General features: G+C 33.2%; 7 protein-coding genes across 15 annotated transcripts; 2 read left to right on the top strand and 5 right to left on the bottom strand.

Moving 5' to 3' along the window:
• Window positions 1–5,440: 5,440 nt before the first annotated feature.
• Window positions 5,441–11,640, top strand: Aldh (Aldehyde dehydrogenase). The gene is made up of 10 exons (XM_077429729.1): window positions 5,441–5,637; window positions 7,469–7,617; window positions 7,834–7,930; window positions 8,586–8,754; window positions 8,828–9,079; window positions 9,150–9,329; window positions 9,405–9,523; window positions 10,796–10,960; window positions 11,040–11,174; window positions 11,246–11,640. The coding sequence occupies exons 1-10, from the start codon at window positions 5,524–5,526 to the stop codon at window positions 11,414–11,416; spliced, it is 1,551 nt and encodes a 516-aa protein (XP_077285855.1). The 5' UTR covers window positions 5,441–5,523; the 3' UTR covers window positions 11,417–11,640.
• A 727-nt stretch (window positions 11,641–12,367) lies between these two features.
• Window positions 12,368–14,685, bottom strand: Dolk (Dolichol kinase). The gene is made up of 9 exons (XM_077432455.1): window positions 14,580–14,685; window positions 14,252–14,496; window positions 13,963–14,183; window positions 13,698–13,883; window positions 13,420–13,629; window positions 13,266–13,340; window positions 13,001–13,193; window positions 12,844–12,921; window positions 12,368–12,752 (listed from the first exon to the last, which is right to left on the bottom strand). The coding sequence occupies exons 1-9, from the start codon at window positions 14,657–14,659 to the stop codon at window positions 12,613–12,615; spliced, it is 1,428 nt and encodes a 475-aa protein (XP_077288581.1). The 5' UTR covers window positions 14,660–14,685; the 3' UTR covers window positions 12,368–12,612.
• A 1,050-nt stretch (window positions 14,686–15,735) lies between these two features.
• Window positions 15,736–19,070, bottom strand: LOC143917397 (alpha-tocopherol transfer protein-like). Its single transcript, XM_077438901.1, is given in 6 exon segments — window positions 15,736–15,856; window positions 15,934–16,181; window positions 16,259–16,514; window positions 16,610–16,769; window positions 17,021–17,115; window positions 19,033–19,070. Coding segments are annotated over 6 exon segments (918 nt in total).
• Window positions 19,071–29,777: 10,707 nt separating this feature from the next.
• On the bottom strand, window positions 29,778–38,260 carry LOC143908958 (uncharacterized). Of its 2 annotated transcripts, XR_013260313.1 has the most exons (3): window positions 37,879–38,260; window positions 32,630–34,603; window positions 29,778–30,175 (listed from the first exon to the last, which is right to left on the bottom strand). XR_013260313.1 is itself a non-coding variant. In XM_077426825.1 (2 exons), exons 1-2 carry the CDS (start codon window positions 34,201–34,203, stop codon window positions 32,707–32,709), a joined length of 1,425 nt encoding a protein of 474 aa, XP_077282951.1. In that variant the 5' UTR covers window positions 34,204–34,497; the 3' UTR covers window positions 29,784–32,706. The 2 variants fall into 2 exon arrangements, 1 of the variants encoding a protein (XP_077282951.1); XM_077426825.1 differs by lacking the exon at window positions 37,879–38,260 and having other exon boundaries at window positions 29,784–33,223; window positions 33,296–34,497.
• A 1,860-nt stretch (window positions 38,261–40,120) lies between these two features.
• On the top strand, window positions 40,121–46,480 carry Idh3a (isocitrate dehydrogenase [NAD] subunit alpha, mitochondrial). Its single transcript, XM_077427448.1, has 6 exons — window positions 40,121–40,322; window positions 41,389–41,556; window positions 43,301–43,479; window positions 43,576–43,791; window positions 43,869–44,118; window positions 44,196–46,480. The coding sequence occupies exons 1-6, from the start codon at window positions 40,296–40,298 to the stop codon at window positions 44,427–44,429; spliced, it is 1,074 nt and encodes a 357-aa protein (XP_077283574.1). The 5' UTR covers window positions 40,121–40,295; the 3' UTR covers window positions 44,430–46,480.
• LOC143909370 (uncharacterized) lies at window positions 45,416–135,681 on the bottom strand. 7 transcript variants are annotated; one of them, XM_077427329.1, is made up of 13 exons: window positions 135,219–135,642; window positions 135,105–135,146; window positions 132,383–132,618; window positions 130,188–130,353; window positions 116,351–116,464; window positions 65,953–66,075; window positions 50,046–50,194; window positions 49,651–49,754; window positions 49,376–49,570; window positions 48,995–49,280; window positions 48,663–48,919; window positions 48,456–48,587; window positions 45,416–48,377 (listed from the first exon to the last, which is right to left on the bottom strand). In XM_077427329.1, exons 3-13 carry the CDS (start codon window positions 132,594–132,596, stop codon window positions 48,213–48,215), a joined length of 1,905 nt encoding a protein of 634 aa, XP_077283455.1. In that variant the 5' UTR covers window positions 132,597–132,618; window positions 135,105–135,146; window positions 135,219–135,642; the 3' UTR covers window positions 45,416–48,212. The 7 variants fall into 7 exon arrangements, with proteins under 7 accessions (XP_077283455.1, XP_077283446.1, XP_077283463.1 ...); XM_077427320.1 differs by lacking the exon at window positions 135,105–135,146 and having other exon boundaries at window positions 135,219–135,681; XM_077427337.1 differs by lacking the exons at window positions 116,351–116,464; window positions 135,105–135,146 and having other exon boundaries at window positions 135,219–135,652.
• Window positions 135,682–138,261: 2,580 nt separating this feature from the next.
• On the bottom strand, window positions 138,262–143,936 carry temp (protein prenyltransferase alpha subunit repeat-containing protein tempura). 2 transcript variants are annotated; one of them, XR_013260562.1, is made up of 4 exons: window positions 143,663–143,936; window positions 141,535–141,923; window positions 140,498–141,465; window positions 138,262–140,020 (listed from the first exon to the last, which is right to left on the bottom strand). XR_013260562.1 is itself a non-coding variant. In XM_077430145.1 (4 exons), the coding sequence occupies exons 1-4, from the start codon at window positions 143,794–143,796 to the stop codon at window positions 140,561–140,563; spliced, it is 1,365 nt and encodes a 454-aa protein (XP_077286271.1). In that variant the 5' UTR covers window positions 143,797–143,936; the 3' UTR covers window positions 140,538–140,560. The 2 variants fall into 2 exon arrangements, 1 of the variants encoding a protein (XP_077286271.1); XM_077430145.1 differs by lacking the exon at window positions 138,262–140,020 and having other exon boundaries at window positions 140,538–140,774; window positions 140,838–141,465.
• Between the last annotated feature and the right edge of the window lie 243 nt (window positions 143,937–144,179).

Below are 144,179 nucleotides of genomic sequence, written 5' to 3'. Positions count from 1 at the left end.
GAACATCTGGCAGCCGAAAAGTCCATCATACTAACGATAACTATCATACCAACGAGAACTTGAGTGCCAAATATTGTGTATTCGCGATTTTCATGGCAAAAATTGTCTTTGTGACCACCACAATGTGACGAATAGTCCAATTACCATAGAGACATAGACTAGTCTTCTGATTTACTTGTTGACAATCTTCAAGTGATGACACTGACGAGTCGTCAGTGACGACGCTCACAAACACAATTAATAGTCTGATATTCTGCAGTCATTTGTTATACTGAAAGGAAGTACATATTCAAGAAGCACTGTCTTGATTGCCGATCAACCTACATACATATATACAAGGCTCCAAGCAAACAGGATCAATCCCGATTTATGAGGACTATGTACATTGTATTTACATAATTTAAACAAACATTCCATAGGCTTTACAGCGTCCTTCAGAGTGCTCACTGTTCGTGAGTATCGGCAAAAATCGAAATGATATGACTCAATAATATTAATCATTTTATTTGTTCTCGGCTAAAGCTAAAGCTATTTCCAATACAATGACGAGTCAGTGTACTAATGTACGCCGGCAGCTTAATCTAGCAAAGCAAATTACAAAATGTGATGCGATATGATATGTTTCGGCTCATATTGCACCACATATGGCGAATATGGCTGCAGTATTTTTATGTGAAAAAATACTGCAGCCAAATTCGTCGTACGCAGTCTTATTTCTCTATTTCAGATTTGAAAAATCACTAATAAGTTATTTGAACTCCATTTTAGTTGCGTGTTTTTGTTCAATGGTCAGCAATGCGAGACTATTTAATCTATGTACATATGTATAATCAATGGCGATTTATCATACATCGAAAATAATCGCGCCCTTGGGGCCCCCGAATCTTGAGGGCCCCGAAATGGGCATTTGCCACCAAAATTTACAACTTACAAATTATTATCATTGTCCACAATATATTCCTAAGCCGAGAATAAATGAAATTAATACCTATTTTACAAAGTATTTAAAAATAGTATCTATTTTATTCCAAAAACTGTTATTGTTTCAAGAACACGTCTTCTAATATATATATATATATATATATATATATAATAGTTGCTTTACCCGGCTTCGCTCAGTATTTTTAACCGTTTGAACGCCCAACGCGCCTTAAGGCGCAAACAGCCGTATCAATTGTACTGGTCTCTATAACGAGACAGAATGTTAAACGACAGAAAACGCAAATATCGGAAGGCAAAGATCGAAAATCGAAAGATCAAAAATAATTTGCGCGAGCAGGATACAACAGGTACAAGAGGAACAGGCTTTTCCTCCCGTATTAATGTGCACGCGCAGAATACGGGAGGAAAAGCATGTTCCTCTTGTTCCTGTTGTATCCTGCTCGTGCAAATTAAGTGAGTATGTACATACGTGAGTATGTACCGTTTACCATGCACCATTTTTTTTTGATCTTTCGACTTAAGATCTTTCGATTTTCGATCTTTGCCTTCCGATATTTGCGTTTTCTGTCGTTTAACATTCTGTCTCGTCACGTAGACCTCAATTGTACGCCCAGCGCGTCGGCTGGGCGTCTAAGCGGTTAATATAAACAGCTTAAACATTGCTAATCTAATAGTAAATATTCATTTGTTATTTTATTAAATTTATTTGAAGCGAAAAAAATATAATATTTAAGCAATTGAACTGTCGTAATTTTTATTTATTTATTTTTTATTACATTTTATACCAGGAAGACCTTACAGATAAACCCCAATGCGCCTTCCTGGCCAATTACAAACAATACAGCATTTTTTTTATACAAGTCGCTGAATTATGAGACACTGAAAACTTGCAAATTAACGAGACATCTATGAATTGTACATACATTTTATTTGTACATCAATCATACTTCAAATAGTGGTGACATAATAGGTAGGAAGGATTTTTAGCCAATTTTTTTTTTCCGGGAACCGTTTCAACAATGAAATCAGAGAAATTGGCAAACTCTGATAGGTAACGATCGATCTGGAGTCACAAATATCCAGTTCTGACCAGCAGCACTACAGATATAATCTAGAAAAATTCTTTTTCAATCGAGGTCAGCTCATGGGATCGAACCCGGCGCCTCTCGGTGTTAGGCAAAAGCTTAGCGACCGAGCGATGCTGCTGGCTAATATAAACTTTGTATTGTTTACGAAGTTCCTAACCAAAAATACTTGCATATATGTATACATACTTACATACAAAGTCTCTTTCGAAATTTTATATTACATTTCGAAAGAGACTTTGTATGTATGTATGTAATTTTTGGTTCGTAGAATCCGTCACGTTATCGAAAAAATCAAATTTTCTATGACGACGACATCGATATCAATTTCAATTTCATTTTCGATTTGGATTCCTTTTTCAGTTCCGGATCCGGATTACTTTTTCATTACCAGTTCTTGATTCCTGTTTCAGTTCCGGATCCGGATTCCTGTTTCAGTTCCGATTCCCGTATATTTAAAAAAAAACCATTCCTTTCTGATTGGCTGTCATTGAATATTATTTTTTTTCGATTCAAATAAAATTAATAAAAAACAAAATTAATTTTTAATATTAGATTAGACATGTTTAAGCGGTTTATATTTCACATATCGAGTGAATCCGAATAAAACCACTATTAGTAAATAAATAAAAAAATATGGTTTTGTAAAATTCTAATGAAAAACCATATACTGAAAAGCATTATAAAAAAACGATGATAGCATTTTTTTTACTGAAGTAGGGTCCTAAAATTGCAAATGTGCTTAGCGCCCCCCCATTTACTTGATCCGCCACTGTCTAAAATAGATTGTCATGGAGTGTATACAAATTTGGGCCTTCTGTCAAGTGGGGCCTCATGCTTTGCATGACTATGTTATGAGGTAGCTACGCCACTGCTTACTTGCTGCATATGTATGTACATACATACATATTGTACATGTGTATAAAATATTAAAGCTATAGCTTCCAACATGTTTTGTATTATATGTATATACTATCTTTTGAAAATCAACCAAATCTACAGATATATAATTAAGCAATAAAAATACATACATATGTACATATGTATAAAGTTATACATATGTAGTTATAAAGAATTAATTCAGAGGGTTTGTCTTTTTAATTTGACAAAATTGTTTTTGTATTGTTGAAGGAGAAAACATATTTATCCACGGAAAACGTGACATAACTATTAAATATATACACTGATGCATTATAAATTCAATTCGAGGACTTATTCTGCTCGATAGATATCCTACACCTTAAAATATTTCCATAGAATAAACTAGTATATAGCATAGAATGCTTTGAACAGAGTGGTCACGGGTTCAAATCCCACGGGTTTCTGCTGGCCAGACCTTGGATTTGTGACTCCAGGTCGATCGTTTCCTATCAGAGTTTGCCAATCTATCTGATTTTCATTGAAATGGTTCCAAAAAATTGGCAACCTTACTCATTTTCTCGCAAAATCTCGAGTTTTCAGCAATCTCGATTTTGCTGAATTGTATAAAATGCTGCAAATTTACAAATTTTACCATAAATATTTCTGTGGATGTTAATTGATATGTATTTACTGAATTTCGGTGAATTGTTTAAAATGCTGCAAATTTACAAATTCGACTATAGATGTCTATGTGGATATTAATAAATCTGTATTTATGTACTTTGTATAATACTAATAATATTTGTATCAAATGTACAATGCTTCTGGCCAGGAAGACGCATTGGGGTTAACTGTTTGGTCTTCCTGGTATAAATTAAAAGATAAATAAAATAAAAATTCTCATATTATTCATTTATAAGCACATGTATTGGTTTAAGGATAAATTTAAATGGGATTCGTTTATCACGTGCAGTGTGTAAATGCAGAAAAAACAGAATTGTAATTCAAAGTTAAACTAATGCCTTAAAATTAAAGTTATATTTTATATTAGTTCATATTAACAGAATGAAAAGATTTCATGTATGAAAAAAGTAATAAAAGCCTATTGAAATATTAACCCTAATATACTACGCATTACCCACTTATGTAAGTTACATACATATATCATATAAAAAAAAAAAAATCGGATGTGACCAACCCATGACTTTATCTATGTATTTGAGGAATATAAGAAAGTCACAAAACAAAATTCGATAATTAAACATACATACACGTTCACACATAACGGGTATGAGGGCATTTTCGTTACAGATTCAGCACAAATGTAAGGAAACTTACACAAAACAAAAGTTCTACTTTCGGTTGATGCATTTTATTACTGATTTTATTTTATTTTTTATTAGTGATTTTAATCACTATAATTATTATACACATTAAATATCAAGAAAAAAATTTAAAAGGTCAAAATAAAATAATGAAATACTGTTTAAAAAATAAATACTACTTCCGGTTTACGAATTCTGACCAAAATCTTATTTATCACCTCTAAGTTAGTACGTAAATTTTCAGCTTGATACGTTCAGTGGTGTGGAAAGAATCGAGGTCACAACATTTTTGACATTTCTAATAGGAAAAAATTCCAATTCCGGTTTATTAAATGTAATGATTTTCTTTTATTTTCATCACATTGATACAAGAATTATATGTGGAATTTTTTCGTGAAGAGCACACATGTTTAAGGGGTCGAAAAAAATAGTAGCAGAAAAATCGAACAAGAGTAAACTGCTACTTCCGGTTGACGGATGCTTACCAAATTAAATACATAACTTGGTATTAAGATTTTTAAGAGGCGTTGAATTTAAATAAAAAAATAAGATTTTATTGAGAACATACACATGTATATATTAATGTATGTGATGCTTATTTAGACCTCTCCAGTAACGTACAAAGAAAGAGAGCAAAAGAAAGGTTGACAATAGTGAAAAGAAACTGTTCACGCCGATCTCTGGTCTTTTTGAAAGTTTCTAATTACTATTCAACTATACACAGGCCCGCCGAAAGGAATCTTGGGTCCTGGGAAAATTTATTCCGGGCCCTATGATAAACTAAAAAAAATATCTTTTAGATATATTTTTAATATGCGAAAAATCTAACAAAACGATTACAAAAACACCTACATATGTATACGTTGGTTACTATTTTTTACAAACCTCCCTTTTAAAATAATTGAATAAGAAAGTATGATATAATAGGTACGATTTCCAGGGGGCTCCTCACAAAGGGCCCCTCAAGTAGTCCGGGCCCTGGAAATACTCCGGCTCCCCCCATCTCGTCGGCCCTGACTATACATATAGCAACTAAACATGAAAAGCTTTTAACCGTATTTAAATAGTTTCATAAAGCTTTAGCGAAAAAATTAATAAATACGGGATTTACTTAAATATTTTACGTATTCGTTTATAAAAAAATATCGGAAGAATTTAAAATGAAATTGTAGATGAAAACAAACATTTTCAGGAATAAGAATGGCTGTGAAATGGAGTGTTATGTTTACCGGTATTCTAAGCCGGTGACAAAAAGTGCGAGCTATTTTTCAGAATCAAGCAGTTGCCGGCTGGCCGCTGTCGGAGCGAGAATGTTGCGCAACGCGAGCCGCGTCTTCGGTTCTCTTCGGTCTGTGGGCGTCGGCTCAGTTCGGTTCTCTTCGGTTCCTGCGGCCCAACCGAAGCCCCAAATTCTCTACACGGGGGTATTGCTATTTTTTTTCTTTTTCCTTCTCTTTTCTATTATTATATATTTACCCACACTTTATTATTACATATGTATGTACATACATATATGCATTTAAATTTAACCGGTTTGTTGTCACACATAACCTTTGAATTAATTATATTAGAATAAAGGTTATTATTGTTGGTACTTGGTATGGATCCCGTTTCACAATTAAGTTATTGATTTCAACTATATATTGTTAAGTTTAATATAATATAATGATTTTTTATATTATAGCCAAATAATGATTTTAATTCACTTTAACAAATCCCATTGATAGAAAATTATTATCTTCAGCTTTTATTATTAAAATTTTATGGTTTAATTGATATAAGCTATCTTGGGGTTTTCTTAAATTTTTACATATTACATACCTCCTTTACTTTTCACTTACGATTACAATTCAGGAAAAAGTTTACCTCTTATCCGATTGTTTTCATACTTAGCCATATTGCTCATTTTGGTCATCAATATAAGTAAATGGATCCTCCGCCATTACGATGGTGCAAAAATATCGTGTAAGATGCGTTTTAAATCTGCCCGGCGAGATAGTCGTTGACGTCTATCCACCGTTTGTTTATTAGTTTTAAACATAGATGGCGGTAGATAGATGGCGGTAGTAAATTAAAATAATGGTATTTTTATTCAAAATAATAATTTTATATACAAATTATGTATGATTTGAAAAAAAAATTTTTTTACACATGTACATATGTGTGAATTTTATTTCTATAATAAAAAAAATCACTTCCATTTAAGCCCTTAAATTGATCCAGAAAAATATATAATAGGAACCCTAATTTTAATAAAATTTACTTAGGACAAATAGTGGGTAAGTACATACTTCGGTTAGGTCTATTAGGCAAATTAAATTTATAATCCGACAATTATTATTTTACAATATTGAATTTTGAGTGCTACATATATAGATATAGAATTAAACTGTATCGACATTGAATTTCAAAACTGAAAAAAATTTAACGTTTATATAATCGTGTTTATTAAATAAGAATATGTACATATGTTCATTTTAAATAAACTTGTATCCCATAAAGCTTTTTGAATATTATGTTTGCCTTATAAATATATAAATAAAACCACATTTCTGTGAATGTTGTATAATATTATCGTTAAAGCATTTTAAAAACAGGAATTCAACATAATAACTATGTACATACATACATACAGAGAATAATTTATATATTTTATACAAATAAAAGACCCGTTAACCTTGATGTTTGTTTCTGCCATCAAAGATTTTAAAGTAAATCTGTATACCAATCATCAACATTGCACAGCAAACATACTAAATTCATAATATATATATATATATATATATATATATATATATATATATATATATATATATATATATATATATATATATATATATATTTATATATGTATATATATACATATATGTAAGTATATATTATGTATATTACATAAAGGTAATAATTTTGGTGTTCATGAATTATCGTCCACTCGTTGTGAACCGATCTCACATAAAGTGTATACATATTATATAAAATAAAATAAAAAACTAAATTGATAAGAGAAAATATTTATTTTATCAACTAAAAAAACATACTCAATGTGATAAGTCATACAGTGCATGTTTATTTTTATCTTATTGGTTTTGTTGATGAATTCACACATATATACATATTATAATTAATGTACTGACACTGCGAGCGTAATTGCATACGCTAATTATTATTTATACAATGTATTCGGTTTAATTGCATTCACAACATTTATTCCGATAGACAGTTAAGGCTTAGTAAATTAATTTAATTATATTTCAGATACTTATCGATAACGAATGGCACAAATCAGAATCAGGAAAAGTATTTCCTACTACAAATCCAGCCACAGGAGAAATTATTGCAGAAATACAAGAAGCTGATAAGGCAGATGTTGACAAAGCAGTCGCAGCAGCAAAAAAAGCTTTTAGGTAAATATGTATTGTACATATTTTCAATTATGTATAATTCCTGTTTTGTTATGGAAATCAACAAAATGTGAACTTTGCTACTCAGTTATACTTATGTATAATTTCCAACATTTCGTTATTATATACATATATTTCCGTCATTGTATAGTTTTTTCGTATAATTGGAATGGAATATTTTGAATTGTACTTACTTATTATTTTAATTGTATAAATTAGTTTGGGGTCTCCTTGGAGACGAATGGATGCTTCGGAGCGTGGTCGCCTTCTCTACAAATTAGCAGATTTAATTGAAAAAAATCATGTTTACATGGCTGTACGTAATTTTTCTAGTTTAAACCTAGATAAGACTATCCTAAAACATATATATATATATATATATATATATATATATATATATATATATATATATATATATATATATATATATATATATATATATATATATATATATATATATATATATATATATATATATATATATATATATATATATATATATATATATATATATATATATATATATATATATATATATATATATATATATATATATATATATATATATATATATATATATATATATATATATATATATATATATATATATATATATATATATATATATATATATATATATATATATATATATATATATATATATATATATATATATATATATATATATATATATATATATATATATATATATATATATATATATATATATATATATATATATATATATATATATATATATATATATATATATATATATATATATATATATATATATATATATATATATATATATATATATATATATATATATATATATATATATATATATATATATATATATATATATATATATATATATATATATATATATATATATATATATATATATATATACACATGTTTTTATTACGTAACCAACTCTTACCTGAAGCATTTGTATCTGTTTTCAGAGTTTGGAAACTTATGACAATGGAAAACCATACTTTATGTCCCATCAAGCTGATGTTGTGGCTAGTGTGAAAAATTTGCGTTATCATGCAGGATGGGCTGATAAACATCACGGCATCACGGTCCCCATAGACGATGATTATATTGGATATACCAGGCTGGAACCTGTTGGTGAGTTTTAGAAGTTACTTTTATAATGTTTGTATATAGTTTCATTTGCGTTAATACAATGTTGGTTTCTTAGGTGTCTGTGGTCAAATTATACCATGGAATTTCCCCTTATTGATGGCCGTTTGGAAGATCGGTCCGGCCATTGCTACCGGAAACACGGTGGTGTTGAAACCAGCCGAGCAGACCAGTCTTACAGCTTTGTATTTGGGTCAATTAATTAAGGAAGCTGGATTTCCACCGGGTGTCGTCAATATTGTCCCAGGCTTTGCCGCAGCTGGCCAAGCTATTCTACATCATCCCAATGTAGACAAAATAGCTTTTACAGGTATCAACTGAACAAATACTCATATTAATATATGCTAGTGAAAATTTTAAGATACATTTTTGTTTTTCAGGTTCTACTGAAGTTGGTAAAATTATCCAACAAGGCTCTGCAATGAACGGTTTGAAGAGAACAACTTTAGAACTCGGTGGAAAATCACCGAATGTAATTTTCGCCGATGTCGATGTTGACGCAGCTGTCGAACAAGCGCATTTTGGTTTATTCTTCAATATGGGACAATGCTGTTGTGCTGGTAACAATCGAAACGTTTGTGTTGTTGGGAGTTATTGTCTTTTTTGAATATAATTTCCATGGATAATATTTTCAGGTTCTCGCACATATGTTGAAGACAAAATCTATGATGAATTTGTTGAAAAGAGTGCTGCTAGGGCGAAAAAGCGAACTCTAGGAGATCCTTTTGACTTGACTACGGAGCAAGGTCCTCAGGTGTGTTATTGAATTATAATTTCAAACCTACTTTTCAGTTTATTATCTTTCAACCGTATGTACTAGAGCGGGATTGGGCAAACTGCGGCCTGATTCGAATTTTTGTGCTATTAGAGTATCACTTATTTTTTTATGTTGAAAAACTTTTTCATGACTGTAAATAATGTATTTATATAAATAGTATTTTACTTGCGTCCCGATGTTTATTTTTAATTCATAATGCGACCCTTTATTCGAAAAGTTTGCCCAGGCCTGTACTAGAGAGTCCATTACTGGTATGTAAATAACTTGAAAAATAGCTCAGTGATTTATTACTTTTACCGGTAAATCAACAAAACATATGTGTTACGTTTTATCACATTCCTCTCCTTTATTTTATCTTTCGGCAACACTGGTCCGACCTAGTGCTTCATTCAGGAGAAAAAAATATTCAATAATAAAGATAGAACAGATTTACAAGGAAGATGTAGTATATCAGTTTCAGATTACAACGATGATATTACAGTAGTTGCATCTACAACTAAATACGTGTTATCAGTGAAAGAAAAGCTTCAGTTATCTATTATGTAGAAATAAAACTGAAGTCAGTTTAGAAAAGCAACTTACACAGAAGAAAAAAAATTGTGAAAGGAAATGACTTTTGATGAAATGAAATAAAATTGAAAAAATTAGATCATAACATCAGTCGATAGTGATAATACATTATGTTTTCTTCGTTGCTATTTTTTCAAACGAAGAATAAAAAAAAAGATTTTTTTGTAGTCTTTTATAAAATATGAATTTATTACCACTCATACTTTTTTTTTGGACAATATATCTTAATCTAATACATATGTAATTTCGAAAGAGACTTTGTATGTAAAGTTTTTTGGGAACATTGAAAACAGATCAAAGTTTATATGACGACGATATCAACATTGTTGAATATTATTTTTATTTGATTCAAATAAATATAATAAAAATTCAAATAAATGTTTGCTATTAGACTGTTTTGCCATGTTTAAGCTGTTTATATTACAAATACCGAGCGAAGCCGTGTAAAACCACTAGTATACATATAATAAATAATGTTTATTAACGTTTGTTTAAACAAATATATTCAGTACAACAAAATAGTTGTTTTTAGATTGAAAAATCCGGTAATTGACCGGTAAACCAAACCATTAATTGGTAAAATAATTATCGGATTACCGATAAACGGAGATTGGACTCATACATACATATAAATTATGTTAATATCATTTGATTTCAAAATTATAACAAATATTTTAGATTGATCAAGAACAACGAGGTAAAATTATGTCCTTGATCGAGTCAGGAAAGAGTCAGGGAGCTCGCATCGTAGCTGGTGGTAACACTTGGGGAGAACGTGGATTCTACGTTGAGCCGACTGTATTTGCAGATGTAAAAGACAATATGGATATTGCTCGCCAAGAGGTTATAAATATAATAAATAAACAACAATAATCAAGGAAAATATTAAACACGAATGTATTTTCATGTTAAAATCTTACAGATCTTTGGTCCTGTACAACAAATATTAAAGTTCTCAGAACTCGATGAAATCATTACGAGAGCTAATGATTCAGAATATGGATTGGCAGCTGCTGTATTCACCAAAGATATTGATAAGGCCAATTACATGATTCAGGTAATACAATTGATTACATGAATTTTCGTATATATAAATACTTTTATGGTAATATTGCGTTTATCTTTTAGGGATTGCGAGCCGGTACCGTGTGGGTGAATTGTTACAATGTCTTTTCGCCTCAGTTGCCGTTTGGCGGTTACAAATTGTCAGGTCATGGTCGTGAAAATGGCCCGTACGGTATTTCTGCATATACTGAAGTTAAAACTGTCATTACAAAGGTGATGCAAAAGAATTCGTAAATTTTAACCACAAAATGTTGATCTTTATAAAATTTTATAAAATGTACATATGTAAGTCGGTACATAAGTATATACGTTGTATCAGAATTATCGTACAAATATACATATGCATGTAATTCATGTGCAATGCGCATGCATAGTCATCTATCATTTCATTATAAATTTGAGAAAATATTTTTTTATGTTGTAGTATTTTTATAATAAATTTATTTAATTAAAATCTAATACGAATTTTATTGAAAACTAGCCGAACTGCGTTGCAATGCCACAAAAACGCATGCAATTCCTGTTCCCGTTTCTGTATGTGTTTCGATAAGTGAATGTTTCAGTTTCAAATTAATACTTAATCAAATTAAATTACAGTAATGATAATGTTGCGTGGACGAGAAGAGGGGGTTTCCAGGATCGGAGAGAAAGACGCAGGAGGTTGTAGAAGCGGTTTATTCGTCTGCTCTCGTCGGCGCTCCAGGTCAGAATGATTTTCAATTCGAGAGCCCCCCATATTTATACACATTTGGGCTCAACAACTATTGGTCGATGAGTCAGACGATCCCATTGGCTGTTGCATACGGCTCATTTATACGTAGAGGCCATTTTGGCAGGAACGAGAGATCAGGTGATCTGCGCTAGTAAACCATCGGTCCACGAGCGCCACTCACCTAATCTCTACGGTACAATCATTTTTCGGAAAAACGCAGGCGGCGAACACATCTAAAATTATTCAATTGTTTGTTTATTTTACCCTGACAACGCAAGTGGCGACGCCAACATATTTGAAATTATTGCATTGCAATGCCAATCAATCCTGTTTACCCGTTCTCGTTCTCGTTGTTGGGCGATTTTTTTTACAAAAACCATCGCGGACATACACACAATAACTCATGTAAGTTTCATCGCAATCGGTTGAATGGTATAGGAACGCATATGTGATAGACAGACAAACATTGATGTATATATATACATAGATTTATAACAATAATAAAAATTAATAGTTTTAACAATAAATATATGCATATATGTTAATAGTTCACAAATTGGAATGATAAAATTTTGTATAAAAATAATATTAACATTAATTAATCTTTGGTACTCCTTTGTACAATTTACATGTGCACCTTAACAATTAGTTAATAACTATCAGTCTACTAATGCACAGTCTTCGTATGGTTTGATTCACAAGGCATTGGACAAAGGTATTATCCAAAAATTAAAATAAAGAACGTAATTAACGGAAGTGTGAGATTATCCACTTGATCAGTAAGCGCTTCCACCATTGCATTGACCAAAACTGCTATCAAACTGATAAACATTGTCATCGTATTGAAACTGATAAAACCTGAAAAGACAAATATAATTCATTCCGATTTAAACAAATCTTATTTGATGCATATGTGCATAATAGAAAATATATATCCAATATATCATACCTAATTTTGATAGACAGGTTATTAGTAATATTTGCGAAGCAATACTAGCAAACGTTCCCTCTAAAGATTTAGAAGAACCTGATTTTGGATAAAAAAAATAACAGTTAATACAGCTACATATTTACATTTTAGTATAGATATTTTAAAAATATATTACCGGGCCATTTACGTTTGCCATATTTGCTACCAAAATAGCTGGCTGCTGTATCACCGATTCCAACTGATAGAATTCCACTCAGTAATATCAAAAGTCCTGTTGCACTAGGATCGCAAGGCGCAGGATGAATAAACAACGGTGTTGCAATACCAATTAAAAGATACATAGGTGTAAGCGAAATCCCTCCGACGTCCTGTAAAATTTAATTTAAGATACCTCTGAACAGTGTCCATTTATTTAAGTACAATATAAAAAGACAATGTACCTTTTCATCGGAAAATACGTAGAAACCATCGTCAAGCATTTCAGAAAACCAACCCAAATTCAATTTGCGCACAGTCTAAGAATTGTATAAAGTATTTGTATAATCCTACATATAATTAATAATAACATTATATACTTCTAGAAAAATTATATACTTCGAGTGCAATTTGTCCAGCAAACGCTATGCCGCTGGCCAAGTATATAAGATCGCATTCAAAAATAAAACCGGGAAGATAAACGGCTACCGAAAGTATATGGAAGATCTTGCGTCTTGCGGTCGATGCTTTAGAACCAATTGAAGTTTGTGTTGCTATTGCAATCGTACCCAAACCTGAAGCTGCAGCCCAATAGACAATCATAAGAATCTGAAATGGATTTATACACAGTTAATTGATATTGTTATAATAAATACGAAAACAAGTGGAATAGTTACTTTTTTTAAATCGGTGAAAATGTATGTGATAATCCATAGAATGGGACTTTGACGTAGAGTGAAATGCAATGTAGCCAGCATTAAGGATATGTACATGAAAACAACCACAAAGAATTTCGTGATATTCATTTTCAAACGCATGTTGAACAAAGTGATAACCACCAGTAAAACTGTTAACAGTCCAACCTAAAATTAAACATACATAGTATAGCTCATCGATGAAGATCATACTCATCTTTTTATGAATTGGTTCATTTATACTTGCCTCCAATATGTTTGTAATAATTTCATGATTTGATATGGGCGTCTCGTATATAGACGAGGACAAATGAACGATCGAGCTATACAAGAATAGTACAACAGCTTGGGTGATTAAAAATGCTTCCCCGAGTGTGAAACTTAGAGGACAATGATTTAATATTAAAAGAAGGCCATATTTGAAGCCTATGCTTGTTGAAAATCCACTGGTCAGCGAGAAAATAATCCCTATAAAAAACAATATTATTACAATGAATATTCAATATATTATACTTTGGTAGATAAATGTGGCATACCACGATTCAATAAAGTCGAACATAATATAGTCGTCGAAAGTCCAGGCGCGAGGATATCATTCCACGTTGTTAAATTTTTATCAGTGATACTGGTAAATATTATAAAGAGGAAAGTTGCAAGCGTCAATCCCCACGAGCATGCACAGGTTAACTTGAAAACGTGACTTACAGTACTATTACAAATACAGGCTATAAGGCAGGCTGGTAGTAAAAATCCGACCCAAAGGCCGTGATTTGCGTTTGGTCTAATTGTAAAAGTTAGCAAACAAGTAATTAAATTGAAAGAAAGGCGATTTAAATCATCTTTAATAAGAATTAACAACTGTACCTCTTTTTTATACTTTTAATTTTCAAATGTTTATCGATATTTGAATGTAATTTGTTAAGGAAGCATCTTACACGCTCCATCTCGACACGTCAATTTGAACTTTGACAGATGCATGCTTTTTTATTGGCCGTAAGATAATAGTATACCACGCCATAAACTTATGTGTCATTATATTGGTTCGGTGATTACTAGTCAAATGTGAACCGGTCGCTCTAGATCGGTCACATGTGATCACCCGTCACACTAAAACTGGTCACGCGAAAACTGGTCACACCCTAAAATCGGTCACGAGAAAACTGGTTGACCGATTTTAGGGTGTGACCAGTTTTAGTGTGACGGGTGATCACGTGTGACCGATCTAGAGCGACCGGTTGTCCTGTGACTGGTTCACATATGCCTAGTAGTCCGTTTACCATTATGGTTGTATTGGATTATCTAAATTAAAATGTTAATTAATTTCTTAAAAATAACTATTTTTTCGCGGAATATTGTATTAACGAGAACTTGAGTGCCAGATATTCCGTATTCGAGATTTTTGTGGCAACGATTGTCATGCGCGCGTTTTCCGTTTATCAATTCTTACATATGGTTGTGGCTATTTGCAGGTACTATATCTGCAAATGATTGGCTATTTGCAGGTACTATATCTGGGAATTATTGGCTATTTGCTGGTACTATATCTGCGACAGGCGCAAAGCCTTCTGCGCATGCGTGTGAACTTATAATCCGATTATAATTTCTTAAGATATATAATTTCAAGATAATAGTGCAAACGGTCACTTTCATCTTTCATTTGCAAAAAGCAACCGTGCAATTATATAAAAATTAAATAGAAGGAACTAAAATATATTTAAGGAAATAAAAATGCGTTGTGAAAAATATATTTAAATATGAAAAATGAAAATATATGTATGTAAATGTGAAATTAAACTCATCTAAGGGGGGGGGGGGCATGGCAGCCCCTTGGATTCACCTATGTATTTATGTATAATACAATGATATCAAAAAGATGAAGTAATATTTTAAGGAATTTATCAGAATATTTTCAAATTATTTTAAATTATATTATATATCCAAAACCACCTTCTTATAATTACATTACATTTACCAATAATATTGCATGAGTTATAATAATTTCTATTTAAAATATAAAGAATCAATCAATTGCTAATGACTTGAAGACGCCACTTATTTCATTTTCTGCAGGTGATTTTAGATCTTTTCTTAATCGTTTGCTTTCATCTACTTTCCATAAAGATTCATCTAAGTAAAAATCCCTAAAACATAAATACAAATTATTGAGATGTTAAAATAATCAATAGAATCATAATGATTGTTTATTTTTAATGAATACCTCAATTTTTCGACTTCATTAATCCAGTATTGTTTAATATCATCCATCTTTCCTGCTTTTCCACCATACTCCTCAGGAAGTATTTCTTGTGGGACAAACTTATACAAAGTATCAGAATTGGGTGTATGAAAATGAATAAGTTTTATAAGTTCAGATTTGATCAACGGCTTTACTATATTGAATAGCATGTCGACGAATGGTAAAGTATTTATTACATGTATTTGTTTCATTCTGACTGGATGAGCTTCCTTAAATAATCTTTGTTATTCCACATCCAACTTTACTTTAGTTTTATATCCACTACTAACAATTATAAAAAAAATACCTGAGTGTATTGCATATATTTCTTCAGTGTAGAATATACTAATTTAGTGACATATCTCAATGATACACCGTCCATATCAAAGATAGGGACTTCTCCTGAAGATAATTCATTTTCTATACACAATCTTGCATCTGCTAACATCAAAAATGCCTTAGTTGAGTTATTAAAATCGAATAGATCGACATTACTTTCCTTCATTTTATAAACGAATACTTTATAGTTTTCAGCGGTTGATTGTGGTAGTGGACACATATACCTGAAAGTTAGTCAGATATAAATATACATACGTATATACAAAACAGTAAACAGATTTCAGATATAAATAAGAAATGTTAATAAAAACATAATTACGCAATTTCAAAAGCATTTCTTATTTCCGGTAGCAAAGGATCTCTATCAGCAAATATTTACGGAGCGTTATTTCGAATTGTGTAATATAGATCTAAAGTAGTTTTTGTTTTTGGAAGATCATATAGACATGCATGAATGAATCGTCTTGCAAGATTATCACCTAAAATTTTAAAATATTTTAAAACTAAAAAACCATTTTACATACATACTTCTTTATTATTTAAATTTATTGTAAAGTTTTGAATCTTACATATTTTAATTAAAATTTTCACAGATCATGTGTCATAAAAAACAACACGAATGAGGAAAAATAAAATGTTAAAACACCAAACACGGTCTTACTAGACAAGCAAACAAACGCACAAATATTTATTTTTATATATGTAGGTATGTATAAGATAGTATAAATACTGATAGTATCCGGCAAATGAGGCTGCTGTTTTAACCATTCTTTGATATTCTCCACCTCTTCTTTAGTTGGAACTCTACGTTCTTCTTCAAACATTCTGTAATGGACAATTAATCATGTTTTTATTTTTATATTGAATTTCACATTAGACCTCAAATTTGTATATAGCATACTTATTAATTTAAAAAATGGAATATTATTTGATGTGTACATATTATATTTTAAATTGTAATATTCCAAAAGTTTTGAGGGGCTTTTGGTATGAGATATTTTTTCTATAGTAGTATGTAATGATTAAAGCCCGGACCCAGAGACCGCCGTTCATTGTTCAAATGTTGTAAATGCATTGTTAAAGGTTTGCCGAACCTTTTTTACAAAGCATTTACAACAATTGAACAATGAGCGGCGCGCTTTGGGTCCGTACTCTAGTAATGATAGTAAAAAAATAAGAAAGTGATGTTTAGCGATGCTTGTCACCGTCACTTATAGTTCAAAGGCTATTCGATGTAATTGAAGGTTTTAAAACTACATTAAAAATATTATCAGCAAATCATTGGTCATCGAGATTGGATATGTTATTTATTGCATGCACCAAACCATTAGTTTACAAATGTAATGAAGACATTAACACAAATAGTTTAAAAAGCACGTGAATTTACTATCAATAATATTGTAAGAATTTTTTTAGAAATGAAATCTAGAAAATTTAAAATCAAATGCTATTGATTTTTAATAATATTTTAGGAGGCACCAACATTTTTTTTCTGTGTTTATCTTTAATTTATGAGTATTGACTAAACTTCTTGTAATGGCATTTTTTTTAAAACTGAAGGCTTTTCAATGGATAAATTTATTTTACAAACAAATCAAGACATGCAGTTCGACAAGAATTTAGAGATTATGAGAATATAAAATTATAAAAATATTAAATTTTTCTATAATGAAAACATATGTACATATATAAAAATAAAATAAAAATAGTTACTAATTTTCAAGTATATTTAAACGAAGTTGATGTTTGTCTTCAAACCTCTTTTATTATTATTTAGTACTAGATGAACCCTACATGTGTTGCAATGCCATAATAACGCATGCAATTCCCGTTCCCGTTCCCGACCCCGTTCCCGATCCCGTTCCCGTTCTCATTCCCATTCTCGTTCCCGTTCCCATTTGTCGGAAAAATGCAGGCAGCGAACACATTTGAAATTATTGCGTTGCAATGACACTCATTCCCGTTTTTCCCGTTTTTTTTCACAGTAATCTTCCCGGACATGCATACAACAAATCCTGAAAGTTCCATCGTAATCGCTTCAGTGGCTTAGGAGCCTATTCGAGACACACACACACACACAGACATTCATTTTTATATATATATATATATATATATATATATATATATATATATATATATATATATATATATATATATATATATATATATATATATATATATATATATGTATATATAGATAATTTCACGCACATAATTTATAAAAAAATTAAATACAAACGTTCTCGCAAATGCTAGATTTCACATGTTGTAAAATTCATTTTAAATGGGTACGAGGGGGAATTTACTTGCTTTTGATACCAACATTGTACAGTGTACAATGTATAGTATTTAAAAATAAAATAAAATACTTTCATTTAGAACGGAAATCTACTTGAATCTGTAAAGATACGTACGCGACCAATCTGAACCGGTAATTGTGGGGAACTGGTTTCCATTTACCCTCACCAACACGCATGAGCACATAAGAGTGGGGGTATTGGCAGTGGATCTGGTAATTTAGCCATTGTGAAACTAGTTTTTTAAGACATAAATGCTTCATCTTATGCCTTTAAGTGATTGACAAAAAGAGGCCATCTACTAATGAATAAGTTAAGAGGTCCATACTTTATTCATTTATAAAATAATGTTTTAAATTGTATTTTTAATTACGCTTGCATGGAAGCTGCTTTTATTTCCGACAAATGTTTGAGAAGTACTGGTAAATTACAATTCGACTCTCACTTCCACGTTTCGAATATTCGATTATCAACTTTCACCATTCTAAGCTCTTGATTTCGTAATATTTGCCATCACTTAAAAAATATTCATTAAAGAATAAAAAGATAATATTATTACGCAATACTAATAATCTCATAATCACTAAATAATTATGATTGACTATCATATGCATAGAATTATATAATATTTCAGTTGTGTTATCAGTATGTGTGATATACCATTATAATTTGATTTAAATTTTAATTTTTATGCATATTTCATATTTTTTTTGTTTTCAGTAAAATTTTTAAGTGTGGACCAGAATTTTGTTGCAATAAATTTTATATAATTTTTAAGAAAAAACAATATTTTATCGAGAGTAGAGTTATTAAAAATCACTTAAATTAAATTAAATTGAAGTTATGTGAGTGTATTATGATTTCGTTCTACTTATACAGTTGACTATTTTAAAAGACTAGTAATGTCAAACAAAAACATTGTCAAAATATTGTAATTTTTTGATATTGTTACGTAGGGGTGGGTGGAGGATCGAAGTAAAAGGCCAAAGTCGTTTCACAGCATTTATTGATGATTAAGGAGATACACACACTGGCAGTGCTCAGTCCAGAATCTCTTGATATCGCCTAAGTATCGCCTTATAAGGGATAGGTCTCTCAGGACATCTTCGACTTCCGATTTGTTTATCTATTGTTATGTCACGTACTCGGATATGTATCCCACGACACTGAGACCCATGGTATGGGTCACTTCTGAGAACTCCATGGGAATGCGACAGCACCTAGTTTGCCGATAATCCCCGAAACCAATTATTAACGGTCACACAGTCCCTGGGATGCTACTCGGGCTAATCCGATTGCAACTACTCGGCGGCTCTTTTTAGTATACGTAAAAATATCTACATAGAACGATGTTTAAAACTTTTTTCATTTTTTCACGTAAAATAATTTAAAACTTAATTTTATTGCCTATAATTGTTTCAAACCTTATTTATGTCTGAGTTGAGGTAAAAAAGAGCTACGTACATATGTATTTGATTTTGATTTTTAAATGCTTTTTATTATTACGAAATTATGTTCACAATACATCTTATATCTATTTTAATAGCTACTGATCTACTGATCATTTTCTATTTTACAATTTAATTTAATTTGGTTAGTAATCATAGTATTATATTATTCTAATGTCAATCTACAGCACAATAAGAAAAAGAGCTCAAAAACCTATTTACAATACTTAGTACATATGTATAATTCTTTTACACTCTACGTACATATGACTCTTTAGAACAATGAGGATAATTACATACATTAAAACAAATAGTTCTACTTCAAAAATAATGAAGCACGTGAATTAAATATCTAGAATATTTGAAGAAATTTCGTCGAAATGAAATCTATATGCAGGGCCGGGAAATAGGAAATAGGAAATAATAAATAGGAAATCTATAGGTATATGCAGGGTTGCCGAGAGGAATCCCGGGCCTTGGTAAAAATTTTTGCGGGCCCTTAAAAACTAAAAAAAAAATATCTCATAGATATATTTGTGGCGGCTCGCTTATACGACATGGTCGAGTTTGGTTGCCTTCCTGCGAGTGGGAACCAACTCGGCTGGGTTCGGAGAGCTACTACTCACTCTGTCTTCAGCTGTCATATAATAAACACGTGCATTAACATGCCAGTCGTCTCATTCGTTCATCCTCCATACTGGTGACCCCCGACATCGAGCCACGCAGCCTCGATCAATTTCAACATGCCGCTCATCCCTGCCTCGCCGAGTCAGACGGGAGAAGCTACCCGCCGCGCCCCCATCGCCATCAACAGAGCGCGTCGCGGCCCGCGGGTGACAATAAACGAGCAGACACGGCTACCTACCTACCTACCGACGTCCAGCCACAACGTCGATGACAGGTGCTTACAAAAATGGGGGAGCGAATGAGACGACGATCGTGACAGCTGGATGTGGAGTCATGCGCGATCCACTACACATAGAACGGTCATCCAGCACCACAAGATTCATCACACACCACCTCAGCACCATCATCATCATCATCATCATCAAGGCCCCGTCCGTCCCCACGAGCGTCGTCACGCCGAGACGGGCGGTAGCGCTACAACACCTCCACGAGCCACAACGACTCACAGTCCAGCTCGGAGTATCATCAACCACATCGATGCCCCTGCCGCCCCCGCCGCCCCACCAACCGACATCAGCCTCGGAAGAGCGGCGCCGCCGCAGCATCGCATCGCATCGGCGCGACCATCGGACCAGCCACCGTCCTGCTCGCGACGTCACCGCCCTCGAATCTACCGACCATTCAGGGCGGTACACCTATGTACACAGCGGATGACCCACGTCAACAATTTTTTTTTCTCCCCACGTAATAATTTTTTCTCTTTGTGTAACAATAATTTTTTTCTTTTGTAAAATTTGTTTCTTTGTAATTTTGGTATCGCTAATGCTGGGGGGGGAGTGATGTGGCGGCTCGCTTATACGACATGGTCGAGTTTGGTTGCCTTCCTGCGAGTGGGAACCAACTCGGCTGGGTTCGGAGAGCTACTACTCACTCTGTCTTCAGCTGTCATATAATAAACACGTGCATTAACATGCCAGTCGTCTCATTCGTTCATCCTCCATATATTATTATGCAAAAAATCTATCAGAACTACTAGAAAAATACCTATATGTTGGTTGTAATTTTTTTTTAAATAATTGAATATGAAAGTATGATTTCTGACATGGGGTCCCTCGAGTAGTCCGGACCCTGGAACTTTACCCCCACTCCCCCCCCCTTTCATCAGCCCTGCATATATGAAAATATGAGGTAAAAAATAATAAAGAATCATTTTCTTTTATAGATAGTATTTTTTGATATTACTATGTACGTACACCATGAGCTGCCATCTTTCGACATTAGACAAAACTTAAAATTAACTATTTTTGTCGGTTAGTTTTGTCAGTTAATGTATTAACTGTTAAAATGATTTGTTAGTATAAACAAGATACTTGATAATATAACTGAATAATGAGATAATACAGATTATATTTAAGGATTGAAACTTTACGAGACGGCAAATACAACGTGGTTTTTTTTCATAATAATGTAGGAATCTCGTCGTCGTCATCGTCATCGAAACCTTCGAGAATATTCCGCAACAACAAAATACATCGAGCGGAACAGCATCAAGCATTCCAGAAAATACTACGCCTCGACGAAAGCAAATTCCTCTTGTACGCATCAACAACTAAAAGCTCGTACGACCACTTTCATCAAGCATTCCAGAAAATACTACGCCTCGACGAAAGCAAATTCCTCTTGTACGCATCAACAACTAAATGCTCGTACGCATCAATAACCACTTCCATCAAGCGTTCCAGAAAATTCTACGCCTCGACAAAAGTGCATTCCTTTCTTACGCATCAACAAACCACCACCATCGGTCAGGCGATTCCAGAAACACTATAAAAGGAGGTACAACCCAAACAACCCCAGTCGACCCACAGCAGCAAGCGTCGACATACAGCTCCTGACCAGCCACCACTACACTACGCGGACTTGGAAGATCAACCAGCCGGACGAGCCAGCAACACACTGCCGTATCCAGAGACCTTCCGAACATAGCCGAACACCGAGCCAGCAACACACTGCCGTATCCAGAGACTTGCTGAACATAGCTGAATGCCGAGCCAGCGACACTCTACCATATCCAGAGACCGCTGAACGACATACTTTTGCCCACAAATACCATACCTTTGTACAACCATAGGCAAACAATAAAACTTTATAAAACTAGCACAACAGTGTTTCGTTAGGCCGGGATACGGTCAACACTTACCTACCCCGCCTACAATAACATTATTTTAATTTCACAATGAACGATAGTTGGTCCAATAAAAAATATTCCGATTGCACCAAATTAAATCTTCAAAATCAGACTTGGACATTGTCGTGAAATTAAAAAAACCTACTAATCGTGATTAAGAGGAGTCATCAAATGACGTCTTTATATAGCTAAGGCCTTATCCACATATTTCTCTTATATTTGTCATTTACTAATATGACACACAGCAGCCACAAGAGCTTCGGTAACGTCCACAATGCCTGAGGACACAGCCCGTGTAAGCCCAAAATTTTGACAATAATAAAACGGCAACTGAATGAGCTATCAATAGCAATCATTGAGCTATACATTTTTGGGACAAATATTGTGCATTTAATGGTGAAAATATTGTTTGATAGTTGTTGATAGTTGTCGATAGAGTGGCGTTCCAAAATGATGGCAAAGAGCTCAGCGTTGAAAGTATGTATATAGAAAAAAATGGTCAGAACTAGATACGATACGGTTTGTGGAACAGCATGTTAATCTCGTGTCCTTTTTGCAGTGCTCAAGAAAAGAATATGATTACACGCACCCAATACATCGCGCCTTAAAATTTATTTGTGGGTTTCAGATTCTTCTATTCTGTCCAAGAGGAAATTTCCGAGAAATTGCCTAATAAATGACGTCATTTGGGGGTTCACAAGGGGGAATTTCCCTCCTAAATTTGGCCAGGCCAGGAATGTGCATGTCATTTGATATATTATGAATCTTAACCATATCGATTACTCGTTACTAAAAGTTCAATTATGTCTATCAGAAGCTTCTTCCAAAAAGATAACTTCTGCTCTCCCCCTAAAAATGGTTTGGTGATTATTTCACACAAATCAAGAGCTACATATATTAGTAACGTGCGCCACCCATCGAGGGCTACGCATGCAAACCATCATACTAAATTCGAGTGCCAGATATTCCGTATACGCGATTTTCGTGGCAACAATTGTTGTGTGCGCGATCGCAATGTGTGAAATAATCCGTTTATCATAGAAATAATTGAAATTATGTCTCTGCACCAGTATCACGTCAATCCCTTATGCATAGCCAGTGATGTCACCAGTGAGAATTCATAGAGGGGGGGCTGCATAGATTAATCGGGATGTAATAGCTCGTTGATCATATTATATATATATATATATATTGAAACATATTTTATATTTTTTAAATTAAATTAAAAACTAAAACTTCCCAAAACTTTTGATCCTTTGTGTAAATTTCAAGTTCAAGTTGTATTTTCTTTTTATCACATATTTTCTAGTTAAATGTGGAAGTAGTTTCAGTGTTGTAGATATACGATTGCTATAAAGAACAAAAAAATATATACATAGATGTGATATCAAAGAAAAAAATAAATCAAACAAACTAATAGTCTTCCCTTATTTTTAAATGAAAAAAGAAGGAATTTTATAATATAAGGTTGAGATGGGTGTTCATAGCAGAAGACAATAGTTTTTATACAACAGGTTTTATGGGATAGTGATAGGAGAAAGTCTAAATACTAAAAAGAAAAAAATGAAAAAAGATTAATTAAAATATGTATGTGCACATATTATATAATATAGTAGGAAAAATACGCCCTATATATTTTGTAATCTTGAGTTTGGAAGTCAGGTTAGTATGTTAGAAGCAATATTATATGTATGTATGTACATAAGTGGATTAGCACATGTAAAGCACATAACAATCGTAAATGTAGAGAGAATCAATATTTCATAATTCCTTATCAGTGGCATTGAAGTGCTATAAACAAAAAATATGTATATGAAATGCATGTATTTAATTGAAATAATAAAAATGAACTTATACTCTTCCCATATTCACAATTTCATGTAAAATTTTCATTGTTTTTTATATACATATGTATATTATAAAATAGGTAGTCTAGTTTAAAATATTACTGAAAAATGATTATGCATAATAAAAAAATAATTAGACGGCTGTAAAAAATAAAGTCTATTATTATAATATAAATATATAAAATATAAAACTAAATGTCACAGTAAGTACACATATACATATATACATATATATATATATATATATATATATATATATATATATATATATATATATATACATATATATATATATATACATATATAAAAGGCATATCAGTAGGTATTAAAGGGATTCGCGGGATAAAAGCATCCTCGCCTTTAGCACAACCTGTGACAACGGTCGCTTCTATCACGTTTGACATTAATTTTTTTATGCAGAGTCTAGTGTCGTTACAGAGCCGCGGTGCATCTAAATTTCTTAATATAACTATAGCCGGACCAACTTTAAGCGCCAGAGCCTTTTCCCTGTAGGTCTTCGCCCTCGGCGCCTCCCAGAGCCTTTGCCCTGTAGGGCTTCGCCCTCGGCGCCCCCTGAGCCTTTGCCGTGTAGGGCTTCGCCCTCGGCACCTCCCTGAGCCTTTGCCCTATAGGGCTTCGCCCTCGGCACCCCTTGAGCCTTTGCCCTGTAGGGCTTCGCCCTCGGCGCCCGCTGAGCCTTTGCCCTATGACAATGGTCGCTTCTATCACGTTCGACATTAATTTTTTTTATACAAAGTCTAGTGCCGTTACAAAGCCGCGTTGCATCTAAATTTCTTAATAAAATTATAGGCGCACCAACTTTAAGTGCCAGAGCCTTTGCCCTGTAGGGCTTCATCCTCGGCGCCCCCAGAGCCTTTGCCCTGTAGGGCTTCAACCTCGGCGCCCACTGAGCCTTTGCCCTGTAGTGCTTCGCCCTCGGCGCCTCCCAGAGCCTTTGCCCTGTAGGGCTTCAACCTCGGCGCCCACTGAGCCTTTGTCCTGTAGGGCTTCGCTCTTGGCACCTCCCAGAGCCTTTGCCCTATAGGGCTTCGCCCTCGGCGCCCCCAGAGCCTTTGCCCTATAGGGCTTCACCCTCGGCACCCCCTGAGCCTTTGCCCTGTTGTGCTTCGCCCTCGGCGCCTCCCAGAGCCTTTGCCCTGTAGGGCTTCAACCTCGGCGCCCACTGAGCCTTTGTCCTGTAGGGCTTCGCTCTTGGCACCTCCCTGAGCCTTTCCCTATAGGGCTTCGCCCTCGGCGCCCCCAGAGCCTTTGCTCTGTAGGGCTTCGCCCTCGGCACCCCCTGAGCCTTTGCCCTGTAGTGCTTCGCCCTCGGCGCCTCCCAGAGCCTTTGCCCTGTAGGGCTTCAACCTCGGCGCCCACTGAGCCTTTGCCTTGTAGGGCTTCGCTCTCGGCACCTCCCTGAGCCTTTTCCCTATAGGGCTTGGCCTTCGGCACCCCCTGAGCCTTTACCCTGTAGGGCTTCGCCCTCGGCGCCCCCAGAGCCATTACCATGTAGGGATTCGGCCTCGGTGCCCCCCTGAGCCTTTGCCCTATGACAATGGTCGTAGGGGCAAAGGCGTTTTTGGTCAGAATTTATATTACATTGGTCAAAATTAATATTAAACGGTCAGAATACTAGAACTAGAATAAATATTAAATGGTCAGAATTTATAATAATTGGTCAGAATTTATATTGAATGGTCAGAATTTAAACTGGATTGGTCATAATTTGTATTAAATAGTCAGAATTATGTTGACAGATAGTCAGATTCATTTTTGTCAGTTGGCACTAGTACCATTACTAGTGCGTGCAACGTTGAAGATTGGTACAAGTGGTCAAGACGACAACAGCCAAACAAACGTCAAACGAGTATCATTCGGATGCGCGCGCATCTCGACATTTCGCACGTGCTCACGCACTATCTACAACCCTCTTCAACAAATCATCTACCTAATTAATTGCAATATTGTCTATAAAGTTTCATTTTCTGCTGACTGACTACTTGTTATTTTTAAATATTCTGACCGGGTGCACCTCACGGGATCGAATTAGAAATGCACGAAAAACCAAATATCGGAAGGCAAAGATAAAAAAAAAAGGGTGCATGGTAAACGGTACATACTCACTTAATTTGGACGGAATCACTTAACGGAACAAGAGGAACAGGCTTTTCCTCCCGTATTCTGCGCGCGCACATTTCAAACTTTCGTAATTATGGTTGTTACGTTATTTTTCCGCCTCAAATGAATACAAATAAAGCAAAGACCACTCACACATTTTTATGACGTAAGCTGTTAAAATGAAGTACTAGCTTTTATTTCTGTAAATTTGATATAAATATTAAATTAAATTCATACACGTAAATACTTGTATTTGAAACCGTAAAATACATTTTACAAACCTCATGTTGTCTCCGTGGAGTATTTTCTTTATTCATTCACAGTCACTGACTCACTTTTACTCTTTAATAAACCGAATGAATAAACTGTATATTTATAAAACGTTTCTGGTAACAATGATAGTTTTACAAAAAATGTAAAGTGGTGCAATACCGAAAATAAATGGATTAAGTTCACATACATACTTGTATCCGGTTGCAAAGCAATAGCAAGTTCATTGACCGTTTTAATTTACATTTATACCTACTTTAATTTATTACAATACGACATTGAAATTAAAAAAATATCACTTATACAAATAGTCCGTAAGCCAACTAAATTAGTATTTTACAATTATATTCAAACGACTATTCACACTATAATTGTTAATTTAAAGTAACTAAATGAACCACTCATACCATTTGTTAGACGGTTAATATCGATTTTTTTCAAAATAAAAGACGAGCGAGTATTTATTTTAAATAAAAATTTTAAAAATAAACAAAATAAGCACGATATACTTTTAATACTATCACTTCTATTTATTTTTAAATTGTGATACATTTCGTATTTCGAAATTTTAAAATGACATCCGCGAGAAAATGCAATAGTGCTAAAATCGCAGGTACAAAAAGTTTTCAATTTTTTTATTATTATTATTAATCATGATGCGATTTAAAATCAGGGCAAAAGAATGGATGCATTCGGCGGGATCCTACTGAACAAATATTCCATATGTGGCGATGAGTGTTCAAACAACGTACCGGTTCAAATCCACCATTCGATTCCCGATAATAAAATATACGGCAACGGGGAAAATAACCACAAAAGGTAGTATGCTGGTACAGAAAAAAATGCACACAGGGATGTTTTTTAGGGGTTAAATCCGAATGCAGTGTGCAACGTTTCAATTAGTGTTGAATATAAAAGCACGCATTTCGCGTCGAATAAAGGTCTGTTCATACCTAGTCAGCACGTACCGACTTCAGCAGGTATCCGGCCGTACGAAAAGTATTCTTTGTTACATTTTGTATGGGTATATTCATACCAACCGTCACGTTTACGCCACGGCAGGCTTACAGCAGTACCCGACATTTCCTGTTCATACCTTACAGCAACATCCGTCAACGTATCGTATCCGTTTATTTGTCCATCGTGGAAATATACACGCGAATTACGTGCCATGAGTCTGCCGCTTTGCTGATTTGGACCAATTATCGATAGTGACAGTTGACAGCTGTTCAATCTTTCGACGTGGTTTTGGCGCAAATATTTAAAAAAAAAAATTTTTTTACGGAAATATTTAAACAAAATTTGTCCATCATCCACAAGCTCCTTATACAGTGTCCAAAACTCTCCTTCGGTTTTTCTATTTTTGAATATGGGATGCACATCAAAACGCCTCCGTGCTTTTTTATTGCCTTCTTGAGCTTCTTCTTCCAACAAAAACGCGATTATACATAATTTTTCGTTCGAAGCGCCGAAACATTTTTGCTGTAGCTACGAATGCACGTGTATGCATTCATATTGTAAGTACTCGACAATAAACGACGTAAGCAATATTGCGCCGTATCGTCATGGCCTGTAATGTATAAGTAAGCCGATTTTGCCTTGTACTAGGCCAAAGTGATGTAAGCGTGACGTGACCGCGACGTGTAGGTAGATATGGATAGAAATGTAATAAAATGACATATTTTAAACGGAGTCGTGCAGTGCTGAAGCCGTGCAGTGCTGTTAAGTATGAACAGACCTTAAGCCGGGTTTGGTGCATCCGCTCTAAAATCGCCAGATTAACAGAACGGCAGCTTTAAACGTAATGCTCGTTTTCTCGAATTATAGATAGCACATCAGATGACGAGTAACCTTTCAATGTGCACAGATGCAATTATTAAAATTGAGTTGGATCTTTCTGGCGAGTTTAATAAGGCAAGATTCGGAACTTATCGAATCTTGCCTTATTAAACTCGCCTAAAAGATCCAACTCAATTTTAATAATTGCATCTGTGCACATCGAAAGGTTACCCGTCATCTGATGTGCAATCTATCATTCGAGAAGACGAGAATTGCATTTAAAGCAGCCGTCCGTTAATCTGTCGTTCAATTTGTCTAACGATTTTAGAGCGGATGCACCGCATCCCGAATAAGCCACATTGTCCACCGAAATTTTCGTTTTTCTTTTTTTTTACTTTATTTTTTATTTGCGTATTTTTGATTCGGAAAATTAAGTTAATTTTCCGATTTTTTCTCAATTTAATTAATTTTGGTGTTTCAATCATCCTTTAAACATTATTACTTTATCTATGTACGTAGTTTTATGATATTCTTAAGACATTTGTCATTACTGATATGCATTTTTCAAATTTCAGACCACCATAAACCAATTTATTTATTTGTTTGAAATACAAAAACCTTTTAAAAACAAACAGCATTACAACGTACATATGTATATATCGTTTACAATTAAAAAATTAATAACAATAATGAAAAAAAATAAAAACAACAAAGAAAAGCATTGAATAATGATATGTGATAAATGTACATACATACATATGTATGTATTACTAACAAAAATGTTCAAACAATAGAAATTTATAACAAGAAAAGTGACATCAAAAAGAATCAATACGAGAAGGAATAAAAAGTAATTACTGGTAGAGATAGGTAAAGGTAGAACAGGGATTAATTTGATTTTTTGATTTTTAAATGCTTTTTATTATTACGAAATTATGTTCACAATAAATCTTATATCTATTTTAATAGCTACTGATCTACTGATCATTTTCTATTTTACAATTTTAATTTAATTTGGTTAGTAATCACAGTATTATATTATTCTAATGTTAATCTAAAGCATAATAGGAAAAAGAGCTCAAAAACCTATTTACAATCCTTATAAATGTTCATAATACATCTAATACATAATATTAATTAAAGACTATCTAAAGTCGATGACCTAAAGCAGATTGTGTTTAGGTAATCTGTGTTTATACCTGAAGGGTATAGACATTTTGTTGTAATCACCGAGACTCTTCACAAGTGTGTTAGTATGGTTATTAGTGATTCTTTCATAGAATCTACTGGTTAGTTTGTTAGTAATGTCTGTAACAAACGGAATATTATATATAGCATGCAGTTTTTTCAGGTTAGTATATATGGGTGTATTATAAATTATTTTAAGGGATTTATTTTGTATTACTTGGAGCTTGGAAAGGTTAGTATTCGAGGCGTTATTCCATACAGGTGAAGCATAGGTTAATAATGGTAATATGAGCGCGCGATATAATTTTATTTTATTTAGCGTTGATAAAGAACTATGGCGATTAAATATTGGATATATTGAGGATATACCCCGCATCGCCTTGCATTTCGCTGCCTCAATGTGAGGTGCCCATCTCATTCTTTTATCAAACGTTACTCCTAAATATTTTATTACTGACTGCCATTTCAGACTTTCTCCAGAGGGGATTTTCAGATCTGAACTTGGCTTATGTTTTCTAACACTAAAGAATATGGCGTCTGTTTTGGTTTGATTAATTTGAATTTTCCACTTAGTGAAGTGTTCAGTCATTGTTTTAATTGCAAATTCAAGATTTTTAAGAATAGTGTCTGGTTTTTTGCTACTTGTGAAGCAAGCTGTATCATCTGCATATAGGGCTATGTGACAGTTTTTTGGAATAGGTATGTCATTTATATATATGGAGAACAAGAGTGGGCCAAGCAAGCTCCCCTGCGGAACGCCAGCTGCGATTATTTTTGGAGACGATAATTCATTATTTACGCTAACCACTAGCTTTCTACGAGTTAAGTACGATTTGATGATGAGAATTAGGTAGTTTGGTATTTTGTTAATAAGGAGCTTATGAATGAGTCCATCGTGCCAAACCGTGTCGAAGGCCTTTTCTATGTCGAGACATACCATTCCGGTACTTCTCTTCATATTAAAGTTCTTCGTCACGTGTTCAGTTAGTCTTGTTAGTTGTTGGGTCGTGGAATGTCCAGTGCGAAATCCAAATTGTTCATTTATTAATTTCTTATTTACGACTTTAAGTAAACGTGTGTAGATTATTTTTTCCAGAATTTTTGAAAGCGTGCAAAGTAAGCTAATGGGTCGATAATTGGCCGGGTTTTTTGAGCTTTTATCGGGCTTAAGTATGGGAATTACGTTGGCTGTTTTCCAGTATTCTGGGAAATACCCGGTGAGTAAACATGCGTTGAATATTTTAGATAGTGAGACTAAAGCTTTAAATGGAAGTTGTTTGATTGTGATGTTATCTATTGAATCTCGCCCAGGTGCCTTTTTATTTTTTAAATTACGTATTATATTTTGGATTTCACACGGATGCACCAATTTTATATTTTTAGTACTGTTAGTGGGAGTTTTTGTGATGATTTTAATGGACCGGTTGACTTTATTATGCGTTGGTATGTGATTGTAATGTTGTGTGAGTGTGTGATGTTTTTGGAAGGATTTTGATAATAGTTCTGCTTTGTCGCAATCACGCGTCACTGAGATTCCTGCATCATCTAATGGAGGAATCGAGTTTTTTGTCCTGCGAATCGCTTTAGCTAATTTCCATAGAGAGCCATCAACTGAGCTCAATTTTTCTAATTTTTTAGACCAAGCTTCATTTTTGATTTCTTTGATTCTAATTTTAATTTGATATGTGAGCTTATTAATTAATGTTTTCAATGCTGGATTTTTTGATGTTTGCCAAATTTTACGGAGTTTATTTTTACTTTTAATTAGATTTGCAACAAAGTCAGTTATCTCTAATTTGTGTTCAATGTATTGTGTCTTAGGTATGTGAAGGTGTTTGGATCGAGTTATTGATTCCGTTAGGTGTATTATGGAGCTGTCGATTTCGGTTTTGTTTGTGAGTGTGGTAGAAGTTAGAATGGTTTGGTCATTTATGTACGACTTGAACTCTCGCCAGTTAGCTCTCCCGTAATCCCAACTATGCTTGATGATTTCCTCGGGTTTCCCGTCGATTGAGAAGATTATCGGGAGATGATCAGACGACAGGGTTTGAAGGGCATTTGGTGTCGATATTTTTGGGCAGTTCTTGACGAGGACAAGATCTAGTGTGGATGGTTGTGAGTTATTTGTGGGATAGTGTGTGTATGTATCCGGATGAAGTAAGATTGTATCTGTTAATTGAATGTATTTAAAAAGAGTTGTGCCTTGTTGGTCAGTGTTTACGCAACTCCATAACGGATGTTTGGCATTAAAGTCACCAGCTACCACTACCGAACTACCAATGTTAAATATTTTGTTAAGATCGGATGCCAATAATCGTTTTTGGGGAGGATTGTAAGCGGATGCTACTATGTGAAGGGTGTTGTTAATTGTTAGTTCGATGGCGGTTAGTTCTAAATTTTTTAGTGGCGGGGTTATTACGCGACAATGTTTAATTGACGATTTTATAAAAATGGCAACTCCCCCTCCATGCTGTTCTCGGTCTTCGCGATAGCAGTTAAAGTTAGGTAGGTTAATACGGATATGAGGTTTTAAGAAGGTCTCGGAGATTAAAACTATGTCAACACAGTACTCACCGATCGCCGACTCTAGTTCGTCAATCTTATTCTTAAGTCCACGAGCATTCCAAGCTAGAATGTTCAGTCGCCTCCCGTTAATCAAAGACATCGAGATATTCGACAAGCATGAGTGCCAGCTCTAGTTTGTCGGTGCAACCACTGGCCTTGGCACGAATCTCCTGGAGGATCTTCAACATCTTCGTCATAGACGCCATGGAAGTTAGGTCTGTTGTTGGTTGAATGTTGGGATTGGTTGGTTGGTGGGGTTTTTTAGGGATATTTGGGATATTTGGTGACGGAGTTTTAATGGTCGGTAGCTTTGGGAAGTTATGATCGTTAACGACCGGGATATTTTGTGGCTGCACCACTGGGAGTTTCCAAGGGTTGGCTTTGACAATTGATGCTCGATTCTTCCTCGATTCCAGCATTTTCAGATAGCTCTGTCTTTTTGGACAGTCTTTGAAGTTAGCGGGGTGAGATCCTGAACAGCCTGAGCAGACAGCAGGGGTAACTATTCCTTGATTGCATTGTGCGGTGAGGTGAGTGCCGGCACATTTGACGCACTTGGCCTGCCGATTGCAGTTTTTCGCAGCGTGTCCATATTCTTGGCATCTGAAACATTGAGTAATATTTTGTGATTTACTAGTATATTTAACGACACTGACCTTTGTGTAACAGATGTACCGGATTTCTTTAATCTTCTTTGCCGATACCGATGGCTCGAAGAACACCAAGTATAGCTCGGTGGCGTTGCTCCTAGGCTCCTTCGTCTTCATCTGTATGACTTTGGTTACAGGGAATCCCTGTCTGATGATGTCATCTTTAATATCAGCTTCCGGCAATTTCGGCAAGCCACGTACGACACTTTTTATTTCCTTTTCCTCCTTCCTGGAAAAGGTATGGAATTGTCGGTCTGGTGTCAATCCATCCCGAAGTTTTTTAAAGTCTTCAAGACTTTTACATTGTATCTTGACATTATTTTGACCAATGTAAGTCATTGTGAAGTCTTTTATAAACTTCTTGATCGACTCGATCATGCTGCCGTGAGTGCCAGTAGCTGTCATGATGATGGGCGGGATTCTTCCACCGCTTCTGGGGACATCGGAAACTTCCAAGAGCCCTTCAAATTTGTTTTTCTCCTGAATTTTAAATTCAGGAGCAACATCTTTCACGTTCTTTGCCGTATGTTTTGGAAACTGCCACTCGGTCTCCATCTGAGCGGTCTGAGAGCAGCCTGGTTGAGGAGCTTCGGTTGTAGTTATCAGTGTCTTCTTAATTCGCTTTTTCAGGTTGGATCCTCGCATGGTGCCAACATGTGTTCGTTTGGTGTTCGTTTTGTGGGGGGTGTTTGTGGTGTATGTTAAAAGGTGTGGGTTTTTTGACGGTATGGCGTATCGCTGTATTATGAGCGCTCGCACAGAGAGTACGTCTTCGGCACGTCCGTTCTCACGGAGCGTCGAGAGACGAGTGAGAATTAATTTGAAATAATGATGAATCACGAAGGGATTGGATTGGACATTGGAATAGGATCCTAATATCCATAAAACAAAAATAATAAATTTTCCTCCTAGAGTGGGAAACGAAATGATCATTCTGGTTCTTCACAATGATCTGGAATTGCATTTGGAATGGATTTTTTTATTTACGCGTCTAAATATTATTAACATATACGCGCTAGAAAGTATTCAGTACTAGCAAATTCCAGATGACTTCTTACAAATGAATTGTTAAGCAACTCAACTGTGTCTGTGTGTCTGTATTTTGGGGATTTTTTGAACACCGTTAGTCCTATCGAACTGAAACTTAGTATCGGTTACTGAAATTCTTATCGACACTAATATTATTTTTTTCAAATTTTTAAGTCGACTGGAAATGGTAACTCCCTGTACGATAGCTTCAGGAGCTGTAATGTGTGTGTGTGTGCTGGGTGACCAGTGGCTGTGTGTGTGTGTCGTCGTCTCTATGTGTGTTCAGCTCGCTCTGGAGCACGTGCTGGAACAGGGCGGGGTGGGGAATTAGACAAGTCAGCTCGGGTTATCCTCGTTTATTGACGCATAGAATGGCGAGCCGGGGAGTTTGCCGGCGCCTGTGCCCCTCTATGGCGGGGGCTGTGGATGAGTACGCTGGCTGCAGCTGGTCAGGCAAGGTAGACCAGCTACGCCAGTACCGTCTCGGGCGGCGGATGGCGGGCGTCTCGTTTGACAGATGAGCGCGCCTCGTAAAAATGAGTGCGCGCCCGTAAGAGCCCAAAACACGGCCATGTGGGTTTGTTGGCTCGGACATACTCCCCGGGGTTGGAATATTCACAATATTTCAAGAAAGTTAACATAATAACAAAGCAGACAACAAACAAACAGAGCAGTGGTAACAAACATCTTCTTAGGAACTAAAGCCAGCCCCCATGGTTAAAAGTGCAAAAAAAAACATTATAGCACACCGACAAAAAAAACCAAACCAACTACTACAAGGGTAAAGTGTCATTAGCAACCAAAAGAAAACAAAACAAACTTAATGGATACAGCGTCAATTAGCGCACCACAACCAAACCAACTACACTGGCACAAACACAAAATTAACTTAAAGGATCAAGCGTCAATTAGCGCACCACAAGCAAACCACTACTACATTGGCACAAACATTTTTGTTATAAGTTTCACACAGAACAAGAAAAAACACAAAAGACAAAATTATATGGGGGCGGGAGAACAGTGAGTGCACCCAGGCCTAGTCGGCTGGTCAGGGGGCCAACGAGCGTCTCGCCAGCTGTCCTGTCGGTGATGCCCCTCTGAGTGCACAGGGTGATAATTCGTGCGACGCCGTCGTGCCCAGGAAGCACCAACGTGACTCGCCCCATGTTCTGCATGCCGCTCGGTCGGTAGTCGAGCTACTCGTTGGGCTGACTTCCTGGTGTTGCTGTTGAAGGAGTGTGCCGCACTCCTCCAGCGACCATCTCTGCCCGCTGCTGCAGATGCTGGTGCGGTAGCGCCCGTGCTGCGGGCTGATTGAGCAGATCCTCCCGCTGTTGAGCAACCAGTGGTTCGCCAGCTAGGAATTGACCAGGAGTTTTTGGAGCTGGGTTGGGAAGGTCGGATGAAATGAGGAACAACGGGTGCGGGTTTACCGCGGCTTCTTTTAGAAGCGGGTTCCCTAGGCTTTGGCAACGGAACTCTTCGGTCCGCCGACGGATCACGAGAAGCTTTTTGATGGCAGTTCCCGGAGCGGTTGGTTGTTGGGACTGAGCCCAGCTCCCCACTAACAACCCAGCCGAACGAAGTGTTCAACAGGTGAATGGTAGAGCCCCGTTCGCTGGCGAGTGAGGGAGGAATGGAAATATTCCTCCTACCGTCTTTAAGGGACTGATGGAATGCCAAGCATCCGAGGACCATGTCGACTGCCCCCGGCGAATCAAATGTGGGGTCAGCCAGGTAAATACGCTGGGGCAACCCCAGCCGTAATTCCGACAGGTCTCTGGATGGAACATTGTTCGTGATCTTAGGGATCACTAAAAACTCCATCTCCTTTATTTTGGCATGGCTCCTCGACCCCCGAGGAGCAACGTGCAAGACTACGCCCTGGGAGATTGGCGTTTCCTTACAGCCTACCCCGACCATGCTTGCATTCAATGCATGCGGTTGGATGTTCAACCGCTGACGCAGGTCATTGGAGATGATGTTCATCTCTGACCCACTGTCGAGCAGTGCTCGACACTTATGCCAACGCCCATCGCCTCCACGGGCAGACAACACCACTGTGGATAACAGAATGGTGCGAGGGGTTGTTGCTGCCCTGACGGTTGAATGCAGGGAATGAAGGCTAGGCGCGTGTGGCGCTTCGTTAGCGACGCTTGCAGCCCTTGGGACAGGAGCAGCGTTGAAGTGTTTTGGAGTCCGAGTAAACTCGGCGTGCAAAAGTGTGTGGTGTAGGTACGACAGTGGGAGCAACGAGTTTGGCTCTTGCAAGCTGTCGTCTGGTGGCCAGGACGCAGGCAGTTCCTGCAGAGGTTTGCCCTTCGGACCAGGCTGATTCGCTCTGGTGGGGCCAGGTCCCGGAACGAGGAGCATGAGTGGAGCACATGTTCACCCCGACACTTAGGGCAGGAAACTGCCTTGACTCTCTCGTGATGAGCGGAAGTCCCGGTAACCGCCTGTATGCACGGACGCGGCTGGTGCATCCTCTCGATGGCCTCGCCGTTCATCTGCACTTGGCACTGAAACCGGAGGAACGTGAGAAATTTGTCGAATGTCCAGTCCTCGTACTTGACCGATTGCTTGTCCCATTGCCGGGCAGTGTACCGGTCCAGCTTGGACGACAAGGAAGATACGAGGATGTCGTCCCATGTGACGACGGGGACGCCCATGGACCCGAGGGTGCGGGTATGCATGGTGATGTCATCCAACAGCCGCCGCAACCCTTGACCGACGTCATGGCCCACAGGCTCAGCGTTGAGCAATGCCTGGACGTGTCTCTGGACCAACAACCTCTTATTGTTGTACCGGTCCTCGAGAATGGACCAAGCGGTGGTGAAGGCCCCTTCCGCACAGTCGAGGCCGCGGAGAATGTTGCGGGCCTCACCGGTAAGACTGGCAGTAAGATATTGGAAGCGGACTGAATCCACTTTACTGCCGTCTATTGCGGCTTGGAAGCGTTGGGAGAACTGGGGCCAATCTTCGAGCTTCCCATCGAATGTTGGCAGTTCTAGTGCCGGGAGACGAATGGGTTGGTCCACTGGGGGAGTAGCGAGTTGGTCAACAGTGCGACGGACGGTTTGATCGACCGGGAAAAGGTCGCTTGGGGGGAGGTTCCTCCCGACAAGGTGATGCTCTTTGCGGCATCTAGTTTGTCCAGCACTGCATCTGTATATGCCAAATAGGCGTCCTCAAATTCGTCCCATGTCAGCGCGGACTCCTCCGCCTCTTTGAGCTCTAACGCTTCTAACTCGGACTGCGTGTCCAAGAAATCGAGACGCAGCTGGCGCGCCTCCTCGAGCTTATATTCGAGTCGGGTCACGCTCGGCGGTAATTGGTCGACCAGATTCGTGAGCTTCGTCAGCCTTCCCCGAAGGGCGCCACGACGACGTCGCAATTGAGTCGTCATGACTTCGAGAAACTGTGAGGGGTGAAACGATATCACGGGGGGGGAAACCCGCGCCGTGAAACAGAAGGGGGGGGAAAAACCCAAGCCATTAAACAAAAGGGAAGCGGGATTACAAGATGGCGGACAGCCAACACAAAGGAATAACGGGAGAGACAAAATGGCTGACGACCAACCTGGTATGCCGACGACAGAGTCCAGCGCTGTAGATCATCCCGACTCGAAGGACCATGTACGATAGCTTCAGGAGCTGTAATGTGTGTGTGTGTGCTGGGTGACCAGTGGCTGTGTGTGTGTGTCGTCGTCTCTATGTGTGTTCAGCTCGCTCTGGAGCACGTGCTGGAACAGGGCGGGGTGGGGAATTAGACAAGTCAGCTCGGGTTATCCTCGTTTATTGACGCATAGAATGGCGAGCCGGGGAGTTTGCCGGCGCCTGTGCCCCTCTATGGCGGGGGCTGTGGATGAGTACGCTGGCTGCAGCTGGTCAGGCAAGGTAGACCAGCTACGCCAGTACCGTCTCGGGCGGCGGATGGCGGGCGTCTCGTTTGACAGATGAGCGCGCCTCGTAAAAATGAGTGCGCGCCCGTAAGAGCCCAAAACACGGCCATGTGGGTTTGTTGGCTCGGACACTCCCCTTATAGGTGTATCTTTTTACATTTAATAGAAATTATAAATTTTATACCCTAATATTTTTACCTGAATCGGAAATAGTATTTTTACTCTAGAGAATGGAGGATTTTTATGTTTTTCTCAGAAACCTTAATACCAAGTTATGTATAAAATTTGGTAAACATCCGTCAACCGGAAGTGGCAGTTTACTCTTGTTCGATTTTTCTTCGACTATTTTGTTCGACCCTTAAACATGTGTGCTCTTCACGAAAAAAATCAAGTATAATTCTTGTATCAATGTGATGAAAATAAAAAAAAATCACTAAATTTAATAAACCGGAAGTTTTTCCTCTTAAAAAAGTCAAAAATGTTGTGCCCATTATTCTGCCCACACCCCTGAACGTATCAAGCTGAAAATTTATATTTGTATTCTTTATGTACTAACTTAGAGCTGATAAGGATTTGGTCAGAATTCGTGAAATTTTGTGAAAATTGAATATGAGATAGTGCGAAAAAACTAACTGTTATAGCTGTTAAACTACATAAATATATAACCAGTGAAGTTAATTCGAGGCGAGGTTAGCTGGCATTTCTGATAGCCAGTTGCCATCGTGACGATCTGACAGTCGATTCTGATGAATTCCTGAAGCGATATATCAGAGACATTTCCTTTCTTTAATTAGAGCTGGCCCCCTATGTTGTTAAAATAAATAAAATATCAAAGCGGTCGGAAGATTAAAATTAGTTCAAATCAGCTCACAAATATTGCACCATGTAGAGTTCGTTCGCCGAGAAAGAAAAATTGCTTCACTCTTCAGTATTGGAAACTACCGGTTGACTGCAAGGTATGGCGTCGCATATATGTATGCAATTAAAGTTTTTCTCAAAAATGAAACTAGTGAAAGTAACTTTATTTTCTAGATTTATTGCATTTTATAAATACAACATATAAAAAACAAATGCAATTAAAAATCCAAAAAATGCGAAATACAAAAAAATACAAATAAAAATGCAAAAATATAAAAAATTAGTTATTATAAAGTACTAGCTGTATTACCCGGCTTCGCTCAGTATTTATAATATAAACCGCTTAAACATGACTAATCTAATAGTAAACATTAATTTTGTTAAAAAAAAAATCAAATTCTTTTTTGGGCCTTCTAGGGCTTCGCCCTTGGCGCCCCCTGAGCCTTTGCCTTCTAGGGCTTCGCCCCTCTGCGCCCCCTTAGCTATTGCCGTTTAGGGCTTCGCCCCTCTGCGCCCTCCTTAGCTAATGCCTTTTAGGGCTGCGCCCCCCTGCGCTCCCATCGGGGCCCCATGAGACTATACTCCTCGCGCCCCCACGGGGGTGAATCCATTGAATCGAAAAAAATCAAATCGGCGCCTATGAATCGAAAAAAAAAAAATTTTGAATCACGTGTTCGATGACGTCATCGATCTACGGACGACGAACCAACCATCCAACGAACGAACGAACCAAGGATACATACATATATATATATACAAAGTCTCTTTCCAAATTATATATTAGATTAACTTTGCGAGTCGAAATAAATATTTTTTTCGTCAACCACTGTTTCATAATGTCTTTTTTGGAATTTGAAGTCGGCACTGGGTCAAGAATCTTTTTTTAGTAAGACGCATTATCTATTACCACAACAGAATTCGGTTCCAAATTTGGAATCAATTTCTCGATTAACCATTTCATATAATTGTCGAAGTTCACGTCATGGTGATAGTCTCCGGTTCTTTGGTGAGCCTTAGTGTGTTATTTGAATCTGAGTGGCCAAGTTTAGTTTCCAATCGTACCAATAGCTGCAGCTAACAGCTGTAGCTGGTAGCATTGCGTATTGCCAGTATCAAAAGTAGATCGACAGTGAACGGCGTGTAGCCGAGCTGTGAGGTTGTGCGTCGTCGAATTTCGCTGCAGTTGCAGTCCAGTCGCAGTGTGCATTTCGGTCCGTCAACCGACAACTCGAACAGGATGGCTTCACGACTCCTGGCGACTCTGGTCAGTTGATGGCCGGCCAACTCACAGCTGTTCGTTGGTTCGACCCCTCGTGCCTCCCCACCCCACCCCACCCCACCCCACCCCACCCCACCCACCCTTCATCAGCGGCCGCCTCTTATGAAACAGCCGCCACCTGTTCTATTTTCAAATTCGATCTCAAATCAGCCGCTTTGTTTTGTTTTTGGCCCGCCAGAGCTGGAATCGTTCGTTACATCACACTTTTCAGCGCCAAAAGGTCGTAACTTACCTCTCTATGCAGCGGACGAATCTGGTCTTAACTCCGATCATGTGATCGCATTGTTTCTCACCGCAATATACATATTCTATACACTTGACTCGACCGATCGACTTCAAGGTTAGGTTAGGTAAGAAACCTACGTAGCTATTGAACCAGTTAATATATTCGGAACATTTGGTGGGTTATAGAAGGTGTGGCTATATTCCAAAAGTGAGAAGATTTCGTGATTTTTTTTCCTGTGAGAGCTATTCATTTTTTGGTTCGGTGATTACTAGTCAAATGTGAACCGTGATTACTAGTCAAACGAGAAAATTGGTCACACCCTAAAACTGGTCACGAGAAAACTGGTCACACCTTAATCGGTCACAAGACAACTGGTTGACCGATTTTAGGGTGTGACCAGTTTTCTCTTGACCAGTTTTAGTGTGACGGGTGATCATGTGTGACCGATCTAGAGCGACCGGTTGTCCTGTGACTGATTTACATATGACTAGTAGTCCGTTTACCTCATTTTTTATAGCAAGACTTATTGATCCAATTGTTCCAGTATGCAAATCAAATCAGAGTATATAATAAAATACTATCAATACCGACCAGAATGAACTGTATATGATAATCATGTATAATAGATGCCTATTTTTCATCTCCACGTGGTAGTAAGTTACAGTGCGTATATACATATGTATATTACCAAAAAAAAAAACATGCATTCAAATGAAAATGTATGAAAAATATAGAAATAGCTTGTACTAATACAGCTAAAAATCAATGTTGTATGAAAAGATCCTTTAATTTTTTTTTGATGATTATTTTAAATATATATTTCAGTCGCTTTCCCGAGCAGCAGGCGCTCGTGCTTACAGCTCAGGCGTCACCAAATGTACCCTCATCCCTGGAGACGGTATCGGACCAGAAATATCGGCAGCTGTACAGAAGATCTTTGCGTCTGCCGACGTTCCAATCGAATGGGAGAGCGTAGACGTTACACCAGTCAGGGTAAAATTTTATGACTAATTATAGCGTGTTTTAATTGCAAAGACCGAAGAATTTGAACTTGTTCTAGTATTTCTGTTGTAGATAAGATAAGGTTGGATTAATTGCTGTTTAAATGTAACTTACATATGTTGAGTTGTATTTAGATTTATGCTACACTTTTTAATATAGGTGATACTATTTGATGTCAAGGTTACACATATTTTTAAATATAAATAAACAATTACACAACATATTTAGTTCAATTTACGTATACGTGTATATTGATCATTTGTTGCTTATTATTTACAGTGACTAATGTTTTCACACTGTTGTGTCCAGTGATAATGAAAATTTAACAACGGCTAAAAGATCCGGAACTCGCATCTTTTAGCCGTTTAACTCAAAACTCGACTATTATATTACAACTGGCGCACATTGTTGAAAGTGTATATGCGCTTAGAGATACATATAATGTACTAGTTGAATTGTATTCGAATATGAATGACCTGAAACGCCAGTTGGAATATGTTGCAACTGAAAATACACTTCGACTGTAACGTCTACATTTAGTTGAAAGCACAAATTATATAATCAGGCTATCAAAAGCTATTTCAATTGCTGGTCTGCAAGCATTTGCTGGTCAGGTTGCAATAAACACATGATACGCCAAAGTTACTCTGAAAATGGAGATTTCCGTAATTTGTAACCCTTGGATTAATAATCCCACTGTGGAATATTTCTTATTTCTCGCGAAAATGAGTTGTTTTTTTTTCAGTGTCACTATTGGTGTCCAAATACAAAATTTCATAATTTTGGACATCATTCTAAAGAGCATATCCGTCTCTTGAGTTATTTACTTTTAATATACAGGCTGCTATGAAGCTTTAAAGCCTTAAAGAGTTGATAGCGCATATCATTTAGAAAATTTTGAGCTACACATACCTCAGTACAAATTCTTATGGTTTTTTTTTAAAGATTTTTAGTAATAAAAACACCAAAATCTCATAGTTAATTGCTAATACTGCCCAAGTTAAAAGTGGTATATTATAAACAAACTCTACGAGTCGTAAACAATGTGTGCTGCGAATATCCAGAGGTTATGATGCTCTTCTATATGATATGACCTATCAACCCTTTGAGGCTTCTTTGCACTTGATTTTTTTACATAGCTTCATAACACTGTATATGTTTATATATTGTTTTAGTTTTATTATACATATCTATCCAATGTGGAATCACGCCATCCGATTTTCTGGACCAATTCAGAATAATATTGTGACGCCAGTCTTGAAACTCGATATTAATACATATTAGATTATTCACAGTATAATTGTAAATTTACCGAATCGTTCCAATAAAATGAATGGCTTTAAATCATACAGAATTTATTTAAAATCTATTATATAAGTATGAAATGGTTGATAATCAGCTGTATATATTATATAATGTATAATATGTATCATACAATATATAAAAAGTGAGATAAGATGAGATGTTTTTTGTTAAGACAAAACGTACGGATACAGCTTCAATTCATTCAAGGCATGTTTTTTTACTGAGATTAAATTATAATCATTACATTTTTTGGTATTTTTAAATTTTGGCAACCAGCTGTTCACTTGAGTGTCAGTAATAAAAAAAAAATTATTGCTGTTTATGTTTTTTTCGTTCATTTATATAAAATCGTTTACCTGTGGTTGAAAATTACATTCGTATTTTCAACTTATACATTATATATTATATATATGTATGTATATATTTTTAGGGTCCTGATGGAAAGTTTGGAATTCCTCAAGAAGCTATTGATTCCGTAAATAGAAATAAAATTGGACTCAAAGGACCTTTGATGACACCGGTTGGAAAAGGACATCGATCTTTGAATCTTGCACTTAGGAAGGAGTTTAGTTTATATGCAAACGTAAGGCCTTGCAGGAGTATAGAAGGGTGCGTTGATTATTTATTTTGTTACCATGTTTGATTAGAAAAAGCGTCATAATCATTCTATATCTATGTTTCATTCTATGTATCTTGTATTTCCAGGTACAAAACCTTATATGATAATGTTGATGTGGTCACAATTCGTGAAAATACTGAAGGTGAATATTCAGGTATTGAGCACGAGATTGTAGATGGTGTTGTACAATCTATCAAGTTGATCACGGAAGACGCTTCTAAGAGAGTAGCCGAATTTGCCTTTGAGTACACTCGTGCCGTTGGCCGCTCTAAGGTCACAGCTGTACACAAAGCAAACATCATGTAAGGTCTTTCTCACTCATTATGTTAATGTGTAAACGGTATGATTTATTGAAGTTGTGTAATCGATCTGTTCTTAGGCGAATGTCAGATGGACTCTTTTTGAGGTGTTGTCGAGATATGGCCGAGAAATATCCCGATGTGAAATTCGAAGAAAAATATTTGGATACCGTCTGTTTAAATATGGTTCAAGATCCTAGCAAGTATGATGTGTTGGTGATGCCTAATTTATATGGTGATATTATGTCTGACATGTGCGCTGGACTTGTCGGAGGCTTAGGATTAACACCATCAGGAAATATTGGTCTCAATGGAGCTCTCTTCGAATCTGTAAGTCTGCAAGCTAGTTAAATATTTTTTTATAATTGTACTCAAAACAATTAATATGACTTGTATTTCGTTTTCAGGTCCATGGTACAGCTCCAGATATCGCCGGAAAAGATCTCGCTAATCCGACAGCTTTACTGCTATCTGCCGTAATGATGTTGCGACATATGAAGTTGAATTCGCACGCTGATAAGATTGAAAAAGCCTGCTTTGATACAATCAAAGAAGGAAAATATTTAACCGGTGACTTAGGAGGAAAAGCCAAATGTTCTGAATTCACCAACGAAATTATTAAGAAAGTTCAGTCTCATTAGGTTGTGATATAAATCTTACTTATTCACACTTTCACAAATTATCATTAGATAATTGTAATGCTGATTAGAAGTTTTCGTTTGTCATTCATAATTCGATTATGTATTTAATAATGACTAACCTTGTAGGATTTCGATACTATTTATTGGTTGCCATATTTATTGTATGTGTATTTATTTATTATATATACGTTGATCGGTTTAATTATTATTTAATTAAAGTTAAGATTGACAATTGATATTTATGTAGATTCATCGACTATTTATTGCATATATACATACATAGTTGAAATCATTTTAATCATACGTTGGCATACATTAATTTAGTTTATATATGATTTTGTCACTAATTTTCACAAAAAATTTAAACTTTACCGTACAATAATCGTAGAGTGCCTTAACAGCTATGGATTCATTTAATTGAGTTACTACTTAATAAGTTCCTCAGCAGTAATGTTCAAATATGCCAAAGTTACGACATATTAGATGTCAATTAATAATTAACATTAATAAGTAAGTTCGCAGTCATTAAATGTGCATTGTCACTAATGCATTATTCATTATTTAAATTAATCGAAATCTCTTACCTTGTATTATTATGGATGAAATTTTCCTCATTTATGTAGTTAATTATAAATTGTTATAAACGATCGTAAACGTGTTGTTATATATTTTTTTTGTTCTAGCACTAAGTGCTTCGTTTACGAGATTAGCGAAATATGTATACAATTTTTTAGTTGGATTGTCAATTTTGTACTATTCGAAATTATACAAATTAGTTGCACAACACTAATAATGTAAAGTCTTACTATTTATGAAGAGCAAGATATGGAAATTTGAGATGGAATGTATTTGAGAAGTTTGTGTTACCATGACCTTTTGAATAAATTTGTTGAATTAATGTTTTTGATCTTTTTATGTAATATCTAACTACACACGACAGAACAAGAAATGGAAGAAGCATGGATGATCAATTAAAAATAACCTTTGCAATAATTTGTTTCTTTATTTCTCCTCGTGACAAGTATCTTAATGGTTTAAATAAAATAAAAATAAAAATGAAACGAGTTACGGCAACACTCAATGTGTATGGAGAAATAATTTTGAGGCTAAAATATTAACAACCAATAGAAAAATGTTGCAAGCAATGAAAGTGAATGTCTAATTTCTAAGGCACAGTATTATTGAAAGTAAATCTATGGTGTGTTTTGGAAAAGAATGTATAAAATATATAATACATAAAATGCCAATTGAAAGAATTCTACACCAATGATGAAACACAGTATTTAATAAAATTTTGATACATAATGTTAATAAAACAAAGATTATTTCAACTATGGAAGCAATTTCATAAATTCATTATTGCGAAATGTAGAAAAACAATACAAATACAACATGGATTTCTGAAAATATTTAAATGAAACCAATTACCAACAATACAAAACAATTTCAATTAATAACATTAACAAACATCAACAGTAAATCAGCACAGACAAGAGGAACATGGTGTATGGTTTGCTATAAGTATGATTAGTATTTGGATAAACTTAAAATACACGTAATACGATCACATTTCTACACACTTTCCATAAAATTGTACATCACATTAGTGTATAAATCAATACGCATACCTTAATACAAAAAAAAACAACGCGCTTCAACCACACGTGATTCAATTAAGATTAAATTGCTTAAATTATAATAAATAACAGTTGCACACACGACAAACAATCCTCCGTTCTAACACTTAAATGTATGTATGTATATTAAACAATATATTCTTCTAGTTTGTTCCACGATGTAAAAACCTCGTTTTTAATAATTTAAACTTACAGGATAATTAAAATGGTAAGGAATGATGCCAGGAACAGAATCGTTTCAATATTAAGATTGTTCGTATACTATGCGCGATCGAAAAGTTTGATAACTTGGCACTTGCATCACGGCAACATCCAATATTGGTCAAGTCGATGAACTTTTCTATCGTACAATATTCTTAGTCATTTAATTTTATCACTTGTAAGATTTCCTAGAAAAATATATTTAGATATTTGGTTTCTGGTTTTATTTCGTCGGCACATATTACATATATGTATATTCAGACCAGAAATTGTTTCGCGCGAACGATTCGTGTACGAGGACATAAAAACGAACAAAAGTGGTCTGAAATATACAATTTATTTTTGGTTCGACAGACAAACAAACAAACGAGTGCATTTGGAAACTAATTTAGAACGATGCTAAATTGACAAAGCACATAATACAAAGTTTTTAAGACATTGTACATAAATAAGTTTTCTTTACAAATATAAAATATCGGGCATTGTCAGTCCATAAATTTGTTAGTTCAGGTTAAGTAGTACAGTACATTTACACTATCCGAGCTTCGGATTTAGCGAGTACAAATTCCAAACCATCGATAATACTGCCAATTGCACATACAATACTGAAATGAAAGCTTAAATATTTATGGAATTCTTTTTATTCGCTATGTACAAACATTTCAAATATTCAATTGATTATTTTTTCTCGAAAAATATTTCTATTTATACATGTACTAACAATGAACAATTTTTAACGGTGATTTTAAGAGGTATCTACGTAGGAAGTTTTGACGACCATGATATGTTCATAATAATAATATATATAACATTTTTTCAATATGTGGCATGTCATTTATGTATGATTTTTTATGGAAGATGTTTAGAAATTCATTTTTGGATGAGTTTTGATTAATTGTCTTTTGTTAGATAAAAATTCAACGATGGTATTGAACAGCACTTTCTAGTATTTTATAAATATAGCTGCGTTGAAAACATTCAAATAAAATTCATATGATAATAAACAATTAGATTTATATTAATAGAAGACTAAATTATCACAATTGTATAAATAAAAGGAATGTAAGTAACGTTCTCTATTTTCGTCTAAATATTATTAACATTTTCAATTTTGAAAATTTAAATTTTTATAACATGAAACAAAATTTCCATTTTGTTGTTTTCGAAAATTTTTATGATTTTCCTAATTTTTCAGCATTTATTTATTAATTATTATCTACATATGTGCACTATGGTATAACACATCTAAATTAAGATGAGAATATACAGAACTGATACTCTTCATCAACAATTATTAATTAAAAAGTGGAACAAATTAGTTAATTAATATTAATACCCATACGTCAATATACAAATTGAATTTCAATTACTAGGTCTTGGGCTTTAATCCCTTCCGATTGATTCATTAAATTTTCGCACTTACAACATATCACTAATTAGGCAATAACTGTTACTCTCTTTAATTATATGTACCTACTAGTATGTAATTTTAAATCTTTTTTGAATTTTTTAATAATGTGGAGAATCGCTTTGAAACAACATGTGAATAATTTTAAGTATAACACATTAAACGATGAGGGAATATTTACATGTCAAATATGAGCAAAATTTTTTGTCAAAAAAACATTGGCACTAAAATTCTATTAAATGGAAATCCAAAATAACATGAAAAACTGTTTCTACAAAAATTGATAGTCATTAGATTGAACTAATTGTATGATTGTAATCTTACAACTAAAATAGTACATGTCTACTGCCATTAGACCGAATCAGATCAAAATAAATAATATGAATGTTAAAAAAATAAACAACAAACATTTTATATATTAATAATCATTTTCAACTAACTAAAATTTGGCAAGTACAATTATTTTATATTTGAAGATCACACTAAAAGAGCGAAGGAGCTCCAAATTAACACACAAATATGGCTGTATCCCGAGCGCTAACTGTCTCCATCGTTCATCGTATGGCTCATGCCCACAGTTTGTACAGTTTCCAATTTATCACTATTCATTGCACTACCGCTGAATCCCGATGATGGAAAATTCGTATTGTCGTTGGTAATACCTCCAATCAAAGTCGACAAAGTCTCAAGTGATTGCCGAACCTAAAATCAAACATCAAATAATCATTTTTGATCAAAAAAATTATCGGATCCATTATTTTTAAATCAAAAATATTCTACCTTAGCTATTTGTTCAAGGTTTGAATTGAGAAAGTCGTGAACTTGCAATGCTGACTTTGAATGGAGTTGCGAATGCCACTTCAATATTTCAGAATAAAAATCATCACCTTTCTTCAACAATAATACATTATCCTTAAAAGAAATAAATTAAATTACAAAATGTTATCTAAAATACTTATGTGGGGAAAGAATTACATATATACTCACTTCTAAAGCGATGCTATTACCCAACTTATCCCTGACTATTCCTATTCTATAAAGTAAAAACCCAGCAGATATGAATAGTATCACTAATAAAATAGTAGCCACGACGAGTAACGTGGAATGCTTTGGTAGAACATTCACAATACCCGACACTAAGGTACTGCTACCTGGAGCAGAGGCCGATCTTTGTCTTTTACTATTTCGGATGATAGCAGAACCGTTTTGAGCTAGTATTGCATTTGCAGTCACCTTGCGAGCCACTAAAAACAAAACATTACCAATTGTTAACACACGTTTACTTCATGATTTCAATTATGCAATGAAAAAAAAAGTACCATTCAACGTTGGGCCAATAGTATCAATTTCGTTGACTGCTTTGATCGGTCTTCTTTTAATTTTCTCACTAGGGGCTTCGTCAATTGGTGTGGTTGAGATAGCAATATCAGATGTTTTGTTTCTTGGCGACGGTGTTCTGTGGGCTCTTATCGGAGGGGTTAAGCGTAGACCACTCTTTGAGGTGCCTCCGATACTTTCTTCACCTCCCGATTGACTACACCATGAAGATTCGTCATCGAGAGACAGTTCTGATGCTTCCATATCAATTTTACCTAATCTGAGTTCCTGGAATAATTAATTGTAATATAAAACATGGATACAATTTTAAGAATATTATCTAAAATGTATTTATTTATATATATAATATACACATATATTACCTTTGGTGATGATTCAGGAACTGGAATTGGGGAAGCTTTCCATACCTGCGTCATTAGCTTATAAGTAGTATCGCGAGAGAGTAAACTGCCAAAGACGTGTTTGTCTTCGATGGTCGTCACACCGACAGCATTCGGAATGATTCGAGCCATTTTTTCTTTACTGACTCGCACAACTGAGGCCGTTGGTATCAATAGCTAGAAAAATAAACATTTCAATTAGTACTTTGAATGCAATTGTATCATAAAACATGGAATAATAAAATAATATTTCTTACTTTTGTTACATAGCCGAATACATTAGAATAAAAAGCAAAATAATTCTTAGTAATATAGAGGTGTCCTTGCAATAGAATATCACCGACAAGGGCACAGGAATAATCTGGAAGAAAAAACAAATTATTATTAATAATCAATACATTGGTCAATATGATTCATTGGTTCTCAAAAGTACAAATGTATGTAGTTTGAGATGGGATATTTTATTAACTTAGTTCAGCTTATTTGGGTTCAATTTCGTTGAAATTATAATGCAGTCCTTATTTTCTTCACAAATCAATCAACTTCAACCTGATTTGTAGCATTCTTAGTTTAAAACTTTTAAATTTGTCATAGCTTTTATCTACTACAAAGCATTTTAAAGACATAAATTATTTTAATGTATGAATCTTACAGTTCAACACGCGTTCGTCTTGAGCTGCTTGAGGAAAATGCCTATTAAATTTCTTTTGGCGAGCTTTAGAGCTGGAGGGCGGTGCCGCCAGCGACCCCTCTGTGCCCCCCGGGCTCTCGTTTGCAGACCACGAATTCTTACTGCCATTTCTGAAACAAAAAGAAGAGTTTTTGAAACTTCGCTAGAAATCAAAGGCCTCATCATGAAAATGGGATCGAAAGATGTGTCGGTGGGCGACTGCAGTGGATCATTAATTTTTTTGAATGACACATTCGAATTAATTTGACCGGTTGACCCACGTAGCAAACTCATTCGTCAAGGATGATTGTAATGGATGAGTCAATTTTTATAAGGGATGACTCCATCACAACTTGATTCGTTTTAACATGTCCCATTCTATAATCATATACAAACTAGTGTTGTACCCGATGAAATATCATCGCATGGGTGTTGGCATATTAAGTTATTAAATAAAAATAAATGTGTCGGCCCTGTGTTCGATCCGCACGCGGTCGAATTTTTTTAAAATACCTTTTAAATATATTTAATGTTAAATATGAAAAAAAAAAAATGGTAAAAACTACTTAACTATCTACCTACATGTAAACAATATAAAACACCAATAGAAAAATTAATCAATTAATGAAATAAATTTTCAATAGATGGCAGTAAATACTCAGAGACTTAGCGCCGTCTATTTGCCTAGAAGAAACATTGGTAGCAATCAGTATACATATGTATATAGAAGTTTTTTCTTTTGTTATTACATTCGTATTCGTTTTGTTGGCAGTGGTTTAGCTGTGACGTACATATGTATGTCGCATTGAAACAACTATTATAGTACGGCGAGCGTTATATCAGATACCAGACAGACAGACGGATAACGAATAGCGATATTATATATATGTATATCAGTGGCGTGCGCCGAAATTCTCTCTCTTTTTGTCGTACAGCCTTACTTAATGTGCACGAGCAGGATACAAGAGGAACAGGCTGTTCCTCTTGTAGCCTGTCCGTGCACATTGAGTAAGGCTGTACGACAAAAAGAGAGAGAATTTCAACGCACGCCACTGATGTATATATGTATATGTATGTTGAAAAAATGTAATATGTATGTATATCAAACTTTCTCCTAATTTTTTTGATATAATGATTTGTTTGAATATTTCTTGGAAGATTTAGCTCAGGCGATAAATAGATTACATCTTAGTAAGAAAATATTGGGAAATGGTCTCGGGTTAAAAATAATTTGCAAAATATGATGTGTTAGTAATCTATTAACCACTCCACGCGTTTTTAGAAACCGATTAGATTGTTTTATCATATTTGTTTGGTGTCAACCCTTGACACTACCTCTTGAATATATCACAAAGTAATGAAAAATATTGACTTTTTTAAATGTCATTAGTATCACAGGATATTTTTAAATGTCGCTGTGAAGAAATCAGAATTAATTTCGAGCCATAGCCTTAAATACGAAGGAGCGCGCATCAGTGCGCTTATGGCGATGAAGTGGTTAACTGTATATAATGAGATGAATCATTGTCAGCGGGAGATTTTCATTTCCTGTAAATATTTTTAGATTCATGAAAATGCTCTTCAGCGAAATTGTTAGTCGATTAATGAATAGTACTGTTTGTTCACCGTTAATATATTCCGCTAACGAGTGATGAGAGTTAACGGCTTCCTAATCGATGGGGATATTTTATGAACTGCTTATTTTATTTATTTGCTTAAAAAACAAATTGCAATTTTTTTGATTGAATATGAAGATTTTTGATGCTGTCAAAAGTCAATATTCAATGAAAATAGTGTTTGTTATCTCTAAACTTTGGACTCTGATATGAAAGATATAATCTATAAACATTGATGAAGGTCTTTTTCCATTTTCATTCATTGTATGTATTGCTGTTTTTGCGATTTTTTTTGTGTAGTATATCAAATAGATAAATAAAAAATGTATATTTTTAGCGTTATCGGTATTGTATATACATATGTACAAGCCAACGATTGTTTAAAATTTACACGGTAAATTTCCTTTAGGTGTCTTTCTAAGAAAAGATTATATAATATTTTTAAATGTAAATATAATAGTACGTATAATTACATATTTGAAATAAAATGTTATTGGTAAAGTTTTGTGCATTTCTATTCATGTAAAGGTCGATGTTTAATCTGCAATAACTCACATAATTATATATAATTCTATCAAACACATATCAAATGTAAATTTTCCGGTTTGCTGATATGGATTGATGCTATTTTTATTATCTGAAAAGTTGATAAATGTCATGACATTATAATCAAATTTGTCACAAAACGTATTACATATAAACAGTATTTATATTTGCGAATGCATATTTTCACGATTTTACAACTTCATTGAAATGTGAAATTTAGTACTTGAAACATGCTGTAGTTTAAATTTATGCCTGAAATAAATATTTATATTACTACTGCTGTCAGTGAGAAAATACTGAATTTACACAAGTGCCGAAGCTGAAACGCTCTCGTAGCTTGTTTGTATACTGAGGGAACAATGGAAGAAGACGAAGCTGCAATTTGAACTTTCAATTTGACTCATTTGAATGTTCAAAACATTAAGATAAAACAAGACAAACAGACGATTAGAAACATTAAGATCACTGACTTTGCTTGGGGGTAAAAAATTAAGAGTGGCACATTCTGAGAAATGGCACACATATTTTAACAAAAAGCATAAAATATGTACATATGTGTTTATGTATAAAATACAAAAAAAAGTATTCATGGAGAATTTTATAATATTATTAAAAATATAATGTTTAGAATTTTAAATCAATAAACAAGCAGGCAGACGAGTACATACATACATATATACAGAATAATATTGTATAAGTATGTTTTTTTATATGAGGATTTTGGTTATTTTTTTAATATTGATAAAAAGATTTATTCAATTAAAATACGCATTGTATTTTTATGTTTATAACAGCGGCGTGTTGTGGAAATCTCCATGTTTTTGTCGCACAGCCTCACTTACGTGTGAGCGAGCATGATACAATGAGACACGTGACGTCACGACCGAGTCCCCTTATATCCTGCTCGCGCACATGTAAGTAAAGCTCTGAGAAAAAAAACGAAGATATATTCACGGTACGCCACTGATTGCTAATTTAAACAAAAAACTATGGAAATTTCAATTTATAATATGCCTAATAATTTAAAAACATTAAAAAAAACAATAAACCAATCTTAGTAAAAAAAACCGTTGTTTAACCCATTGAATGCTGACCAACGCCGATCAGCGTTTTGCCAACAAGTCCGTGGGCCTGAAAAACACCGATAGGCGTTGTATTTTGAGCATGTACAAAGTAAACAAGAATACTACCCGCTAAGCCTTTCCAGGTAGCATTATAAAACAAGAATTATACTTGATTTTTTTCGTGCCGAGCACGCATGTTTAAGTGGTCGAAAAAAATAGTGGTAGAAAAATCGAACAAGAGTAAACTGCCACTTCCGGTTGACGGATGCTTACCAAATTTTATAAATAACTTGATATTAAGCTTAAACTTCTAGATATGAAATTTCAGTTGAATTAACCAAACAGTTTCTGAGAAAAACATAAAAAACCTCGATTATCTAAAGTAAAAGTACTACTTCCGGTTCAGATAAAAATATTTAAAAAATATAAGGTTATAAAGATTATTATTTCTATCACAAGTGAAAAAATTTCATTCCGATTCAGTTAGCGGTTTGGGAGATAATTGAATTCTATAACTTAAAAAAAAGAGGACACCTATAAGGGGAGGTACCATTTCCGGTCAACTTAAGAAATTGAAAAAAAAATACGTCGTGTCGATAAGAATTTCAGTAACCGATACTAAGTTTCAGTTCGATAGAACTAACGGTGTTCAAAAAATCCCCAAGATACACAGACACACACACACATTTTTTCTAGATCATGAAAACGTGATCAGTGATCGATTCTGAGTTCGAATCAGTCAAAATCTCGAGTTCGAATTTTCGCATGATCACAAAACTTCATCTATTGTTACTACGTACATAGATAAAGTAAAAATGCATTGAACAAGGGTCGTATAATCCGTGTCATTCATTTGTCAACGTTTATAAAGTCTCGTTTACACCGGAATTTCTGAATTTATAACGATAGCAGAATTACCCGATGGAAATCCCTAACTGCTGAGTATGTATTTTAGATTGTGGCTTGGCATTTAGATTGTGAGCACTACATTTTAACAACAATGAAGAAGATGGAACTAGTTTTGGAAAAATACATTCATTATTAACAGAATTATTTTGTTTATTTTATATTGTTGCAAGATATATTATAGTCTAAACACACGATTACAAAACGCGAAATGAACGGAGGTAGTTATCTAGGGTTTGTTTGGATTAGCTTCAATTTTTATACCTGCCTTCTATTGGATTTCAAAATAATTCTATTTGGAAATGTTGGCGAAATTTTCAGCGTGGCGCAGTGGCGTAGCGTGAATTTCTGGTGCCCCCCCCCCCGCAAAATATTTTAAGGCGCCCCCCCCATATATTCATATTATTTACTTACAGAAAAATAACTTTCCAAATTAATAATTTATACCTTTTTTACGTATCGGTATATGTACCTATACATATATCGAAGTGCATTAATAGTTTAATCTGGACGACCAACAAGCAGTGCACAATCTGTTTAAAGTAACTGATGGTGAATTTTCCTTAAAAACTTCCCACCTGTTAATGGTGACAACGAAAAATTTATAAATTTTATTGGTTTTAATCATATAATTTTGTTTTATTGTTTACACATTGAAAAAATATATAAAAGAATAAGAGAATTCTTAGCAAATAGGTTGAAGTGGCACTGACGTTCAAAAGATGGAAAAAGATGGCAGTCTTCTAACCCTATTGGCATAGATCAATTATACAATGAGGATGAATTCAAAATATGTATAATAATGTATGTACATACATATAGTACAAATAGGTTGAAAAATAAGAGAAGTTTTTAAAAAAGTTGTTTAAAAAAAATTACCGAACAATTAAAAAATCAGTGAAAAAGGCGCGCTTCGTGGCGCCCCCCAGGTCTCAGCGCCCCCCGCATTGCGGGGTCTGCGGGCGCGGTAGTTACGCTACTGGCGTGGCGGACTTTCAACAGAAAAGACGTCAGCACTCAAAGGGTTAATAAATGTTACAATATAATGTAATTTATGTATACAGTTAATTGAATGTATGCAATTTTATATAAAATGACATATGTATATTATGTTGCGGTGGAGTAGGTGGCACTCCATCTAGCGAGTTCAGTGACTGAGATCACACATGTACAAATGTACATACATAAATATACATATTTTGGTAGGAAAACGAACAGAAAGACCTTTAGACCCAAGAAAAGATATGTAATGGCTCTGATGACTCATTGTGAGGAAGTACCTGTCTTCTGTTGGTCCGAGGCTTCCGTTGATCGACGAATCCGTCGACGTGGTCTCAGAGTATGATTCTTCAGAAACTCTGTTGTCCTCCCCAATAGTCGTTTGCGACACACTCTTACGCATCGTCATAGTATTATTGGCAACACGTCAACGATCACTGCATTTTATATGTATAGTTAATTGAATAAATTTGGCGCGAAATTCAACCGTGAGCTGTGGCCACGACTGGTCGCCACAGTGTCGCCAACCAGAATGCACAAATGACGAAAAAACCGCGAACGCAGAATGGCAACTCTGACGTCACACACCACGCAAAACTGTATCAATATTTACACAGTTGGTTTTTTTTTTTCAACCATTTCTTTATTTATTTACTTTGTGCGCGCACACGCATGAAACTAGCATTTCACGTCTACTTTCAAATTAATTAAATCCACTTGTTACACATGTATGTACGTACTTACGTATACACTGGTATGTATGTAGTTTACTTTCGACATCTATCGTGACCTAAAAATATTGCACAATCGACAAAATTTTGAGAGAATGACAAAATACAATAATCTCCTGCGATTTCGTTGCTAAAAGTAAACGAGATTGTACATACATAATAGTCGATTTATAGTAGGGATCCCAATCAAATATTCGAATTATTCGTCTGATTTTGCAGCCATTCGTTATTCCAATATTTGATCAACTATTCGAATATTATTCTTGTATATATTTTTTTATAAACGAAATACACAAAATCAACATGAACGGAGTGATGACGAAGAAGCCGACGATTATGAAGAAAATTAAATATATATTGGGGATAATTGTGATAAAAATGAAGATAATGAAGAAGATGAAATGTCTACATGTGAAGAAACAGATTTGTATTCATTAAATACGGAAATGTTTGAAGAAAATCACGTTCTAATCCGTAAATAATCTCTACGAAATTTTAGAAAAAATCATACGAATATTTAAGAAGTCATCGGCGAAATATACATTTTTACAAGAAATCACGATGAATATAGAAAATAAAAAATTGAAATTATTATTGGCTGTAAAAACGAGGTGGAATTCAATGACAACTATGATAAGACGATTCATTCAAATTTATGCTTGGCACATGTGTAATTACCTTTTTTTTTAAATTTTTGAATATATTCGAATAGCTCTTGATTCACTATTCGACATTCGAATAGTTGAAGTCGACGAATATTTGGGATCCCTAATTTATAGTACAACTAGATTTTAGGTTTGCGGTAAAAGGTATTTGATATTAAGCATGATTTAAAGCCTTTTTAAGTCCATATATTCGTAGTTCATTGGTTCATATAAAAAGTTGAGAACAAATTGGTAGTATCAAAGGCCATATTAAAAGAGAGGTAGAAGGAAGAACTGCCATGGGCTTTGCAGTTTTAGGGGCCTCAATTTTAGACTCTAACTTTTAACGCAAAGCATACATACATACATATATGTATATTAAGAAGATTATTCTGAAACAATATCTCATTTTGCTGGTGCTAAAGCACAAAAAGCTTTTGTTAAATATATTTTTTAATAAATATAAATATTAAATAAAAAATAAAAACTTTTTACTTTTATTTTTGTAATATATTTCTTAAAAAGTTTATTTTCCATGGTTTTGAATTTTTACCTCAAAAATTCTCAAAAATACCGATTGTCCTGGGTCTCGAGAGGCCTGTACCTATATTTTTTTTCTCTGAGAGGCCCTGTACATATATATGTACATACATACATATGTATGTAGATTTCGTCATGGATCGAAGTTAGCAACAATTTTTGGATGATTTATTTTTTTCCTCATTTACTTAGGCATTGCGAAGCAAATGTACCTACATTTTATTTATATTCGTATATGTATATTTTTTTATAGTTTTTCCTTGATATTGTTAACACAGTTTAAATCCTATTGGTCGACGAACTTATCCGTCTGCGGTTTTTGCGGGAATTCATCACAAAAATTACCAAAGCTAAAAGCAAGAGATTTGTGTATTCATATCCTAAAATTTAGAGACTAAAAATGGTATAAAATCATGACTTTAAAAAGTCAATCGAATTGTCGATCTTTAGGTACACCTGTATCTAGTATGAATAAGGTGTGACCAGTTGCGGATCAAGTAAATGGGGGGCCCCAAGCGCATTTTAAATTTGAGGCCCCCACTTCAGTAAAGAAAATGTTATCATTGTTTTTTACCATGCTTTACAGTATATGATTTTTCATTGGGATTTTACAAAACCATATTTTTTTTAATTTATTTACTATATGTACTTGAAACACTAACAGTTTTTGGAATGAAATAGGTATTATTTTGAAATACTATATAAAATAGGTATTAATTTCAATTATTCTTGGCTTACGAACGTATTGTGGACAGTGATAATAATTTTTAAGTTGTAAATTTTAGTAGAAAAAGCTCATTTCGGGGGCTCCAAGTGTGAGCTTATTTTCATGTATTATAACTAGTCACCGGAGCCTGAGGGGACCGTGTATTGTTCAAAGGTTGTAAATGTATTATTAAAGGTTTGCCGAACAATGGATAGCACTGTGACTATCCTACCTCTAATTATAACCCGCCGCTGCGTGTGACGAAAATTTATCTTTGAGAACATTCAAAAGAACATACATATGTATGTATATACGTACATATGTATGATCACCTGAGCGACAAAAAAAAATAACGGAGCGGAGCTATTCAATCTCTACTAAATTTGACCCACTGAATTCCATTATTACAGATATTTTTGTTGCTTTCATCTTGTTTATGAGATATGAGCATTTTAAAAAATGCACAATTTTTACAGCATTTGGGCTTTTGCCGTGTTTAGCTCAAAATCTAGCATTGCTGTACCAAAAATAAGCATTGGAATCAATTAAAAATCACAATCAATAGAAGAAACATTTGACTAATGATTACAATACTCACTTTTTGCACATAAGTACTAGAGTTAAATACTGCAAAAGCTAAAGATTTGAAAAAATTGCGCATTGTTTTAAACGCTTATATGTACCTCATAAACGAAAGCAAACCAACAAAAATCATAGACATATTCGAATTCGGTGGATCAAATTTAGTAAAAAATTGAATAGTCTCTGCCCGGGTAAGAAAAAAAGCGTATTTTTTTTTGTTGCTCAGTGTCATTATATGTCATAGAAGATTAGTAATTTCATAACAGTCGTGCTCCCAAGATAATAAAAATCGATTAACCAACCTATGTGGATATACCCGAATGTATGTATGGTAGTACTTGGCTGAACATTTCTTTCTATGGTGAAATATATGTACATATGTACATGTATGAAATATCCAAACGAAAGTGCGACGGTCTGCTAAATAACAAGTACATATACAATTCTACTAACCGATCATATCTTATCACTTTAGACAAGGAAATGAAACAGATCTCATTGCGAGAAATATCACTTTTGTTCTAATGTAAGAAACCAGAAAAACTCGATTGGATGATAACTGTGTCAAATGTCAAACTGTAAGCGCTTCACGATACCATTATATCAATTAATGCTGAATCAATAGAAATATTAGCAGAAATTCGACGCTCTGGTGATCAAATTTGTATCGAACATGCTAAGCTGTGTGATTTGTATATATTTTATCTATAGTACTAAGATTATTTCAGATAAGTGTCATGATAAAACATGTAGATATCTGCCAACCATAGAGATAATCAAACTGCATCGGATAGCGGCCTCCAATGAGATTTTGTTGAAAGAGAATATTACATACATATGCTATGCCAACGCCAATTTACAAAACTGAACACACGACAAAAGAACATGAGGGCTTTATAATTGATTTTATTTGTATAAGATACTATTTCAAACTTTTTGCGAGTTATGATCAGTAGTTTATAAGTTCACTTGACACTGAGCTCAATAGTCGTGTGTTCAATAGTCATGTAATCTTTTGCATAACATTAGCAATTTAATCTTTCGAGCATACTTTTAACTACCATTTAAATTTCTTTACTCTCTCCACTATAACCACTACCCTTGCCATACATCTCACGTGTTCCGTTACCTTTTCGTTATGCCGAGCATACAGCGTTCCATTTTTCATTTTTGATATATAATGTTAATGATACAATAAGAAGATATTTGCGGCAATTTATCTTTCTACAAAATTACCGGTTAATATTTGATATTTTATTTTTATTTTATGAGTATTTAAAAAAAAAAAAAAAAATATATATATATATATATACATATATAAGCCGCGTATTATTATATATCAATTTACAGTACAATAACAACATTGACCTAGTCGGCACGTATCGGCAGTAACAGTTAGCCTGCAATTGTGGACAGTATTCTTTTGTATATTCTATATGGACGCATTCATAATCCATTCGCGCATGGACATTCACTCATTCATAAACGTCTATATAAAATGTACCAAAGTATACTTTCCGTACTTGCAGCCTACCTCCTGTTGCCGATACGTGCCGACTAGGTATAGGGCGAAAACACACAGCACTGAACGTGGCACGTGGAACGTCGACAAGTTCTCCTACATTTATTCAAATTTGGGATACACCGTTACCGATCACTGTCAGGCAAGGATACAATTTAACCAAAAACACTCCAGGGGGTCATTTTGGGGCGGAGCGTGCTGGGCGATCCATGAATATGTGCAAAGCACGGCCCATTTTTTTCGCATGTTTAAAATATATAAAAAAAACCACGTGCCACGTGCATCGCTGTGTGTTTTCGCCCATAAACAGGTCTAAATGCGTTTGATCAATTTAAAAAAAATATATACAAATAAACGTTTGTACATAGTTCTAAGAAAACTTATAGTGATGGTCAATTTAATAATATTCAATAAAATAATTTAGCAGAATGCAGAATAATAAGAGAGAAAATTTGTGTTTTCCACCATAGAAAACTAGAGTAAAAGTACTACTTCCGGTTCAGATAAAAATATTTAAAAAATATAAAATTATAAAAATTATTATTTTTAGTATATGTAAAAAAAATAGTCCGATTCAGTTAGTAGTTGGGGAGATAATTGAATTCAAAAACTTAAAAAAAGAGGACACTTATTAGGGGAGGTGCCATTTCCAGTCAACTTAAAAATTTGATAAAAATTTCAGTAACCGATACTAAGTTTCAGTTCGATAGGACTAACGGTGTTCAAAAAATCCCCAAAATACACAGACACACACACATTTTTTCTAGATCATAAAAACGTGATCAGTAATCGATTCTAAGTTCGAATCAGTCAAAATCTCGAGTTCGAATTTTCGCATGATCACAAAACTTCATCTATTGTTACTACGTACATACATAGATAATGTAAAAAGTTGTTTCAATCCACTTCTCTACTTCAATATGTGCATTTATAATACAACATGACATCAATTACGACAGTATAATTTGTATGTAATTAAGTCACACGATATGTACGGATTTTCACGAATTTACATAGTCATAGGAAAGCCTTTAGATAAATTCGTCAAGGTCATGTGCTGAAACTACACGAGCCGTTTATCAATTGTGCACAAACTAACGAAAAAATCACATATCAATACGTATAGAATAGTACCAATTAATTTTCACACGCGAAAGGGTTAACGAGCCGGTCATCGTAGACCGATGAACGTCCCGAGCACGCTCTTCGACAGCGTTCGTCGCACTGATAAAGCAATAATTCCAAGTCAGCAGCGACCCAACACGATATCGGACTCTTATCTCGGCGATAGCGGTTCGATGTTTGATTATGCCTCTCCAGAGCCGTTAAAATTGACGGAAAACACGGAAAATGTAGGAAAAGTGACGCGGACGACTGCGGACTCGATGCCGAATGTCGGATTCGTACGCAAACCACGAGGCGTCTAAATTGTTAATGTCCGTCGTGGGAATTATGTCGTTAAATTTGCAAAAGCGAGCGTCAGTAGACGAGGAATAAGTACAGGGTGGTCTAACTAATAAAGTCTTTACATTTGATCGATCCGATGATTAGCAGGGTATTTATATGGTTTGGTTCATAGTAAGGTATATAATTAACGCATTTATTATTTATATTGCGAGTCTTTTAGCTACACACAGTGGTGTAGTCGGGTCAGGTCGGGGGCAGGTCACCGCCCTGGTACTTCTTTTTGAGCCAGGTCGCCACTCTGGCACTTTGATTGATATGTAAATTGTTTTATTAAAAAATATTTTGGCTAATATCAATAACCCTTGAGACGAGAAGAATAAGAAGCGACTTAATCGAAGTCTTTAATATAATAAATAACCGTCTTACGTCCAAACTCATTACGTTCAATGAAAAGACTCAACTTCGAGGTCACACTCTCAGACTCCAAAAAGAACAATCGAATAAATTGATCAGAAATTCCTTCTTTACAAACTTAAAAGAAATTTTTGATGAAATTAATGGGATTTTTTTTAACTAAAAATACCCAAAACTTCGAAAGAAAACATTATTTAAACTATTAACCATACGCACTTGAGGATAGATAAAATATGGGAACTCAGCTTAAATAAATAGTCATCACTAAATTCACATGTTAAAATTTCATAGATTTTTGACATACATATGGTTTTGGCATTGCTAAAAGCAAATGTTGCTGTTAACACACAAAAACGGGTTTGAAAAATCAAAGATATTGAATGTATGGAAGGAAGTTTTTATAAAATATATAAAAACATCATGATTTCAACAAGAATATTTGTTAATTAGCATCTGATTTTTTTTTATAAATATTTGAAATACCAATATTAGAATATATATTTTTTTAGTAATGAAAAAAGAGGGGGGAGGGTCAAAAAAATTAAACACCGCCCTGGTTCTTTTTTATTTAGCATTACACCACTGGCTATACATATGTACATGTAGGTACATCTAATATATAGTTTCGAAAGAGACTTTGTATGTTTGTACATATGTAACTATTGTTGGTTCGTAGAAAAAAACAAATGAATATTCAAATAAATTTAAATAAAATAAATTGGCCATGTTTAAACGGTTTATATTACAAATACCGAGCGAAGCCGGGTAAAACCACTAGTATATGTACATATAATATATTAGGCTGGAGCGAAAAACGCGAATTTTGGAATTTCTTCGATGGATGGATGACATTTTTATGATACGACACGACATAACACGACACAAATTTCGAAAAACTAGGTTTTTTTTTCATATATTAAATTTTATGAAATATCAGGAACCCATAATAACATATGAGTCATTATATTTCAAATTGGCTAAAATTCCACTTTTCTCAATTTCGAAAAACTTTTATCTCGCAAAACATTCGATATAATGTTTAATATTTTTACAATATTACAATATTTAAACTACTAGTGGCCTGTAATGTGTTTATTCTGATTTTCCAGGATTCTGGATATATCGAATGAAAATAAGTGATAATAATTAAGTCAAACAGAAATACTGTTTTGGGAACTGAAAATAAGACTTCCATCACTTTCAAATATAACAGCCATATTTTGACGCAAATAGGTAATTTTGGCATTCTAATATTTCATAAAATTATTAATTTTTTCGTTTTTTTTTGTTTTCAGATCAAAGGTGTATGTACATATACTCAAGCAAATCCTCAACGACTTGCGTCTTAAAAATAGCATGAAAAAAATGACGATTTTAAGAAAAAAACGCTTCCCCCATGCAAACACCCATTGCGAGTGCTTCCACAATGTCCAATGACAAAAGTTTTCCAATAGGTCCATCGATAAAAATCGCATTTTTAATATAATTTGAGAACCGAAATTTGAGGTGGAATATGTAAGGTGTAAACTATATTTATTTATATTACATTTTTGAATAAAAATTATCTACATACATATATGTGTTGACATTTATAGGACAATACTTAAATTAAAATTTGAAATTTTGGTCCGTCGGAGTTGAGAGCTGTTGAGAACTAAACTTTCGGAATTACGATCGAAATTTTTTCGTACGTCATTTGCGATGTCAAGTTATTATCGAAAATTTTGACTAATCTGGAATAATATTTCCCTACATAGTTGTGTTTTTTTTATCCAATGAATATATGATGGCGAGCCATTTTTCTTTCAGGTTTATATTTCTTAATCAAATTACCAATTTTTCAATTATCATGCTATAAGTCGTACATATGTAAATAATAAATAGATCGATTCACGCTCGACCTACTCGTAAACCATAATCATGTCATGGCTGTGTGTTATATAGATTAACAAAATATTATAATTTATAATATTTTGTTCTTTATATTATACTAGTTGTTTTACCCGGCTTCGCTCAGTATTTGTAATATAAACAGCTTAAACATGGCGAATCTAATAGTAAATATTCATTTGTTTTTTAATTAAATTTATTTGAATCGAAAAAAATATATATCGAATCATCGTCATAGAAACTTTGATTTGTTTTCGATGTTACCAACCAACATTACATACATACTTAAATACTTATTAGATATTAGTATTATAAATTATAATATTTTAATATTGGTGGAATTTTTAGCGTTATATGTTCCGACGGTGAATAAAATTTTATGTTAACTTCAAAATAAATTTTTATGTAAACTTCGACTACGAAATTCTGACCCTTTTTCTAATGATAAATATTCAATTTGAACTATATGCATATAGTACTCAATTAAATAATTACATTCAAATATATGTAAATTGGTAATAAAGATTAACATTGACACTGTAAATTACCATTAAATTCTAGAATTGAAAATTTAGCAAAATTTATTCTGTTTTCTAAACGTCATTTTCTCTACATATAATATTTTTTTTTAGGAACAGGATAATTTTAGATGCTTTTTAATAGTTTTGTGTCTTCTTAATATTTCAATCTTCTTAATAGTTTTGATTTTATTTTATTGAAAATTTACAGAAAGTTTGTAATTTTAAAAATTTTAAAGTTTAATTTAATTTAATTTTAATTTTTTTAATTTAATTTTTTTAATTTTAAAGTTTGTAAATTTACAGAAAGTTTGTTTTCTTTCTGTATGCTAATCTAATCAAGAACTAAACTAATCAAGAGAAGTACATAACTTGTTTAGACTAAATAGCGACATTACTCTGCGGACGTTAATTTTCTTGAGTGAAGTGAAAGTGAAGTAACAAAGTTAAAAAGCAATCATCCAGCACTAGCTAAAGACCTCCTTAATCCAGCTCCATCTGCTTAACGTCCAGCAAGCTATTAAAATCCACTCGGCTTACTTATTTTGAGCACCATTTGTACATCTTCCGTACATTTGAATAATCAGCCGCAATTACATATTTATTCTCCACTATATAATTTCTCAACTTGGTTCATATCGCATCCCTAGATCAAGATGGTACTCAATTAATCAGCGCAGCGTTTTAAACATTTCAATTATTTACAATTGCACTACGGTTAACTGTCTTTCAATTGTTAGTTCCTACAGCTTATTTGCTACTGTTTTGTCCATTGACATAATAGCACTTAACATTAACATTAATATTTCAATTTTGCTTAATCACGGATTTCTTCTGTCAATTTCGATATACATACATACATACGTCGAAAACAAATATTATTAAAAGCTGGATATATATAATATATATAAAAACGGACACGATGTATGTATGCATATTTGTGGGTATGTGGCGGACGCGTCAACCAACATATTGATATTGAGCGCCGAGCAACGTCAGGCAGAGCGACGGGTGACGTCAGCGTCAGCTGCGCTGCGCAGGAGCGTACACAAATACGCACATTCACGAAGACACACATTCATTCATCACCTGGAACGCGTGAACGGATTGGATCGGTGAGCGTGTAATGCGCGCTCAACTTTTTATATAAATTCGTGCGCGCGCGTGCCTCTAAATTGCCTTACTCTATATTTATATATATAGCAAATTACTTTATTTTAATTCGTGTATCAATTCATATCCGAAACCACCCATTGAAATCGATGGGCACAACACTAGTTATATACATATATAAAAACGGACGAGATGTATGCATGTATGTATGTTTGTATGTGCGATTGCGTGGACAAATATGGAGATTTCAAGAAAACAAATTTTAGAATACCAGGATTACACGTTATGCATAGAGATGTGGCGTGATGACCAATCGTGTCGGGAAAACGCAGGGAAGTAGGGACGTGAGCGTGTGACATGTGCTCCTGATATTGAGAGCCCGAGATCGAACGGGTGACGTCAGCGTCAGATGCGCCTTAGAATGCGCGGGAGCGTACACACATACACACATCCGAGAAGACACACACACATTCATTCATCACTGCGACGTGGGCGAACGGCGAGCGTATAATGAGCGCACTCGATTTTTTTACTATTAATACGTGCGCGCGCCTATAAATTACCTTACATTATATTTATATATGTATAGCATATAACTTATTTTAATTCGTGTATCAGTTCCTTTCCGAAGCCACTCGTTGAAATCAAAGGGGACAACACTAGTATTATATAAATCAAGTTTTTAACTTACTTGTCATACTTGTTGACGGAGTGTGCAGGGCTCCGTGGCGCCTCCAGCTGGTGGGGCGTAGGCGGGGCACTGCGAGAGGGCGCAGCGCCCGGTCCCACTCCGCCGATGAAGTTACCGGTAGATCTGTGCAGATAAGAATAAAAATTTAATTAAAAAATCCAATTTGTCATATTGTAAACGAGCAAAATATATGCAGTTTGAACAAATAGGGGACCGTGACCGGATAGACTACGACGACGATGATCCCACGCCAGAAACTAGAACAATGTGATCAACAGTTTAATGTCGCCATTTAGCGGTAGTGATGTTTGAGCGGTGGATGATCGAATCACGTCTGAATAATTTAGCAGATCGTGTAAAATCATAGCCAAGATTATTAGCACGTATGATGCATTCGTATTTACGAAGCTTACTCATAACAAAAGGCGATTATTTCGACAAAAAAATGATGATTTTTCTGACTAATTTTTGAGTATTATCATGCGGCCGAGAAGAATAAAAAGTCAAGTTCGAAAGAAGGAAAAAACTGCAAGAAAAGAGTGATGCTACAAAGATCAAAAATCAAAAAACCCGCATCTTAAATTTTTGGTTTGAATAAATAACCCAATCTAACGCAAATTTGGCATTTCATCAATTTGGTCAATGTAATGTTTCAATTGCTAACAATTTAAATAAACAGTTAAGTAGAGTTGCTAAATTGTGTCAATGGACAGTGTATGCACATATGTATTCTCGTAATATTCTGCATAAGCGCAATTGCAAATGCAAGTATTCTCCTAATATATTGTATAAATTAGCTCCTAATATTCTGTGTGAGGCACGTGCTTTTTTTTTAAAGATAGTTTTGCACATGCACAAAAAACGCTGCTAGATAAAATCTGTACCATCACGTATCTTCATCATGCAATCCTCACCCCCTTGACTAGATTATTGACATACATAGGTTTGACAGTGGTCGATAACGGTGATTTCCATATTTGAAAAAATGTAGGAGAAACTTGTCCAAATAGTAAGATCGTACCAATTAAGAGGGCTGGACACCAGCGCCTTGTCCATACAAACATATTACACTTCTCCCTTCCACAATTATGGCATTTAATATGCTATGGATATCCACCGTTGGCATGCATCTGTGCTTTTATTTTTTTGATTAGTTATTTTTTATATTTTTTATAGGATCTAGGAGCCGTCAAACATCTATAAAATCGCCTCTTTTTTACACCCACGAAAAGAGTCCAGGGTGCTTATTTAACGGTCGATTTAAAAAAAAAATACGCGCACAGTTGCATAGAAAATATCTTTCTCATACCGATGATTATTTTTTTTTTAAAATTGGTCGAGTTTCGGAGGAGATAATTGGAGAATACGAAACCTCGATTTTGTCGATTTAAAATACGTATTATCTGGTCGAAGCGCAACTGTCGCATTCACTCAATATATATATATTGGTATATATTGTCGCATTCACTCTATATTTACATTCACTTAATATATACATATATCGAAGAAAGGAACGGTAACAAAATTAAGGTTTCGGGTGTACAGCCCTCTTAACAATGATACGAAGACACGTCTATGATGGCTGGAGTTTACCTGCACGTTCCGTGCCGCATTTTTTAGTGTATTCCAGTAGAGAGAATTCATAGTGGGGATTCATATTTAGCTGCGAGCAGGGATGCTCATTTTATTTTAAAATAATACTCTCAAAGGAACTGAATAGTTAGAAACAGGAAATAATGTTTATTACAAATGGATGGACCGATGTCGTTAAATGTAAGTACAAGCCTAAATACAAAAGTAGGTATAAACCTGCCTGACAAAGAGGAAAATGGAAACGACGGATCTTATCTAATACGAAAATAATGACGTTGTTATTGATTTATTTTATTACAATACATAGTACTTGTTTATCTATTTTATTAAAATTCATATTTTTTTTACAATGACAACCTCTGTCAACTGCATATATGTAGGTATAGATAAAATAGGCCAATAGGATAATACTGGAAAAATGAACTACGCCCAAAAAAAGCCCGCGTGGTCACCACTGATGTACATTATACAACTTAAAATATTTGTTACGAAATGGTAAGCTAGGGTTTATTTCAACGTAATTTCCAACATCGATAACATATCACGAACGACCTCAACGGAAACCTAAACATGGTTTTTTTTAATGCTATTTTAGCCGCTTCATTATTTTCATTTCTGAAAAAAATTTCTTTCTGTGAAATAGTCCTAATAAATGATAGTGCATATTTTACTAAGGCGTAATTGGTCAACAGGTTGTCGCCGTATAATTTCCTAATTTGTAATGGAAAATGGGTACAAATTGGACAGTTGACACACGTCGGCCATTTTGTGCGTGATAAATATTATATTATTATAAAATTACCAATAGAACCGAAGTATTTGAATATTTGACAACTTGACCACGACAGGGAATTGTCTATATAGGAACCGTCACGCAAATTTATATATTTGACGGCTAAAACATCGTAAAAATTAGGCGAGTCCACATTTCAGATATAAAAATCGAAATACAAAAAAAAAGACGTCAATAAACTGTAGTTGTCATGTTTTCCACTGCGCTATTAAATTTTGACGGTTTTTGATTTCGAACAAAGAACGTGTCATTATGCTATGTCAACCTCCAAAAGTGCGTCATTACTGAACCGCATGTTGTAAATTTATTATAAAATTACATTTTTACAAATGTGCAAAAAATGAGACTGAAACAATGATTGATCAGATGTTCATCACACAGGAAAGATATTAATTTGAATCATTGATAACTACATATGTATATCATAGTATCAACAACACCTGGCCACTTCCAGTTCTGATAAGACAAATCAAGGTCAAAAAAAATTAATAAAAAGTAAACGACATCTTCAAGAGAACTAGTTATAAAAGTAAATGCACTTTGATCCACGCATCCATGATATGAAACGATAAGATTGGGTATTAAATGCAATTAATCTATGTACATATGTACATATATTGTGCACCTGTTAAGTATAGTGACGCAATATCAAACATTTACAATTTTAATTTGTTTAACTACTATTTACTAATATGCAAAACTTTTATAGTCCGTAAAAAAATATGTAAATACATTTTATTGACGTTATATGTATGTACATCAAATTTACTTGATGTAAATTTTCTACGAATAAAGTAGGGGAAAACACAAGTATCTTCGCCACGGTCTAATTGGCAAGATAAAATCGCAGGAATCAATTTTGGAACGACTAAAAAAACATCGAAACGCCGATTAAACTCTTGCCACGATAAATAAACGTCCATTGACAAAAGAAACCTCTTTTGCTTCATTTTATAACAATGGCGGATCGATTTTTCCAAACGAGCAACAATGAAAAGCCGCAATTGCGTAACTGTTGTTATTTTGGAACACTCTAGTCCCACAGCTAATGTTTACATAGACAGTGTAAACATTAAACTTGCCACTATATTATTCATAAGTAATTACACTTTCCTTTGAATCGGTTTAGTTCTTTTACTTTTCGATCGATTACGTGTGGACACTTTCATCGCATGGTTTAATTGCAATTGAGAATGTAACATTCGATACGAGCAGAGGAAAGTGTGCTTACACACACACACACACACAATAATTTAATAATTTTGAGCTAAATATGTAACTTGAAAGACGAAAAAATGTATACATATACATACATGTACATACATATGTATATGCAATCTTTAGAATAGCGAAAATAAAGTATTGATTAAATTTTGCACTATTTATCTTTATATACGTACATACATAAATCGAGTACAAATCAGCAGCATAGCCTGGTGGTTGCGTTAATGCTTATGAACGAGAGGTAACCGGATTCAATCCCGTAGGTTGACCTAGATTGAAGAGAATTTATTCCGAGTGTTATCTGTAGTGCTGCTGGTCAGACTTATTTGTGATTCCAATTAAACCGTATCCTATTTCCAATTTATCTGATTTAATTGTTGAAACAGTTCCTCACCAAATTAACAAAAATAATCCTACCCACTATTTGAATATGATTTCATGTATAAATTAAATATCATAGATGTCACTCAGTGGCGATAGCGAAAACGATATCATGGAAAAATATAAAATTGAGTCCGTCAGCTAAGACGCCGATGCCAAGTATAAACTAGATAAAAATCGACTTTCGTTTTAAGAACTGTGGTGAAGAAATATTGTAAATTTTACTGTATTTACATATGTATACCACGTGCTGAATTAAACGATTCATTTATGTACATATTCCAAACGCTAAAGACCCGTGAGTCGCGAATTGACTCGCCTTGTATGCGAACGTCTCACGGGTGAGTCGCATCGATTTCTCTTCCGGATCAAGCTTTTACAAGTACTATCTATGAACAAACTTGGTTACAAAAATAAATAAAAAATTGGGATTCTTTTAACAAAAATTATATCATTAGGGCTGCCACTCAATCCATTATGTTGAGAAATCTGAAGCGTCCATAAATTCTCATGCATCATGACACGTGTCATGTATCTCTAGAAGCCTTAAATGATGTGCTTCAAATCATTTTTACTTTATCTATGTATGTACTCAGTAACAATAGATGAAATTTCGACTGATTCGAACTCAGAATCGATCACTGACCATGTTTTAATGATCTAGAAAAAATGTGTATGTCTGTGTATTTTGGGGATTTTTTGAACACCGTTCGAACGTCCTATCGAACTGAAACTTTTTATTCTTTATGTACTAACTTAGAGCTGATAAGGTTTTGGTCAGAATTCGTAAACCGGAAGTAGTAAAATTTCATTATTTTATTTTGATATTTTAAATAATTTTTATTTTCCTGATATTTAATGTGTATAATAATTATAGTGATTTTAAGTAATAAAAATATTTCGAATAAAATCCGACAAAGTAGAACTAGTAGAAGTAGAACTTTTGTCTTGTGTAAGTTTTCCTACATTTGCGCTCAATTTGCATCGAAAATGCTCTCATAACCGGTATGTGTGAACGTGTGTGTATGTTTGTATAATTATTGAATTTTGTTTTGTGACCTATTCGTCAAATACATATGCAGATAAAGTCATGGGTTGGTCACATCTGATGTTCAACTAAATTAAATACTGCTGGCGTACAGATACAGATACAGTTAATTCACATTTTTCGCGAGTGAGAGGTAACTACCTATCGTTAGGGGACGTATATAAATAATTCTAGTGAATGTTCCGAAAAATTTTAGAAAGTCTAATGGTAAAATTATATGGAAATTTGTATAAATTGATGTTGGAATAGGAAAAGTGTCTATTCCATTTGACACGCATGTCTTCAAAGTCTCATTTGTTCATAAATTGTGAGAAAAGCAGCAAATCAAGAGAGGATGAGTGAGAGAAAATCAGCAAAAGAAAAACAGCTGCTAGGGAGAGGAAAAGCCTTCGAGGCTTTTCCTTGAACGAACGTTTGCAAAGACGAACTTGAAAAGCGTACATTGGACACGTGAATCGTGATTATGTTACATTTTTCTCTTTCGTAGAAAGAAAAAAAAACATGAAAAATAAAAGGACTTCATTATGAAGCATTGTCTCGCTTTGAATGCCCTATAATAATAAATCGGTCGACAATAATATAGGGTTAATTTTTATTGAATATTTTTGTAGTTGAAATTAAGTAAAGATGAGATTTCTTATCCTTTTTAAAGTATTTTTAAAACAAATTAAAACGATCAAAAGAAACCTTCGAATTAACTGAAATTATTCAAAATTTTTTTTTGTATCAATGGCCAAGTAAAGCACACCACTTATGAACATCAGAACTTTGTATAAGGCTTTAAAATACGATTAGTATTCATAATTAATTGTTGTATAACAATAATTCTCATTGCGTTAAAAGCATTTCGAAAATTATCGTTTTGATACATTCACGAGACAGTTAAATTATGTACATACATACAATCTGGTAAAGCTTCTTGTGTATGTACAACACAAGAAACGTTATCAGATTGAACAAAAATACTATTAATGAAATAAACTTATCGACAATCAAATTAAAAATGTCAACATAATTATTATCTTTAATTAAGTATTGTATGAACGATTTCCTGTTGTTTTAAAAAGAAAACCTAAAAAACAACATTACGATGTAGATTATATATACATATATAGTTTCATATATAACAAGTCTTTTATTTGATTTTATTTCGAGTCAGACGCACATATGACTTTATAATCTAATATTTATTTCAACGAATTATCTCCTTTATGTATTCTTAATCATCGGAACACCTTTCGAACAATACAACAAAAAGTAAAATAACATGAATAATAACACTGAGCAACAAAAAAAAAATACCAGAGCGGAGACTAGCCAATCTTTACTTAGTTTGACCCACTAAATTCGATAAAATATATTGATTTTTGTTGGTGGGTGATCGTTTACGAGAAATGAGCGTTTAAAAAAATCCGCGATTTTTACAGTTTTTTGGCTTTTGCGGTCTTTAACTCAAAATTTAGGATTGTTACGCTCAAAGTGAGTATTGGAATCAATAGTCAGATATTTTTCCTATTAATTTTCATATTTCATTGCTTTAAAATACTTCTAATTAATTGTCTAGCAAATTTTAAAAGTCAAAAATATATTTTTTTTTACGGATTTTTTTTCCGTGCTATTTTTTATTTATTTGGCAAATTTTTTATTTCACCACGTTTATAAGGATTGGTTTTCTATCTCAATATTTTTTTCGAGATAGAAAACCAACCGACCGCTGTACTCTGTGAGGTGGATTACATGCCGTCTCGCTTGCACCTAACATATTACGCGATACAACCATATACACAACGAAAGCATTTAAATTGCAATTACCACTTGAGTTAGTACGTTTAGACAAAAAAAAATATTGAGATAGAAAACCAGTCCTTATAAGCGTGGTGAAATAAAAAATTTGCCAAATAAATGAAAAATAGCACGGAAAAAAATCCGTAAAATAAAATTATTTTTGACTTTTAAAATTCGCTAGACAATTAATTAGAAGTATTTTAAAGCAATGAAATATAACAATTAATAGGAAAAATATCTGACTATTGATTCCAATACTCACTTTGAGCGTAACAATCCTAAATTTTGAGTTAAAGACCACAAAAGCCAAAAAACTGTAAAAATCGCGGATTTTTTTAAACGCTCATATCTCGTAAACGATCACCCACCAACAAAAATAAATATCATATTCGAATTCAGTGGGTCAAACTTAGTAAAGATTGGTTAGTCTCCGCTCTGGTAACTCAAAAACGTGATTTTTTGTTGCTCAGTATAATCAACCATCCATTGTCATGGCACACGTGTACATACATACGTATGTATGTACATACGTACATGGTTTTTTGTCACAGTTGAACTCATCAAATAGTAATCGTGGAAAAATGAACGACGCGATTCTTAAATATTTAGATGAATGGTGTATATTATCAATTTTTCATTTTAGTCCGACTGTTTGCTTTTCAGTCGGACCGCATTTGACGTACACAGGTGAGTCCTTCACCTGTCCATCAATCGTAGTTGAATTTCTCTGTGCGTAGATTTTTCAACATTTGTTCAAACACAATCGACGTGATGTATTACCCTCGTTTTTGACACTTGACGATCAAAACGTTAAATTTTCTATTCTATTCGCTGGTTTATTTTCTTAAGAATTAAAATTGGGCTCCTTTTTTAATATTCTTGTGCCCTACATTATTAACGATTGAGAAAGTGCAAAAAGCATTTCTTTATTTCCTATATAGGAAAGAGTATGACTATTTCCCATATCTTTACCCTACTCCTTTCCTTTTGGGCATGCTTGGGTATAATTCCCTTAAACTTCGGATAAAATTCTCATTAATTCGTCTTGTTCTCCAGTTTCTACGTGGTAATACTTCGTGCCCGTCGTAAGCTAGAGTATAATGTAATTGTGTGGAATCCGCATGAAGCAAATGATCTCTGATGATTGAGAAAGTGCAAAAAGCATTTCTTCGTTTCTTATATAGGAAAGAATATGGGAATTACCCATATCACTACCCTACTCCTTTCCTTTTGGGCATGCTTGGGTATAATTCCCTTGAACTTCGGAGAAACTTCTCATTAATTCGTTTCGTTCTCCAGCTACTACGTGGTAATACGTCATGCCCATCGTTGCTGGAACAGTTGGGACTTAATGTCCTTGATAATTATGTGCGTGGTAGACGACATCGTTAGATGGTTGTACATAATGCTCAAAAAGTTATCCGACTTCTCAATGAAATCGTTGCTTCTGAGCCTGAATGTGATATTTTCCACGTCAGTGAGCGTAAGTTTTCGGAGGTTATTTTAACATATTTGTCTGGTAGCCTGCGCTCATCATTATTATCATAATTGAATGTGATGTATCAGTGGAATTTTGATATTTTCTCTTCCATTTGGGACTCACAGGGATGTTTTGTATTTGCGGCTGGTTCTTACATTTATGTACATATATTGGTGCTGGTTGTATATGCAAGACATTCCCTATTTTATTTTATTATATGCTACTTTTACTTTATCTATGTATTATAGCTTCTATTACATATAATGCTATTGTATTTTATGATTATAAATATACACATATGTACTACATATGTGTATATTTTTATTTTTCTCATGTCTCTGTATTTTTTCAACCATTGTGGCACATTAGGGACTCCTGAAATGTCACAATGGTCCAAATTTGAACTCAAATAAATAAATTTCAACTTGTATTTTTTACGATTATGCAAGTCCTAGAACTTGAAATGTGAACATGTTCGGCCGTGACCTTTCTGTATTTGGCCGAATATTACGTGAAAAACGATTTTCCAAACATCGGCATGACGATCACAATAACCCTGGTCATAAATGGGGATTATTTATTTACTAGGCCTCGTGTGATATTTTAGTCGCATACAAGCATGTGTGTGCGAAAACAAAATAGCTCTTTTATATGAAAATACTTTTTTATAATAAAAAATAATACCTAGTGATAAACAGGCATTACAACTTTTATTGAATATAATATTTTTGCATTTATAATATATGCTATATGTATATTTCGTTTGAGATTAAGTTGATGCATAAATAAATGACGCAATGCATATAAATCAGTAATTTACACGAGTGTAAGAACTGTATACTATAATCGAGGTCAATGAAGATACATGTAGGGAGTTATGTATCCTTCGTTTCGGTTTCCCGACCCAATTTCTCGGATGGAAAAACTTGGTTTTCGAACGGAAAGAGGACAACGTATACTCTCGGTCATAACAAGAGAGAAGAGGAAGCGTTGGAAACGTATGGACCAGGACGATAAATCTAGAATTCTCTCGACGCGCGTCGTTTTCCATCGAAACCCACTTTATGTCGAAAGATAAAGTGAGAAAGGAGTGAAAAAATTTCGTTTTTAGGTCGGGAAAGCCACAATTTTCCGCGGCTAGGAGTTGGGCGTGACGGGAAATTTTCAGGACGAGGTTAGCTTACCCTTTTTTGCCCCAAATTCAACATCAATCTCTAAAGGAATTACAAGGACTTTGTATCCATAAAATCGCATTTTAAGTTTGACATATTGCGTAGAAGTTCCGTTTGGATTTTGATTTTCAATATCAATTAGGGTATGTTCCCATCCTTGAAACTGAATAGGGTTATCCAAAACATTTCACCGAAGCCTTTCATCATTGCAAATTTTGTTCTGTTAAATAAATGCGTGGTTATTTCGGTTCTCTTTTGAATAATTATAAAGATACAATTTTAACTAAAATCAAATTTGCATTTATTTATCGAAAAACATCGACCTTGCCCTACAAGCAAATAATTTAAATACATTTTCCGAAAATTGTAAGGAAAATTTGGTCGCAATTATGAGAAAAGCTTTAATCATTCGCTAACGATGTTACCATAAAGTGAAACCACAACCGTGGGGCTCGGCGAAAAAGTTAAATATTCCAACAGGGAAAATCGAATTTTCCAACCGAAGCGATGAAACAATAGCGGCAAAAATATCAAAAATGTTATTTATCTCTCGCACGCGTTGAAATTTTATGGTTAAAAAGAAGCATAATTTACTAGAAATGAAAAAAGGAAAATAGCAGCGCCGAATTTGTACGTTGTTCACATAATTTAAATGAAATTCAATTATGTACTTTCCTCAAATTTCTCATTTACGCGAATTTCTCCTGTTAAAATGAAAAAATGTAAACATAAAATCCTTGACATCGTTTCGAGGACGCGTTTAAATTTAAATTAATTTATCACTTGGAAATATTTAAATCATCTTATGTATATAAAATTAAATATTTTATTATGAAATATTTTTAAAATGTTATTTTAATGAAAATTCCATAATGTTTAAATAGAAGTCAACGAAAATATTATAGTAATAAATTCAAAAATATAAAGGTAATAATTTTTATTTTTGATTATAATTTGTTAAATATTCCCCTCTCGAAATATACAAGACATATTATCAGTAAACAACAGTTAATTGAGTGAAAAGTTTTAATTGAAATTGTTTCCTTCCCGCCATATAAAATACACAGTAATAATAATTTTATTTAGCGAGTTTTTAAACCATTTTTGTTTTCATATTAAACAATTAAATATATGTATTTTAATAAAAATTAATTATATTTTAACGATATTTGAAAAATAAAATGAATTCGAGATCGCGGAATCGAACCCAACCCCGCACGACTAACGCAATGTACGCAGCCATATAGACTAGAGTTTGAATAGAATATGATGACGTTGCCTATACGGAAACGTCTCAACTGGAAACCACAGCTGTCTGTGTGGAAAAAGTTGCGGTGATCCATGCAAACGAAAGGATTTTTCCGAACATGGGGCAAATGTGGAAAAAAATATAAAGACGGCTAATTTAATTCACGTTTGACGCTCTACTCTACGTGATACATAATATTTATACATATGTATGTACATATATTTCCGTTTGTGTATATGTGAAAACTTAAGCATTATTCGGACATGTATTCATATTTAATAAAAACGTTTTGGATATTATAGTTGAATATTTTTTATATAATAAAAATATAATTTTTTTGTGGAATATAATCCGATGATAAATTAAAACCTTAGATTCGTTCCCAACGCGAAGCCGGGTAGAAAGAGATAAATAACAAATAATTTATAACAGCGTTTCAAGCTTTTCATAAAAGTTCTCGCAGAAGATATCTCATTGATATTCATACTCTTACATCACCCAAAGGGAATTAGAGATACACAATTGTTAAAAGCCACCTTGAGACAGATATCGGGAATCCTTGACCCAAAAACGAAACCTATGTATGTACAATTGTTATAAAAATTCGACATACAGATATTTATTCGATTTTTATTTCAATACAAGAAATCCTCTGTGAGTATAACGTTGCCCAGCGATGCATTTTGAAGTTGCATTTATACATTTGGAATTTTTTCAGAAGCGAGTGGCATCAAATACAGAACGTTACACGGGAATATGTAATTGATATACATATGTATTATAATTTGAAATGAAAGTCCAAGCGTACATATATTTATGTATATATGTATATACACATACAGTGCATACATACATACATAAATATGTGTGCATGTAAGATGATGTACACAGTATGTGGATTAATTAAAAAACTTTCCTGGAAACCTCTAGCAACACAAAAATTTAAATCGAATTTAAGTGGCAGTCGTTTTAGAGTCAACAATGATGAGTTTCCGAAAAATTGAAATAATTGAAATAAATAATATTCAAATATTTACCATTTTGAAATTTAAGTGTTTTGTGTTTTACTTATGTATATAAAAAAAAATAAGTAAACAATATCTAAAAAAAGAAAATGAAACGACAGAAAATAGTCGTTCTCTGAATTTAAGAGGCTGATGCTTTTTCAGATTTTTTTATTTAATTGACAAATAATCCCATAAGTATATTTTGCAAAAGAATAAATATTAAAGCAATTTATTTCAAAAACGTCTTCAACATTCTTCTTTCGGCATTATTCAAAGCCTTTTCCAGTTTGTTTTTATGTGTCCAATAGGGTTTTTGAAATAACACGTGGTATTCAAATTTTCCAAAATCAATACCAATACCAAGTTTATCAGAAAAGCTTGATCACAGGTAGACATTTTGCACTTGAAAAAAAATAAGAGATATTATAAAAAAAATATATAATAACTTAAATTGGAGTATAATATTATATAAGCCTGGAAATATATAAATAATGCTAGGCGATTGAATAGAAGTTGTTTGAAAAGGAATGTATAATATTATATAATACAAAGATTGAAATTTACCGTCAAATTTCATAAACCGGTAAACGGTAAATGATTTTTCTTACTACCGGTATACCGGTATATACCGGAAATTAAAAAAAAATCGTGGATTAGATAACTGAATCTAGATTGAATCGTAAATAATTAAAACTAAATCTCAAGTAAATATGTAATATCATAAATGCATTAAAGTAAATTCGTAACAATTATTTTTTTTAATTTTAACCATATTCATATTTATTTATTTAAAGTTTGGACCATTTGAAAGTTTCGATCATAATTTGAAACTACCGTCTGACCACATTTATTTCGATTTGGTTGGTCTGTGTTGCCAGTGAATTTATCAATTTAAAATTGCCACATTTAATAATGAAAATAAACAAATACCAAACAACCTTATCCACAATACGCCATTTGCATCGACTTTTAAATGTGTAATATTATGCAAATAAATTGTTATAAAATAGTTTGTAATTGTACTTAATTTGTGCTGAAATAGTGTCAGGTAATTACCGGTAAACTTTAAAAATTGACCAGTATCTAAAATATACGGATATTTACCAAAGAAATTTTTCGACGATTTACCGGTCGCCACCCTGGTACTTTTTTTTGAGCCAGGTCGCCGCCCTGGCACTTTGATTGATATGAAAATTGTTTAATGAGTAAAATTAAAAAAATATTTTGGCTTATATTAATAACATTTGGGACGAGAAGAATAAAAAGCAACTAAATCGAAGTCTTTAAAATAATAAATAACCGTCTTACGTCCAAACTCATTACGTTCAATGAAAACACTCATCTTAGAGGTCACACTCTCAGACTCCAAAAAGAAAAAAATCGAATAAATTGATCAGAGAATCCTTCTTTTCAAACAGAGTGGTTAAATTTTGAAATAATCTTCGCAACAATGTAATAAATTCTGAAAACCATAATATTTTTAAAAACAAGCTAGAAGTCTTTCTTAAACTTGAAAATTTTTGTAATTCTTATTTTCCAATATCTTTTCTAAATTTTTCTTTTCTTTTAGTTATTATGTTACATATCATTATGAAGTTTTAAGAAAATATACAAAAAAAACATCATAATTTCAACAAGAACATTTGTTAAATAGCATTTGATTTTTTTTATAAATATTTGAATTACCAATATTAGGATACATAGTTTTTAAGTGATGAAAAAAGATGGGGGGGGGTTAGGGGGTCATAAAAATTAAACACCGCCCTGGTTCTTTTTTATTTAGCACTAGCTGAACCCAGCATGCGTTGCAATGCCACAATAACGCATGCAATTCCCGTTCCCGTTCCCGTTCTCGTTCCCGTTCTGGTTTCCGTTCCCATTTGTAGGAATAAAAATGCAGGCAGCGAAAACGTTGATTGCGACCCGAAAATATTTGAAATTATACCGTTGCAATGAAACTCATTCCCGTTTTTTTTCACAGTAATCTTCCCGGACATGCATACAACAAATCCTGAACGTTCCATCGTAATCGGTTCAGTCGTTTAGGAGCCTATTCGAGACACACACACAGACATTCATTTTTATATAGACTACACCACTGGTTATTATACATTGAAGTATTTTTCAAGCATTCATTTTAGTGATGAGTCCATTAAAATTCACGCCCAAACCCCATATGAATTTATAAATCTAGAGCGGTTATTTCTCAACTGAAACGATCATTCTCGAGAGTGTTCACTGCGACGACACTACATTTTATAATTAGTCGACTGGAGAGGACTGGAGCAAGTTATTGTGAGTCGTTCGTCGACCGACGTCTTGAAAGCTCTTGGCCTTTGGCCAACGATTGGAATCGGCCACGTGTTTACATGAAACACCAGATAAAGAGGGAAGAGAGACACGTGCAACTGAAACGTCACACAACGGCGATAAATCAACTGCGGATGTTGTCGAGAATGTCAGTGGTGTAAACAGACCAGAATCAAAGGGGACTCGACGACACGATCGACCACTATACGCAATATTTATCCCACATGGTCCACGATCATGAAGTGAGGTTGATACACATCCTTACAAAATTTACACACTATGTAACTCTTTACGTTCCCTTAACATTTTGTCTTTTAAAAATTCGTATGAAAATTTTAATATATTTATGTAGAAAACTACTCTGAAAACACATATACACATATTATGTATAATCATTCCCTGTGACAAAATCATTTAGTTGTACGTAGAATATTTGTATTAAAGATAAATATGTATGTATGACGATTTGTTTCATTTTGACGATTTCATTTTGATCTAAAAGAATGGCCCGAGGCTATGCTTTATGGAAATAGAATTTGACTACATACATACGTATATGTTTTTTATGTGAAACGTGACTTTTTCTTCTTAAAAGAGATTATATTACACCTACATATGAGCCGTTATATTTGAAAGTGGTGGAAATCTAATTTTCAGATCCAAAACACTATTTCTGTTTGGCTTCGTTTACAAATTGTTATCACTTATTTTAATTAGATATGTCCAGAATCTTGGAAAAGCAGAATAATCGTATATATTTTTTATTATTGTAAAACGCAAAATATTATACTTAAACAAATATTTATCGAAATGAAGAAAAATGGTCTTTCAATTAGAACGGCTCATATATTTATTTTTTAAAAGCAGAAACAAACAAAATTACAATGTACATAGCATAACATTGATAACAAAAATTACAACAATGAAATAAAATTAAAACGAAGGAGTAAGCATTGATTAGTGGTAGATATGAATATGATACTAAGAATAATGACCAAATAATAGAAATTTAAAGCAAAACATGAACAAAAAAATGTCTCAATATGAGGAGGATTATTGTTAAGAGAAGAACAAAATCTACACATATAAGAGGAATTACAGGAATAGTTGGAAGAACGGGGATTAATGTGATATGATGAAAGATTTTGAAGGACTAGGATATTGCTTAATAAATAAATAAGGACTATCAATTATAATATATAATAAGAAAGCTTAAACAAAAAAACATAAATCATAAATCAAATTTTCCTAATAGATCGCAAGGAAACAAAACGATCATTGTAAAGAAATCTGAAATCGCAGTAGAAATGGAATTATTTCATTTATTCGTTCTAAATTATTAATTTAAACTTGATAGAGAGGATTCAAAACAATACTAGCAAATTCCTGTTGACTTTTTACAAATGAATTTTAAAACAAGGCAACAGTACTATGGAATTTGGATAATATAAAAAAGAAACCCAAATTCCCATTGCATACATACATATATACAATGTATTATACATACATACATATATACGCTGCCTATAATGTTACATGGATGCTGAGAGAACTGTAATGAATCTAATTAAGTTAATATTTAGAAGGAGTTCAAAAGATTTTCATGATTAAAATATGTATTATACATATATAAGCTGCCTATAATATTACATGGATGCTGAAAGAACTGTAATTAATCTAATTTAGTTAATATTTAGAAGGAGTTCAAAAGATTTTCACGATGAACAGTGCTAGAGGATAATCAATGTAATTTAGGTCGTCTGAAGTTGATAATGGTTCGTTATTTTCTATTTCCGTAGCGGAAGAATCAGTGCTCTGTATAATAGAGTCTATAGCAATTAACGCGATAATTTATAATAATGATTGCTGATAAATTTTCCCGCATATTGTAATTAAAGCAGTCTTCAAAAGACTAAAAAAAAATTGCGTGACGGTGTAATAATATGAACGATTTATGTATTTCATCATACATATGTATGTATGTAGATGCATCGCGCATAGTCCAACTGGTTACTAGGAAAACGACCAGTCTTTTATTGGAACTGACCAGGATTGCGCAAACGGACGAAGTGGTCTGCAACGCAGCTTGCACAATCACGTGATTTATGAACACTCCGAGCCCAAGACACTCATTAATTGTAAAGAAGCAGTGTGAACAGAGAAAGTAAAAGAAATTCGTAAAAAGTAATTCTAAAATAGGATAAACGGTGCGTTTTTATTTTTTTTACATATTATATGTGTGTATATTCGAAGTGTAATCTGGGAAACGTTTGCATTAGTGTTTTGTAATTTTTAAAGTATTTCAATAAAATGATTTAATATTTTTTCAAATAAAATTACAATGGGTCACTAATGAAAATTACTTGGCCTTTTAACCAATCACACGTATGAATGTACATGTATGTACATATACGAAGGAATTTATATTTAAAATTGTCGGGTTTGTGCTAAAAATATTTGCTATACAACCATTTGAAACCATTTTAGCTTTTATAGTATTAATATAGCATTTTAAGTATTCAGTAAATTTAAACAATAATCAGTCAAGAGCTCTGAAAGTGTTTTCGAACGTAATTTTGGTATTTATTTAGTTAATAGTTGTATGTATTGTCGGTCCCTGACTGATTGAAAAATATCCTTTTGTCAACAAATAATTAATTAAAAAAAAGGTTGAATAAAAATTAGGCGGTTTACTGACCGTTCATTTTTATCCATATCATCATCATCATTTACAGTCAATCGTCATGTTCTGTTGAAAGAAGGCCTCTCCAACACGCTTTCATTCGTCTTTATTTTGAGCAATTCTCTTTCATTTCATTCAATTTTTTTTTATTTCATCCTTACATATCCACCATGGCCTTGGATACAATTTAAACACTTATTTTTTCCACATTTCGTCTTTTCTTCTAGTTACATTATTATTACCCCATTGATATTTCAATTTATTTACTTAATCACTCGCCTTTGTCGTATAATATTTCACACCCAAATATTCCGTTTTCTATCACTCCTAGTTATGCGACCGTCTATTAAAAAACTGACCATATAAATTTTTGCCTTCGTCAAAATCTATTGAACTGTATTTTGATTTTTATTGCACTGTAAATAATATAAGGTTAAATATAATATACATAGGTATGTTTAATACGTATTCTCGATTGAATTAGGAGCGAAAAGTGCAGTATTTTGAGGACGAAATAATTTACAAAATCGAACGTATTATAATAAATAACTTTTGATGGCTTCTGAAAGGAACTTCTCTGTACGGTACGAGGGTCGAGTGCTTCAGCTTTTGCAAAATCAAACGTCGAGTAAATTGGGTCAGTTACTTTATCAATTTATCAATAATGAAAGTACCTACATATATAAATGTGGACGCTAGGCAAGTAAACAGACAAACTATTTGAAGTTGTTACTTGTATTATATTTAGCTTAATTTTATTAGGGTCGGTTGCATTAACGTAGCGTTCGGCTTGCATCCAAGAAACCTGAATGCACTTTCCGGAAATGAACTTGGGCGTCAAAGTCGTAAAACGTTGAGCGAAAAGCCAGTTGTTCGATATAAATTTACATATATACCTTTCGCAAGCTTTGTATGTGTATTACCCTGACGGGGATCTTCTTTTTATATTTTTTAGCCTGTGAGGCCTTTAGAGACGTTCTTTATTACATTTTGAATTATTGAAATATTTATAATAGGTAGTGGAACTTCCTGCCATAATTAACAAATACAATCATGATACTACTAATAAGCTGAAACTATGAGTACATACAACAAATTTACATAATACCTGTATACCTGTAATGTTACAATGAAAACAAACAACAATACAAATATTGTTAAAAATATATGTATTAAGTGTATAGAAACCATTAAGAAAACCTTCAAAAATACCTCAAAGTGAGATACATGATATTCAAAATACAAAACTGAAATAAAATAAAAACGTTTTACTATATTTCAAAATGTTTTGCCACGTGATAAAAAACTTTCAAATGGCACTCAATTATATGGACATAAATATGTAGATGAACGATCAAAGCAACTTTCCTCAAGCTGTTTACTGCTCTTTATATTTGCTCTTTATATTGATGATATTTTAAAAAATTGCATTGCAATTTTTGTACTTCGTGATCATTTAATCTGAGTTATTCAAACTTCAAGTACCAAATGCATTCGAGTAGAACAATGTTCTCGCGAGTTTCCTTATCACCTTTCTGGTAATATTTTAGTACGTATGCTGTAACAGTAGTTCAAGATTAAGAAGTTCTTAAGATACTTTATAAGAAACTAGAAGTTGGCTGTCCTTGACCCAGATATTCGACCAAGGAATTCCCATAAATCTAGTAACACGCAAGCTGTGGAATTAAACCACCCACGTTAAAATGAAACATCCCTGTTCAAAAGACATTGATCCTTTACGTTCGCAGAATATTAATCGCACTTGACTAGGTATCAAATACAATATTAAATGAAACGTATATGTATATGTATGTAAGTTATACATTATGGTCCGACCTTCACCACAATATTACGAAAAAATCCATTGTCTGAGTAGTGGAAGGAGGTAGGTACTTATGTAAGTGGAAAAAATGATTGGAATCAAATTAAATTATTGTGAATTTACTCAATGGTAAATAATAACAGTAGAATGAACTCTTCTTGTTAAATTTGTATTCTTTCTTGGTTAGTGATGTTACTACGATCGAAGGTTCCCTGAGCAGAAGTACAAACATCAACATAAATATGTAGAAACAATAAAGAAGGATAAGTAATCAGTGGCGTAGCTACCTCATAGTTACAGTCAACGTGTATTTTCAATTGTAATATATTCCAATGGCGTTTTAGGTCATTCATATTCGGATACAATTCAACTAGTAAATTATATCTCTATAAGCGCAAATACACTTTGATATAACAGTTGAATTTTGACAGCTCTGATGTTTTTGAGAATACTTAAGAATTTAATAATGCATTATTATATGCTAGACATTACAAATAAAGGTAATGAGTACCGAATTACGATAACTTTAAGAATGTGTTCAAAACAAAAATGTGATATTCCAACCCAATTTACTAGTCGAGTGACGTTTTCACCAAACCTTACCTCTCCATCTAACCTGGTACCAACTTATAGTTGAGCTATGTTTTTAGTTGTAATATATTTTGACCAGTTGGGAATGTTATTCGCCATATGAATCAAATTATGTGGGTTAGACGGAATATATTCCAACTAGTCAAAAAAAAAAAAAAAACAACTGAAAATACACTTCAACTATAACGTTAGTTGGTAATAGGTTAGACGAAATATATTCCATTTAATCAAGATATATAACAACTTAAAATACACTTCAACTATACCATACATATACATATGTACACTTCATAAGTGATGAAGTGTTTGTGGATTGTTATGAATCATAACAATCTAGACTAAATAGTCTCGCATTGCTGACTATTGAACATAAACAAGCATTGAAAATGGAGCTTAAAATGAACTTATTAATGATTTTGCGAATCTTAAATCGAGAAAAAAGGCTGTTTTTGCAGGGCGTATTTACGGGATTCGGTGTACATTGTTTGATACAACGTGTTTACATAAATACATATGTACATACATAGGTTGATCTGAAAATCTTGTACATATGTAGGTAGTTATCAATACATAATGGAGTGCTTCTTGACGACTTTTCCTTTCTATGTATATAACTAATGACTGCAGACTATCAACTTTAATCAAGACCGTCATAAACCTAGCCAATCACTTGGAGATTTCCAGCAGACAAGTCTATAGCCTCTATGACTTTTACATTATATTTTAAAAATATAAAAGATTACAAAGAAACTTAATCAGACAATCCAAACTAAATAATCTCGCATCGCTGGCCATTGAACACAAACAATCAACAAAAATAGAGCTTAAAGTACTTATTAGTGATTTCGCAACCCTTAAATTGAGAAAGAAGAATTTTGAAAATCGGTTAAGAAGATATGTATCAAAAATTATTGGAATAATAGAATTTCATATTTTTAAAAATTACCTAGAGGGGAGAGGGGCTGCCGCATAATTTTTGCTTGAAGCCCCAAAAATTCTATCTACGCCACTGTAAGTAATATTCAGAAGGAGTTTGTATCGAATAAAGCAGAATAATTATTATATGATTATGATTATGCAGAATAATTAAAAGATATGCATAAAGTACTTATATAGTTAACAAACCCAACTTGATAGAAGATTTTTTTTGTAATACGATGACAGAGCTTTCCTGTATATGTAATTTGTACTCTACGACGTTGTAGAGCATGTTGAAGCGTATCTATCGTATGCGAGATAAGTTAATGGGTCGATCGCGACTTGGAAATCGACCGATTTATCAAGTTCCAAACCTATCCCACGAGCGATTAAGGGAGATTCGAAACGGAGATATTAAGGTCACCCAGAGTGAGCACAAAGATTGTGCGAGTTTAATTTAAACGAGTGAAATCCAATCTAGACATTTGCGTAGTACTAAAATGTGCTTTCAATGCGAATCTGTATGCCACTAGACTCAGTTTCCTTGAATTTCACCGTAAACAATTCTACCCCTACGAAGTACTTGAAATTCAAAACTAATTCGTATTAATTAGTAATAGCACTCCATTAATTTTAGAATATCATCTATTCACATAGCAGCTGATATCGAACTATGTTCGTATTATAAGATTAGAGTGTTTTCAAGTTTTAATTGTTTTTAATTTTGGACATGTAATATAATATATGTATACCTATTTATGGAAATTTTATTTTCAAGTCAACAAGTATATAAAAATAGAGCAAATCGAAATATTAGAACATTTTCAAAACTAAAATAGGCCACTTTAGATTGATGCAATCAATCAGAAAGTACAACCGACTTCCTATATTCATTTCGGATTTCGTTCTGAATTCTTTTACTACAATCATTTATCCGCAACACGATTTGACCCAGAAACATTTCAATGTGGTAATAATGACCCACGTGATTGATTCCAATCTGTGATCTTTCAAAAGTCACGTTTGTCAGTGTAAACAAACGCTATTCGGCTTACATTCGATCGAATCTTTGTTCAAACATTCAACCCCCTTTCGTATGCACGTCGGTTTTCCGACTCCCAGGAGAGTTTCGAGCTTTCTTTTCGAGAATTTGTAAAGGTCTTAGATTGTATTGGTCTATTGCCGTCGTAGAATTCGAAAGAGAATCCAATTAAACCCAAAGAGCTTATCAAAAATTCAGTACCCTGTTTTATTTAAGTAGGTACTACATACATATTTGTACATCTACATATGTACATACTCACACTGGAAATTTCGCATTTTTGAACGTCAAGGTAAACTGAGCACTTGGAAAATTTGTAAAATGAAGAGTTCGTCAAAATAAATTAGGTCAATTGGCTATTGGCCTACAAGTGTATAAAGCCTTAAAAGTGTTATAAGTGGAGCATTGTAAGCGATGGGGTTCCAAAATAATGCCGAATCATACATAAAACGAAAAAGGTGAACACTTTGTTTCCCCTTCCATTTTATGTGTACACAATATAGACTATTTCTAAATTCGTCATTAAATGGAATCGTAGTAAAGTATAAGGCTAATCAGTTTTTTTTTAATTCATGACTTTAAAATAATCTATTTACATTCACAGGAAGTTTGTGGTTTCAACACATCTGTCACAATTATGTATGAGATTCGTTCATTACGAGAATTTAAAATACACGAAAATGTGAAAACAATGCAGTCGTTGGTTTTTATAAATATATATTTTTCGTTTTGGTGAATTCGAGAAATTTGTTTATGAATTTTTGCGGTTTTGAAATCCGTTACATCACGAATTACCTCTACAAAAGAGTGCGATTACGGCTTTAACAGCCAGTTGCGGCGAACATTTTTTTCCCCGGTAAACGACATTAAAGAAATGTGCTGTTGAATTTGATGACCGTGAGCTTGTGGCATTTGCGCAAACCTGCGACCCAGTTCCCGTATTTAATGCCTACAATTTCGCATATAGGATGCTATCAAGAGGAAGGTAATGTCACACTTAAAGAAGTATACATATTTATCACTGAAAAATTAAGTTACATATTTGTGTATATTCATGTGTACATATTTAATAGACTTTTTTCATTTTATAAAATAATATTAAAAAAAGACTCCCTTGAAGATATGTATGTTATCTTAATTATGAAAGATAATATTTGTGAGTAAAAATCTGAGATTTATGACCATTTTATTATATGAATCGAAACTCTCAATCAAAACAGATTGACAAAACACCTTAACAAAATTTGCTTTAGACCAAGGACTTAATTTTATTTTATACCTATTTGTAATACCAGGAATGCCTAACAGGTAAACCCAATGCGTCTTCCTGGCCAATTGACCGGGTTGACACGCATACTAAAAATGCTAATTTGGTAACTCTGATGTTACTTGTAACGTGACTAAATGATTGAGTGCACTCGTATCGTGTGAACCCGAAATACTAACAAGAAAAAAAATGTGTTAAATAGACAACGATTCCTGGATCAGTAACTGTAAGAATACATAGACATAAGATATATTGTGAACAAAATTTATTTTATTTTATTTATACAGGTATACACCCATTTTTATAATATATTAGCACGACATCTATTGTTAACATTATACATAAGCATTATTCGAGACTTACAACCACCATAGAGACATCTATGGACAAATTATGAGATTCTGTAATTTAGAGAAATAGGACAGGATTGTCTTTTTTATAGGAACCGTTTATAGATAAATAAATAAATCAGATAAATCGGCAAACTCTGAATGAAAACGATTGACCTTGGAGTCACATATCCAAGGTCTGGCCAATAACAAAGCCAGGGATAGATCCCGTGACCATACAATCGAAAGCATTACATGCTAACCCACTGATCTACATATGTTGCTGCTTATGAACAATACAAATCATTTAAAAATCAATCAACTTCAAAAGTTATTTAGTATCTATAATTATGTAAGTATATGCGAAAATTTATGTCGTTTAAGAATATATGAGCCGCTATATTTATAAGTGGCGGAAGTCCAATTTTTAGTTCCAAAAACACTTTTTCAGTTTGACTTAATTCACAAATTGTTATCACTTATTTTATCACTTCAATTCAATTCAAATTGTTATCACTTCAAATTGAATCTCGGAAAAGCAGAATAAACGTATTACAGGCCACCAGTATTTTTAAATATTGTTAAACGCAAAACATCATATTTTATGTTTTACGAGATATTTCTCGAAATTATGGAAAGTGGAATTACGCCAATTTCAAATATAACGGCTCATATGCATGTACATATATATTACATGATATATTAAAACACGAAGAAATGCATAAGCAGTTGACAACAGCTGCACAGTAACTTCGCGCGATTACAATATTCCATTCATCGTTCGTTTCGTGATTGTGCAATAATGTACGAGCCACAGACTAATTTGGACATAAATATGTATGTACATATGTATGTACATACGTAGAGTAATTTCGAAACGGTTAAATTTTAACTGAACGGTCAACGGTTAAATTGAACCGTTCGGCCATTAGCAGATAGACCAATCCGAAGTAATTACTGGGAAATTATTAAAACGCGATTGTAGCGAGTCGAGCGAAGCGTTTGATCCTGGGGTCGCGATAATCGTAAATTTTCCCGGAAACCCTCGGAGGGAAAGAAGGGCCGAAGGATGGGGACTGACGGTGTAACCATAAATTTTCCGGGACTCTGGAGCTCACAACTGGGAAAAATTATATATCAACCCTACAATACGAACACGAACGGAAGTCGTTATCGTGACGTGACAGCTTCGGTTATGTATGAAACGGAGTTTCGTAAAACACGCTATTATAAAACAGCCGAAAATAAAATTTAATGAAAATATATACGAATAAAAATAAACCTTTGTTTATATCCCACGCAGTAATCTAAATTTAAAATATTTTTAACCGTCTTATCAACGAAGATTGGTTTATATGTTACGGAAAATAAATACATTTTTACAGTTTTTATTTTTATATTCTATTCTAATATTTATGTTAAAAAGAAGAGTCACCAGGACCGGCGTTTTCTTATACAGGGATCCCACTATCTGATTTGTTGTCCACTATCGATTCGATAAATTTAGATCAATATTAAAATTTTAGAAATTAGAAAAAAATTGTGGGATCAGATGGATGAGGGTTGCATAAAACAGAGACGAACGGAAGCGCGTTGGAAAGACGTTCGTGAATGGCGAATGGGTGTGAATGATGATGACGATTATGATTTTAACGGTGAAATTTGGTACTATATTGTGGTAACATTCGACTGGTATCACAACATCAGCAAATCTGATGGTGAGATTCCTGATTTAGATAAAAGAGTAGATTTTGGAGGTAGAAGAAGAAGACGCAACATTCATTAATAGAAGTATTAATAGTAAATGTTAAGTATTTGGAATATGAATTCCCCAAAACGCCAGTGAAATTATGTTATTTATTATTATTTATTATTTATTATTTATTAATAGTTTTGGACCATTGTGGCATTACAGGAAGAACCTAATGCGCCACAATGGCCTACATTTAACAAAGATAATATAAGTAAAAAAAAAAACAGAAAAATTAGAAAGCAGAATAAAAAAATAATAAAAAGTAACAAAAGGAAAATAATAATACAAATAAAATAGTACATAAAATGTACAAAGGAGAAAGAAAAAGTAAAATAAATCAACAAAATATGAATAAAAAATAAAATCACAGCGAGGCCCAAATGGAAGAGAGTAGATTAAGATTCCACTCATTCATCACATTCAAATTAAGAAAGTAATGATGAGCGCAGGTTACCAGATAAATATGTTAAAATAACATTCGATAATCTACGCTCCCCAAGGTGGAAAATATCACATTCAGGGACGGCGGCAACGATTTCATTGAGAAGTCGAATAGCTCTTGGAATAAGAGCCATTCGAAAAAGAACTGTGCGAGCAGCAGGTACAACCATCAAATGATAATGTCTACCACGTACATAATTATTAGGGACATAAAGTCCCAACTGTTCCAGCAACAACGGGCATGACGTATTACCACGCAATAGCTGGAGAACGAGATTATACATTAATCGCTAGTATTAAATCACCGTAACATACATATTTATATGGTACCACGACTTTTCCACTCGGTCAATAAGCGGTCCGACATAGCCGCGCCGACATTACCGCGTTATATGTATATTTTGGCGCGGTTTTGTCGCCACACGGTTTTGGCTCCAGCGGTTTTGTCGCGGCGCGGTAGTGTCGGCGCAGTTATGTCGGGGCGCTCATTGACCGAGCGGTTTGATATATGTATGTATATAGCACATTCATTAGGAAAAATCGGATTTTCTTCCACTCGTAATAATTTGAACTTCTTATATTTGTGGGTCTTTCTCGAATAAAAGAATTAGGAAGACTGATCCGTGTTTTATGAATATTATTGTTAATATTCATGTTAGCCTTAATCTGATCAAATTACATATACTTATTTTTCATATTTAATCTTACGTACGTCACTAATAATTAATATCAAGTTGGTTACCTTCTCTTTATATCTCCGAAGAAAAACTGGCTTAATAAATACATTGTGTATATCCTTACCTGTAACAATAAAAATACAAAAAATTAGACAAACTCATAAAGAGCATATCATATGCATATGCATACATATGTGTAATATTTTTATGAATAAATTTTGATGTGACATCATGTTTTAAAAGCATTGTTTAATCAATAGACATACGAATCATCGTTTGGGCAAACCTACATATGTATGTGTGTATTTATATATGTATGTACATACGTACATACATATATGACTAACACAGGATTCGACAAGAATGATCGGCGTCTCTTCATTATTATTCACTTTCTCCATTACGATTATGCTAAATATTTACTTAGATACTTTCATTGTATTATAGTAATAAAAAGTATTTTTATAATTAAATTCATTACTTTCATGACACAATTTTTACCTCATTTCATTATATCCATACTACATTCATATGTATACCGTACATATTTATATAATATAATATGTACTCGAAGCGAATGATTTTTGTCATTTGATTTTTATATGTTGTAAGTGTTACAGTTAAAGTATTCATTCCGGTTCGTTTATGAACATACTAGTTTGTTCATACACGAACTACATATGTATTGGTTTTCAATAGTCAAAAGCTATCTTCAAATAGCACCAGGTGTAACACGAAACTTTTAGCTGTCAAAACGCCAAGAATTTAAAAGGGAAATCCTATGGAAACCACATTGCAACGTTGCAATAGTTCCTGTTTTGCTAAATATTAAAAATATTGCAACCCCGGGTAAACAATAACAATAAATATGGGACAAACGATTGAGTATTTAAACTTATGCCTAATAGTTTGTGCATGAACAAACTTATTCCTTTTTATCAATTTGATCTTTTGCGTACACTATAACTGGCCAGATTGGTTCATGTATGAACAAACTAGTATATTTACAAATTAACAAAATGTACAATTAAACTGTAACATATATGTACATATGACGAAATTTCAATTTAACGTAGTACTAACGCAGGAATTCTGACAAATACGCTATAAATATCGCTCACAATTGAAATACGGATGCAATTCAATACATACATATATTATTTCCATAGATAATTTAAGACAATCGCAATTCCTCAACTTTATTGAATTTTGACAATCTTTGGCCTTAAAAATTTTAAACGTGTTGTATCACCAGTATCGAATATGAGTCAATGTACCGTTCGGTCTAGTACGAAATCAAATTTTAATTTATGTACATATGTGTATATCTTAACTGAGGACATCACCATGACTCAACTTATACATCAAACTAATCCACTAATCCACATAAAACCATATGATCGCGAATCTGACAGGTCTAGACTTCAACATGGAACTTACTGTTGTCGTCGCGTCGCGTTGGCGTCTTATTAAGTCATCATGAGTAAGTACATAAGACTTGTACTTTATATTCACAACACATTTTTCCGTTCTTTATTATACGAAAAATACTAAAAGCTCGGATGCTCAATATAAATTCAACGGTCATTATTTACGCTACAGCATTTAAAACGAACTACAAATCGATACAAAAAAAATAGCCTTGCATCAGCATAATAGCAACACAAACCGTAGAAGACGGAACATTTTCGAAGAACTGTTAGATGATTAAGTCAATACGAATACGCATTATACATATATTCACATGCATTATATTATTATATTATGCGATGAAAATGTACGAAGAGGAAAAGATTTCCCCAGCGAAAGAACACAGATGTTCGCAATAAAACACGAACTCATATTGCTACCCTATCGCCGAAGTAACATTTGTTACAGTGTAAGTTACGCCCTTTCTTGATTCGACTGATTTGATATACATATTATGTGTACACAATGGGGAGCTAAACGTAACCATTTTTCGAATCCATAATAGAAACGCACTTAAATTGTGAGTTTATGATAATTTCATAAGTAAAATGAACGATACTCTCTCATATAATATTAAAAAAAATTACTGCCTCACAATAGAAAACCTGTTATTTGAAAAACCTGTGTGAACAGACGAGTTTTTTATGCCGTTGTTTTTAAAAGTACAGTTTTATGCGATCATATGATCTCGCTGCAGGTGATTATATGTACTGTTTTTAGCTAAGACGAAGTCTTTTGTCGTTATAATTAAATTTTGAAAGTAGCTGTTTGATCGGTTAGGTTAAGTGCATTCACTGTTTGAATAGCGAAGACAAATATTTTATTATTACGATAAAGTTCATCAAAAAATCAACGATGATTAAAATGTCCGCAAACATATCCTTAGTATTGAAACTTTTGAATTTATTCATAATATTATTCAGTGATTATTTTTATTTTTGCAAATTACAAAAAAAAATTAAGGAAAAAAACTCTCATACAAATATTTTTTTTTCAAATAGCACATTTAAAATACCCATGTATGTATATATTATATTATAGCATTATTAGTGGAAAAACACATAAAATATTCATTTACATATAATATTTAGAGATACTTCATAATATGAATTTCAACTATATGTATGTACATAAATTACATTAATATATAAAATATCATTTAATATGTATATGCAAGGCCAGGGTACATACGATTTTCGATTTTTCTTTTAGCTCAATATTTTAATTATGCATGTTACAGTGTACGTTTCATTCGTTCATGAACATACTAGATTGTTCACATACGAAGTTATCTAGCCAGTTATATTGTACACAAAAGAACAAACTGACAAACGAACTAGTTTGTTCATCCACAAACTATTAGGTTTAAGTTAAAATATTCTCAATTGTTTGTCCTATACTCTATGTATGCTTACCTTGGGTTGCGACATTTAAATTAAAATAGCGAAAACGGGAATAATAGCGACGTTGTAATGTGGTTTCTATAGGATTTCCCTTTTAAATACTTGGCATTTTGACATCTCAAAAGTTTTGACACCTAAAAACTTTATGCGACATCCGGAGAGCCTATTTGAAGATAGCTTTCGGCTGTTGAAAACCAATAGTTTGTGTATGAACAAACTATTATGTTCCTAAACAAGGCGGAGTGAACACTTGGACTAATATATATGTATGTATGCATATGTTCATATATTGACCATCTTCTATCAATCGTAATGGGAATACCGACTTTACTGAAACTAATATTTATTCCACAATTTAATTCCTCATTTTTGCTTTCATAAAGCAACGGAATACTTTTCTACGATATAAATACATACATACTTACAACCTTCACGGTGAAGCTGATACGCTCGAAGTCGAGTTACCCCATTAAATAATACACAATAAATCATCTACGTTAATTTATTTATTAGAAAATATATAGATAAAGTAATTATACAACGTAAACAACTTATGTCGTAAATAGCATTTGAATTGTTCAATTGAGTCGATGTCCGATGCTAGTGATCCGCGACAATGCCAATGGAACGGACATCCTCAGTCCATTGGCGGATGAGAACGAAATGGAATCGCATCGTCACGATGAGACGAAACGACGTGCGATATACTAATGGACTCCAATCAATTGCCATAAAGCAGTGGTTCTAAATCTTCAGTTCAAAAAGAAGAAAAAAAAACACTAGTATGAGAGTGGGTCGAGCCGCAAAGATATTTAGCTGACATGCAACGAAAACCCAGTTTTTCAAATACAAAAGAAATACTAAGATAATCCAGAAATATATGAAAACGATCTAATACCATCACTATGGATATTTATAATAACTAAATCTATAATTTTTCCGTATCGTCTTATTTTCTATAGCTCCGCATAGTTTCACCAACAATAACCAAAGTTAGAATAGTGCAAATCATCGATAGACTTTTGGCAATAGTTTTCATAACGTTGTTTTTCAAATAAGCATCAATAAAGGTTTTCAGTTGAAATTAATGACATTCGGAATTATCACAGTTTGAAAGTCGGACCAATAAAGCATCGTTTACAATGACTGTAAATCACATGTACTGCATACTGAATTAAGCATCGGGTCATTTTTATTTACTGATTTATGTTTATAAAATTAAAGCAATTTATTGGTTGTTGAATTTGTCAGAAGATTTGTACATATTTCATATGCTCGAGCTACGAATACAAGAATCGACCGGAAATGAAACTGAATTATGTACAGTTTATTTTGAATAAAACTGATAAAGCAACACGCTTGAATTCCTAAATATCAGTAGCGCGTGCAAATTGCGATCTTTTAACCTTTCAATCGGGATAATCGCTTTGTTCGGACATTGGCTGTTTGGTTTGCTACGATACAATAAACGTGAGAAACTCTTCAGTCTCCACAATTAAAATGAAAATAAGCAAATAATTAACAAATTTCCAATAGATTTGATGTTTCATAAATGATAAACCACTAGTGCGCTTTTTTTTGTTAAGTGATGTTTATGAGCTGAAAGTAAAATTGTGTGATATTTATGTATAATACAAATTTGCGAGATGAATAAAATCAAGACGGAGTGCATTTGAACGAATGAATGCCGTTTTTAAATCAAAAATGTATCTTTTCCTAAAGAAGAAAATCTTCGATTAATGTGTTTTTCCAGTGATGACTTACGGATGTGAAACTTTACATTGAACGCTAAGATGTTACACAAAGTCCAACGCACTCAAAGAAGTATGGAACGCTGTATACTTAGCTTAACGAGGAAAGGCAGGAAGTGGAATACGTGGGTGAGAAGTATGATAAGGGTAGTGGATATAGTCGATAGAGTGGAGATTGAAATGGCAATGGGCGGGCCACGTGGCTAGAAGAATGGACGAAAGGTGGACAAAAGAAGTGCTAGAATGACTCTCGAGAGAATGCAAAAGGGTAAAAGGAAGACCGTAGACGAAATTAGGAAAATGTGTGGGGTGAGATGGATGCGAGTTGCACAAAGAGACGATGAGTAGCTGTAGATGATAATGATGATGATGACATATTTGCGAATTTAATATGAACCTATTAAGTATTTATTTTAAATTGAAAAAACACATATACATATTTATATGTGTGTCGAATTTTTTAAATTTAATTAATTAATTTTTATGTAGATTTTTTGTATTATATAATAATTTTCATATACATATGTACATATGTACATACATACATGCATACGTAGAAAAGTTTTATCAAACAGAATAAAGTCGAATCAGTCGTCAACTCGCCGTGAACCTACATAACTGGTGTCTCAAAAGAAATGTTTTAGATTCAGAATCATTTAGGTCTATTTAATTTTCGAGCAAAGTTTGTTCCACTCGGAACAATATGCACATGAAACATCGTAGATCTAAATTAGTATAATTTTGAACGACCTTCATTGAGATCGCGATGCAATTCAATATCAGTTTCAAAGCATCAACGCGGAAGCTATCTTTCATTTTTTTTTCTTTACGGCTGACGTTGAATGCAAAAGTGGATTAATTAGCGAATTCTTTATCTGACTTCCTAAAATCATTTTCAATAGAATACGAAAAATATTTCATATTTTTAATTGCGGGGGAGATCGGCATTGAGTCAACGTACGTTCCATGGATGCGTGGGTGCACATTTTGCATAGGATTCGGCTGTAATAACTCGCTTGCAAAATGACAGGATTTGTCAGGACGTTATGTCATCCGACGAGGAGGTCAGCAATGACCTCGTGGCACCGTGCACAACTTTCGGTCGACGCTGTAGAACCGGTATTTCGCCAATCTGATCGCGTACTATTGAGGTCAATGCTCACGTCCTTTCACATACGTACCCATACACACACATGTGAAGAAATTGTTCACGATCAGAAAAAAATCAAATAGTAAAATCTACGTATGTACATTACATACATACATACATATATAAAGTGACCGATAAAGGGAATCCCGAGGAAAGAAAAAGGAAAAACATAAAGGACATGACACGAAAGCGAAATTCGCAAAAAGGCACGAACTTATAATGCGTTGAAATTGTGATCAGAAACGTTTTCGTATTTGTTAGATTTTTTACGAGTTTGGATTTATCCATCATATTCAGTTCAACATTGGAGATACACACATAGCTACAGCATATGGTATCGTATTATTATAATTATTGTTATCAGTTTTTTTTAAATTTGATAACCCGGTATTGTGAGCATTGCGTTGCATTTGATCGATAATAGTGCATTGAACCATTAACTCATTTAATGCGTTGTAGTTTTTATAATACACTAGCTGAACCCGGCATGCGTTGCAATGCCACAATAACGCATGCAATTCCTGTTCTCGTTTCCGTTCCTGTTTCTCGATTTGTTTTAATAAGTGAATGTTCAGTTTCAAATTAATACTTAATAATCAAATTAAATTACAATAATGATTATATGTCGGAAAAACGCAGGCGGCGAACACAATTGAAATTATTCGATTGTTGGTTTGTTTTACCCTAACATCGCAGGTAGCGACGCGATCACATTTGAAATTATTGAGTTGTAATGCCACTCTTTCCTGTTTTCCCGTTCCCGTTCCCGTTTTTGGGCGATTTTTTTTTATAAAAACCATCGCGGGCATACACACAATATCTCTATGTAAGTTTCATCGCAGTCGGTTGGATGGTATAGGAACGCATACGTGATAGACAGACAAACATTGATTTTCATATACCTATGTATATAGATTTAGTGCTTATTTGTCATTTATAATATGATCGGTCGGCTTTGAATGTTAATTCCTTTGGAAATAGGAAGACGAAGAGACATATCGAATTGCCAACATTCTTATACAATTATCTGCTTATAATATACCAAGCATTGCAAAGGTTCCACTGAAACAAGGTTGCAAAGAAATAAATGCATTTGTATTATATAAAATAGTATACAACTTCCTAGAGTTTGAAGTTCAACATCAAGTATGATTTTTCATTCAAATTTCTTACGAAACGTTGTAAGGGACTATGGTTTTTTTAATAGAAAAATAATTTCAAAACAGTGGTAAAAATTGGGTGTGTTTCCCCTCGAAGATTCATTTGTAAAACATGCAAACTCGGAATTGCCCGAATTTTGAAGGGGAAAAAAGCGTGCCGGTTCTATGCATGATTTCCGGAAACGAAAAACTTTAGTAAACATGTCACGCTGATATCTGGCAACGCCTTGAAACATTTCTCAGAAGAAAACTTGTAAAAATATACGGAAAATATCGGAAAAGTTACTTTTCTCTTTCCAATAATCAATACCATACGCAACGAATAAAGCGGAGAAATTTCCTACGCAAAAAAATATATTGAGATTTCACTGAATATAAATAACGTGAACAAACGTTTCACAAGAACAATGAAAAATTGTGTACATTAATTAGAGAGAAGAGCTTATTATATTATTTTTCTGACGATTCTTAGAAATCAAGATCAGAACAATTGTGAGATATTTAAGCGACGACGACTCATAACAAAATTCTCCAAGTGCTCTTCCCATACGAAGAATTCAATACAAATTTCTTCAGTGGAGACCAATTTTAATTAAAATCAGAAGTTATAATAAAAAGAAACATGTTATAAAAACATGACACTTGATATACATATATGTACATACATACATAGACGGGAAGTAGATAAAAACAAACATCTTCACATTTCATCGTTATCTCAAGACATATATTATATTATCTTTATCAATCGACTCTTATTTGTATACCTGCCTACTATGTACATGTATATACGAAGACATTATGCAAACTTCGTCGTTAAATTTAGATCATAAAAAACAGACCGAGAAAATGAGATAAAACTATTTAGATCGAAAAAAAAGTCAGTACAGGGCTATGCTTATTTAAATTATTCTGAATAAAAATATTATACACGAACCAATGAATTTTTAAAAAGGCTCTAGAGCAGGAATATACAAAGAACTACCGCCAATAAGATGAAGCTAGAATGCAGACGGTTCTTATTGATACTTTAGGGAGGCAGTATTGCTTGGCACAAATTCAAAAGTATAAAAGCAGGCGAGGTTCAGATGAAACGTGTCCGGTCTAGAACCATGACCTTAGACTTCGAGGTCTATCGTACAGTTAGAAGTACAAATGACGCGACATGAATAAAGAATGAAGAGTTGGAAGACGAGCTCGTGTCCATACTTGGGTTACGTGCCGAGAAAACATTGGATTGAAACTGTATAAGAGTTGGGATAGATTCTGCCCGATCGACTCTTTTTGTGGCCCTTTCTATTATGAGTAATTAACCAGATCTAGCTAGGGCTAAGCAGATGCAGAATCATTAGTATTAGTGTAAATATATTAAAAGGTTAGATCTTTTTTCTACTGCGACAGATTTAACTGCGACAAGAGATGTTCTCCGTTTTTAATCATAGCTAATTTGACATTATCCAATGACAAAGTCTCTTTAGATGTTTGTAATTAAATCTTCGTCTTACGACAATTTGTGTAATATCTACGTGTTTCAATCATCGTAGCAAGTAATAAATCTCGAGTTCATGTTATATATGTATATTAAAAATTCTTGAGTAATATATACGTACATACAAATATTACTCAAGAATTTTTTATCGTAACCATGTAGCATTTATCGTTCTGGATATAAAGTTTTGTGGTAATTTGATTATTTATACGATTCAATTTGAATTAAAGAAAAAAAACTTAAAATTCACGGTTGAATCCAAAGGTAAATATTTGTACCGTGTGCAAATATTATTCGTAACAAATTGTATGTAATCTATTTAGAATGATGTTTGACTTAAGTTGGTCTGGGAAATTTATATTCATAGTGCATACATTATATTTTACCTACTCGCATATATGTACATACATACATATATAAATACTTATATACGTTTAATGTTATTACTTTTTTATATATTATATGTATGTATACATTTATGTATTTTTAGCACATGTTTACAGATCTAGAATCCGGAATTTCATGTTAAAACAATGATTAAACCATTCAAACAATATTTTACACACGGTTACTTCGACAAATAACCATGTGTATATTATGTAAATCCTATTTATAATAAATTGTTCGAATTACCAGGAAATATAATATTTACAAGAGTGCATACTCCGTGTCAGCACAAATTTGATCTTTTAAAAAATATATTATTTTACTAAATAAATTGGCAATGATCCTTGCGTATTTTTCGTATTTGAATACTTAAATCAATCTTCTACATATGACTTATTGATGATGATTGTTTGTCATTTGGAATGATATGCATATTTTAACATTTTTCCACATCTACCAAGAAAAAACACCAGTAAAAAATAAGTATTATAAATAAATATGTAGATTCATGTGTTACAAACATATGTAAATAAAATAAGTATATATATGTATTTATGGGATTTGACCACCTCTCGAGTCCATCACATTCTGGTCATCACTTATCCAACTTCTCCGAGTTAGATGCAATTCTGTCGGTTGAATCTACATATTATAAATATGTACATATATATTATGTAAATTTTTAAAGCCTGTAAAGTCAACATAGTCCAATTTAAATTTTTTTAAATAAATAAATGTCAATATCAAGGCTGTCGAGTCAGCGTCGCAGTCGTGGAGTCGTGGCTTTGTGACTGATGTCTGAGTCGTTAAAAATTCAAGCTACTTCGACTCTGATTTCTATATATTATACATACGAGTATGTATGTATTTGAAAATTAACCCAATCGGAAACAATGGGAAAAAAATTAAAATCGGAGTCTTAGTCGGAGTTAGATTGTGGGAATATTTTGGAGTCGAACTCGCCATTATTAACGATTCTACAGCCCTGGTGAATATTCATTCTGTTTAAAATACATATATTGTGTTTTTGCGACTGTTGACCAATTTTCATTTTATGAATTCCATATAAACGTTGAATGTGATCTCATTAAGGCTTCGCTGATACAGACTAACAGTATTAAGAATTAAATATGCATAATAATTTTATATATTTCATTTTTTATAAATACACACTTAGCCTAAATATAAATGAAATTGTTTAGATTTGTAAGAAAATTCAACTGAAAATTTACAAGAAAACTTGCGAATTATTGCGAAATGGTAACGAAAAAGCATTTAATTTCAAGAACGTCTACCGTTTACTTTCCGAATTAGCATTGTGTACGACCTAACAAAGTACCTATGCACATATGTACATATGTACATATGTATATGTCTGTTGTACTGGCACAAATAATCTGTACGTGCGGACGTATGAAATGTTGAATGATTCATCTGGTGAGAAACTGTCGATTGCTGAAAGTCGAATCGATGTATATTCCATACGATTTCAGCTTATTTAAATGTACATATGTACATTTGTAGTTTAGTCCTCAAAGGTTAACGTCCCGTCTGCGAAACACTTCGAATGCATTTCTTCGTCGGTATAACGATGGAATATGTTCTATTTTAAGTCCTTCGACTGAGTACTTGGAACATATTTGGAATTGTGTTGAATTTTGTCGAGATGCACGCGGTTAGCGTCGAATCGATTCATCTCATGTCCGACGGACAAATTCGTTTGATGAGATTAGTCGTGAGTGCGTATACGAATCTTGCGAAAAAATTTACTTTGAAACGTGACTAGCTTTTTTTGCGGATTCTCATGACTCACGGATAATATGATTTTTTTCACTCCCAGTCTAGGGAATATTTGGTTCCATAATGCTTAATAAAATGGGTCAATTATTGCAGCATCGCAAAACAGTTGAACTCGGTGAAGTTGATCGAAATAACAGATAGTATTGGTTGAAACAGAAGGTCGAGAAGCATCGTTTTTTCCGAAGTTTCCGAACCAGTTAGCGAAAAAGTAATACGCAACTTTGAAATTCGGATTTGTTAATTAAGTTAACACAACTTCAAGAGAACAACACTTGATATTGAATGTTTATATTTTATTGAAACAAAAACAGTTCTCTTTACTTTAAAACGTAAAACGTTTGATTGAAAAAGTTATTGAATTTTTCGAAATAGATACTGTAGAGGACTAAATATTTAAGTCTTTCATTTATCTTGCAAAATAATTTAGTGAAAGATATAGGTTTTTTATTCTATAATTGACATTTAGCGTTTAAAACACGTTGTTGCTGGTTGGTTTGGTATGAAATCCTTAAATTGAGCCAAGCAAGTTCCCAGCCAACTCAGGTACATTAGATGCCACAGTTTGTTCTCTTCTCCTGTGGCACGGACCAATTTGACTGCTTCGTCGCCTGTTGCAAGGGGACATCAAGCTCCCCAACCAGATTATTCTATTAACATGGATTTTTTAAATCTAAAATACGTATGCTGATCTGGTTGAGGGTTTGTTTAATTCGAGATCGTAACGTGTTCTATTATTTTATTTGTTTTATATTTATGTTTATTTTTCTGATCATTGCATCCTTTTTTTTTAACATAGTGATGACTTGGAACCACTCTACAGAGTCACTATGTCAAAATTGGAAATAAAACATAATAGGAAGATTTATCAATAGGTGATTCAGAACCAAATTAAAATCTAAAATATACATACATACATACATACATAGATTCATATCATATAATGTAAAATATATTCATATCATATAATACATACATACACACAATGCGAAAAACGTGATTTTTCTTTTGTATATGACCAAATATTGTAATACATATGTACATATTTGTAAATACTTCGTACCTCATCAAATAAATCAAATACGCAAAAGAATATTTTCACCGAATGACAACGTGAAATACATAGATGCTTCTTTTCCACATCAAGTACAATAAAAATCCAATATACACTCGTCGTCTATAGATATGAATATAAAAATGGATACATAAAGATTTATGTTATACACACATACAATGTATGAAGACAAATCAAAATAATCGCATCGATATTTAAACAATGTAAATATAATAAGTCTTTCGATAAAACGTCAAGAATAAATCACAACATCGACATTTCATTGTCGAGCGGAAAAATTCGATGTAAACGAATTCGTGTTGAATAAATGCATATATTCGTAAAGACATCGCGTCCTAGAGCACGTTGCGTAACCCACAAGTGACCTCACATTTTACCCACTTAAGGTCTTCGGCAAGATATTAACATCTCATTATAATGATCCAGTTTAAGCGCAACAGAACGTAAACAACAAAGACTTTAATATACAATCGTATTTTGCATTCCTTTATCAGACAATCAACCCTTGTTTTTCTTCGGAGAGGTTACGAAACAACAAAAAAACCGTAGCAAACAAATTTATACGAAACGGCCAATTTTCGACGTAATCTCCCCGGAAAATTGTTTGACGAAAAACGGAGCACGTTTCGTTATAACGTCGAATTGGCTATAACGAGGCCCCGCCGTCTTTCGTATCCTCAGCGGAAGGCAATATCTATAAATTCACCGATGCCGATATCAACAAGTGTCCAATTCGCCAACGAAAAATGGCGTTGCGTGCAAAAGTATCTGAAAATTTTCAGCGACAGTAATGCAGGCCAATTTCAAGCAGACGACACAATCCCTCTACTACGGCCTATTGATTTTCAGCCTCGGTAAGAAAATACAACAAATTTTCCACTGTCTGGATCGAACACCCCCGCATTCGCGCTTTTCCAAGTCGTCGACCTTTTGTTATGATTTGTTAGCTCTAGAGAGAACTTTGGCAATTTAATAAAATATCCAATTTGGTAAGATCGAATTTGACAAAAGCGAGTCAATCGTTTGGAAGTGGAGTTAGAACAAATGGATGAACTGATAGGATAAATACAAATCGTGTATTTTTCTAGAAATTTTATCTTAGTGTAGTAATGTTCCAAAATATCATTATTATTTTTTTATAAAAGTTATTTGATCTAAAATGAATGAGTATTTCACTGAAAGTATGCAGCTGAAAAGTACAAATATTTTGACATGGCATCGTATTTCAGCCGTTTTAATTTGTTCTTTTAACGTCCAAACTCAATATCATTGATAATGCGTACACATGTGTGTATTCTTCCATACGGATAATATATAATTTAGAGCATATTATATATTTTTAATGAGTTTTTACGTATATTAAAGCACTACGTATGTATGATATATATTCTTTTAAGTAATGAATATTTTACCAAGGTCTAGCTTAGCACTTCAAACACTTCAAAAATTAAATCGATATTCAATTTAAACGTAGAACATTCTATTGTATTTCTTATTAATATAATAGTTCTAACAAAGAGTAGTTAGTAATTCCCGTTACTAGCAGTTGGAGCCACAGCTTCAGTGGAAACGCACAATATCTAATAACGACGATCATCAGTTGAACGCGTTGCATCATTATCCAATTAAGCTGTTGCAACATCCTGCTTTACAAACAGTACGCAATTCCGCGTTCCTTATTCCCATACGCAGAAATAAACAAAAAATTATAAGTGCCAATGATCTTACCTTGTTTTTCGAATGATACTGGCTCCGAATCTTCTGGAAATTTCCGTCGGCTTTTCACTGATGCTTCGATTGACTTCTTTGGGGTTGAAGTTTTCTACAGACGAACTCAACTCCAGACCACCTTCTGCGACAGTATCTAGAGATTCCTTAGCTTCGTCGTACTTTTTCTTAGACGCCCGTTTGGAGTCCCTGCCGATTCCGCCGAGCAAAGACCTTTTATTCTTTTCCTTAGACTCTTTAGAGTCCGTACACTTCGAGACGTCATTGTTGTTTGCTTCCTTGGTTGTCTCTTCATTGTCTATCTGGTGGCATACGGAGCCTTCGAAACCCTGCACGAAGCAGAGCATAACACCGTTGTAGTCGCTTTTCATCCAGTCAATTTTGGACTACGATTTCACATCGACTTGTACCAATAATGTTCATCGTAGCTGGGAAAAATTTTCACTTGCTAAATACTCCACCAAATACAATGCTTCCCAGAGCGATTATAATTATCGTTTTACGAAATTTCTCAATTAGAACTGTTAGCATTATTATTTTGAAACCCACTGATTGAGTTTATAGGAAATGCATGGACATACAGAAATATTATACCAGTTCACAGCGCGAAATCGAACACTGAAATTGATTTAGAAAAAAACGACATTTTATACATATTTGCGATGTTGCAACGCATACAAAATCAATGCTAGGTAATCGATTTTACAATTTTTAGATTCATCACGTTTCCTTTTATATTCAATTACATAAATATATGAGAAAAATTTATGAATTTTTCCGCTTATTCCCCACATTCGATATGAAATGTAAAACACCGATATTTATGATACTTAAATTAGATTGTAAATTAAACTTTTATGTGGTATAATATTTTTTTTAATATTATTATTTCAGCTCGCTTTTAGTGCGTATAAAAATTTCAATTTGATGGCAAGTTGACAGTATTGTCGATGAAGTTCATTTTTCAAAGTGACAGCTTCCATTTTTCTGTGAACGAACGGTTCGCGTTGATCGACTTTTGCCATCGAAATATTATTAAAAAAGGCATAAACATTACCGAGTCGAAGTTATTATGTATAATAAAGAATGGCATTATACATATTATATTAATAAAAAAAATCGTTACATTCATGAACATTGTATTTATGTACATGCAAAAATCATAAGTAAATATTTCGTTTGGGCAAAAATACGTTAAGTTCAACGCCAAACGATCAATTTCACAGAATTATAACCAGTAAACCTAACAAGTTTTTTATTTGCGGTATTTATTTTATTTGGCTGAAATTTATCGACATCGCGGTAAATCTCCGGCCGAGATTTATTTATTCACAAATACACGTACGATTCGAGAAACGGCGCTTATCTTAAATAAAGAAAAACCCTAAACTGCCTACAATATAAAGGTTGGCGAAAACTTTGTGGCACGCGAGCCTCGAATAAACAGAATTTTTAATACCCGAATAGTAGGTAATAACACTCTTAACTGACCTATTAAAAGTCGCACAAACTCACGCATTTTTTCACTCGACGTACGCGATATACATACATACAAATATATGTACGTATAATATGTATATTTTCCGATATGTGAAAATCGTCACGAAAAGCGTGTTACACGCATATTACAACCGGATTCATTATACCACAGTTATTACGACTATGAAATAATAGTAAACAATTGAAAATTATAGCCAGGTTTTTGAATGAATTGTTCATATGTAAGAAAATTAATTTGGGTATATTTTCAAAGTTAAAAAAATCCCTTGATGCATTTATGTAACCAAACATGTATCATCAAAATATTTAACTTAATATATAACGCCAAATACTTTACATAGAATGCAACATAAAAACTACGTACATAGATAAAGTAAAAAATATGAAATGTGTACATACAACGACTAGATAGTATTGTTTGGATTAGGATAAGCCTTGTATGTACATAAAATGCACCCCAGATTCAAGTAGATTAAAAATTCATTATTCGACAAATTAATTGGGTCAAATTACAAATTAATTGGGTATATATATATATATATATATATATATATATATATATATATATATATATATATATATATATATATATATATATATATATATATATATATATATATATATATATATAATTAAACATAATTAAAAATAAACAACAAGAAAATAATGTGATTGAGTGTGAGTTGATTGATTATAATGAAATTACAGACACAACAGGCAAACATGTGCAGGTAATTGATCACCAATAATCCTAATGACTCGTTTGTAAAGAATTACATCGATATTAACGTATAATAGGAAATGAATATAAAACAATGGTGATCTTTTTATGCCATGCACATATATATGTATGTACATGTATATATATGTACATAAATATAATACGGTACATTTGTAGGATAAAATTAAAAATGTGTAGCAATCTGACAAATATTGAATTCCGAACTGAAAACGTCGTGTCGATTTAGCAACGCACGAACGGTCGTCGAATGCACTTTTGCATTATTTTGTAAGTAAAATTAGATTGAATCGCATGTGAGTGCGTTGTAAACTGCAAGGAGCACTGCAGTAACCATAGGGATTGAATACCAAAATAAATTTAAATCAATAGATTGCTCGGCGGCGTGTTTACGAATATTTTAAATCTGAATTCGAGTTAAGACTTCGGAGAACGGACAGTTCACAAACGAGGCAATCTTTTTAAGTAATGAAAATTCAGACGGATCGTCGGAACGGAACGTTCGTTAATTTTCAGGAAAAACCCGTTACTTTTTTTTTTAGAAAGATCTGAATTTAATTTATTAGTCCGAGTGAATGTGTGGCATTTCGTAACGACTATAATGTCATAATATGCAGAATAAACGAACGGAATGCATAAAATATGCAAGGTAATTAATTTAACGACGATTTGCACAATTTTGTTTTCGATATTTCAAAGTGCTGATTAAACGATCACATACGTGCATACAATTGTAAAATACACGCAATAAAGCCTCAATGCACAAAATACGTCAAAAGAACAAAATATCTTATGCATGTACATATTTTGAAACTGAATTTCTTCAATCTTAATTAAATATATAAAATTACCGAGAATACGGATGTATACATATTAATATATGTGCCGCTCTGAAGCGTTTATTTGCATAATACGTTGAAAATTGATAAAAACGAATTAATTAGAATAATTTGTTCTAATGAAAATTATCTACAATTAAAATCGCGGAAATATTACGAGTAGGTTTTCCCGCAGTATTTCTACATAGCACATTATTTTCTGATTTAATCCAGCGTAAGATACGCACATCCTTATGAATGCGTAGCACACCCTACCTAGAAAATTAAATTCATTGCATTATTGATTTTTCCACCTATTCATAAGCCTACATTGATAAAACATACTTTCAAACTTATATACAAAGGGAATAAAAATAAATAAATTAATTAAAAGCAATGAAATCAACTATATTTATACATATGTATGTACATCAGTACATATATAAAACGCTTATATCGACACATTGGAAAATGTTAAAGTACGTTGGGAGGATATTTTTTAACTAATTATTAACTAAAGGTACAGACACAGAGAGTACTACGTGTTTTTTTAGATAATTTTGAACATGAAAAAAAAAACAGCACACCTAATCTGTACCGTCGCGATCATTGGCAAAACTCACCCCATGAAGTTTTTTCGGTGATCTTTTATCCTTGTACTGACATACATAGGTTAGACATACATACATTTCTATATTTGAAGAAATATAGGAGAAACTAGTCGAAATAATTAATATCGTACGAATCAAAAATTACTTGAAAATAAGCCCATCCCACCTGGAAACAACGAGGACGTCCCGTACCGCACTTTTGAATGTGTTCTCACTATACGGGTGCAGACACGCACAGTGGTACATGTACACATTAAAAAAAAAACGCTAACATGCCTGATCTAAACCAGGCCAAAATTCGCAAGCTGGAGTTTTTGTCGGTAATATATTTTCCTAGCATTGACGGTGACCGATAACGGCGATTCCCATATTTAAATAAATGTCGAAACAACAATATCGTACGAATTAATAATGACACAAGTCACGCCCATACACAACCGGAGTCTACATTGGCATACCATGCCGTACGATTCTGTGTTGTCTGCACATTGAATCATCGCATTGATGATATATTCAATAGCCTACATATTCAAACAATGTACCTGATTCTTTTAAAATGAATATTATAATATAATATTCCAAATTTCTGTTATTTTTTTTAAATTACAAAAAAAAACATTTATTCTGGAAATTAACCTTTCAACGAAGGGGGCATTATTTTTGTACACAAATAATGAATGTAAAACTAAAAAGTTTTCTTTATATTATAGATATACACTTCAATATAGATATGTATATACTTCCTTAAATGAATGTACATATTTTTATTTTTATTTTTTTTTTTTTTATGTAGTTTAATATGAAAAAAAACAAGACAAAAAAAACCGTTTTGTTGCTACACTTTTGCAGTAAATTTGACCAAAAAAAAAGTAAAAGTTTGAACACGGCCAACATTTACAAAGAAAGAAATTAAAATTTCAATCAAAGTAATCAAAGTAAAAAAAAAAAAACAAGAACTCGCACATTCATGCGTACACACACACGTGCGACGAAAGCAAAACAAGCGCGTCCACCGACACGACAAGTCAGTGTTGTCAGTGCGTATTCGAACACCCACAACTGCAAAATATTTATTTTTTGAATAATCAACAATAACGAAATGTATGCGCCGCTCCACCGACCTACTCATCACACAGAGTAATCAGATCGCGAGACAAGAGACCGAACGAACGGCCGACCCGAACGGATCGTCGCCGTGGACTGAGCTGGAATCATCAGCTCTAGAGCTACATATTATACATACATACTCGTAGTTGGCCAAGTAACGGGTGTTGTGTCGCGGAGCGCTTGCGCAACAGCCCGCCTCTCATTAAGGCTGTTGTGGACACGTGGCTGCGTATTGAGCGCTTTTCAGACCAAAGCCTAGCATACGCCTACCGACAATCACAGCTGATCGTTCGCCTACATCTTTTGTGTACTCCTCTCGCAGATTCCTCCACTGAGTCGTCTCAAACCGAAAAAAATACAATTTTATGCCTGCCTCTATCTAATATATACAGGTAGTCCTCGACTTACGACGGTTCGCACTTTCGACCGAAAAAAAAAATTAATTAATTATTTTTCAAAAATTGATTTGCGGATGTGAGTTATGAAAACAGGGAATTCTCTTTCGAAAGAAATGAAACATCGCAGTAGTTTTAAAAATTAAGTTATGACTCAATCCTTTGGGATTCGTCACCAGTCGCAAACTCATACGGTCGTTACCGTTTGTTACATAACTGTTCGTTATTGTTTTAGGATGTTTATTTTCTCAATTTCGTGTTGATTAGTGCTCAAATTTTTATTTTTAATGTGTGATCAAGAAACGGGATAATGACTGATAAAAAAACTCTTGTTAAAAAAAAAGAGAAAGGTGATAGACTTAGAAATGAGACTTGAAGTGATAAAACAATATGATATGATAGTGGTAAAAAAGTGATTGACTTGGCAAATAATTTGAAATTGTCACATTCAACGGTCTCCACTATTTTAAAAGATAAAGAAAAAATTCGTAAAGCCGTTAAAGGGTCCTTGTCAATCAAATCTAAAATAAAAAATAAAAAAAAGACTCGGACCCATTCAACAAATGGAAAAATTACCAGTGATTTGGATCGATGACAAGATTGAAAAGCGAATTCCATTGCGTCTCTTAAAGCTCATTATTTAAAAATTACATTTGCGCAAGGCATTGAAGCAATAGAAGAAGGAAAAACTTTCCAAGAATTTTGGAAAAATTATAATATCCTTCATGCTATAAGAAATATAGATAAGGGATGGAAAGAAGTTACTTCGGCATGTATGTACGGAATATGGAAAAAACTCATCAATCGATTTGAACCCGTTTCTCTTTCCATATACGAAAAAGAAAAAAATGTCGAGGATATTATTAACCTAATCGTACAATTTAGTGAACGTCTACAATTGGACGTAGATAATGAAGACATCAACCAACTTCTTGAAAAAGATTCAGATGATCTAACCAATGCAGAATTATTAGATCTTGAAACTCAAATGGTTGCAGAAGAGGATATTGATGAAAATGAATCAATCGCATATGCAGAACCGCTGAAAAAAAAATTTATTGAAAGAAATGGCTGCTGCTTTTAATTTTATTAATCAAGGAATACAAAAGTTTGAAATGATGGACCCAGACAGTGAAAGATTTTCAAATGTGAACCGCAGGATTCAAGAAAATCTCGCATGCTACCAAGAAATATATAGAGAAAAAAAAACAGGATACTGTTCAAACAAAATTAGACACATTTTTCAAAAAAACTCATACGACTGTATCTCAAACTGAAGATGAAGAAATGGATTGCACTTATGTGATAAATGATGAGGATGTATAATTTATAATTAATAAGTACGGATGATGTATATGTTTAATTTTTTTTAAATTTAAATATGAATTCATTTGAATTACTGTATTAACCCTTTGACTGCTACAACAACGATAAATCGTTGTTTTGAAATCGGCGAAGATTGCTACGACGATCGTTGTTGACGTCATTAATTGTCGTATTTCAATACTTTCTTTGAGCCACCAGCGCATCAGTGGCACGAAACATTTTTTTTATATACGTATTTATATTTATTTTTCAATCAAGCTTTATAAATATTTATCAATTTTTTAAATAAAAGCTCTTCAATTTCGGGTTCATCATCAAAGTAAATTTCGGGTTCGTTGTCAATGTCATATAAGGAGTTATTACTTGGGAATTGATTATTATCGATAAATTCATTTTCAGAATCAGTAGAGCTGCTGATTTGTCGAGTTCCTCGGCGAGGAGCTATTATTTCGCTTTCATCACTTTCACTGTCCGATATCATTTTGCAGAGTTAAAATAAATGGCAAAAAACAATAGAAATCCGCTTTCAATTATATAGGTCATGAATTCATGCAATCAATCAAATGCAACTGAAATGCATACAAAATGTTTATGATACATGTTGAAAAATTATTTGATTATTAGAAACTTCGCATCCTTGTGTGTCTCGCTCATACGTACACAATTAAAACCAAGAAAGAAAGAGAGAGAGACCGCTACCTGTTTCGAATATATCGCATGTTGTAAGGATACATCGATATCTAAAAATAGATTATTGAAAAGAATAAAGCCTCGGAAAACAATCGTCAAAACTTATTTAGTGTATATATGTAGGTATCTCTTTCGCACGCACGCATGTAAAAGCAAGACAGAAAGAGAGAGCACGAGTCCACGACTGCTTCGGCGAAGTAAGTAAGTAAAAAAAAATATTATATTTATTTTTTTTCAAAATAATTACAAATGTTAGCATTTTTCGCTTGGACATTGAAAAACCTCGTAGCAGCCAAAGGGTTAATAAAAGTAAGTAAAATCACCGAAAAAAAAATATAAATATATTCCTCGACTTACGACGGATTCGACTTACGACCGAGGTTCAGGAACGTATGAAAACAGGAACTGTAATTCGGAAAGAAACTTTGCATTTATGTATGTATGTATGTATGTATCGTCAAAAATATAACACAAAAGAAGAAAAATAATAACCAAACAGAAATTAAAGTGTACCATTTATCGGCCCGGCAAATAAAAATAATGCCCGTCTCCAAAATAGCTCGCACGACAGATTCGGTTTTCGACCGGCAAATCAAACGTCAAATGGGTTAATATTTTCGGGATAATATTTTATTATAGTCAAAACGACATTTGATGTGAATTAAACATCTCTAAAAATACTCGCACGACAGAATCGGCGTTCGCGCGGAAAATCAAACGTCAGTTTGATTTTAAAATTGACATTTAGTAGTCTATTTTGTAAAATCGACTATCGCTAAAAATCGATTCTGAACTAAGAAGAGGTTAGTAAAAATATTGACACCGAAATATTTAAAGCTGCAATTCAAAAATTTTATCACACCTGTACTGGTTATTTGAATAACTCTAATAATAGTTTTGTGGAAATGGTAAGTATTTTAATGGGTCCTACTACGAGAAATCCCCTGTGGACGAACATCGAGGAAAGCTATTTGTTTTTTCGTATATCTATTTTTAGAATAGTTACCATTTCTTTACAACTAAAAGAAATAAACGCAAAATATTCATCACCCATTGCAGATAAATTTAGTCGATTATGAGTGACTGAATTTTATAAAATACATATAATACAAGGAGGTCAAGATTTTGACGTAAAACAAGACATTAAGCGTAAAAATATGACACTGCCTGCTTTTATTTTTAAGAAGTACACATTTGGCGTAGCGGATTTTGTCAAATATTGACCCACTTCTCAATTTGATTTGAATACGAGAAAACGGCAAAGAAGCACCGTGTCTTATATCTGCACACATTAGGTACTGTTGAGGCACTTTTTGTTAATTATTTAATATTCATAAACATATATACATATATGTATATACATAGATTATTAACAAAAAAAATCAAGCGCAAAATCGGAGTCGTTCAAATGTAACCACTCCAATAATATTTAAAAGATAAAACGACCTGTAATGATATTTAATAGCACAACAAACCGACGCAAATATTTTTATTTCAGAACGGCGAATTTTTTAAATATGTACATATTACTCAGTGTTGAAGCGAAGTTGCCTCCACGCGAAAAACCCTTATGTCGACACCCTGACGGCTAAAAATGAATCACCTGGGGTGGAAAACGACACGCGCACCCTTATGAAATTTAGCAAGCATATGAAATTTACACGGTAAATATATATATATATATATATATATATATATATATAAATATATATATATATATATATATATATATATATATATATATATATATATATATATATATTCACATTTAAAGCATTTATTATTAAATAATTGTGTTATTCTTATATAAATGGTACACAAAGTTTGTATCAACATATGTACATACGTACTAACGATATTAGACGAAGTTTTGTGATCATTCGAAAATTCGACTTGATTTTTCTATTGATACTGATTATTTATTGTCTTCATTTGACTATGTATGTAAGTATGGAAGTATCGTGCTCTACATACATCAGATCTTAAGTTCACGTGCATACATGTAGGAAAATCTCAAAAGATCGACTGAATGTAACATCGACGCATAGCTCTCTCTTTCATCCGGAGAGGGCGCAATGTCGGAGTATCCGGACGTGGAAAATGGGACGTGAAAAATGCGAAATCAATATTTTGCACTGTGCTCTACAAAGCGGAAAATTCATAATGTCTCTTCTTAAGATACACCGCAGTCGTTTTCGTGGTAAATTTGCACTTTTATTTAACACGTTGTGATGCATGGGTATTTTTACGGCGGTTTTAAAATTTGATAAGCGTCGTCCTATTGAAAATATAGCACAGGTGTTTTTCATTTTCGTTTTTCCAAAAAGAGATAAGAGCAAATATATGACCATTATAAAGAATTCAAGATACGTTGATATTGTTTTCCAGCTGATGCATAAGCACGTTTGTTGAGTCAAACACGTTTGTCGAAATTGTGAAAATACACATACATACAAACATGCGATTATCTAAAGAAAATTGCTACGATTTTATTAAAACTTGCCTAATTGTGCTAAAAAATCCGCTAGCCACTGTGCTGGACACCAAGTGTCCAGTTAAATATGTGTGTTTTAAGTTAAATTAATGCAAAATCTGCAATTACAAAAGTTAATTGTTTGTAATTGCCCATAAAAGTAATTGTATCATGTATTAACGTCGAATAATACAAAATAAGCGCCAGATATGAAAAAGATAACGGTCACCATTCCAAGGCGGATATCATTCCCACACCGACCGTTGGACGCGGCACTCACTAAATTCCTCCTTTCTCTCTCTCGCATTTGTGAGGTACGTGTACAAAGGATTTTCCACGAAAATGATTATTTCTGTTGATATTGATCAACGTTTTTATTTTTTAACGACATAATTCGAATCATATAGGTTTTTACGAGAAATACATAAAATATAAAGACTAAGAGAAATAAAATAAAATACAAGTTCTGGTCACTCGCTATCCATCACAGTGTGGCAAGTGTTATCGGTAATAAACACATGATTGATTTTATTAGTTCGTCACAATACAATGAATGGGTTTTAATTTGAATGTTAAAAACGCCCACATTGGACTGTATTGTTTATTATGATAACACAATAATGAATAAAAAGCAAATATTTACTATGCAACTTACCGAAACAATTTGGCGTTTTCTCCAACTAAAATGTTTACGAGTTTCTTAAGTGGAATAAATGGATTTCGCCTTTCGATTATGATTGGCGCGCTGTAATCTTCACTTGGCGACATGTCTGTTTTTTTTTGTTGAAAATCGTATGATGTTGAAAAAATAACAATAACGACCGACTGATTATATCAAATTTCATATGATAAAAAGGTCGTTTCATTAGAATTTTAATTGTGAAGTAACGTCAATTAATTTTAATTTGACATTTCGCGCACATGTATGTAGATAGCACAAAACTACTGAACAAACACCATTTAAAGCCATGGATTTAATTGAGGCGGAAAATATTTGATTTTTATATGCGGAGCACAAACGAGTACTTAATCATTTTATCAATATCCAAATGCTCAACTCAAATCAACTGTCTCGTGACAGCTTCAGAGACAATCGGAGACTGAATCAGTCTCGGTATCGTACGTTGATTTATACGTGACTAAATAAATGATAAAAAATCATTCATTTCTTTTCGTTTTGAGGTATATGTACATATGTATTTCGGTATAAACAAATAATATAGGAATAATTTAATTTATTTATAATCTTATTTTAATTAAAATGAAGGGTAACGGAGTATATTTACAAATGTATATACATACATACATAAACGCATATACATATGTGTTAATACACATTTATTTCGTTTTAAAATATAATACATTTTGTATTTTTTAAGGTTTGTCTATACCAGAAACACGAAAAATATATTTAGTACATTATATGTACACATATTTATTTATTTTATTTTTTATTTAATTTACACCAAGAAGGCCTAACAGGTAAACCCAATGCGCCTTCCTGGCCAAAGACAATTATATAAACATATACATATGTACACCATCCATATATACACAAATACTTACACGTATACACAAATACACATACATACATACATAAATGTAAAAATACACATATATACATATACATACATACACACCTACACATATATATATATATATATATATATATATATATATATATATATATATATATATATATATATATATATATATATATATATATATATATTCACATAAATTTAAATTTCAAAATATACTCACCCAATTAGATTGTTGTTATTCTGCCTGTTTTTCTTTGTGGAATTTGTTCCATCGTCACTGCTTCCATCACTTTCAGTTGGTGGATCTTCAACGACCAAAGGAGTTACAGTCGGCCTAAAATGGATCAACGTATCAATACAATTATTTTTCTATCAACAACTGAAAATCTATGATTACATATAGAAATATTTTTATTAAAAAAACTACCACATTTATAGTTTGAATGTTTTTTTATACATATATGTATAATAGATGCAATAAAATGTTTGAAAGATTAAAATAATTTTTGTATTTCTTTCAGAAAAACGTGCACCATGAATATTTTATAATACATTTTATACGATGAGCGTGCAAAGTGTTCATGCAGCATATTCCTCCAGAGTCGATGAGTTTTCAGAAAGAAAATTTACATAGAAATATAATATACAGATATTATAATATATATTTGCGGTAACGTCAATATCATATAGACGCTAAACTTTTTCGAAAGGTAAAGCATTTATCATTACTTTTATGTGCAATATAATCAGGTTAATTGGATATCGACTATGTGTTAGAAACGGAAACAAATAAACAATAACATCAAATTAGAATAAACGAGCGTTGCGCTAAAGTTTTAATGTGAAGGGTCAGTATATGGAAATCGGAAAATAAATCTAAAGGTGAAGGTCGACAACTTCCTGTGTGTGTGTGTTTTTAGTTCTCTTTTTTTGAAACTTCACAATTCCGCCCCCCAGATCCAACAAGATAACGCTTTTATTAATCAATAATTTCCAAAAGTACACGAACACAATCGCTTACAGTTGTAATGGTAGCGAATGTGTTTAACGGAAAAGTGATTAGCTTTTCACTTTTCAGTTGGTTGTACAAAATGGTCGCATTACATGAAGCCGCACAATGCAAAATGGTTAAAAGCAATTGTGTTTTGCATTTAATCCTACTACCCCTCGCGACACAATTATTTACATAACATTGTACAAACTCATATGTACATACATATGAGTCGTTATAATTAAATGTGGCATAAGTCCACTTTTCTGCATTTCGAGAAATATCTCGCAAAACATTAAATATAATGTTTTGCGTTTAATAATATTTAAAAATACTGGTGGCTTGTAATACGTTTATTCCGCGAGATTTTGGATATATTGAATTAAAAGAAGTGATAAAAATTTGGGAATTAAGTCAAACATAAATAGTGTTTTTGGAACTGAAAATCCGGCACTTTCAAAATATAAGGAGTCATATGTTTGCATATATGAATGTATGTACATATGTAAGTACATAAGGCCGAAGTGAATTAGTGATTATATGAATGACTAATGATGAATGAATCATGATTTTCATCGATGGACCTCTTGAAAAACTTTCGTCGTATCAATGGAACTTTATTTAATTAAAAAAAATCATTGATTTTAAGATACATATATGTATCCTGTGCCTAATAAATCCAACCAATCGATTTATCTCGAAAATCTTTTCGAAAAAGTTCGATTTTTTCATACATCTCTTTTTTGTGATTAGTTTTAATTTTGTTATTATTTAAAAAAAATAAATACAATATTTAACTATCGAAGTTTATTTAAGTCAATTATGAGATTTTGACTGATAGGCGAGAATTCAGAGTCGCGTTCGCTCTAAGTCCCCATATAAGGCGTGCCGCACTCGCAAATAAGGTTCGTATGATGGAAGCGTTATTTTCAGAAAATCTTCATGTTCCCGTAATAATTTTGAAAATAAAAGAGCATCCTTTAGTATATGTAATTTTTACCTTTAATCTGAATACAAAAAAAAATACGAATTTTATGAAATGTAGGCCAAAATTACCTGTTTTGAAGTAAAACCTGACATTTTGTGTCGAAATAGGTCATTTTGGTATCCTTAGGTTCATAAAATTCGTTAAACTTTTAAATATATTTTGTATTCAAATAAAAGCTTTATAACCAAAAAAAGCTCTCAATGACTTTTGTTATCAAAATAATCACAGCAATATGAAAAAAATGACGATTTTCTGAATATAAAACTTCCCTCATATGAACCTTATTTGCGATTGCGGTACGCTTTGTATGGGGACTTTCGAGCGAACGCGACTTTGTATTCTCGCCAATCAGGCAACTTATCATAATCGACCCAAATATACTTTACTGGGTGAATATAAAGCGTTTATTTTTTTAAATAATTGAAAAAAATCTAAACTATTAACAAAAAATAGATATATGAAAAAGTCTACCTTTTCGAAATTTTTGTAGAGATAAATCGATAGTTTGGAGGTAGAGGTTGTGATTTCTCGACTTTTTTTGAATCTCGAGATTCGAGAATCTTATTTTCTCGGAATATTTGAATCTCGAGATTTGAGAATCTCATTTTCTCGAAATATTTGAATATTGAGAATTTGAGATTTTCTTTTTTGTTTCTCGAGATTCTCGAGAATTCTCGAGTTTAATTTTTAATATAGTGAATTGATTTTTTTAGCATATAAAATCGACAACATCAAAAGGACACAAACACTACATAAGTATATTATATCAGGGGTTTATAACTTTATTAAAGACATAATGAAAGAAAGACATAGATAGATACAATAGAACATGAATAGAAAAAGTAAATTATATAGAAAAAAAATATTATAAAAGAAGGCATGAAAAGAAAATAAAAATATACAAAAGTAATTTAAAATAGTAAAAATATCAAAAGTAACAAAGAATTTTATAAAATTCCCTGTGTTGCTACCCGGCTTTTCTCGTGTTTTTGTGACCAAAATAACAAACTGATAATAAAATAAGAATGTTGGACATACCGGACAAATAATAAAAATACTAGCCATCTATGCATATTTAAATACTGACTATAAATTGATTAATATTTAAGGAAAAAATACACGAATAAATCTATATATATAAAAATGAATGTCTGTGTGTCTCGAATAGGCTCCTAAACCACTGAACCGATTACGATGGAACTTTCAGGATTTGTTGTATGCGTGTCCGGAAAGATTACTGTGAAAAAAATCGCCCAAAAACGGGAACGGATACGGGAAAAACGGGAATGAGTATGAAACCGACTAGTAACTAGTACCTACATACATGCACATAAATGTAACTTAAAAATGGTGCGATTTCGTTGTGACATGTGAATATGTACTTATATGATGACCGAATAATAACATAACGGACAAATATCCAACTACATATATATTATTTTATATTATCATTCGGTTTATTTAACAAAAACATGTAGTGATAAATTTAAAATATTCTCGATAATTTCGAGATTCTAATAAACGATTCCTCGAGATACGAGAATCTCAAATTTTCATAATAAAATATTCTCGAGAAATGAGAATCTCGAAATTTCACAATAAAATATTCTCGAGAAACGAAAATCAAAATCTCTCGAGATTTCTCGATCACAACCTCTGTTCGAAGCACAAGACATTGCTGAAAATCAATGATTTTTACTTTATCTATGTACGTAGTAACAATAGATGAAGTTTTGTGATCATGCGAAAATTCGAACTCGAGATTTTGACTGATTCGAACTCAGAATCGATTACTGATCTAGTTTTTATTTAACGTTCTTTTGATGAGACGAAAATCCAATAAATTGTACATACATAAACCGGTATTGTCAAATAGACTCAAATGCGAAAACGTATTATTGCAAATATAAAAAGCATAATGTCGATTAGGGGTCGTAAAATTTTAATTGGTTTGCGTGTTCTAAATCACGAAGTAGTAATTAACTGCAATGTAGGTATTTTGTTTAAAGCAAGATCACAACCGAATCCATGTGTTGAAATGCTGTGCGTGACCAGAATGATATGTTCAAGTCTAACCGTACTCGTTGTGAAAATGCGTTAACTATTATAAGTCATGTTCAAAATCAGCAGACACTGTCTACGTATGGTGACGTCTAATTAAATAATAACAGCGAAAATATAGTGTGCAAAGAGCAAGCGTGTTCATCTACAAAGAAGATGTTCATAATATAATAGTACACTACGTATAGATAAAATTGTACATAATTATGTATTATAAGCCTATTGTGACGATTTTTCATAATGTTATTTATTTATTCGTTTAGATGGCCGCATAAGAACAGACATATGCGTTGATAACAAAAAGTGTCTGTTCAGTTTTTTTTTCAAATCTGTGGCAGTGCGCCAAAAATTATAGCAGAGAGAATTTTCAACGTCTCGATGACGTAAATCAACAAACAATTGCGTCAAAGTTACGGCAAAAATTCTCTCGTGTTTGTAAAATGCCCTTACAAGTATTTTTTTTTTCATTGGCTAATATGAACATTCGAGCTCGCTACATGATAGTAATACTACTTACATACATAGATACGGGTCTACGTGACGAGACAGAATGTTAAATTACAGAAAACACAAATATCGGAAGGCAAAGATCGAAAATCGAAAGATCTTAAGTCGAAAGATCAAAAATAAAAAGGGTGCATGGTAAACGGTACATACTCACGTACATACTCACTTAATTTGCGCGAGCAGGATACAACAGGAACAAGAGGAACATGCTTTTCCTCACGTATTCTGCGCGCTCACATTAATACGGGAGGAAAAGCCTGTTCCTCTTGTTCCTGTTGTATCCTGCTCGCGCAAATTAAGTGAGTATGTACCGTTTACCATGCACTATTTTTTTTGATCTTTCGACTTAAGATCTTTCGATTTTCGATCTTTGCCTTCCGATATTTGCGTTTTCTGTAATTTAACATTCTGTCTCGTCACGGAGACCGCATATTATGACATACAGAAACGTCATATTGTGACAATATTGACTCGATAATATGACGCAAGCAACAGTGCGCTGTATCGTCACGTTTTGTAATATATATGCAAGCCGATTTTGCCTTGAACTCGGCCAAAGCTTATGTGAACTGTCCGAGATGTGCTTTGCTGTATAGTATTAATAGAATTAGTCTTTTCCGCGCAGTGCTGTTGAAGTGCAGTACTGAATAATACATTTTTTTTTAGAGATATAGAACTTTATAATAAAATAAAATATATAAAAATCGTAGTTATGGCCATGGCATTGTCTTTATTTAAAAATAATGTTGTGTCTTTAGTGTTGAAAGATGACATCGGGCAAATGGATGCCGCGGATGATTCGAATAAAGCGCAATCTAGAAGTCCAATTTTCAACCACTTTTTTGAGCAGCTGGGGCCATACATATGTATATCGGCAATAACGCGGCGAAGGCTTCCAAGCCACCCATCGTCTCTGGTTTATCGGCATAGAGTCTATTGGCTGTCGCTGGAAAACGTGTGGTAAAATTCAAAATTCTCGACAGGGTGGAGACCGCTAGGTCGGAAGGGAGGCTCGGACGACCCGCTAATTCCTGTGATTGGCTACTCTTTGCGCTGCCAATCGTATTGCCGTGACCTGAATTAACTCTACTTTTACCTGATGAAATACTTCGACATATACTGCCTGGTTCACATATAATTTCGGACGTTTGGGCAGCGTACGGAAATATTCCACATGTTGCGAATGGAATATACACGCATTCGTTTGTGGTTCAATACAAATGCATCTAAATATGAATCAAAACGGGCACGCGTTTTGCCAAATTGACGCTTCATCTTTCTTTTCACACGCATCCACATATTTTCCACATTTTGCGTATGTATTTCACTATCATTTGGATCCACGAAATTATCCTGGTGAACCACTTTTACCGGAATTCGCGTGCCCATTTTGATTCATTAATTTTCAATTAATGAATCAAAATTTTTACAGCAAATACAGCAATAACAGCAACTTAAAAAAAAGTTGCTGTTGTTGTTTCCCCTTCCAAAAAAAAATTGCTTTTAAAAATTTATCCCATTTAAATTTTATAATAAGGGTTTGCTTTCAAACTTTGGAGTATATAAAACATTAAAATCGTTGCGTAACATTCCACACCTCTAACATTTAAGATCTCGGGATACACTTTTATTACTATTTAGCTACGAAATCTTGTTATAAAATTAAAATTTATATAATGTAATAGAGAGGGCATAGGTTAGTAGGACGGAGAAAAACGGTTAGAAGTGTTCATACTTTCCAATGTATTGCATAATATTTGAATTAAAATTTACGTTGAATGTGTGTTAAAAATAAATAGACCCTTTTTACACGAATATTTTATATTTTATTCCGACGCCATATAAAAACGAATAATTTTCGTACATGTACATTTTTATCGGTAGAATTTTCACGCATTTGTCTGTTGTTCGCGTAAACTGTGGACCTAATAAAAAATAAATAAGAAACGGAAAGAAAAAAATCAAAATGCCATAGGTAAGATACAGAGACACACTATATTTATAAAGATATAGCTTGCTGAAAAACACTCAATTAGCATACATATATTCCCAAGTGGAAAGCGACAGGCGCCTTGCAATAGAATAAGCATTATACCGACATATAGAGCTTTTTTTTAAAAGAGTATTCGGAATAATATTCTCATCACTACTCAACACACACGCATGGCAAAAATACCTTGGCATTTTTCACTTTGCAGATTTGCAGTTGGCATTGGGTGATTGGCGCAAAATAAACGATTGGCGAAGAAAGACTGGTCGAGTGGCTTTTGAGTACGCCACTGTCGACATCGCTAAACCTCCTAAAATAAACAACATACAAACAAAAGGAGTGCCCAAGCGACAAAAGCTCACACTGAAAAAAAAAAAGAATAATTCAGCCAAAAAGTTAAACGACCCGTGATGGTGCGTTGATGTGATGCATCCAAATCGAGTTTGGAGAGTTCGTTTGCTTGAGATTCCCTCGGACCTTGACAATGACCTTTTCTTGATCACAATTGCATAACTGCATACGCAACGAATGCTGCAATTGCACGCCACATATCGTTACCTCGTAAGAAGCTAGTATTTAATACATATATATATATATATATATATATATATATATATATATATATATATATATATATATATTTTTTTTTTTTTTTAAATAATCGAAGCTAAAAGTTTTAATTAACATCTGGCAGACATTTCGATATTGAAAAGCTGATTTTCTATTATAGTATTTAGAAGGAAATATAAAACGTGTTTAAACGCCTCATTCCTTTGGTTCTTTGTCGTTTTTGATGAAAATTTACTCGCTTTAGCCGCGTCAGTTAATCGTTTAATTAACTTTTCTTTCACAATATTAAACAAAAATGCCAATTCAAAAACAGCACCATAATGTATCAAAATTTAACAAATGAACACTTAATCTGATCGCGCTATATACTGCTAAAATCTATGAAAATGTAGATTGATTGTAGAAAATGTATTAAAGTCATCCATCATCAGACAGTGCAAAAGAGTTCAAATTAAATAATCCATTGGTTTAATTTCAAGATATATATTTCTGAATTGGGTAAAAAAAAAACCGGAACATTGCGTGATGTGAAAATTACAATATCGGTCACACATGAAAAATATGCAGACGGGTCAAGTGTCTTCGTATTTTATATTATTTAAAAAAGAGCGTATATGTAAATAAGAAATAACAAGGGAAGAAGAATTGAATGCTTTTATAGCGCGAAAAGCGTACGTATGACCGGTAAATTTTCCCAAAACACGACACGTCGAATGAAAATCTATGCAATTTTCAACAAAATTTCATCCGTTTCGTACAAAGTGCGCATAATGTTTGAACTGCGTGTTTAACTTTGGCAAACTAAAAGCATACGGCATAATAGCGTACTTACTTTGCTCTGGGCTTCAATTACGCGGTATTTTCACTCATAAATTCAACGTTATCTGCCCGATGGGAACTGACGTCTCCTTGGTGATGTTATCTAAGCCGTCGTCGGTGATCCGATGGACGAATATCTTCGAGTTCAGGATTGACGATACCTTCGCGTGACAAAACGCAATATTTGATCGAAAACTAACCGCGAAAAGTGCGCGAACGCTCAACACTAGACCAGCGAGTTGTGTTCGCGCGAGATGAATTACGGTGACCGGCTCGGTGCGCTATTTTGTACGGATGCTTCCAAGTTTCGTTACAAGTGCAATCGAAACCGATCCTTATTGTCTATTTGTATAGAGGCGGTTTCAGCGTACAGTTATGACGCCGGGCGAAGCTCGCAATCGCAGCCAATTTTAGACTTTATTACATGTGCGTATAAGGGTGCTATTGGTGTGCGTTTTCAATAGCAAGCTGTGAGCCCTGCGCGGCATTTCTGCGCGAACATATCGATTCGCAGCTCCGAGGGTTCCAGAAGTACAAAAGTATAATGCGTTTGTGATTGCCGTGCACGAATTTTATTCAATAATCTTGCCAAACTTCCGCGAGTGTGTACAATTTAAAATTTGTAACATTTTTTCCTTGTTTTTAATCGAACCGTCGCGCTGAAAGAATTAATCGCATTTTAATGACCCATTCGATGAAGTTTTTGATTACATAGATTGTATTTTGATGGTAATTTTAATGATTACCTAAAAATTTTTAAAAAAATACATAAATCACCTAATGACTCGTGTGACGCCATCGAAATAAAAATGATCGAATAATTTTCATTTACAAAGAAGCGTTGACGAAATCAACGAAAACTTTTCTGTGCAGCATTTGCATAATAGGAAATCCTATTTGAAATTTTCCATTTTGGGTACCTAACTACCTATAATATAGTTAGTATTACAAATATGTATGTACATATGTACAAATATTGATAGTGTCACCAGGACGTCATGTGACCATTTAACATATTTTTATATGTGACAAAACCAGGAGAATTTTTTCAAAAGAATGTTTCTAAATACTTGAATCATTAAAAACGTTATTGTAGATTGAAAAATTATGGATGCAAATATATGAAAATAAAAAAAATGATTACAATATTTATAAACGGGCCTTTCCCAGGGATTCTGTAATATGTAAGTAATATATGTAAACCGAGGGTGACCGTCACCGCACCGAATGTTAAAAAATCGAAAATGTTCGTTTACCATGCATACATATGAAAAACGGTTAGTATATACATATATAGTAGCGTGCGGTAAAACTCTCTCTCCCCCGTCGTACATCCTCACTTAATTTGCGCGAGCAGGATACAACACGAACAAGAGAAACAGGCTTTTCTTCCCGTATATGCGAGATAATTTCACCGCATGCCACTGATATACATATGTATGAATATTATATATACGTATATATGTAGTACCGTTTACCATGCCCCCTTTTTTTTGATCTTTCGACTTAAGAACATTCGATTTTCGATATTTGCTTTTTCGATCTTTTGACTTTCGGTGCCGTGAGGTAGACCTGTAAACCGATTTTGCCTTGCACTCGGCTAAAACTTGTCTGAACGTGCCAAAGCGTGCGTTGCTGTATAGTATGAATAGAAACTGACGTTTACGTGAGCTACTCGCTACTGGGCTGTAACCATGAACTACTGGATAGTATAGTATAGTACCTTAGAGGGCCGGCAAATATCAAAAGTAATTTTAATTGTATAATAATCCCGTTTGAATTTATATAATAAAGACACTTTCTACAAATACTTTCTATAAAATTTTGACTTTTTTGATTAAAAATAATAGTCTATGATAATCCAAAATACTTCTTATAAACTCTATGTACACATACATATACATACAGTTTGATGATTTGTTACTGTGGTGTATATATAGTACACATATGTACGTATAATCATCTAAATGTATTGATGATTTTAATGGAAGAAATTATGATTACATATAATACTATCATACGTACTTACACGGGATTATATTACGATGTATTATGATACAATAATTAACCTAGCTATTATAATAGACGAAATATGTACATTCACATCATAATACATATGTACTTATATTCAAATGATAAATTAGTACCTACCATTATTGCAATACAACTACATAAAATGCAACCGCCTCCGAGCTATAAACACACTATAGTTTATACAGAAATATTTAACGTAAAAATTTACGTACCTCGTGCTGTGAGTATGTTGTTTTGTTTTGTTTATGAAATTGACGAATTATATCTTTCACGTACACATACATATCTAAATAACTGATGCCGAGTTCAGTTCGAAAGATTTTATTAAAAACCATGAAAACACGATCAGCGATCGATACTATTACGCAAATCAGTAAAAATATCCAAGTCGAATTTTCTCACGATCACAATACTACTTACATATGTATATATGAATGTATAGGTACATAGATAAAGTTACACAGATATGTACTTCGTATTTAGATAACGTAATAAACGGACATATGTACATACATGCACAAAACATTTGTATGGTATGATATTGTACATTTAAATTTATCACTCGTTGCATAAAATCATCATCGCTAATGGACGAAACATTATTTTTTTCCGCCTGCAGCTTGCTCGTGTAAACGATATGATTAGGAAACAAAAATGTAACTGGTATTAAAAAACTGTCATTTTTTTCAATTGGACCGTTGAATCATTTGTATTTTAGATTTTATTGATTTATACATATGTACATATATCTTGGATATCGGTTTATTTTAATAAAAAAAATCAGAATTTATGAGCATTTACAGCCTATATTATAACTACAAATTTTACAAGATAGAAATTTATGTGCTTTCTTTTTTAGATTTACATACATATTTCTCGAGTTTAATTCCCGAAGAAATATCAACTGCGCAGGTGAACTTTTTTTAAGATGCAAAACAAATCTCTTTTTATTGAGCTGGACGATTATTAAGGTGCAGACACACTTATTAGTCCGCGGTCCGTGTTTTTTTTAGATTGTTTTTTTATGTACATACATACATGCAAAACACTTGCACCAGGATCCATCAGGATCCTTGGAAAAACTCACTCTCAGGCTTGTTTTTTGTGATATTTTATCTCTGTGTTGACATAGGTTAGACCAGACAGTGATCGGCTTGTTTCCATATTTGAAGACATACGTATGTACATATATTAGAAAGTTGTCTAAATAATAAAATCGTACGAATTAGCAATTACATTAAGACACTTAATCACAGCTGGTCTACTTAGGCTAGCCGTACCGTACTTTTGATTATATTCTTACCATTAAAGATGCGATTTAAAGTAATTGCATTTTTTTTCTAATTAATCTTTATTAACACGATTACTTTTTTAATACTTTTTTTAATTACCTTTTTTTAACTTTTTTTTTATTTTTTTGATCTAATACGATTATTTTTTTATTACTGGGGATTGCAATACCGATTTACCAGTAAATAGACAAAATTTGAGCATCGATAATTATCGATAAATACTAAAATTTATTTTATAGCAAATCTATGTAGTACATATACAGGCAAATTATTGCATTAAAAATCGAAAAAAATGACGTATTGTGGATAAATAGTTTGGAATTTGTTAATTTTCAGTATTAAACGTCCAAAATGATGTACTCGCAAAAGTGGCTACGCTGATATTTGCTTAAGGTTAAGACTAACAACACGGACCAACCAAATTGTGATTAATGCGATCAGACGATTGTTTCAATTATGATCCAAACTTACAAATGGTACAAGCTTTAAATATAATATATATATATATATGATTCGATAAAACTTAAAAATAAATGGATAAAAATAATTAATTATTACGAACAGACTTTACGTACACATTTATAAGACATTAGTCTTCTGAAATTTATGCTAAATTACTTATGATTCAATTTAGGTTAACGTAACCACAGGAAAAGTAACCACATAGAATTATATAATCCAAGATTGTATTCATATACCGGTAAATATCGGTACATCGGTAGTGGGAAAAATTGTTTACCGCTTACCGGCAAATGAAATTTGACAGTAAATACCTTGATATTACCTAAAAATCACAGCATTCGAAAATTCTACCACTAATAAGCGAGAGGCTTATTAGTATGTTAGAAAATTAGACAAATTAATTATGTATTTACAATCAATCAATACACAGTCCACAATAATATTGTTCACAGTCCACAGTGTCAATATTAAAAAAAAAAAACAATTCCCCCAATTTGTCTAATCCCATTTTGATTAGTTTTTCATTAGTATACCTTAGTATACTAGTACGTTGATATTACATACATAATTGCGTAATTTCTTGGTCGTTTATAATTGGTCGTTTCTTGGTAACATTCCTTTGTTACTAAAAATGGATCAGTCCAAGTGGGATTCGAAAGGTTTGACATTATGATATCAAACAATGAGTCTTCCGCACTGGCTCAACACAATTCCTCAGAGTATGATTCCATTGCTATAGAAACGTGTCACCCTGGAAACCGTACCCAAGGTAATCTGAATAATGATGCTCCGGAAAAGCTATTATTTTCGGAGCATAACCACTACTACGTACAATAATATTATATATTACAGTGAGAAAATGCCGTACGTTTGTTTATCGAATTATATTTTAATATTAAATTGCATGTACATACATATATACAAACAGTAAATGTTTACATGATTTTCGTTTAATAATACCATTTCGAGATAAATTTTATACGAGAAACGAATGAATTCATAATGCGTGTCAGATTAGTACATATATTTATATGTATAAATATATTTTTTAAATTGATTAAGAGACGCATGAAACTAGGATAGGAGTGCATTTAAACGAATGAATGCCATTTTATGATCCAAAATACCAATATATAAAAAAATGTATGGTATTTAGCCCCTTTTAGTTTTCTCAGATTCCATAGAACTTCTGTTTATTGATTTAATTTACATACATATAAGAATATATATTCATTTTATCTAGAATGAGTTTTTAAATCAAAAATTCCACGTTGTTTTACAACGTGATAACGTATGAACGCGAAATTTGGGCATTGAGTGCAAAGTCCAGTGCTCTCAAAGACGTATGGAACGAATATATTAATGTTCGGCATAATAAGAAGACATAGAAATCTGTTGTATACTCTGTATTACGAGGAAATAAACGAAATGAAACATATACATATGTATGTGGGTTCGAAATATAAAATGGGTAGTTGATAAAGTGGACAGATTGAAATGGAAATGAAGAACTTATGAAAGATAAAAGAAATAAGTGCTCGAATGGTACCCGCGATAGTGTAAAAGGGTGCAAGGAAGGCCACAAATGAGGTGAGTGGGTGAAATTAGAAAAAAATGTGTGGGATCAGCTGTTCAAAACAGAGACGAATGGAAGCGTGTTGGAGACGCCTTCATCCAGAATGCCAGAAGTGGATGTAGATGATGATGAAATTGATTAGAGTTCTCCAATGGTAGTTGGTGACATTAAGTATTTCTTGTGTGGAATTTTTTGAAAAACTTAAAATGTGTGCTCAAGAATATTGTAGTGTAGAAAAAAGTGGAATTGTCCGCTATAATAAAACTTCAAATGTCAAAGTGTCATGAAATAATATATTTTTTTAATAATATTTATTCTTATAACGCATAATCATTTTTCCTAGTGTGTGAGTGTCAAAAAAGTTAATGGAAAGGTATTCGGAATGAAATTTTAAATATTTTCATTAGATCCGATATCTCTGCCGCGCCTATTACGACGCATAAACTGCTCTTGAATTGTCTACGTTTGAATGTGTAAATATTATTGTTTATTTTTCGAATTAGTGGCGGGAATCCAAACACGACTTGTGACGTCAATGTCGCCATAATTAAATTTGCGTACGTGCAAAAGGAACTGTTGATTTTGAATGTACTCGAAGATTAGCGTTAATACATGCTGGTCGAGCCCACGCGCTGCACAGGTCACGCGAGATGTCTATTTCGAAGAACCGACTGAGTTAGAGGACAATTCATTTTAAATGGACGTGCAATTATTTACGGTTTGAAATTAACATCAGCTGGTAGACAAATGTGTTTATTTTAACTCACTTTATATAAGGAAAGGGTCCAGCGAGTTGGAGGCTTTGTTTCGCCAGCAGTTCCGTCACTCCGTAGTGCTTTTGGTAGATTTTGTAAGGACCTGCAGTGGAGCATCCGGAACATGACGGTGGTGGGGTTCTGGATTTGATTTGTCTGGGATTTATATTTTGTAATTCTGCAAAAAAAAAAGGATATATGAATAAATATTTCAATTTATATAAAAAAAAAACAATAGTGACACCAAAAATTTTGTCTATATTTAGAATGTATTTGAATTTTCTCACAAAACGCAATTCGTTTCATTTCATTTTAGTTGTTGTTTGCAATTCGATCAGCTCATACGAAATTGACACATTTCAAATATAAACGATTCAACATGTGATTTGAAAACTTTCAGTGGAAAATGTTTAATTTTGAATGTAATGTACATACCTACATACATACATGTGTATAATACTTGCTTTCCACGAAATTTAGCTTTTGAGCATTTCTCGACTCTTAGATGTTGATCACGATTATAAAATTTCATAATCAATGTTGCTAGGCACTTAGCTATATATGTACTTAGCTGACAGCAGTATTTGATGTTTCGGGCTAAATTGACAGTTGCTTGTTTACATTTTTATTAAAAATCTGGTAATCAAATTAATTCTTATTCGGAATAAGAAGAGGTATTTAAAAAAAAATAGAAGCGAGATTATTATTATGAAAAAAAAAATCATTTGTTTTACTGTTGAAAAAATGAAATCGAATATTGTTTGAAATTTTTCATAGTAGTTCTTTTGTGTGTAAATCAACAAAATGTTTACACATTTTACATTTTATTTCTTGCTAAAGATAACAATAATAAAATATGGCTGAAATTACAGTTACATATATGTATAATAAAAAACGTTTTTATTGGAATGTATAAATCGACACCACCGAAGTACATATGTATGTATGTATTAAAACGAAATATTTACATTTAATTTGTTTGAAATAATAAAGCAAGTGTCGGTTTGTAAAATATGAGCTTTTCGTTGACCCATATTGTAGATAAAAATGGGTTATGTGTTTTAAAATAGATTTCGTATTTAGCAAAACAAAATAGACCACTCGAAGGACAGTTGAAAGAGATAGAAGCGTTTACAAGCAAGTTGTATCCCGGATAAAGCACTAGAAAATGTGGAATAATAACTACCCGCTTCCGCAATTTCCAAGCATACATAAGTTGTTTCATACTCTGGGGGTTTGTAAATCGGTGAATAGAACAACAACAACAAATGGAAGAGACAACAGCTGCAAACGAGACATAACGTACAAGATTTATTATAAGACTCAAATTAGAATCACGTTGAAAATATTTTTCAGAAGAAATACGCAAAACTGTGAGATATGTATATTGAATAATGGAATCTTTCCAAAGGAGACCGAGTTGCATATTTATGCGTATCGGAGCTCTGGAAAATGTTAACAAAACTATTATCGCGATGAAATGATAATATGATTTTGTAGCGAAGAACACGCTTTAGTTATAATACGTATTATCGAGCTGGGTTGGGTTATGAACGAGCGTTTCGTCAACATTCGGGGAGCATTAACCCAAATAGGTGAATGATGTGGAAAAAATGAGGGTCCAAAATTAGAAAAAAACCACGCCCAGTTATAGCGTTCTCATCGATGTGATTTATTTGAAAATATGCCAGGTATGTGTTCTAATTCCGAGATGGCTTTCACCTTGTCGTGTTTATTTTTAGGGAAATAAAACGCCAATTTCGGAATCGACGGCAAAAAATAGACTAAACGCTCTATTAGTGGATTAATAGATGTGTCAGAAATATTTTCTTTACAAATGGTTCATACTTAGTCGGCTCAGTTTCAACAATACATAGTACACATATGCTCACAATTTAAGTGAAAATGTGCTGTTTAATGGAGACTAAACAGAGTGTCTATTTTTCTCGATTGATGACTTAACACTGACTTAAAGTTTCAAACTGAAGAATACTAATTCATAAATACATACGCTTTTGAAATCAGTATGCGCCATTATGTTTTATTCATAAACCATTCCGACGACAAAACGAAAAACGAACGAGGAATTGAAGAAACAAATTGCACACAGTGATTGCAGCGAATAGTGAATATGTGTTGGTGGAATTTATTTTGTTTTTCATCTCAATTACTATCATTAAATTCGGTTATGCATAACTATCACTTACCATCATTGAATTCAAATCCATACACTCCAATATCCGAGTGAGATCTTTGTCGCTTGGCTGGATCTTCGGTTCTCCTGAAACTCCATCGCTTCCTGATGGTACTTCTGAATCTTTTGTTAAGTCTGGTGAGCTTCGATTCGAAATTGGACGAAGAGCTGCTAGAGACTGAACTGGAAGAAGCACTTGCCATTTCTGTCGTAAGCATGACGGCCATTTTGGTTGGTGTCTACGAAGATCTATTGACAAATATGCAGTTTTATAATTACAATATTTCAGACCGAAAATATACCAAGACAATCAAGAATTCTAAATATTCTGCCAGATTTGATAATAATATATAATATTATAAATGCTCAATGATTACTCGATAAGATCTATTCTGACTCAACATCTATATATGTATGTGTAGGTACATGTACATATAATATTTAAATATACACACGCAGGCTAAATATACGATTTTAGAGCAATATTTGTGGTATTATTTTAGGTGCATATTATTTAAAATACATTTGAGAGTATAATAATAAGATATGGTTTTCATAAAATTGGAACACTTTTATATACACAGAATGAATATAGAAAATTTCAATATAATCAACGAGCACATATATTTACAGTATCCATTTTTTTTATCAAAACAAATGATTTTACGCCCATAAACTCGACACCTTCCACGCATTTTTATATGTACATTATTAACATACTTTTATCAACGATAAAAACAGTATGCATATACTTATGTATGTATAATCGGTCTCCGTGACGGGCCCGAATGTGAAACACCCGAAAACGCAAATACCGGAAGGCAAAGATCGAAAATCGAAAGATCTTAAGTCGAAAGATCAAAAAAAAGGGTGCATGATAAACGGTACATACTCACGTACATACTCACTTAATTTGCGCGAGCAGGGTACAACAGGAACAAGAGTAACAGGCTTTTCCTCCCGAATTCTGCGCGCGCACATTAATACTGGAGGAAAAGCCTGTTCCTCTTGTTCCTGTTGTATCCTGCTCGCGCAAATTAAGTGAGTATGTACCATTTACCATGCACCCTTTTTTATCTTTCGATTTTCGATCTTTGCCTTCCGATATTTGCGTTTTCGGGCGTTTCACATTCGGGCCCGTGAGGTAGACCCATGTATAATTGAACAGTAAATTTATCGGGAATATTCTTATACGCTGAAATATTTATAGATTAATATATTAATTAAAAGTTATTATGAAATATCAACTCTTTTATCCATCGATTTTTAAAATATAAGCATTTTCAATCACCTTTTTTAAATTAAAAAATACAACCACGCTGTCGTTTTATGTACATAAATATATCGTAATGTTTTTAATTAATTAATTTGACAATTTAAAAATATAACTTGTTATTTTAAATAAGACGTCAAAAGTTTATCCAAAAAACATCTTTTATCATAATTATGACAATAATAACAAAAAATCATTTATATTACAAATACACATTTTGTATGAGAAAAACGTAATCAGTGTTTTTCAGAAAAACTTAATCAGACTTCATATTAGACTAAATTATTCCGAATTTTTTGGAATGGTTAATTGATTGTCGGTTGGTATATTATTCAATATTGCATGTTGAAATACTCTTTGTTTTTTAATTGTGCTTATAAATGGTATTTGAATGACCAAGTTCAATGTAAAATAATAAATATTTATTTATCAAACTACGTCAAAGGTCAGTGTGTACAAAAATATTTACAAATTATATAACAACGCTTGTAAAATAGCGATAAAAAAAACGGGAAGGTAAGTTACACTATTTTATCTAACAAGAACGACCTCGAATATTGGTTACTTTCACTTTTTACAATTATTGAATCACAAACCAGTAAACGGATACATTCTTATTTCAACGATATATCTAATTTGAAAGCTTTTTGATCGAACAAGATAACTATTCAACATTATTCAAATTTTAAATTTAAATACGATTTTGAATAAACGATTCGTTTCACCGATGCATTAAGGTGAAAATACACAGAGAGGTACGCGGAACGTGATTTTTTAAAGTTTTGCACATGCAAATAAAAAAAAAAACACTATGTCAATTCTACACTGACTCGTCTCTTTACAAACCTCTAACCCTGGACTGTTTTAGTTTAGTTTTATTGACAGTCATCAATAATATCTGAAGAAACAAAAGAGAAACTTGTCAAAATAATAAGATTTTAGGAAATAATAATGACATGAAGACACGCCTATCACAGCTGGAGTCCACCTACGCGTTTCGCGCCATAGCTTTGAGTGTATTTATACCATAAAGGATATGCATTTTAGAGTTAAAAGAAATATAACGAAGAAGATATGCTATTTTTACCAGAAAATACTTCATGAATAACAAATTTGACATTTATCATGTGAAAAACTCAACATTTACCGCAATAAATTTTCAACTGCGGCGTATTGTTTTCTGTTTTTTATATAAAACATATGAAAATCAAATAAAAAGTTAATTAGAAAATGCTTTTGTTCTTTATACGTTTTAAACTTAAAACAGTTAATCTATATATGTATAATGTCTATTTTGGTGTCCTTCAGCAGCAATGTACATACATACATACGTCACAACCTGTTTCAAAAGAATGTTGAATTTCGAAGATCATAATGAGGTTGCTTTATAGACAGACTCATCTCGGCGATATTTAATTATTTATGCTTTATTAGTTGTGCAATATACTATGTAAATACAAACCCGAACTGAGATCTGCAACCTTGCACCGAGAACCATGCATTACTAAACGAAAAAAATACACATTCATACAAGTGGGTAGGTAAATTTTAGCACAGCCGTCACACATCACTTTACCTCAATTCCAAACAGTAAAATCCGAGTATGTGAGATTTTTTTCAATTGTCTTTGACCACGTTAGCAAGTTTCACTGTTCCACATGATTCCAATCATAGTCATAGCCGACACTAGTTCCGCACTATTGTATTCGGTATCAAAAACCGGCACTTAAAAAACGAAATTCGGGCTATGTGTAAACACACGCGAAAGTATGGGTGGTCTAGAATCCGATTGCGAAAGTAGTTCCGGGTCAAAAACGACCCAGGAGACCAGAGGACCGGGTCGTTCACGTCCAAGTCCCCTGACCGACACTTGATATTTGCGAGTTGTATGAATTCGCACGCGAGATTATAACGTTTGCTTATAAATAAACCCGACTCGTCTCTGCGACTAGTGTCGTTTGGCAACGGTATAATATGCATGCGGTGTCTCTTGTGTGACTGTTGACCATTGTCGTGGTCTCCGAAGGCGTGTCTTCGTCTTGTGATGGTCCAATTGCCAATTTTCGGTGTAGTGTGTGGCCGATGCAGTGGCGCCTTCAAAACTTCAGCGAGGTGGCTGAATTTTTTGATTTTTTTTAGGTCAAGAACACTTTCATGGCCTTTCATGTGATGGCAGATGTCCCGCTTGGATTTGGCTTGTGCCACTGTGTGTGTTATTGACTATTTAAATTGACTGGTGGGAGGTTGTTTTCAGAGAATCGTCTTATTGATACATTATGACTGGTCTAACGATTATAATCCATGAGTCTTGAAAACTTAGATAGTAATTAGGTATTTTTACGGATGTTTATTAAGGGCGATGTTGGAAAAAATCATTTAAAAGTTCTCTACCCTACTATGTAAAAACCATTTACAGTCCAGGTAAAGGTAACGGGGAGATACTACACCAAATTAGTTGGTTCCAAGTTGAAAACTTTGAATAAGTATTAGGGTTTCTGACCCGGGTTGACCCGGGAATTCACGGAATTTTTGTTGTCCCGTGTCCCGTGAATTCTTATCTCGAATCCCGGGAATTGGATTTAGAAAAATCAAATACACAAAGAATCGTAAAATATTCTCAACGGAAACTGAAAGAGTTTTTTTCATTGCTGGAAATTTTCGTACCAAATCTAGAAATAGGCTTTCGGATACTCATTTAAATATTTTAGTATTCTTAAGAAGCTACTTTAAATAAGTTTACTTTTATAATTACATTTTTTCCAGTTAATAGATATATTATGTATTGTTTACTTTTTATATTTTGTAAATAAATAAATATTTTTTTATTAATAAAATATATATGATTAAATTGAAAAAAAAAAATTTTTAACATGTGTCCCGGGATTCCCGGGAACAATCACAGGTTCCGTCCCATGTCCCGGGAATTGAAAAAGTCTGGGAATACAGAAACTCTAATAATTATAGGAGGAAAACATTTTTTTTTAAATTTTCAGATACAGTTTTTCCACTTCAAATTCAACCTTACATATATAATTTCATTTACAAAAGGTTGAATTTCATTTGCAAAAGGTTGAATTTGAAGTGAAAAAACTGTAAGACATGGAAACAAACAATAATTTTTAGGAAAAGCAGTCATATTATTAGAATACATTTTAGATGCTACTATTTTCTAAGACAAACGGATACGGTAGGTCCCTTGGACCCTCACATATCAGCCTGATTTTAAATGTTTCATTGTTTATTATGGGTATTTAATGAAAGTTAATTGATTATAAAAAGTCATAACATGATTTCCATTGATTAAACAAAATATATATTTAATTCAAAATAATAAATGACGATTTAGAAAAGATAGATAAGTTAGTTACTTTACATAGTTCTATATTATAAGGGGGTGATTTTGATTAAAAATGAAAATTATATATTTATATCAATTAAAATATCGTTTCAAGTTAGAGCCGTGATAGTCAACCAAGCCCACAGGCCACATGCTATCTTTTGGTGGTAAGATTGAATACTTTAAATAACCGCAAATATAATTCCATACTTATCGTTTTTGATGAAATATGTATATTGTCTAAATGGAAATTCAGTAACTCATTATAACTATATAATTGAATGAGTGGGATGAGTTGATAATTGAATATAAGATTGTATTTGGACATAAAATATTTTCTTATATCATTTATTTTATCTCAAATATCTTAAATAGTAATATTGTATTTTTTCCTTATTTTCATTTACTATTTTTATCATTGAATTTAATATAATACAGTATAGCTCGTTGGTTGCGTTAATGCAATCCACCGAGAGGCTCCTGTGTTCCAAGTCCCGAGATGTCCTCTATTGAATAGAATCTATTCGGAGTATAGCTACAGTGCTGCTGGTCAGACTCAGATATTTGTGACTCCAAGTCGATCGTTTCCTATCAGAATTTGCTAATTGATCTGATTTCATTATTGAAACGGTTCCTCATCAAACCGGAAAAACCATTCGACCTACTATTTGTCACCACTGAATATGATTTCAAATTTATAATCTATAGATAGATTTAAATGTATATGCACAAATTTAATATCATAGGTGTCGCTCAGAGGTAAAACCTAAATATAAATTTAAATAAAGTTAAATAATCCCATAGTAATTGCAATTGTATCCGGTTGCGTTGCAAAAATAGGTTTTATTTTACTAACGAGCATACATATGTATATGTAAATTTAAAAATGTTTTATTTAAACAAATGACTAGTCAATAAAGGAAGTAGTAGAAGGATATTAACCAAAGTTTTTCAATAATTGAATTATTGAAATTTTAAGAGGACCTTATTTGGATGAGGGTTAGATGATGGGCTTCATATATTTGGATGTCATGTATGAGTAACGAAATTTGGAGATTTATTTCAATTCTAGTTCATGGTTCTGCAAAAATGATCCTAGTTTGTAATACCAATAATATACCAAGCCCACCTAAGCGTTGATTGGTTGGAGTAAAGTTACTATTAGAATAAAATAATAATTTGTGAATGAAGTAAGGACATTGAATAGGATTGTATGAAAACATAATTGGAATAGAATTTACAGATTTGATTGGAAAATTAAACTTAAATAGTTTTAAACGACCATTGTTTTTATTAAATAATAATTTATCGCACTGTTATCATATAATATTAATTCAATAGGTACATACTATGCAAGCTTATAACGAGATATACAAATTCATACGACAAAACACGCATACAAAATTACATTAAAAGTACATTATTTTTAACTTGAACTTTGGTATTAATCTTTATTTAAATTGCGCTAAATTTGATTTTCTGATTTGAATCGCGGAAGAACAGAAATAATATTTGAAACAATGTACATACATACATAATGTGAAAAGTTTTATTTGACACAGAGAAATTTTACAAATTATTACCTACATACGAAAATTTATTTATAATATACACGCAATCATCAAATCATGAACTTTTTTGATATTGATTATCGAAATAAAAGCTGCTAATAGGAAGATTAATATTTAATACATATTTTTTTAAAGATATGAACACACAATTAAGAAGAGTTTAATAATAAATATGTCCACACACATATGTATGTATGTGGTAAAAAAAAAAAAAAAAAAAAAATATATATATATATATATATATATATATATATATATATATATATATATATATATATATGTATATATATAACAGAAACCGATAATTATTTTAAAAATACATTTTCAACAAAAATAAATTTAATTAACTTCTTAATGTTTAAGTATTGTACAATAGGATTTGTTGGTAATTTATTTACAGCAAATTAAGACATGTTCGAGCCTATCCAGAATAAGAAACGAGAGCCATAGATCCAATTATATGTATATTTTAGATTAGATGAGATATTTACATTAAATATGAAACTGTATTATATTACACTAAACTGTTGTCATTAAATGTAAAATATTTCTTATACATACAATGGAAATATTGAAAGGAAGACTAATTAAAAATTGGGAAGATTCATTTTTGAAAAAACAATGTATACAAAGAAATTTAAAAGAAAAATAGTTAAATACAGAAGAGGTAATAATTATTACAAAAAGATATGGCATTTTCAAGTTTAATTAACAATAAGCTAAAATATGATTAGACACGAAAATTTTTAATAATCTTACAACACGCTATGAAGAAAAAGACAAACATGGAATATAATAAATATTTTTCAATTCTTATTTACATACATAGGTATAATAACTATGAGCTGAATATAAATATGTATTATTTTATGAATTACTTTTAGATTATAGAGAAAGCTTTCTAGATACCTACTAATTAAATTGATATTAATGTACAAAAATGTTTGCATATTATATGTATATAAATAGGTAGGTACTGCAATAACATATTTTAAAATCGGATATCAGCATTATCAAAATTTTGGCATTAATTTTTGTGATATATTATTTCTTATACTGGTACAGCATGCTCCAGATTTACCAGAACAATCAGTCATTCAAAAAATGAAAAAAAAAACAAATAAGGTCCTAAAACCATCTAAATCTATTATTGTATACAGATATTATTCATAGACATGTGTGATAAAAAATATTTAGTAAGTTTATTAAGACCATTATCTATTTTTTTTTTAATTCAAGAAGTTTTTCTTATTTTTGAATTAAAAACAAGGTAATCAATTTTCATTTTTGGCACATGAGTGTTTTGGTAAATCGAGTGTGTTGCAATAAATGTTATCAAGATATATAATACACACATTATATAATCATAGATCATGTCAAAGTTTAAAATTAAAATTAAAAAAAAATCATCAAGATAAATGCATCACGTTTACTATGCATTTACCTAAAATTAAACAATATAATTGGAACCTTTTTTTATAGGTTGTGGCTATTTGCTGGTACTATATCTGCGAATTATTGGCTATTTGCAGGTACTATATCTGCGACATGCGCAAAGCCTTCTGCGCATGCGCGTGAATTAATTTGATTATAATTTCTTACATTTAATGTATGCTAGGCTTGTTTAATCAATCGTTCATTAAAATAGATTTATATCATTTAGCTAGTTCGCGACTTGTACTTGTATGTAGGTATTATACGATGTATGTATATTTATTTATTTATTTTATTTTTAATATATAGTATATGATAATAATTTTCTAACAATTAATAATATTAACAATTTTGATTATATTTTTTACTCTACGTCTAAACTAAACTTTAAGAGGTTTAAAACACGCTGACAGTGACAGTTCACGCGCATGCGCAGAAGGCTTTGCACCTGTCGCAGATATAGTACCTGCAAATAGCCAATAATTCGCAGATATCGTACCTGCAAATAGCCACAACCTTTTTTATATACAAAAGTACGTATACATGTGTTGTGAATTATTTACAGAGTTTGCTTCTTTAAACAGAAAAATTTAACATAACTTTTAGCCAAGTTTCGTAGCGTTTTGAAAATTCATCGCCACTTTTAAACTGTTCATCAATAAACTTCCTCTCATTTGAGGTCAGAGCTTTGTACAAGAGACTGCTGTAAATAGAATGATTGTCACATCTTAGAATTTTAGGTTCTTTACTGAAGTTTTCTCTGTCTACGATAACGTTTTTGAGTGTATCTCTGAACGAAGAAATTATATTATCATTTATACCCACTTTTAAGTGTCTATCATTCAATTCTGACGAAGAAGTATTTATTTTTGGTTTGGTCTCTCCGAAATATTCAAATATCATATTAATCAACTGCTGCAAAATGAATCTTCTATGACACCATAAAGACTCGTGCGACGAATACATTCGAGACAGATCTTCGTTTACCATTAGTTCATAAACGAGAAGACAAACGTTATCATAAATTTTTACATATTTATCAGAGTCAGTCTCAGAATCTAAAATGCTTCCCAAAATATTATTTATAAGTTTTTTCTCGGTAAAACCCTTACAGTCAAATTGCGGTTCAAAATTGGGCACATTAGCCTGCAGGAATTGCTTGAAGGTATCTTTGTACTTGATATTTAAAAATGGATCAATTTGGCTCAAGTAGTTTTGAATTCCCAGCAGGTTTTTTAGGCAAAACTGTCTGTAGTGCAAGCCACTGTAATCTGATACATGAGTGGGCAGCCATTTACCAGATTCAAATAATTCACTACTGTAAATAAAACTGATCTGGTTGCTGGCCTTCATTTGATTGATTACCCATATACGGTGACTCCAAGCGTGGTAATTATTGGAACATTTTTCAGCGCAGTGATCAACAACATCCAACTCTTCGCTGATGAGATTCGATATCATGAATGGGGAAATATCGTTATCTAAAATGAACGGCAATCTTTAGAATCACAAATAGGTATATGTTTAAATAAGTATAACTTTTTACTTACCTGTGAAACATCGTCTGAGGTGCCACTTCCTGTATGCGAACACTTCATTGCATTTGGGCTTGTGAGACAGAACGATTCTAGTGAATTTTAATTCTTCCGTATAATTGAGCAGATCGTCGACCACCATATCTTTACGCTTGTTCCAAAAGGTGGCAACGTCGGGATTTATCAACAGTACGCCCATAAGTAACGCATCAACCACATTACTATTATTGTGATTGATCTTTTTCGAGTTTTTCTTCAGGAAGTATTCATCCATTAACTTGTTGTATGCATAGTTGTAGATATGTTTAACGCACCACGACTCCAAGCCCAAGTTTTGATTGTTACGAACAATTGGCGACTTGTTGCTATTGTTGGTCTCCACTGGAATGATTTCAAATTCTTTTCTGGAAATGGAAAGAAGTACATATTTAATAAAGTGTTAAAAGGAAATGTTATTAATCTAATTTATAATTTCGAAAGAGACTTTGTATGTATGTAAGTTTTGGTTCGTAGAATCTGTGACGTTATCGAAGAAATCAAATTTTCTATGACGACAATGATATCGATTGCAATTTCGATTTAGATTCCGATTCCCGGTTCTGATTTCAATTCCGATTCCGGATTTCTTTTTCGGTACCGGTTTCGGATTCTTTTTTCATTTCCAGATTAGTTTCAGAATGTTTACTATTAGATTAGCCATGTTTAAGCAGTTTATATTATAATTACCGAGCGAAGCTGGGTAAAACGACTAGTACGTAATATAAAAGGTAAAAAACACGGAGACTATTAAATTTAAGGAATATGTAGAATCGAATGCGAGCAAATGTTACTTCCGACGTATGCGAATGAGGTTCAGTATATATTTCCATACATTTAACTATTTCGGTCGGTGATATATGGAGAATTTTGCTTATGTTTTATTCATTGATTCCAGATTAAGTTGGGCGATAACTTGGAGCAGTCTAGTATATGGTCAAACTGAAAAATCATATTTTATTGCCGTTTTCAAGAAAGTACAATAAAATATGATTTTTATATGTATTTACAGTAGAATCTCGATTATACAGATTGTTAAAAACAAACAAAAATTTTACGTTTGTCTGCTTCGTTAATACATACTATAAAAGTTCGAAAATAAGACGGAGAAATGAATCAGTTTTTTGAATCGAATTTTTTTTCTTGAAAATTTGATCACGATTTAAACATTTATTTTTAATATTATCAATATGGAAAAGAACACATGTTGTATCATCATTAAAATACAAATTAGATACAATCAATGCTTTAGAAAGCGGTGTCTTCGGACGTTTTATGTCAAATAAATATGGTGTTGGAACATCAATGATCTCGTATATAAAAAACAAAGTGAAAAATTATGAAGTTTACTGATTCTTTAATGTCAGAAGACGGGGCGGAGCGTAAGTTTATGAAAATATCAGGATATGAATAAGTCGAAGAGTGTATTTTTATGTGGTTCATTCAAAGACGATCGTCTGGACAGCCAATACCTGGTCCAAAGTATTCGCGATTTGGCAGCTTCCAAAAGAACAGCCAACTTTAACCAAAAATCCATAATTGAATTTCTTAATAAAGAATAATTTAATATTAATTTCCATGTTATTGTATATGTAAATGCAGACAAATAAAAATTATTCATACTGAATGTACATGTCATTCCCTGTCAATGGTGATTTTTTCGATTATCCGAACTACCTTCATCCTCAATCAGTCCGGATAATAGAGGTTCTACTGTATTGAAAAGATTTTTTATTTATGTACTTTGAAGAATTCTTTGAAAAATTGAAATGATTTCTTTATAAAATATTAGTGTGTAATAAATATAATATTGTTTTTATAATCGATTTGCACAAGCCGTATAGTCAGTGGAAGATGTCATGATTTTGCTAAAGGAAACAATAAAATACATATCATTGAGCGATATTATCACAGTATTGGATGATTTAGTAACGCACTAGTTTGATACAAATAAAAACAGAGAAGCAAACGTATGAGAAAAAAGTGAAAGTGTCAGCGAAAGGCATATGTGGGTGAGTGGGTGAGTGGGTGAGTGGGGAGTGGGGAGTGGGGAGTGGAGAGTGGAGAGTGGAGAGTGGGGAGTGGGGAGTGGGGAGCGACGACTAACATCGATGGCCTCGAATGCATCAGATTGGCGAGTTGGCCCAAAACCCTCAGCGACAGCGACTCGGCCGGGGAATCCACCCCCTCGGGCACAGGCCTCCGCCCCTGCCCCTGCCCCTGCCCCCGTATTTCTCGCATCGCAGGAGCCCCCACAAACAGCAGACCCACACAGCTCGAAGGCTGCGCGACCACTGCAGTGACAGCCGCAACTATGTACTAGCGAACACTACCGACTGTCGACTGCCGGTGCGACTGCGGCGCGCCTACTTTCACTAGACGTATACCATAGCAACGCCAACTATGTCCATTGTCTCCGGTGTCCCCAATTCCAGCTAATCATCCCTGTTCTATTTGCGCGTCATCAATGATCGTCGACTCTCATTCCAATCTTTGCCGCACAAATTATAAATGGTAAAACATATCTTTGCGCCGTCTAACAATAGAACATACGTACATTAAAGAAGGTGACGGTTAAATTAGGCCGCATTTTATAATAAATTTTAATCTAATGCGCCCTCGTG

This window comes from Arctopsyche grandis, chromosome 1 (genome assembly GCF_051622035.1).
Source record: "Arctopsyche grandis isolate Sample6627 chromosome 1, ASM5162203v2, whole genome shotgun sequence".
Lineage (NCBI taxonomy): Eukaryota > Metazoa > Arthropoda > Insecta > Trichoptera > Hydropsychidae > Arctopsyche > Arctopsyche grandis.
This window is presented reverse-complemented; position numbering and strand designations above follow the sequence as displayed.

Excerpts from the sequence above, each read along its gene's own strand:
- LOC143908958 (XM_077426825.1), bottom strand. The coding sequence starts at position 34,203 with ATGATCATTTCGTTTCCCACTCTAGGAGGAAAATTTATTATTTTTGTT. Across the intron at positions 33,224-33,295 it reads AAGAAGATTAAAGAAATCCG|ATGCCAAGAATATGGACACG; the intron begins GTACATCTGTTA and ends TCAATGTTTCAG.
- temp (XM_077430145.1), bottom strand. The coding sequence starts at position 143,796 with ATGCGAGAAATACGGGGGCAGGGGCAGGGGCAGGGGCGGAGGCCTGTG. Across the intron at positions 141,466-141,534 it reads CCTCAGACGATGTTTCACAG|ATAACGATATTTCCCCATTC; the intron begins GTAAGTAAAAAG and ends CGTTCATTTTAG. Across the intron at positions 140,775-140,837 it reads CCAAAAATAAATACTTCTTC|AGATACACTCAAAAACGTTA; the intron begins GTCAGAATTGAA and ends TTCTTCGTTCAG.
- Idh3a (XM_077427448.1), top strand. The coding sequence starts at position 40,296 with ATGGCTTCACGACTCCTGGCGACTCTG. Across the intron at positions 40,323-41,388 it reads CACGACTCCTGGCGACTCTG|TCGCTTTCCCGAGCAGCAGG; the intron begins GTCAGTTGATGG and ends TATATATTTCAG. Across the intron at positions 43,792-43,868 it reads GTACACAAAGCAAACATCAT|GCGAATGTCAGATGGACTCT; the intron begins GTAAGGTCTTTC and ends ATCTGTTCTTAG.
- Dolk (XM_077432455.1), bottom strand. The coding sequence starts at position 14,659 with ATGGAGCGTGTAAGATGCTTCCTTAACAAATTACATTCAAATATCGAT. Across the intron at positions 13,341-13,419 it reads CTGGACAAATTGCACTCGAA|ACTGTGCGCAAATTGAATTT; the intron begins GTATATAATTTT and ends TACAATTCTTAG. Across the intron at positions 13,194-13,265 it reads ACGTATTTTCCGATGAAAAG|GACGTCGGAGGGATTTCGCT; the intron begins GTACATTGTCTT and ends TAAATTTTACAG.
- Aldh (XM_077429729.1), top strand. The coding sequence starts at position 5,524 with ATGTTGCGCAACGCGAGCCGCGTCTTCGGTTCTCTTCGGTCTGTGGGC. Across the intron at positions 8,755-8,827 it reads TACCAGGCTGGAACCTGTTG|GTGTCTGTGGTCAAATTATA; the intron begins GTGAGTTTTAGA and ends TTGGTTTCTTAG. Across the intron at positions 9,080-9,149 it reads AGACAAAATAGCTTTTACAG|GTTCTACTGAAGTTGGTAAA; the intron begins GTATCAACTGAA and ends TTTGTTTTTCAG.
- LOC143909370 (XM_077427320.1), bottom strand. The coding sequence starts at position 132,596 with ATGGCCGTCATGCTTACGACAGAAATGGCAAGTGCTTCTTCCAGTTCA. Across the intron at positions 66,076-116,350 it reads AATAACAACAATCTAATTGG|ATCTACCGGTAACTTCATCG; the intron begins GTGAGTATATTT and ends TTATCTGCACAG. Across the intron at positions 49,755-50,045 it reads AGACGAACGCGTGTTGAACT|ATTATTCCTGTGCCCTTGTC; the intron begins GTAAGATTCATA and ends TTTTTCTTCCAG.